At 34.8% G+C, this 141949-nt stretch overlaps 10 protein-coding genes, 3 long non-coding RNA genes, 1 other non-coding gene and 1 pseudogene across 14 annotated transcripts; 8 read left to right on the forward strand and 7 right to left on the reverse strand.

Moving 5' to 3' along the window:
- Nucleotides 1-478, forward strand: part of LOC115230526 — a 4085-nt pseudogene extending 3607 nt beyond the window's left edge.
- Nucleotides 479-11965: 11487 nt separating this feature from the next.
- Nucleotides 11966-15380, forward strand: LOC115230527 (nuclear and cytoplasmic polyadenylated RNA-binding protein PUB1-like). Its single transcript, XM_029800682.1, has 5 exons — nt 11966-12053; nt 13063-13212; nt 14757-14964; nt 14996-15244; nt 15275-15380. The coding sequence occupies exons 1-5, from the start codon at nt 11966-11968 to the stop codon at nt 15378-15380; spliced, it is 801 nt and encodes a 266-aa protein (XP_029656542.1).
- A 1798-nt stretch (nt 15381-17178) lies between these two features.
- Nucleotides 17179-17625, reverse strand: LOC115230529 (adenylosuccinate lyase-like). Its single transcript, XM_036499693.1, has one exon. It carries the CDS (start codon nt 17623-17625, stop codon nt 17179-17181), a length of 447 nt encoding a protein of 148 aa, XP_036355586.1.
- Nucleotides 17626-20437: 2812 nt separating this feature from the next.
- LOC115230530 (39S ribosomal protein L11, mitochondrial-like) lies at nt 20438-24035 on the reverse strand. Its single transcript, XM_029800683.1, has 3 exons — nt 23982-24035; nt 20949-21075; nt 20438-20691 (listed from the first exon to the last, which is right to left on the reverse strand). The coding sequence occupies exons 1-3, from the start codon at nt 24033-24035 to the stop codon at nt 20438-20440; spliced, it is 435 nt and encodes a 144-aa protein (XP_029656543.1).
- Nucleotides 24036-24115: 80 nt separating this feature from the next.
- On the reverse strand, nt 24116-24509 carry LOC115230523. Its single transcript, XR_003883438.1, has 3 exons — nt 24379-24509; nt 24205-24348; nt 24116-24174 (listed from the first exon to the last, which is right to left on the reverse strand). It is a non-coding gene; the product is annotated as an uncharacterized LOC115230523 (long non-coding RNA).
- Nucleotides 24510-33932: 9423 nt separating this feature from the next.
- LOC115230531 (mitochondrial proton/calcium exchanger protein-like) lies at nt 33933-34577 on the reverse strand. Its single transcript, XM_036499689.1, has 2 exons — nt 34450-34577; nt 33933-34414 (listed from the first exon to the last, which is right to left on the reverse strand). Exons 1-2 carry the CDS (start codon nt 34555-34557, stop codon nt 34172-34174), a joined length of 351 nt encoding a protein of 116 aa, XP_036355582.1. The 5' UTR covers nt 34558-34577; the 3' UTR covers nt 33933-34171.
- A 16380-nt stretch (nt 34578-50957) lies between these two features.
- LOC115230532 (sperm-associated antigen 16 protein-like) lies at nt 50958-52253 on the reverse strand. The gene is made up of 4 exons (XM_029800686.2): nt 52060-52253; nt 51352-51605; nt 51236-51320; nt 50958-51204 (listed from the first exon to the last, which is right to left on the reverse strand). Exons 1-4 carry the CDS (start codon nt 52158-52160, stop codon nt 50958-50960), a joined length of 687 nt encoding a protein of 228 aa, XP_029656546.2. The 5' UTR covers nt 52161-52253.
- An 89-nt stretch (nt 52254-52342) lies between these two features.
- Nucleotides 52343-52705, reverse strand: LOC118761615. The gene is made up of 3 exons (XR_004997508.1): nt 52677-52705; nt 52477-52645; nt 52343-52446 (listed from the first exon to the last, which is right to left on the reverse strand). It is a non-coding gene; the product is annotated as an uncharacterized LOC118761615 (long non-coding RNA).
- Nucleotides 52706-65903: 13198 nt separating this feature from the next.
- On the reverse strand, nt 65904-66518 carry LOC115230533 (zinc finger BED domain-containing protein 5-like). Its single transcript, XM_029800687.1, has one exon. The coding sequence runs from the start codon at nt 66516-66518 to the stop codon at nt 65904-65906; it is 615 nt and encodes a 204-aa protein (XP_029656547.1).
- A 3536-nt stretch (nt 66519-70054) lies between these two features.
- Nucleotides 70055-70126, forward strand: Trnaa-ugc. Its single transcript has one exon. It is a non-coding gene; the product is annotated as a tRNA-Ala (tRNA).
- A 2239-nt stretch (nt 70127-72365) lies between these two features.
- Nucleotides 72366-73058, forward strand: LOC115230534. Its single transcript, XM_029800688.1, has one exon. It carries the CDS (start codon nt 72366-72368, stop codon nt 73056-73058), a length of 693 nt encoding a protein of 230 aa, XP_029656548.1.
- A 22541-nt stretch (nt 73059-95599) lies between these two features.
- On the forward strand, nt 95600-97180 carry LOC115230535 (protocadherin gamma-C5-like). The gene has a single exon (XM_029800689.1). It carries the CDS (start codon nt 95600-95602, stop codon nt 97178-97180), a length of 1581 nt encoding a protein of 526 aa, XP_029656549.1.
- Nucleotides 97181-103121: 5941 nt separating this feature from the next.
- LOC115230524 lies at nt 103122-103615 on the forward strand. The gene is made up of 3 exons (XR_003883439.1): nt 103122-103196; nt 103229-103447; nt 103480-103615. It is a non-coding gene; the product is annotated as an uncharacterized LOC115230524 (long non-coding RNA).
- A 10589-nt stretch (nt 103616-114204) lies between these two features.
- Nucleotides 114205-115772, forward strand: LOC115230536. The gene is made up of 2 exons (XM_029800690.1): nt 114205-115378; nt 115495-115772. The coding sequence occupies exons 1-2, from the start codon at nt 114205-114207 to the stop codon at nt 115770-115772; spliced, it is 1452 nt and encodes a 483-aa protein (XP_029656550.1).
- Nucleotides 115773-137065: 21293 nt separating this feature from the next.
- LOC115230537 lies at nt 137066-137726 on the forward strand. The gene is made up of 3 exons (XM_029800692.1): nt 137066-137192; nt 137223-137335; nt 137369-137726. The coding sequence occupies exons 1-3, from the start codon at nt 137175-137177 to the stop codon at nt 137724-137726; spliced, it is 489 nt and encodes a 162-aa protein (XP_029656552.1). The 5' UTR covers nt 137066-137174.
- Nucleotides 137727-141949: the final 4223 nt, after the last annotated feature.

A 141949-nucleotide genomic window follows, 5' to 3' on the forward strand; every position in this document is an offset into this window, starting at 1 on the left:
TGTTAATAAGGACTTTGGGTCCATTTTTTCATCTTTATTGCCCAATGCGCAGGCTAAGCTTGTGCAGAGGGATGTGAAGGATTTGAGTCAGGGGTTGGAGTTTAGGATTGGGTTCGGAGGAGTGTGGAAAGAGTCGCTGACTGAGTTGAGTGGAGGACAAAAGTATAGGTTTGGTCGACTGTTTAGGTCGTTGGTGGCTTTGTCTCTTATTCTTGCACTTTTGAGGTTTAATCCGGCTCCGATTTACATTTTGGACGAGATTGACGCAGCCTTAGACTTGTCGCATACTCAGAACATTGGCAAGATGATTCAGCTGTATTTTAAGAGTTCTCAGGTCTTGGTGATCAGTCATGATTAGTTTATCATTGTGTCACTACAAGAAAGCATGTTTAATAACGCCAATGTTCTCTTTCGAACTAAATTCGTCGATGGAGTGTCCACCGTTACTCGCTATAATCAATTAGAACATCGACGTTGATTTGTCATTACTTTTTAATTTTATGGAAATTTGGTGAATGTGTTTAATTTGAGGGTCATTTATTTTATCCTTGTTTCCGATATTTTTATTATTCGAAATAAGTGTACTGCATTTAGTCTATCTAAATTTAAGCTTTCTTTTTTCGTAAAATGATATTTGTAGTTGCAGTGATTACTAATTGCTTGCTTTCCTTTATTATTCGTTAAGTTTTCAAAGTTTAATTTAATAAAATTGTGATAAAATTGGACATTTTAACTTAAAACCAAGAAAAATCGCATTTTTTCTGAGAATTGTTTATCAATTGTGGAATAAAACCGACATTTTTAGTTTATAATTTCAGTATTAATCCGAGCCAAAAATCAGGTGTTAAAAGTAGATATTTTTGAATTCCTTTTTATTTATTTCTTACAGATTTAATTAATTTACATTATTTCATTAAATATTTTCAATCATTAATTAGTATTAGATCCTGGTCGACATGAGTGTGCAATAGTATTACTCAATGACACTCATATTACAGCGATTGCCTCTTCAAATTGCTTATTGTCGGAGATTCTGGTGTGGGCAAGTCCTCGATCCTGTCTTCCTTTATGGGAAACAAGTTCACCGAGGCCTACACAAGTACAATCGGAGTCGATTTTGTACTCAAAAACTAACTCTATTTGATAGAAAATAAAAACCATCAACATCGATGGCAGCATCGCTAAATTACAAATCGTAATCTACCAATATTATAAAATAGTGGGACACCGCTGGACAGGAAAGGTTCCGTTCGATAACCTCAAGCTACTATCGAGGGGCTCACGGAATCATTATCGTGTTTGACGTAACCAATCGGGTCCCTTATTTTTGTTCAGTCTCTTAGGAGAGCTTTGAAAACTTGTCGACAGTTTGGCTTAACGAAGTGAAAAATTTGGGTTGGCCGGGAGTCAAGAAAATTTTGGTGGCTAACAAAACTGATCTCGGCAATCGGATGGTGTCGAAGGAGGAGGGAAATCAGTTGGGGGATTCGAATGGGATGCAGTATGTGGAGTCGTCTGCCAAGTCGGGGGACAACATAGAATTGGTCTTTGACAGTATTGCGAGAGAAATAAAGAAGTCTGTTGATGCCGGGGGGTTATCTGTGGGTGGCCCTACCCCTGAAATAATTAAATCGAATCCTGTTAGCGGGCGGAAGATGTGCTGCTAATGAAAATACTTCTTAATTAATTATTCCTATATATAGATTTTCGTCATTTTCATTGATTTAATTAATCTCGACCTGTTTATTAACTATACCATTTTCAGTTCAAGTTTGACAGTTAAAAAATCTTGACCTGTTGATTATGAGACAGCGAAGGGCGCAAAAACGACCAGTTTTGTCAAAATTGATATTAAAATGTCAAAATTGATGTAAAAATGTCAATATTTCTTATTGCATTGTCAAAATAGATACAAAAAATTGTCAAAATTGAACTGAAAATGGTATAGTTGTAGCCAATGAGTTTGTCCAAATAAGAGTAAATATAACCAGAACTGATCATGAAAAAGAACAAGGTGGTAAATACTATCAGGTTCGTAAAGACTTGAATAACTTATCAAAGTTGCTTGAAAAAGGATCAAGCAGGAAAAATGCATTATTTATTTAACTCCATTCCTTCTGAAATTGGGAGGAATGCTGCACGAAAAAAACTGACAGACCTCTTAGGGTCACATTATAAGTAGGGCAACCACAAAGTTGACCTAAAAAAAGCAAAAATTGACCTCCATAAAGTCAACAAAATTGATTCAAAAAAGATGAAAGCTGACCAGAATGTAGACCTAAAAGAAGTTTTTCAGATAATTTGTATGCAATAATTTTTTCTAGAAACATGAATTATATAGAATCATATAATATTTGACGTTTTCAGTTTTAACATTTCGGTCTTTGGCCAAATTTTATGAAGAACTGAAAACGAGCGCTCTACTAAACACGTAGTGGCCTGACACTGGAGTAGTTGAAACTTTTCCAAAGGCAAAAAACTTATAATTTATAAGTTAAGGAGGGAGTTAATTTTTTAAGATTTTCTTATAGCAGTGAGGTTTTTGCATTCCAGGACGACGTGCGTTACTGCGTGTCGTCTGCAGTTTGGACAGGAAGGATCGACGTACTCCTCAATTTGTTTTGATAGTCAAAGAATAAAAAATGATGCTTACAGCGAAATATTGCGAGTTCGATCCGATCTTTGAGGCTGAGATCTTTTTCAGCTGTGTTTATTTTGGGGGGATTGTTGATGATATTATTTGCGGTTAGTGCGTTCAAGGAGGATTTTATTATTAGTTCTTTTATTTCCGATGGTTTTTTGTTAAAAAATGAATTTAAGATGCGATAGTAGTCGAGTGCTGGTGTGTTTTTGATGTTCCTGTCAGGGGTTTGTGTCGTTGTGAGATTGTGCCTTGGGTGGTTTTTGATCATAGTCGCTGAGGCAAAGAATTGGGTTCTATAGATTTCGAAATGGTCTAGAAGTTTGATCATGTTGGTTTCCTGATGCATATGGTCGGCCGGAATAGACTTCATACAACCCGTAATGATTTGAATGTTTGGTTTGGGATTGATTGTAGTTTCTGAAGGAGTTTTTTTGACAGCAGAGGCGTCCATGATGGACTTTTATAGTCCAATATTGGAAGATGTATTGTTTGTATAGGAGTATTAGTCATTCCTTGTTTTTTCCAAAGTTTGTTCCGGTGAGTGAGTGGCGGCCATTCATTTTGCATTTGTGAGTCAGGTTTTTCAATGTGTTGGCGAAATGATAGAAGGTATTGTACGTTATCCCGAATATTTGACTGTTTTGGTGCGAGGAATTCTAATACTGTTAATTTTGATTGTCGTAGTGAAATTGTGTTCTCGTGCATTACTGTTAGACGAGTAGTTAATGATTTATTTTATGATAGAGATAGCCCGTTTAGAGTAATGCAGTTATACGGGATATCAATGAATGGTTGAATTTGGTGACATGCTGCCGTTGGATTTGTGTTTGATGATGTGATCGTAATATCATCTGCGTATAGGAACAGAGATGCATTTTTGGGTGGTTTAGGAATGTCATCTAGGTAAGTGTTAAAAAGTGTGGGGGATAGGACAGAGCTCTGAGGTACTTCATTGAGGAGGATCCATGCATTTAAGCGTTTTTTGTTGTGTTGAATATAACCTTGTTTCACACTGAGGTAGTTGGATAGCCATCGTTTTGAGTTATTATAGATATTTGTGTTGATGATTTTGTTTATTAGTGGGGGTCACGGAATGGAGTCAAAAGTTTTTCTTAGATCCAGAGTGATTAATATTGTCCGAATGGGAGAGTTTTCTTTGTTGAATTCGTTTATATTGTTTGTATAATATTTGTGAGTAGAGTTGTCGTTTTAAATACTTTGAATAATATTGTCTGAAGCCATGTTGCGCTTTGCCGATTGAAATGGAGAAAATGCATTAATGTGACCTGTTAATAAGTGAATTGAGAATTATTCATGTTGCCAAAGTGTAAATATTGTGCTTATATAAGACGGAATTGTTTCAAAGTACTACAAAAATAAAAATATTGTGTTTATCTAAAACCTGTTAATGTGCCATTTAACGAGCTGTTGTTTATTGAAATCACATATACAGTTAGAAATATAACTTGATTTGATTATTTTCATTCATTCAGATAGAATACTCTTCTACGACAGCGCTGTCAAATAATTGCCGGCCTATGTCTTAATCAAGTGGATTTATTAACTCCAAAAATTTTCAATTTTGTTTAGAATTTGCAGGTCATATGTCTTTAGGAAATTTTCAAAACATTTTTTGCCAAAATAATCATCGCGACAACTACAAGTATATTTACGTTGTATTGGCATATTTGCCGAAATTAATCAACTCCGTTAAAACCAAAAAACGAAATTAGATAGGTGATCCAGACATTCCCAATCAATTTACGCATTTCTCTCCGTGTTCACCCAGATTGGACGAGGATCAAAGGGTCTTGGCTCCCAGCATGTTTTAACATAGAAATAAGAACCCGTCGTCCTTACAAGGGTTTCGAAAGCAGTTGGCTTTATAAGCCGTTCATTAAAATCGAAGCTGTAGGTTTGGCATCTTTTGCAGATTTCTTGAGACCAGGTATGATTCCCAGGCACCACAAGCGTAACCAATAGATGGCTCGACATATTGTTTGTATATATGGTTAAACCAGGGTTGTGTGTCAATGGTCACTCCGGATGTGGTTCTCAAGCCCCAAAATTTTATTTAGAAAAAGGTTAATTAATTGACGGTGAAATTTTTCTTGTTCTTACTGTTTCAAATAAGTTAAACAATTATCAATACTAGATATAAAACCAAAAAGTTAACTAATTTTAGTCAGTCATGAAATACGTCAAAGTAGAGGTTGAGAAACTGCATTTATTCATTTAGTCTTAAAATTGTTAATTTAATAAGATGAACAATTTCGTTTTTCTTCATGCTTTTGAAGATGGTCAAGAAATCATTTTTATAATAAAAATTAATATTTTTCAAAAGATAATTGCTTAATTTATTCTAAACCGTCGGAAAATTAGATTAGTGAATTTAGTTTTTTGAAACACGAATTCTAATCAGGCAGAGATACTTAATTAACCATTAATATTAGTGGATTTATGCTTTGGTTTAATTTCAAAAATCATTCTAAAATATTTCACAATATATTTTACAAAACTAATTTAATGATAGTCATAGGCTGAGTATATTCACATTCTTTTAAAAATATATGGACATTCTTATGATCAAAAAAAGTGACAAAATATATATCCGAACGGCTAATTTGAGGAAAAATGCTCTTAGCAGCCTAGAAAAAATTCTTCAGTTTTTATTTTAATAATCAGACGGGGCAATTCGGATAATTAGATTTAGAACTTGAATGAAACAAAAAATTTATTTTAAATAATATATTTAAGATTTTAGTAGAGCAATTCGTACTCGCAGGGTGATTTGTACAATTTTCGTAGGCAAAAAAGTTTAATAAAAACTGAATTATATATATAATATACATTTTTTAACAACCCCAAATTCTTTGGAAACATTTTCGCAATCTTCGTCTGTAAATTTTCCCGATTGATGCATACAAAGTGTAGAACCGTCAACAAAATGTATAATTTCAATGATCGGGTCTTTCAAATTATTATAATCCATTATTCCACATAATTTATTTTTTATTCGAATTTATAAAATTTAGGGTTGCCACAAAAATAAGAAATAATATTTTTATAAACAATATATTAATTAATTTAATAAAGTTGTTATACATTATTTTGAATGCTACAAATCAAAAGGACTACCACCTGTTTAAGTCTAACAAGTCTAACAACTATACGGTAGTCACGCTTATGCCTGACTTTGCCTAATTTGAACGTCTCAACAAAACCAGATACAAAAAATTCTCCATCCGGGATTCGAACCCGGATCAACGGTGTGAAAGACCGTCATCTTAAACCCCTAGAAAACGACAAAGATGTAGAAAGGGGACATCCTACCTTCACATTACCAATGAAAAAATCTACATTATGTAAAACCCTTCCGAAAACAAATGATGTGCGGTGAGCGACGGTAGGAGGCTGACAAATGGGAACTGGGCAAACGAGATATTCCCCACCTCTCTTTGAATCCGGAAGGCTGTATTGAAGATTTGGAGGCTAATGCTGATCGGCACAGACAGTTCCTTCTTCCTTGGCTTCTTTATTCGATTAGTTAGCTATAAATGTTTGTGCTGGGTTTGCTATGCAAGCTTGAGGGTTAATAAATAAAAAAATGAGTGCTACAAACTTTCACTATGAAACTAATGTTATGGAAAACACAATTTACAGTGAGATACACTGAGCATTTTATTGCTCAAAAAGTTTAATTTCAACAACATCAAACTTTGATATGAATCGTTACAACTACAAGGGAAAATAGCAGAAATAATTCGACACTGCTGGCCTCACTAAACTGCGCTTGTCAACCGCATACTTGAGACTGGCTCAAAACACATCCCATCCCCAGTACGAGATTGCTACTGGACGATAAATCCTTACAGATCGGGATCTGTTATCGCTTGGGCTTTGCCATTTGCCAGCCCCACCCTTGCCGATGTAGGTCAACAATTTCATCGAACGGCTTGTATATGAAGTCAACTCAACGGCGTTGTCAGGAGGGCTCTAGAGTCGGCTGGTTGACCTTTCCTTTCAGGGAAGGTAAGTTTCTGGGAAAGAATTCTCTGCTTTTCAATTACTATTAACTGAAAATATTTTTTTACAAAATAATGATCATTTCGGATAAAAAATTCGACAATTGGGAACACACTTTGATATTTTTTGTCAACTTAGAAAGAATTTTCTGTTTTTCAATTACTATTAACTGCAAATATTCATCATCTTCTAGCTAACTTACACTAGGAAATGATTGATTTGAAATATGACTCAGATCTGAAAGATACATTTACACGATAGGCTAAGACAGCTTTCATAACTGTCTCTTGCCAAAGTATCCCGACTTCAAAATATTATAAAAATCATAGTATTAAACAAATATCATTTTAAATCAAAAAAATCAAAAACCTGACCAGCGGAATCCAAATTTTTTTTGATTCGGCCCGTCGAAAAAATGATTTTGACGCCTTTGGACTATACCAGTGATTCTCACGTGCGGCCCCTTGGATTTAATTTAATTTTTTTTGAAATATAAAATTTTATTGGTCAAAAACAATAGTCAGTATTTTTTAATAAACAGTCGTTAATTCTTTGATTGAGAGGACGAGCGAATAGACAGGCAGTTTCAGCGCAATATCGCGAGCAAAATGCGCTGAAAAAGCCAACTAGACTCACGTCTCTCGTGACTCTTCCTCGAGATCATAAAAATTGTCAAAAAATTGTCACGTTTTTTTATTTGTTGTGATGTCGAATTCTAAACGTTTTCGAAAAATTTCCAAGGAAAATAGGATTTTTCAACACATCTGAAAAGAAAAATATTTCATTATTGTGGTCAATGAGAAGGCTCTTTTCCTAATATGCAATTCTATTATTGTAACTTTAAAAACGTATACAATCAAACGGCACTATCGTTCCCACTATTATTTATGACAAATTCACTGGTGTTTCTCGGACGAAAAAACTAAAACAAATGAAAGAAGATTATTTTCATTATTTGTCAGAAAATTGCGAAAGTGGCTCAACTGATAAATATTTAAAAATAATTGAAGATATAAATTCGCAATTTGATGCAAGATTTCAGGTTTTAAGAAGATGCAAATTCAATGAGATTATTTGCATCTCCATTAATTATGAAAAGTGAGGAGGTTTCCGGAATTTACCAACTGGAATTAATTGATTTGCAAAATGATGTTGAACCGAAAAATTTGTTCAGCAACATTTCGATAATTAACTTTTATTTGAGAATTCCAGAGAACCGATTTCCGAATCTAGTCAATAATTCAAAGAAAAATTTAGCGATGTTTGGATCAACATATGTTTGCGAATCGACATTTAGTAAACTTGTTCGAATTAAAATAGTTTCGCAGCAGATTGACTGATAGTCATCTAAGTGATTTGTAACGTACTTCAACTAGTAAAATTGAACTTAATTTTGATTTAGTTAATAAATAATTGTTAAAAATTATTTGCGGCCCCTGTAATTTTTTTAAATTTGCGGCCTGAGTAAAGAAGCTTGAAAATCACTGGACTATACTATAGTAATGGGGTTGGGAATCGCTGGACTATAGAGTAAAAAAGAATACAACAAAAATGTAATGTGAAAGTATAATAGTCAAATTATAGTTTTAAACTCATCTCCGTCATATGAATCCATTGATTTGGATTGCAAGCGATTTATCAGAAAAGTAGATGTCTCAATAAAAGAGCCGACACAGTCACCTAAACATTTCTTGGTTGACTTGTCCATGTAACTTCCAGGCTTTCCGACACACAAATCCCAACATTTACTAGTCAATTCAGTTATCAATGAATATGATTGTTGCTTGAATGCCTCATTCTCGACAAAACTCTGAAGTTCCTTATCCGACATAAGTAACAAGAATAACGTGCAAAATATTTATAATAATTAAAAATTAAATAATTTTTGTCACTTAGAACTAAAATTAAAGTAATTTAATTTTTTGCCGTCAATCTTCAGCTTATTTGGAACCGGTCATAGATTAACACAGACTGCCTGTCAGCCATATTTTGCCGATCTCACCCTTCCCGCTATGATGCTAAAGTTACGCCTTTGGACTACATCCTCTCTCTTGTAGAATGAATGCCGATTTCCTCAGCACACAAAAATCAATAAATTAATCCAAAAAGCTCTGGAAATAGCAGGTTTTACTTCAGTTGTGGAACCGATGGGCATTGATTTTGAAGGTGCAAAATGTCCCGATGGCAGTACGGTATTCGTTTTTGAATTCGAGAAACAGCTTGTTTGGAACGTCAAGGCAGGAAAGTTCCACATGGAGAAAATATGGGAACAGATGGCTTCTTAAACTAAATATTTTCTGCTTATAAGTTTTCCATTTTTGTTTTTTTGACGAAAATTGTTAGAATATAATTTACTTTAATAACTGAATTAAACAATTTTATTAATACCTCGCTTTTATCGCGATGATCAAAGCTCTTGAAGGAGATCCGTTCCCCGATCATAGAAAGAAGCGCACTGAATTTTGATAAAATTATCCCTTACTCATTGCTTCGTTTACCTGAAGACTTTATGTCTAGAATATTGAAGTTTTTCAGTTTTTTGGCAAATAGTCATATATTCGATTTCCCAATAGTTTATGTTCTGAAATTTGTTCCAAAAATTGGCCGACATTACTCTTGCTTTTAATAGTCTTAAAATTCGTTGCGTGATACCGAATATTTTTTCCCTATTTAGTACTTAACTGGACTTGTTGACCACACCAAGAGATTAGTAGCTATTTGCAGGATTCGAAATAAGTAGAGCCAAGACATCAAGCCAAAACTTGTTCTCTAATTACATTCGAATCAAAAACACGGAAGACAATGCTGATCCAACGCACATTTCAGAATTTCAGCATCGGCCTTGAAATTTTGTCCCAGAAACGCAAAAATGAAAAAAATCTGAATTTTCTGTACAAACAGCAAGCTTTAAATGTGAGAACTCTAATAATCTACTAAATTTTCAATTAAAAGAACAATTAATGAATGAAAACACCTTAAACTAGCTAGAAATAAAAGGTTATTACAATGAAGAAAAACCAAATTAGAATTAGTGATTATTTGAGAGACGCCATGTAATTGAGAGCACTTCCCGCCCTAAACCAGAGGATCTGCTCAGCGCTGAAGGAATGATTGAGGGGAAATTCCTCAACTTGGCCGTTCGAATGAGAAAGGACGCATTTCAATGCCTAAAATACACAACAAAAAATACCTTCCCAGGCTCCATATCTGTCAATCCAATAATCGATATTATGTCGTCAGATAAAACGCGATTATAATCCGCAGGGTCAGCAAAGGTCAGAGGGAGCATTCCGTGTTTTTTCAAATTCGTTTCTGCCTAAATAAAAAACGGCAGAAAACCATGAATTCGAGCAAAACTTTTGACAATAACAGCAAACCCTCCGAGATGCCGTGGTTCCAAGGCAGCATGTTCTCTACTACTGCCCTCTCCATAATTATCATCCCCAATAACCACCCACCGCACTCCATTGGCCTCATAATAATAATCAAATAAATACTTTGTAATTCCTGGCCACATCGGGGACACCAGAATACTTCCCAGTGAGTCGATCAAAAACTTTATTGGCCTCTCCGTTCGCATCATTCGTAGCACTTTGGTAATAATACAACTGACTAACGTTATAAACATATTGTTGCTGATATTATCCAAATGTCCCCTGTATTTTAACCAAGGGCCCGCTGCACTGATGTGGTCAGTAGTACACTTCCCCCGGACTTTTATTAAAATAGTCATATCGGTGTAGTCCTTTCCGTCCCATCGAGCAAAGGCATTTAGCCTCTGCAGACGCTGGCTCGAAGGGTCGATATTGACCTCCAATTGGGATCCATCTTCCGGGGGAGCCACATATCCTTCAGTTCCTTGGTCAAATAACTCAGGCAATTCAATTCCCCGTGGTTCTGTCAACTTAAACCTTGTTTTGCCTAAAAACTGATAAAATTCCCGTAAACCATCACTCGACACTATTTCATCGACAAGTGGATTAAAATCGAGTCTTCCCGCGGCAGCAAATGCCGTGACAATCTCTGGAGATGTGACAAATGTGTGAGTGGCTGGATTGGCATCATTTCTCCCCGTGAAATTGCGGTTGTATGAAGTTATTACTGTATTCGGAGTTCCTTTAGGCATGTTTTCTCTCTTCCACTGACCAATGCAAGGTCCACACGCATTTGCCAACATTGTCCCACCAAATTTCTTGAACACTTGGGCCTTGAATTGTAAAATAATATAAAATACCTGCCCATCCTTTTCGATGGTGGCCTGGATCTGAGACGATCCTGGAGTGACTGCAAAGTAGACTTTGGACTTATCTCCCCTGTCGATTACTTGCTGAGCCACCGAGGCTGCCTTAGTCATATCTTCATAAGAACTGTTAGTACAACTCCCAATCAATGCTAAAATAATCATCATTTACAAAATATATCTGACTAATTCTTCTTACCAGCAGATACTTCCAAGGGCCATCCTGAATCGACCGCGACAGTATGCATTTTAGAAAGCGGAGTAGCTAAATCAGGAGTGAATGGCCCGTTGATGTAAGGCTCAAGCTAACCCATAAAAGACAACAAAAACCTCATCAAGATTAATTTCAATGACTCGATCATACTCACATCCCTCATCAGCCTCAAGAAAATCCCGATTCTCTCTACAATACTCTGCTATCTCTTCTCTTCTCGTAGCACGCAAGTAATTATACATCGAAGTAGTATAAGGAAACAATGACGTAGTCGCCCCAATCTCTGCTCCCATATTACATACAGTCCCCATTCCTGCCAGTCTTATCCTCTCCTCTCACCTGTGCACGAAATGGAATGTACACCCTCTCCAAAGTATTCAAAGACATATCCAGTCCCCCCCTTAACTGTAAGCATTCCCAACAAATGTAGGATTATATCTTTGGGAGAAGACCACCCACTTAGTTTCCCGCTCAATTTTATACCCATTATCTGTGAAAATAATGTTGACTGTCTACTTTAGGACATTTGACTTCCCAAGGCAGTCCTACCATCGCATCGACCGCATCTGAGCCACCAACTCCAATAGCAATAGACCCGAGACCGCCTAAAAATATATTTCAAAATCAAACCTCCATTTGGAGTATGAGAATCAGTCCCGATTATAAGAGCTCCTGGATAAGCGTAATTTTCCAGCACAATTTGATGGATAATTCCACTTCCTGGCTTCCAAAATCCAATTCCATATTTTGCCGCAGTGGAACTCAGAAAATTGTAAACTTCCTCATTCGTGACAACCGCCTTTTCCAGATCCCTGTCATTATATTCCCTGGCCTCTATTAAATGGTCACAGTGGATTGTGGACGGGACTTGGACCTTTGGGAGTCCAGAGGACATAAATTGGAGAATAGCCATCTAAAAGTATTAGCGGGTTTGAAACCTGAGCTGTCACATCTTGCATGGCTACCCTATCTGGACGGAGTTTTAGAAAGCTTTCTCCACGAATGAGTGACTAAATGACAGAATTCACTGTACTTGTTCACGAGGATCGTCGAGGTGGCCGTATATAATTTTTTCGGCATAAGTAAGTGGTCGGTTTAGTCTTTTCTTGACAATGTCGATGTTTTGTCGATATTTGTCGAAGGAGAGGTAGACATTTTTTTCGTAATTATTTAGCGGTATCTATTAATGATAATATAAATTATACTTTTGATGTAAAAAGTCGTTTAGAAATAGAATGGAATATTTTGGCTGAATGTAGCAATCGCATTTATTTAATTTACGATCAAAAAATTCACACAAACCCAGTCACTGCTGAGAGTAAATATGATTAGATTTATTTATTTTTATTGATCAAACATAATTAAATAAATAATTCTAAACGTATTAAATGTTTCCCAGTCAAAATTAAAAAAATATACGTGGATGGAAATTTATTTTTATAACGTGAATTATTGGTATCTCAAAATTCGCTTTGTAAGCATTACAGAAATATTATAAGCATTACAGAAAAATCTGCCATTTGAGCTAAAAATGTACTGGATTTAACAGTCAACATAGTGAATTTGATTCGTGGCAGGGCTATAAATCATCGACTTTGTAAAATACTCTGTGAAGAACTAGGAACATATCATTCATTGCTTTTATTTCATATTGGAATACGTTGTTTATTAATTATTTAAGGTAATAATGGTTCCAACATTGAAGCTATTGAAAAAATGTCTGCGTTTAAAGAAAAATTATCACTATTAAAGAGAAAAATACGAAATAACAACGCTATAATGTTTCCGATGGTAGAAAATAAGATTGGTGACAATAAACCTGAAAAATGGTTTTCTTTTTTGATTATTGATCATCTCGAAAATCTTGAAAATAAAATTTGAGATTATTTCCCAGTTACTGAACGAATTGCGACTTAATAATACACCCTTTTATTCCAGAAATCAATAAATTAATTTATGACGGCCAAGAAATTGATTTCCGAGAACATTTGATTGAATTACGAAATTCGCAGTTTCGCAAGTTGACATTTAATTCGCATTCGATAATGGAATTCTGGATTTCTGTTATTAATGAATATCCAATCTTAAGTAAAAATGCACTGGAAATGATAATTCCCTTTCCAACCACTTATTTATGTGAAATGGCAATGTTTTGTCGGAAACATTAAAATTGAACAGTTAGTTAGTTTCTGAAAAGCAGGATTAAGAATCATATTAACTCTAAATACTATGATTTTTTAAATTTTGGTAGCTTTTTTATTAAATTGGTCTCCAGAAAAATTCAACAGATTAACGTGGTCCCCGGTCAAAAAAGATTAAGAAACACTGATCTAGGATTCCAAATAGTTAAAGGCAGAATGACCAGGAGATGAATATTATTATCAAAACGCAATTTCATTGGTCATAACAAAGCATGTACAGGTTTGGAATTAATTTATTCTGTTTTGAAACCAACATAGAACGTTTTGTATGATTCAGATAAAAACGACAAGCTTAAAACACATGAAAGTGATTGACAAGGACGTAAACTAGCCCTAGCTTAGAGATTGAGAAATGATTGAAAAGGGTGTTCAGGTGGAAGATGGTGTCAAATCAACAAAGTGACTTAAAAAACAAAAGAACACAAAGAATTCAACTGGAAATTTTATTACTAAATAATAATTCGAATGAAAGAAAGCATTTTTAAGTTCAACTTTTGTTGGGACTTTGTCTTTGATAAATTATCTGTTCAGAGATCTGATATTGTCAAAATACTGCGACACTAATTTTGTTTAACTTATGTTAAAGGGTTTTGATATTTTCAAAAAACATTATGAATATTAAAAACTGTAAATTTTTGTTGTTTCAAAACTAAATAGGAGAATGAAGCCAGACAAATCTATCTCTAATTTTGTAGTAAAAGCATTTTAATTTAAAAAATAAGGAAAATAAACTATTATTTGATGTATTATTCTTACAGTTAAGTATTACTTCCTAATTTTATTTGTAATAAATATAATTAGAGAAATAAATAACACAAGAATATGATCAATAAATACGTGCAATTGTAATAAAAATTCAATGGTATCTATATTAATTTGAGACAAATTTAATTAACGGCAAACATCCACGTTAAAAGTTTAATATAAATATTAATTTCGGATCGTCTAATAATTCCGAAATGAAAGAAAGCATAGTCAATGTTTGCGACAGTGAATCTTCTGAAAGTACAAGTAAAAACTGAATATAAACTATGTTTTAGTTTTAAAAATTGTCATTAAGAAAGGGAAAAAGAGATCTCACAAAAAAACAAAAAAACAAGCTAAAAATGCTAAGCATGTGGAGTCATCATTTTTAGCAAAAACTGATGAAAACACGATTGTTCAACAAGAATCAACTGCACCAATTGAAACACAGACATGCGAATCCACAATGTGTGCAGAATCCAAACCACCAATAGTAGTACCGACAGATGAATCAGGCACGATTCAATATTATTTAAATTCAGAAATTGACAGCAGTGAAAGCATATTTTATAATGGAGACAAATATAAAAATCTCAAAAAAGCAAATAAAAAAACTCAAAATAAAGAAGTAGTAACCAATAGAACGGCCAGCGAAAACAGTACTTCTGGTAACATTGTATAATTTAGTGTTTATAGCTGATGAAGAAAAATCAGAAGTTAGCGAGAAAGAAGTATTATCAGAAGGAATTAACGGTCTTTTGGCAATTTGTATATTTTTAGAATCTCCTGTACCAATTTTGATTGGAAATTTAAATCCTGAACTCTCTGAAACTCAATTGGTTAGATTATTCCGCAAAAAAGGAGTTTCGCTTTCGATGGTGGAGATGAAAAATTGGTATTTTTATAATTTCGAAAACTTTCTACAGTTCTGCTACAGCTGTTGTAGAACCAGGACAACTACCAAAAGCAATGGATTTGATAGGGAAACGTATCAAAAATAAAAAGATAGCAATCGTTGTGAATGAGGATCTGACTGAATCTGAACAGCCAAAATATGTCTCACTTTTTGTAAAATACATGTCCCCCGACACAACTCGAGAATCGTTAAAGAATGCATATAAAGGATGTGTGTCAGCTACGGTGATTTACGACCCACAAACTGGAATATCTAAGGGGTGAGCACCTGTGCTGTCTTATTAGTTTAGATTTGGCTTTGTTAATTTTACGACTCGTGCAGAAGCGAATAGTGCCATACAAACCGTTAAGAAGATTGATGGGAGAGTTATTTCAAGTGCACTAGCAAGTTTGTAATAATTTTTACGAAAATTAGGAACATCAAAGCCTATAACGGAGCCTCAGAATAATTCAGAAGGGACAATTCAGACTACAAATAAAACGCAATCTTTGGGACGTAGAGCTATGAATAATCCTTAAATATAATTTTAGTTAATTAATGTTTCTTTGGTGTTTAAATTACTGCTTTCTAAATTTAGTTTTACAAAAATATCGAAATTTCCATTGTTTGAATAATTGAAATGTAACTTTGTCTGTTTCTGGAACCAATTTGTCTGTCTGGTTTGGGAAGTCAGAATTTTTTTTGCCCTTTTGAAAATAAGCGAATCTAACTTTAATTTTTGTTAGTAAAACTAATTTCGAAAGCTTTCTAAAACTACGTCCAGATCGAATAGTCATACACAATACCACTTTGTTAGCCAAGACTAATGCTCCTTCTTCCAAAATTTTGTGGCTGTTTCAGTCAACCCACCACATTCGACTCTCTTCCAGTTGTATACTGACTTTCATTAATATACAACTCCAAATACAATAATTTCATATAACCGCAATTTCGCTGGGAGGAATGATGCCAATCCTTTCATTTACAATTTTTTCAAATCTCGCCAGATTTTTACAATACCAGAGAAAGACTCGAGTCGATGAAATAGTCTCGAGTGAAAATTACACGCAATTTGAAAATATTTCAAAAATGAATAATAATTTGGGAATTTTTTTGTACATCGTATTTAATTAGTAACAGAGGATAAGATGGAATCTTTCAAGTCGGTCATAATGATGTAATTAGGGTTAATTAAAATCTGATTTTGTTATTTTTAGAAATTGATTATTGTATAATTTAGTATAAATTTGAGTAAACAGTCCTTTTATAAAATGATTAGAGTATTAATAATATTATTTTATATATTTTTAACAATTTCCGATTACATCTCACCACCAAATCCCCCTGAAGAGTTTAACACAATGGAAGAAGTCATAAAATTCCTTAAAGAATATTACGACTACTTTGTCGTTATGATGCAACCAAGGTTAAAACTTATAAAATTTAGCTTCAGATTTTAAACTCACAGTCAACAATTAATTCTCATCACTAACATAATTACTCATTTGATTTGCTAAAATAATTACAAAAGTGGCTTAATTATTCTCAGCTTACTCAAAGAAAAATTAGAAATCATATTTAAAGACCTACGAAGAAATGTTATTTTAAACTATTAGTATAAGGATTTAATGCAGGAGTCAATTCATTCGTAATAAACTCGTCGATCTGTTGTGGTATACATCCGATATATTGCAAGGGATCTTTATAATCATCAACAAAAGGAAAATGCTGAGCAATATTCGATATTACATCACCTCCTTTCATTGAACACGCCCTAAGAATTGCATGACAGTCCTAAATATATTAAAAAATTAAAAAAAAAAACTTGTCTGTCTCCTCCCCTTCTGACAGCCTCCATAAGAACTTTTTCAGTGACCATAAAAGGAAGATGTTTGAGAAGATTAGAGGCTACCATCTACGACATATCTTTATATAAAACTTTTTGGTCGACTTGAATACCACTGAAAACTCTTAGTAGTAGGTCAAGTACTCCATCGGCCAGTAGGAATGCCTCAGTCATCGTGATTCGTCTAATCATATAAGCAATAAATATGCCGATTTGCACTATCGTCAAGAGACCTCTCCAACCATTGAGTGGAGAGAGTCATCAGTGGATTGAGAGCCAGACTAATAAGGAGACGGGAAAGTGAACAACATCGTTCGCTCAAAATAGGATTACGTTTGTAGGGCATAGCACTGGAACCTATTTGTCAGTCACAAATAGATACCAATCTGTTCATCTCCAAATGGCTCCGATAATTCTCTGTCGTGTGCCAGTAGTCGAATATCTGTACAAATCTTGTGGATGGATGCACCAAGACTTGCAAGGCCATTTAATATCATCACATCTTGCTTACGACTATAGGTCTGACCAGTCACGACATATGCACTATTACTTACATAGAAATACAACCCGACAAAGTCAAATACACTGACTAGTTTTTCTTCCAATGATTTGACCTTAATTATAGCGTAATTAAGAACTTTAAAAGTATCATCAAGTATTGACAAATAGCTGTCTTGAGACCCAGTTGCCCCCTTTAGTCCTTTAAGTCTTAGATTTGATCGAATGTCTGTCAGAGATTTCAAATCAGCCAGTAAATCTGCAGTCCACATGGCCGCTCGTTTTCCATACGTTGTCGCCTGTGCTGGTCTAGACATTAAGTAATCAAAAACTGATAATGAGTGTAGGCCAAAGCAACATTATTTCGATGTTTTTGAATAAATATTCTTAATGTGTCACAACAACGAGCAATCTATATTTCTAAACTGCCAAAAATACTTTGACAAGTATCATGTCTAGTGCCTGTCTATAAATAATGATATCCTGCAATGTTAAGATTTGCTATGACTACTGCATTGTCGGTTATATCACTCGAAGTTGCTCCCAAGTGAATTATTGGACGGGCAGATGGGCAGCATTGTCCATATGTCTTGACATGTGCCATCACATCATGTGAGATTTCAGCCTCTATTCGACTAGCCAATTCAAAATCAATGTTATTCTGGTTTTTTGACAATTCTTCAACCTGTTCCTGACTGATTGGACATCCTAATTCCTATTGACTTATTTATTAATACTATCTCACCATTTCCGCCTTGGCAAGTTCGGTCCAAATGATTCTCCATGTCCTTACCTTGTTTTGTTCACTAAGGAGACTCAGCATCTCCTTTGTGGCATATCGGGTCTCTATTGGACTGTGGTATATTTCCCTGTCCATGCACAATCTCGATTAGTAATATTTTCTAAATCGTGACAAATTATATAATTCTATTAATTATAATCGATATAATTGTTGTTTAAAATAAAGTACATTTTCTTTAAAACGACATTTGCTGATTACTGTGTGTGTTTTAGACATTGTGCAAGAGAGGTACGTCGCCACCTCAACCAAAAATTGCCCCGGGAACCCACCACTACGCTCTAGAATCTACAACGCTTTTGTCAAACCGGTGCTATTGTACAACTCATCTACATGGGGCATCTCTGACACCGAACTAAAGAATCTTGACTCTTTTCACAGAAAACAGCTTCGCGTCCTAAATGGCCTGCATTGCCTAAGAAAATCAACAACTCATCGCTCTACAAACTCAGTAACTCGGTGCCAGTCAGCCAGGACATCATAGATGGCCGCTGGAGGCTTTTCGGACACGTCCTGAGAATGGACCCGTCCTCACCTGCTTACCAAGCCATGGAAGAGTACTTTCTCTCGGATAGCCCAAAGTTTCGCGGACGTCCCCGCACAACACTGCCGGTTGCGCTGGAACACGATCTGAAACACGTGGGCAAAACCCTGAAAAATGCGAGGACTTGGACGAACTGCGATGGCTTGCACAAAACCGCAGAGGATGGCAAACGATGGTTAAGAAGATTGTATCGTGTGTGGCACGTGTGGGAATATAACTCTTTCCTTTCCTTGTTTATGTTCCTACGGGAAGTGCTAATAATAATTTGCTGATTGATTAAATTAGGACCCCAAAAAATAATCTAATCGTGTAGTATAAAATAATTAAAACAAAAGCCAAGGAGGATCCCCAAACAAGTGCGGTAAAGCGATCGTCTGGGACGCGACATGCTCTGACACATTTTTGTCATCATTTTTGTCATCAGCGGCCACGAAAGCGAAGGTACGAAAACCGAAAAATACGGATCCTTCTAGAACAGATTCATTTTCGAACCAGTGTCAGTCGAAACCTCAGACAGGCTAGGACCATCAACTCTTCGTTTCCTCTGAGAGAAGCCGCCACCTCGGAAGAATTAGAAACGAGCCCATAAGCACAATTGGCTTTTTGGGCGTGTCTCAATAGCTGTTCTTAGGAGGAACAGTTTCTGAATTCTCTCTGTGGGTAGTCTCTGATTGCTTTTTGTTTCTTTGTTTAATTATTATTATTCAAAGCACAGAGAATGTAAATTAACTAAGGTCCCGTTTGTGTCACACGTTTCACCAAGCTTCTCCATCGGTGTCTGTTTTTTGCGTCCCCTCTTCTAGGTCTTCCGCACATTTGAGTTTTTTCCCAATTTTATTGAGATCCTTGTTTAGAACAACAGGGAGAGTGATTCCAAGTCTTCCTTGTTTTCATTGTCAAAGTAATTGTCTATTGTAATGTTTGCGGGAGTGTTTATGTCAATTCTATGTACCTGCCCAAATAGCCTCCATCTTGATTCGGTAATTTCCGTGTTAATTGGAACCGAGTGTGTCATAGAGAACAATTTTTTGTTAGTATCTTATTTAGCCAATCTATGCCGAATAAATTGCATAAAAGCTTTCGATAAAATGTGTCAATTTTCTTGAGTTCTAATTCTGTGACTTCATATGTACCCAAGTTGCGAGTAATCGATTCTATTCCAAAAACAGAAACAGTGACAGAAATTTGTGACGTACGATACAACGAGACGGCTTGTCTAAACAGTCGAACTCTTCCGAGTTGTCACAAGTACCGGCTTTATATAGGAGTTATATAATCTTATTCGTAGCTTTGTTTTGATTTGCTTTGATCGACTCCATATTTTTTGCATTTTCTTATTCATTGCACTGATTAAGACTCTTTTATAATCATGTCCCCACTATTACAAAGCAGGGATCCCAGTTTCTTTTTTTCACTCCAGTTTTCATAAATATGTTTTAATTCTCTTGTGATTCTTATGTGTTCGGTCTTTTCTTCATTAACATGCAGGGACCAATTCTTTGTCTAATATCTTTTTTATATAAAAAACTAATAAAATGCAGCATACTAAAATTATTCATCATTGCATACATATTAGAAAAGTCGAAGAATGTCACAAATTTCTGAAAAATGTTTGAATCTATTTTTAATGGAAAAATCGTGGAAATTCTGGTCATATTTCTAAAATAATGAGAGTGAAGAGACTGTAAAATTCTTTAAAATTTTACTTAATTCATCTAAGACAATTCAGAAGTATAGACAACAACAATCTTTTACTTATTTTTGCAACAAAAACATATTTATTAAGTTATTTTATTCCAATTCGTTTCTGTTGAAGTTGGACCAAATATTGCTGATATTCAATCTCTTGTCCGTGAAGGAAATCCTTATATTCTGTAGGATCGATGTGATCCACAACACTTATACCAACACTCAGAGCTTCCTTAACGACAGTTCTGCATATTGACTGGAGGGAATGGCCTCTCAGGAATGGATCCTTAGCCTGTACGAGTGCAATTTCATACACGTGCTTTAATGTTATTTTTCCAGATAAAAAATTTTCTAATTTAAATTTAGTAATAAAATAATTATTAAATATAATAATTTTTCCGGATAAAAAATGTTCTAATTTAAATTTAGTAATAAAATAATTATTAAATATAATAATTTTTCCGGATAAAAAATGTTCTAATTTAAATTGAGTAATAAAATAATTATTAAAGATATGCTCACGTGGTGCATCCGAATTAGGGTCCACTCCTGCCGCAAGTCTGACCAAAAAGACTATGGGAGGAGGATGAATAATAGTATTACAAGACCGATCAGCCTTCGAATAAAGCTTGACATTACATTTATAGAGATTGTGGTAGGAGTTGGGTAGCCGGCTTTGAGAGATTCTGTTTTTTCATTAAAATCCTTGCAAAACGCAGCAATTTGAATGTTTCTCTATAAATAGTTGTAAAACGACAACACATCCAAGGGCTGGGCCAAGAGGGGGTACTGGAGCGGCAGCGCCTGCAGGAATGTTGATAGTAAAAGGCTTGGTTTTATCGAATTTTAAATCTTTAAGTTGCTTCATTATTGTAAGCTTTTTTAGTTGTTTTGACATTTTGACCCACAAGTAAACTAGATCGCAATTTAAAATATTTATTAAAATTTACAATATCCATTTAAAAATAATAATTTAAATTAATTAAGTTAATTGAATTTAAACCAATGGAAATTGTTAAAAGAATCTAGCTATTATGTACTGGCTCGCAGGATTGAAAGACAATTCCCGGATTCAAAAGCAAAAAGTGTACAGCCGTCTGGACGTTTTGCATCTTCAAGGACAAGGCCCGTCGGTCCCAGAATTGAAGGGAAACCAGCTTTTTTCAGAGCTTGGTGAATTAGATTGTTAATTTCAGTGATTTAGATTGACAGATCCACAAATTAATCTTATTTTAAAAAAAGTGGAAAACGGAATAAGCTAGCTATTAAGTACCGGCTCGCATGATTGAGAGACAGTTTTGTCCCAATCCCGCTGAGAATTGACATCAGAAGGAGTTCAGAGAAAATTTGCTTCCAAAGTGTAAGGGCCGAATCAATATCAGAGTCCAACGATGATTCAGTAGTTTTTTCCAGAATCTTTGGACAAGAAGATATGATCCAGACGCCGAAGAAAGAAAGGTAGGAAGGGCCAAATCAATACTGGAACGGAGGCCCAGACCCCCATGACTCACAGGAAGTTTAGCTTGAACTTTTCCAATTTTTATCAAAAATAAATTTTTATAGTATTTAATATTTTCTTTACTATTAATAAATATATATTATATTTAATAATTTTCTAATAAACTATATACACGATAGGATTCTTGTGGTACGTCAATATAAATATCTTAAATATATCTATTTAATGCCATTGATTCATTATTAGGCCCCAAATGTCTAATAGCTACTACTGGCATAACATTAAAAGACTTAATTTAAAATAAAGTCTACATACTAACTATATTTATTATATAATTAAATATATTTAAACACCCTATAAATAATAGAAAATGAAAATATATGGAAGAATACCTCCAATTGGTCAGGATGGGTACATATTTGTATATATAAATAAAGTTATGTAAGCTTACTTCCCGAGGATTCCGAAGATATTTGGTCCCTTTATAACATTATGAATATCGGAGACGTTTTTCGATCAGATGCTTTAAGGTAATTTATAAATAATCTTGTAATAACAGAAAAGTCGTGAACGAATCATCATCAGGGACCGTCACGACTTGTAAAGTGAAAACTCAGCTCACAATTCGATCAGAAAAAATTGACGTTGATCTTAAAGAAGCAACAATTAGAGTAGAAGGGAAGAATGTATGTGAGAACAAATATGTAAAGGTCCTCTTTTATATATTTATACTCAGATCGGAGCCTACCACACTTTAGAGTTGGGTATCGGCCGACAAGTCACGTTGGGGAAATCAGAATGGGACTCATACTGTGTTGAGAGATTAAGTCAGGCAGTCAACCAATGACCAATTCTGATCTCATGGCGATTATAATGCAGGAGGGAACTGCCTATGTTTGTCTGATTACAAAGTCTATGACTATTGAGCGAGATAAGATTCAAGTCAATATTCCCAGGAAACGACCCAATTTTATGAGCGATTTTAATAAAGTTTGATTATTTGTCGGTAAATGACAGCAAGTGGATAAATTTCATCAACAGTTGCTTCGTTCTTTGCTTAAAAATGCGAATTTTGATGGTTTTATAAATATGTTTAGTAGTAGTGTTGAAATGCATTATTATTGCATCCCCAGGATTTTATAGAGTATTTTTACTTATAAATTTGAAGGAGTCTTTTTATAAGTACATAATGGATGATAAAGTTCTTTTGGAAAATAAAGTTCTTGCACAAAATAAATCAAAATTTCTGCTTGTTCACTCTTCTTCTGGTTTTAAACATTCCCTCCAACGTTCTTGTTTGTGGAGTCATTTAATATAGAAATATTGCCCAAGGTCATTTCTAAATTTGAAAACGTCCAAGTTGTTGATGAGATCAAAGAGTTGAATCGCTTCATGAAACTTCTCGAGAACGATTCTGAACGAGCCATTTATGGGTTTTTGATTTGTCGCATTTTAGACCTAAACATGTCTTAAAGGCACGTGATTTGATGGCTGTAGATACGCTATTGATAACTGATGAGTTGTTGAGGTTCTGGATTTTCTGTTATTGAGAAGAGATGAGGACGTGTGTGTTCGGAGGACGTACAGAGGTCTTGTCGAGGACATACGGCGAGGAAATGGACGCGTCAAGATCCTTTCGTGTCAGCATTCTTCTGGAAAACGTGGAATTTATTTCATTGTTGTAGAAGTCTCCATGATGACTGGTGTATGTGCTATTCTCAGATTTCCAGTTGAGGCCGACGAAGATTAGTTGATTACTCTATTTTTAATATTTGACTGTCTTTGCTATTTTATAAAAATGATGTGTAAAAACCTGTCACTTTTCAAATCATACACATGATTTTTACTGTCATAAATTTTAATAATTTTGCGGCATTTCATTAATTTAATATTTTAATAATCCAAGATGGTTTATAGGATTTGTATTCTTTATGAATGATCTTTATTTGGGTTTCTGTGGCAATCATGGGAGCACAGAGCTAAGAATAAGCCATATTTTTGAAAAGATGGCCTTCCTACAATTTTTCAATCTTCGGTGTTTACTCTGGGCTTAATAAAATGCTGTGAAATTTTTTATATTGTTTACAAATTAATTAAAAAGTTAGTCAAAAATCGATAAATTAGTTGTGTTAATGGTTTAACTAGACTTTGAGTATTATTAAGGTTTTTTCACTCTGCATACAAGCTTGTGTAATTCTTGAGGATTTGCAAATTCCCATTTTCCACATGCATTCATCGTAGCACAGGTTCCTTTACTGTTCCTATATTCATTTGCCCAATTTTGATATTTCTAAAATTTGAATTTTGTTCACAAACTTGGTTTTTAGGTGGAATTTGTATCCAAATCATATTGTTGTAGGAATTGACAAACAATTCTGTAAAATAATCGCAAATAATAAAGCTACGATTTAAGTTCTTATTGATTGTAAAATTTTCAGGAATGACTGGCTCTCCTTTGATTTTTTCACATACGGTCTTCATCATGTTGCAGGGTACTTTCTGATAATATTCAAAGTAGCAATAAACGTCGTCACAATGAAGACGGGTATCTATTAGTTAAACAATAAGTTCAATTTGACTTGGTATAGTGCACAACAAGCCTCTTTCCTCATTACAGCATAGTGTCTGCCATTTCCCACACTCGTCCAACTCTGCACACATATTACAGCTGTAACTAAAAGGCTGATGATTTCCCCAATTTATGTAACGCTAAAATTTGGTTCAAAAATAAAAAACCAATGGTAAATTGTAATATCCATTCCAACTATTATTTTTCTTAATGTGTTCCAAACCAATCCAAAAGTTTTTTTCGTGTTCCTCTGACAAGTCTAAAAGGTATATTTAGATAAATTAGTTTGACCTCTCACAAAGTTATTTTCTGCTTCAGAATTGATTAAAATCAGTTTCAATCCGAATGTATCACATATAGTTTTTCCTGTTGATATATCATATTCAGAATCAGTATGTATATAATATATTTCATTTTTTGTGTTATGAACCATTTCGTTCATTACTAGTATTGTCCTAATTAAAACAGTATACCTAGTAGTGGTGATATAAGGAATAAAGAAAGCATTTTGTAATAATTATTATCGACTGTATATATCCTAATTTAAATTGTTGCCTCGACCAGATGTTGTATCAAGATCAAAGAGAGCACATATGATGCATCATTTAAGTGGAACTAAATTTTATGGTGCAAGTGAGAAAATGTGTTGTTATAAATCCACTTAAATCTTTAACAACAAATAAAAATATTAACTAGAATTTTATTTTGGTTTATCGTAATTATAAACCAAATTGTCTTTTTGTTGCTTATTTCCAAAATTTCAATGACGGAAACTACAAAATTCAAGGATACATTTTTAATTCTAAAAAAACATACATAGAATAATTAAGTTAATATTATTTTATTGTCCTCTAGAGGTTAATCTTTTTCTTTTAGAGGAGAAAGTAACCAACACCACTCCTTGATCCTCTATCTTCAAGTTAGTTACGACTCTTTTTCTTCATTCGCCATATTATCTTCATACGAATGACTTGCTTCAATTAAGAGGCTATTAGCTGAATTTATCTCCTCATCAGTGATTCTGATCCCCTGCTTGTGCTCAACAATCATACTCTCCAGTGTTTTCTTCAACACAAATGACTGTATATAAGACTGAGTTCCGTCTTCGATAGCCAACTTTTTAATGTAGTTCTTAAAAAACTTGAATTATTTCACTTGAGCGTCATAAAGAATTGACAACTCTCCTGCCAATAGATCGTATTTATGGGATTTCTCGACCTGCTTCAGGCGGTCCTTGAAAGTGATTTCCACTTGAATAAGAGTAATTTCGTCCTTAATTTTGGCGTACAAAAATTTTTCAGGCTTGTTATACTGAATATTCGTGTCTGTGATTATTTGAGAATCGACTCGTATTTCGACATTTTATTAACGCCAGACGCTTACTCTTCGTCGTCTAACTTTATTCCATGTCTGTGTTCAATGAACATACTTCAGCGTCTCCTTTAACACAACCGTTCTTTCTTAGATTAATAACATTCATATGACTTTTAAAGAGTTTAGAGACAACGCTATCCCATGTCAAGACAATTGGAATAATCTTTACTTTTAGATGCCCGACAATTCGTTTGCGAGCAGGTCGTATTTGTGAAATTGTTCCACTTCATCTTGCTTTAAGCGGTCCTGTGAGGTAATGTCCGATTAAAGTTAGTTCTATTTGTGTCATTTTGTAAACAAAAAATGTCAGGTTTATTGAACTAGATTGTCGTTACTGTCAGAATTGACGTGTCAACTCTGATTTCGACATTATTGACACAACGGAGTGTCCTTTCAACTTCCTGCTTTTTTTAATTCCATAAATTCGACACAAATAAAATACACTTTACACTTCATTATGTCGAAATGAATGACAATTCGAATAAAATAGTAATCCGCATTTTTCCGTCTTAGGGAAAAACAAAGTCCCAGAAATGACCTAGTTTCACATTAAGGAAGTTTTAGTTAGTCAAGTTCAGTAAAATTACAAAGACAGTTTCTTTTACAATTTGAACTTCACTTGCCTCAGATGCCTTGAAGTTCCGCTAAATAATTTCTCAGTCAAAGTTATCAAATAGACCGGTACTTGTTGGAGTTCCGTTTCCTAACACAAATATCCTCAGCTTTTGAAATTCGGAACTCAATCAGCAAAATCTGAAAAATTGCCAAAAATCAACTTATTACCCAATTTAGAAATAATATATTAAAAAAATAAACATCATTTTAACAAAAATTAATAAAACCAATGATTTAAATTAATTTACTAATTATAAAATGAGATGACTATATTTAAATATATTCTCTTTCGTCATTGCTAGACAATCTATGCATGCATCATCACTAGTCTCATTGATCCGCCAGTTACACCAACCCTGTACCACCGAGGCCTCACTCCTCCGTATAGTCCAGCCATAACTAATAGAGGACAAACTACACTCATTTGAACTAAACGACGACTGTGGAGTCACATGTCTCAACATTATCCAACATAGCCACGAGGAATTCGTCCAAATCTCAGCTCTTTCAATCATTCAGGTGTCATTAGTCTTATTAGCAAAGAAATACATAAAAAGGAAATGTCTTCTGCCTTCAAACCAACAGGACATATCACTCATATTCCAGTCCATTTGGGAAATGGCCCTTTCCATCCCTAAACCAGTGGTAAACCGAAAACTATGCCACACAGTCGTATTTATAGCTCAATATGAGCCCAATAATGTCATCAATCAAATTCTTGAGGTTTTCTCGATCAATTTTATCATTTTAGCTGCTTTCCTGTAAGGAAACTGTCCTTGTTGGGTCAAGAATGATGCTCAGTCTTTCTGAACTGTTTTTATACCCATCAGGAGTTCTTCACAAAACGAGTCAAGCGTTACAAAATTTGCTAAACAATTCAATTCCCGTGATATTTCACGTGTCAACAAGTTGGCAATAAATAAAATGTGTGTTTTTAGATGTGCTTGATAATATTTTTAATTTATGTGTCAAAGAAGGATCTGAAACGTCAAGCTTTCAAAATTTTGGACACGAAAAATGTGGGGATATTTGGAATATTGTGTGCTCTAATTTACTGAATTCGATGATAAAAATGATTCATATTTCGATAACTGAATCTCTGAGGACTCACATGTTGAGTGTTATATTCAATATAGCTGCACTTGAAGGGATTTCTTTTAAATGTTGTGTGATATTGGCTATTTGTTTAGACGGATTTAATGATTCTGGAGAATTATCTTTGCTTAGTCTACGTGCTATTAATGAATTATAAACCAAAAGCCGATTTCTGACAAACATGACGCGATTATTTCTGAAATATTAAACCATTCTTTCGTCATGTTACAACACCACCTCGCAAAAGTGCCTGCTAACGGTTCAAATGTATTTATAAGAAATAATACTTATGAAATTAAGTTTATTATTATTAATTTATTAATTTAGTTATTTTAAAGAATTGGTTGATTTTTTAAAAATTTTGGTCGACAAACACCTTATTCGATTTAACAGTTTTACGATAACTAAATGGATGGAAATTTTAAAACTGTTCACATTTTGTCATGTTTATATATTTTTAATCGTTAAATAATAGGAGGATGAAACCCACCTGATCGAGTGTTTTCGAATTTGGGAAAAATTACTGGACTACATTGACCAATCAAAGCCAGATTTTATTCAAAAAAATCAAAATTTAGCTTTTAAAGATCTTACATGTAAGTTGGCACTACAGTCAGTCGAACTGATGTGCTCAGTCGTACAAATAAGCCAGACAGAGCAACAAGATTACGTTGAAGAAGTTTTTATTATCCTTCCATGATTTTTCAGACTGATTTGGCCCATGTGACGCTTTCTATTATCAATAAAGTCGTCAGTTTATATCCAATGGAAATCCTCGGCCATTTGGTTGCTATTTTTATGTTCAAATTGAATTAGTTTGAGTTCAATCAACAAAATTTGAAACGTTTTTTCGATTCTTTGCCAAATAACGGTTTTTTTCAGGTTTAATATGTTTTAGTGACTCCGACTTTAATCAAACAAAATATCATTTCCCTCACTATTGTAAGTTCCCTTGTCCCGTTTCTTGTCTCGTTTTTTGAGGAATACCAGGAATTGTCGAGGAATTGTTTCGAAAGGTTTTTAACGATTATTAAGTTGTCAGTATTGTCAAATTTGGAGGAATTCTTCTGAACTATTCCTACGACCAACTGTTTGTTAATCGTTTAATCCTAGTCTAATCCACGTGTTTGAGTGCTGTCAAATGTTTTGCCTTTGGTTGAAACAAGTCCAGAGAGCCTGTGGCTGGGAATCATTTCCTTTCATGTTGATTTGTCCTCTAAATTTGATATTTGCTGCATTTACTGATATGAATTTGGTATTTTTTGTTTTTGGGATTTTAGAGTAATCACGTGCTGAAATCTGCTGCCTTGATGTTTGGGAAATACGTCCAATTGGTGCGTCCCCCGTTGCTTTTTTCTCATGAAAATTTGATGGGATCGTTCAGAGGATTTGTCTCCCAACTGAGTAGTTTATCTACAAGGACAAAACTGACAGGAAAAGTTGTATTTTTGTTGGTTTTTGTAAAGATTGTTGTTGAAATTTGTGTTGCTTATTCAAATTATTTGATTCTTCCTTGGAGTGTTCCAAACGAAAGATTTCAAAATTGGGACGTCCGAAAATCCGAACATTTGTATTTCGTAAAAACATTAATTGCTGATTTAAGTTGATAAAATATCTTATTTTTAGTGAAAAATGATTTTTTGTTATGTCTGGAGTGCTGTACTGGATTCATATCTGCACTACATTACGACGGTTGTGCCAAAAGTAGAAATATTTGCATGGACTCGCTGCAGGATTTTATAGACGGAAGTGTTCATTTTCTCAATTCAAACACACTCTTGAGAGGTTGAGTGTCTGTGTCTTTAAATTAGGTGGACTAACTCAGAGGTATTTCGAGTTTATAACTTCGGTCATGATTTGCTTCAAGAAAAATATATCTATTAATATTGTCAAGAATATATTGATAGTATATTGGGGAAAGGTGACTTTTAGATTTTTTGTGAGTGTTTTTGCCCGCTAATTGAGGGCAACGATTATAAATCTGAATATATCTGTTATTTGATTGAAAATCCGTCCACGTTTGATGGGTTGGACGTAGAAAGTTAATTTTAGACTTTTGCAGCTGATTTCAGTGGCCTTTGAACATGTGAATACTTCTGTCTTTGACATGGTAGAACAATTCCTTGGAATATTGCTAAATAAACGTTTTTATACTTTTTCAAAAGTTTGTTGTTGTTTCGCTCAAAGACTCAAGGATGTGTCTTCTGTGAGTGGACTACGCGCTATTTTTGATGTCTTTGAATCCATTTTGAAGTTTCAGTGGCAATTTTTTTATTTAAAGTCCTGCCAAGGGGAATTCCGTACTGAATCGGTTCAAACATTGTTTATTCTCATTTTCCGAGTATTATTATATTTTGTAAATCTTAGGCCTATGAGTCCTCGTTTTTGGAACCTGATATTGAACTTTGTCAGCGAAATGTTATATTTTTAAGAGATTTTATCAACAAAAACAAAATTTTTGAATTTGTATTTTATTGTCTTAGAAAATGCTTAGAAATGCCTTAGAGATCAGTTTTTTGTGTCGTTGAGCGAAAGTTGTCTTTTTTTGATGAAATCTGCAAATTATTCTATCATTGGTGAAGACGTGATATCGTTTTTGTTTGAAATTGCGTCTTTTGACTGGTTCCTATTCAACGAACGAGTTATGGAGGGATACGTCGACTTTATGAGGAGACAATTTACCTCAGCATTGTGTTGTCCTGTGGTTGATTTGGTTTGGAGTCCTTCTTGTAAAGTTAATTCTTGATTATGCGATATAATAGGACTTTTCTTCGTTTTCAAAGACTATTGGTGAATTGTCCTCGGATATTTGTTTATATGAAGATCTGCTGTCGTCGCACAAGCTATGAATTTGTCGTTTTATAAATTGGATATTTTTATGTCAATCTTTAATTCTTTATTAAATAAACTAATTAATCAACTTTACAAAACATGAGTGGCTTTTACTAAACGTGAAAATATTTTTTTAACACTTTTACTAAACTGTTTAATTGAGTACTGAGCGTTCGATGTAAACAAAGAAAGTTCTTCTTGCCTCTCATCTTTTTTTCTGGCTCTGCAAACTTTCAAGAAAGTGTAGTCGAGCGTCTGTTGCTGACTTAATGATGATCGAACGAGATGTCTTTAGAGTTGTTTTAAGAACATTAACCTTATCTAACTGCTAAAGTAATTCTCTTGGTATTATTAGTGATTAATCTTTCAATTTCATTACACTCCTTTCGAGGAGATTTTAATCTAGGCACATTTCCAGTTAGAGATTTTACTCGATTTTGAAACAATTTGATAATTGTGTTGCTCGATTTGTCGGAAACGAAAATGTCGGGCTTACTATTAGGGAAATTTCTTAACTGGCCGACGCGGAAGGGTCCGTATTGACAATACTACTTCAAGATCAAGACTACTTCCCAATGGTGTCCCACAAGGCTCCCCTTTATCTCCTCTCCTTTTTAACATTACCTACCTATTACTAATGACCCAGATATTATGTTCTTATCCTATGCGGACGACCTGATTATTGCTGCAAGAGATAAATCTCCTTCTGTGGCTGTTGCAATAGTCCAGTCACACCTCAATTGTGTATGTGATTGGCTATCTGCAAACATGTTGTGTGTGTCTGCATCTAAATCCCAGTTCACATTTTTTTACTACTGATAGAAGATTCAAGGATAGACTGGAACTATTCATTGGAGACAAACCTATTCCCTCTTCGAGTACCTAGAAGATCCTTGGCGTAGTTTTCGACTCCTTAATGACGTTCTCAAGTCACGTGGAGGAGGTTCTAGCTAAAGGTCTTTGGAAGTGGAACGTCTTGAAAGCGCGGTTAAAAAAGAGTCCCTTCCCCCTGGAAGATTGTGTCAGGAAAGTCTACCAACAAGGATTGCCCAGACGGTTGAGTATGCCTGCTCAGCCTGGAAGTTTGCAATTGCTTGTTCAAAAGCGGAACGTTTGAACTCGCTCAGAAGGAAGATTATGTTCCACACTGACACCTCAGTTGGCACCCTTGTTTCCGAGGAGGCGACGCGGAAGAATGGAATTTGTCCTAATTAATTAATTTAATGAATTAAAGAGGCTGATTCTTTATGGGCGAGAGGCTGACGCGATCGAGAAAGAGTTTTAGCGTACTATCGCGAGGGATATCCGCTCAAAAAACATCTCGATCAATTAACTAACTTAGGATTTTGTATATTCTGTTAGAACTTTTGAAAGAAAATATATGACCCAATTAAACTTTCATTTACATATGTGACGTCATGAATATATTTAATTCAATATAAAAGGAAATCATCCGCTTAAAGAAAATGTTCCTTATTCTATTTTCCTTTGCAACTGCGCTTAATAATGAAAGTTCTTTTAATTAAATGTATGTTTAAGAAATAGAAATCGCCTTTCACAAAACCAATGGTTTAAAAATGAGTGTTTCTATTACAATGTAAGTGATTTTAAATGATTTTAAAAGCAATCTCAATGAAGATAAAACTTATATTATTACTATGGACGAGATAAATATCCCAATAGATTATGTAATTTATTTTTCTAAACTATATAATTAAAGAAATTCCAACCAGATCTTCTAAACTATTTGGTATTCAAATTGTTTAATATTTCCGTGGATTTTTTTACTCGACAAATTAGATATGACAATGGAATAGGAGATGTTAACTATAATGGTTAAATTGTTGATTTAATAGATTATAGACTATGAGGATGATTTCAATAAAGCTTCTCCAATATTAAACAACATTTTAAAAATTATTCAAGTAAAAAAAGACGATTCAAGAAATAAACGAAATGGGAATTTGAAATATCCCCAAGAAAGAGAAAAAAGACAAGTATTAAATTTTAATAAGAATGTATAGTTCTACAATATTGGAATTGAACAATTAACACAATGTTTTAATCACATTGGAATAATTAATTTTTAGTTATCATAAAGATTAAGAGATCAGAAAAAAATCGGAGATTATTTGATTTGGAATTGTATTAACGCATTTACAACTAATCATTAGAAAAGACGACATGCAACTTGAAACCGTCTATTCTAAAGAATATTAAATAAGTTGATTCCAGAAGGAGTGGTGATTTTGTTAATACATTTTAGTATGAAATTTCACCAAAAAATATATATTATTTATTAAAATTGGCACAATTTCCAGACAATGCAACTGGAATGTCAGACCTAAGACTTAGCGCCGAGTTTATTTTATTTATGAGCCTATATTAGATCTCTAAATGAAACCATCCTGACATTAGCTTCATGTTATGGGAAATCTTTACCACTATTCGCACAAATTTTTTTTCTTGATGGCATAGAAAAAATGCCAAAATTCGAGATGATAAAAAAAAATATTGAAAATTGCAATAATTTAACGACTAATAACCAAAAACCAAAAAATATCCCCAGAGGAATATTCCATTTAATGATGGGAATTGGTTTCTTGATCCGATATTTAATGTAGTTACATTTTCTAACGTTACTAACACAATTTTTCGAATATAATAAGATTTTAGTTATAGTTCTTAATCCCGAAAGTTAAACTAGACATCAACAATAAAAAACTCTCTGGATCAATTTTTAACCAAAAAACGGGAATTCTCAATTAAAAAATTGTAACTATTTCAAAATCACTAAACAAAGTAAGAAAAAACATATTAGTACAAAATAAACTATTTACTGGTCACATCTTCTTCCACTTGTATGTCCTTCAACTCATTTTCCCTTTGAGTAAGTCTAAGCATATCAGATATCTGTTCACTGCTCAATGCAAAGTCAGGATTACCAATTGCCTCAAAAACCTAGAAAATACAAAAATGAATAAATACCCTCAAAATTCTCTCCACGTCAATTTTTCCATCACGATCGTCGTCGATGGTCCCCAAAATCAGTCTTAACTTTTCCTTCTTTCCTGCAGAGTCATTCAAATGGTCCAAAACTTCGTCAATGCTCACCAACTGCTGCCTAAACAACTCATTGGCTATAAAAACATGCGAAGATCTCCACTCTCGGGTTGGGGAGTGGAGGAAGACATTTTTTCAATCATCTTTGCCAGTCGGCCTCGCAATAGTTTGGAAGCCCTGGTCTCACTCAAAGGTACGTTTTTTAAATCAGACAGTCTTTCTAACTCTTCCATGTTCTAAACATATGGTAAAAACACACCTGTTGATATTCAGTGATCCCATCCTGCAATTCACGGAATTCTCTGGAGGACAAACTCAGATTACGGTGGTCGACTGCCTGAATTAGGAGGTTCTCAATCGTTTCCAAGTCATCACATTGAACGTTGACATGATCCACGTTATTTTCATCAGGGAGTGCGGATATGTCCGGACTCTTCTCACTGTGGTCGTCCTTAATGGCCTCTTCTTCGTTGAGAACAACAACAAGTCTGTCCGTGTTGGAAATAACCTCTCCACTCTCCTCTGCCAATCTCAACTTGACATCCTCCTCCTATCAATCCAGAAATATCTATAAACCGTGTCTTGGTCAAGGGAAAGAATTGTTTTCTTCAATTTCTCTTCAACAGGTAAATTTGGAGGAACGTAGAGCGCACTCGACAACAACATGAGAGAAGCAGGGACTTGGTGGTCAATATGGAGGTCCAGCCACTGTTGGAGTTGTTGTTTGAGTCGTTCTTCCCTCAGTCCAAACACTCGCATTCCTCTGGCTTTACAAGCGGAGACCAATTCTGCTGAAGTGAGACTTTCTACTCCTTCTAATTGGATCATCTGAATTGGTCAGTTGGGAGTACTTTGTCGTCGGCTTTCAGCATTCGGAGCTTAATGCCCAGTCGGAATCGGAGGAGTGGGACAGTCGAGGTTGGATTGATGAGGGTCGACATGTCCAAAAGACGACAAATTGCTATCAGCTGGTCCCTGTTTAGTCCATCCATCGTCAGGTCGTCTTCAAATAATTTACAAAATTTCAAAATTTGAGATGTCTCTGGCATTTCAGCATTGTTGCGGATCTAATTTAATTAATTATTTAAATATTAATATTTACTGTTTTCATAAATTGAACAAATTCTTCTACACTGGATGTTCTTGTGGTGTCATTTTTCTTGATTACTGTTACTGATTCTTCGAGCGTATTTTGTAAGAATTTTGCCATTTCTAGCTTAACTTTAAGCCTTTTCCGAGCCATTTCCTGTTCTTTGGTCTCATTTTTGAAAGTGCTAGGCAGCATATTGGGAAACAATTTTATAAAGACCGGCATCAGCAACTCCAAAAAGGGTATCAAAATAATAATAAACAACGGGACCATTCGAATCAAATCAGCAGTGGTCCTTACTAACTGAAAATTAATGTCAATCTATGCCTGTTTTCTCTCTCTTCTAGTCAGGAAATGCCCACGTAACATTCTTGTCAAAAGACGAACCGATATTTTCAGTTCTATCGCGAAAAGGCGGAATCCGTCGTAGTAATGTTTCACTTCCTTCACAAAGCGGTCTTTAAGAGACGGTTTTTGAGTCTTTCCGACGTCTGTGTGTTTCGGGGATGAGTCTAACGTGGGTTTTTGAGGGTCTGAGAGTTGATTTTCTTCGAGTTTTTTGATTACTTTGTCCAATTTTGAGTTTGTGTTTAAATTTCTGTTTGGTGTGATTAGAAAAATTGCATTTTTTGTGATTTGTGGAGAATTATGGTAGGTTGGTAAAATATTTATTATATTTTGCTTATATAAATTACTGTAATTATATCTAACGTGATAAATCAGTAAAGAATTCTACTTTTTGATTAAATGAGGAACTCTTTGAATTAACATATGACGTACAAATCAAGGCCAGCACTTAAATTAATTATTTAAACATAAAATTGATTTTTATTATTAAAATTAATATTGTATTTAAAATATTATTATAAGAAAGTATAAACTGATAGATTATCTAATTAAAGGCAGGTTCTCGGGCACTTCTACCGTACTTCATACCAACACAGCTCGGAGTTTGTATCCGAGGAGGCGTGGAGGCCGGGGTCCACGGTCTACGTGAGTTTGTTAACTCTTCCACGGATTCCTGACGAATTTCGGCCAAGATCGATTTAAAGAATGAATTCAATTTTGTTAGAAGAGACTGTATCCTTGAAGCCTGCGCCAAAGAAATTCCGTACATCCTACCGATTGTCAACTTGACATACTCCAAGCCTTCCGCGCTTATATTCGGGACAACCATACTTGACTCTGCCAATGGAGTTCAACAAGGTGACTCTCTAGGACCTCTCTTATTCTCCCTCGCAATCCACCAAACAACGAGATTGTGTAAAACTGACCTTAACATGTGGTATTTGGATGATTAGAGGAACCCCCGAAGACATCTTGGAAACAATGAAGTCGCTTTTGTTTAATTTCAGAGCACTGGGGCTTTAATTCAACTGCGGCAAATGTGAAATTGTGAATGTCAACACGGACGAACTTTCCTTTCGGAAGTGGATGACTGAATTCGACAAACTGCTACCCAGATGTACCTTCCCCCTCAAAGAAGACTTGATTTTTCTTGGATCTCCTATTTTTGAAAGTTGTATCAAAGCTGTTATGAAGGCTAAAATATCGGAATTTTCTTTTCTCTCTGAAAAATTACGTTTTGTGGATAGCCACATTGGGCTCTTTTTATTGAGGAACTGTCTATCTATTCCAAAGAAAAATGTTAGCTGCCGTCGCCGTCAATGCTTCTATACAACGCCGGTACTAGGGAATCTACAAAAAAATCATTTATGTCGTTGGATTTTTTCTATAAAAACCAGTTAAGAAGAATCGTTGATATATGTTGGCCACATAGATAAATTTAATGAGTCTTTACGAGATGTGCAGTTCGCGACCTATAAGAAACGATGTGCTGAAAACCCGACGATTTTATTCGTCCCTTCATTTTTGTATCGCCCCTTTATTTCGTAATATTACTAAGTAATTATTAGAAATTTCAACTCACCCTATCAAGTATGAGGGCATCATGGTCGCTAGAGACATAATCAATTATTAATTGCATTACATAATTCGAAATAATTTTCTCTCTGTTTGGATTTAAATTGTTAATTAACAATCAATAAAGTTTCAACAAGAAAACTTCTAGTCTATTACAAAAAAACATCATTCTTTTTTAACAAAAAAATCCCAAAGTCTTCTCAACAAACTGGAAAGTCAAAAAATCCAAAAGAGACCTTTCACCTTTTTACGCCTAAGAACAACCAAGCGACCCTAAATGCGCTTTCATTGTTCAAAATGTAAGAGTCGGGTTACCAGACGTCTCATTGGCTGCGAGAGCAGTCCAGACAGAGCACAGGACCTATTAGACGAGGCGCTAGATCTTCATCGTTCGTTTATCAGTTAGGGCAGGGGTCGGCAAATACTTTTGGAGAAGAGCCAATTTTGAACATTTTTAGAAATTTCGAAAAATTGAAGAGCCACCTTTTATCACTTGTCAAAAATTTAAATTCATAAAATTAAATAGACATTATTTTAAAAAATAATTAAAAATTCATTTTAAAAAATTAAATTAATTAGACGCATGGATTCAATTGGGCTATCATTAAGAAAGAAAAAAGTAAGCAATTGGGTGGCTAAGGGGATTGTCGAGAGCCTGAGGGTCAGCTCAACGATGCCGCGCTGCGTATTGAGTGGCAGTTTCCGCGGAGCACAGCGACCGAGATTCGCTGGAACAGCCAGCTCGTCTCCCTCCGGTCGTTTGTTTTTGTGGAGATTTTTCTACCAATGGCGGTGAGGAGTTGAGTCGCAGCCTTTCCGACGATTCCAGAGGTTTCGAAGGCGAGGGGGGCAAACTCAAAAGCGTCCGAAATACACCGGTATTTCGTCATCTTTGTCTCTTCAGCCAGCGCACTGGCGGAACCCGGGTTTGCGACAGTCCTGGGAAGCATTGTCGTCGAAAAAGAGTCGACACACGTGGCATCCCAAACCAGGGACTTGCCTTCCCTAAAAGGAAAGGTCGTCATCCCGTCGGGACGCTTGCCGTCGCTCCGGGAAAGGCCGACTGGCTCTAGGGTGGAAGGGAAACCAGCCGACTGAATTTTTTTCTTTTTTTTCAAATAATATCACTTCCTCATACATGAAAAAAGCAATATTTCCACTCCGTTGCAATTTTGAATTAAATTTGTTTAATTCTGATGTTATGTCAACCATAAAATAGAATTTCTGCAGCCATTGGTCATCACTTAATTCGTCATAATGAATTTTTTTCTCATTTAAAAAAAGTTTGACTTCTTGCATACAAGAAGCAAACCGATTGAGAACGTTCCCTCTCGAAAGCCAACGAACTTTGTTGTATTGAAGTAGATCAATATACTCGTTGTTGGTTTCGTTTAACAACTCTTTAAATAGCCGATGATTAAGTCCCTTAAATATATAACAAGATCTTCACCACGGGTTTGACCCTTTAGAGGCAATAATGCCATTAGACGCATTAATGAGAAATGTGATTCCTCATTTCTTTGGAGAGTTGGTTAATGTCTGGGTCGTAAGTCGTTAATTTTAATCTGAGGTTAGATTCCAAATTCGAATCTGTAATTTTGTTTCTTAATTTCGATTTTATATAATTCATATGAGAAAAACTTTGTTCACACATAAAAGTGGACCCGAATATTGTCAAAATTCCGTATGCAAATTTTTTTAATTCATAAAAAGAATCTGGAAGAGAATTCCAAGTTTCGAGAATCACATCTTCAAGTTTCTTTTGTATAACATTAATATCATTCTTAATTTTACCAGACAATGTTTCTGTTCCAAGATTTCAAGTAATTCTGAAAGGCGAATAAACTTTGATGCCCATAATTCCTTACATGTCAAGTCCAATAGCTGCATTTTGAACTCAGCTGCGTTGACAAATGGCAATCAATTTAAATTGCTAACTTTAGCACGTAGAGGGTTTATAACGAACGATAGTGTTGCTTTTTCTTTTCTAAAATCCTTAAACCTTTATATTTAAACATTCATTTTTAACCTGTCATTGAAAGATTCCTTCATGTACAAAAGAGCATTTTTAAAATAAGTTTTATTTATAGTTCGATCATTTTCTTTCAAATATTGGCGTAATTTAGGAAAATGTAAAATATTTTGTTCTATATCCTCTTCAAACAAAATTAATTTTTTTTCAAATAATATCACTTCCTCATACATGAAAAAAGCAATATTTCCACTCCGTTGCAATTTTGAATTAAATTTGTTTAATTCTGATGTTATGTCAACCATAAAATAGAATTTCTGCAGCCATTAGTCATCACTTAATTCGTCATAATGAATTTTTTTCTCATTTAAAAAAAGTTTGACTTCTTGCATACAAGAAGCAAACCGATTGAGAACGTTCCCTCTCGAAAGCCAACGAACTTTGTTGTATTGAAGTAGATCAATATACTCGTTGTTGGTTTCGTTTAACAACTCTTTAAATAGCCGATGATTAAGTCCCTTAATATATAACAAGATCTTCACCACGGGTTTGACCCTTTAGAGGCAATAATGCCAAAAGTTCTTGCCTCAGGAAACCTCGAGACACATAACGAACAAACAGAGACACCTAAGTATGACATGAACAATGATACTTGTGCAATGTCATTTATATCACATGATTCATCTATTGCTATTGAAATTGAATTAGACAATTTCATGTCAGAAACTTGTTGAACAGATACATTCGAAGACATCTTAAAAGTCCTGTCGGCTACTATTTTCGCAGATAAAGGTATATTCATTATCTTATTCACGATTTCTGCCTTATTTGAAAAATCGTGAAAAAGTTCTTCAGAGGTTTTAATGAAACATGCCTTTATAAATTCCCCATCGGTAAATGGTTTTCCCTTTTTGCGATCTCGTGGCTTATCACAAAATTTGCAATATTTGCAGTCCTGGCATTGTCAGACCAACATTTAAAAGCAGAATTCTCGAATTGAATATTTTTTGTAAGTTCTTCTACAGCTTTCTTTCGGGAATCACCAATTGGATATTTTTTGGCGAAATTTGAGTGTTTTGTGTTAAAGTGTCTCTCTAAATTTTACTTTTTATTTTGATTCAATGTTTCCTGGCAAATGAGACATTTCGGTAGTTGTTCGGAATTAGACGTGAATGCAAAAGTTGCAGTCCATTTTGATTGAAAATTTCGCGCATTATCGATTTTTTTAATAATTTTTTTCTTGCTAGGCATATATCGATGTACAACAAAAAATTAATGTTAAACGTGCAAAAATTTTTTGTTATTAACAAAACAAAAAAAATAGTTAAAAATTGAAATCATTTATAAAAAAAATAGTTAAAAATTGAAAGAGCCTACCGTAAGAGTTAAAGAGCCTTCAAAGGCTCGCGAGCCTGCTTTTGCCGACCCCTGAGTTAGGGGACACAGCCCAGAAGATCCGTGAATCATAGCTTATATTGACTTGTGGAATTGTAACGTTTGAATTTAAAATTCATTTGCCTTTTATTTGTTGAGGCTCATTCTTGAATACGCGACCAACTACAGCATTCACTGTTTAAAAAAACAAAGCTGACTCGACATAGAAAACACTCTGGTTTTTCGATTATTCTCTGTCATGTATGTTCGGAACACTTTTAAGAAGTCTATTGTAGATCCACTGACTTTCAGAGCACTTACAATCTATGAGTTTCATGGACTTAGAAAAACTCAGGCTTTATAAAAAATAGCTTAATTTCCAAATTTAAAAAACAGTAATCAAAAAAATTAGTCATAATAGTTATAGAGGATTAATTGTTCTTCATGATCATTGGAAAATTGCTGAAATAATTGGTCCAAAGACCTCTCTTCCGCAAAACAATATAGATCTTCAATCTCGTAAAAATCCTCATTTTCTATAGCCACAATCGGTTCCATTTTTTGATTCGGTTAGATTTTAACCCGTCCCGATACAGTATTTATACTTGCTAATTAGTGAAAATTAAGTTCGCTGTTAAATTTCTTTTCCAATACTTCCTTTTTTTATCTTATAAACAATATTTTGTAATTTAGCAATTAATGAAAACTTTTTTTATTTACGACCTCCAATTTTTATTAATCCTAATTTTTCACTGATTGGGACTGATTTTAATATTCAAGATCAAATATTTTTATAATGGTGCATTGCTTTTGGGCAATTGCCGTCGAGACTTCCTGTGTTTTTGGGGCCAAGACGCTTGCTCATCTTAAAAAGCTTGGCCGTCTGTGGACCTATGGCTTCAGAGATCCCAGGAAATTTATATTCCTTATTCAGAGGATCTCGCTGGCTGTTTTACGCGGGAATTGTCTTTCAATCCTTCAAGCCAGTACTTAATAGCTAGGTTTTTTTAACAATTTCCTTGGGTTTAAATAAATAATTGTAAGTTTTTTTTAATTAACATGTCGAAATATATTTGAGTTTATAATATATTTGGAAAAAAAAGTTTATAATCTGGGAGAAAGATTTGAGTAATTATCGTTCGAAAGTTAATATTGATTATAGAAAAATTGTTGTTATTCTGGAATCATAATTATGTTCTCCTTTTTAATTATGTAATTTGACCAGACAATAACTACATTTGATTTTAATAATTTCTAAAAACTCTTTTATCATTGAAGATATTGAAATTAAAAAATGCTTTTTTGAGTCGACAGGTTACAGCGATCAAAAAATTTATTAAATAGTTAATTAAATGACAATATTCATAGTACTCACAAAGATAAAGCTCACATACATCATTTCGGTCCTCCTCAATGATTCTGAAAACATTCGTATGTGTGCATCCCAACAATTATCGCCTAATTCAAACACCAAAGGAGATACTTTTCAGGGTTTTTTGAGGGCAGATAGTGCACATAAAACTCTATGCGTTGTATACACTAAATTCGGAATTATCCTGCTTTAAGACTAAACATATCAATATTAATTTCAATCTGATTATATCGTATATTTACCAAAAATGTAATTTAACGCCGGTCTCTCGTGGGGAAGTCTCAATAGCGCAGGAAAGGGGTATGCAGTGGTGTATGCACTGTGCCCGTGTCAAATTTCCGGTAAACCTACGGGTTTAAGGAATTATGTTGACATTTCTTTCATATTTTAAGCTGGATGTTTGTAATATTTTTAATAGTATTTTGTAGCACCATCTTTTCTACGAAATCACGCTGGCAGGTATAAGTTGGCAAATACTTTCTGGTTTCTCGACTTTCTTGTAATATTCCAAGAATATACACTTAACTGCCGATCCAGTTTATTGTGAGCTTCAAAAAACGTGGATCAAAGAACAAAAAGCCATTTGATGTCAACTCACGGAGAATCAAGCCATTTCCATGCTTTTTTATAGGATTGATTTCTATGAACGTTTTCAAAAATTATGAACAGATTATACATACTGTCACCGTCGGTGACACATACTATCCCTCTTAACAAAACATCGCCCGGTGGATCGCTCCCAGTTGATTTGCCAACAAGTCGTATTTGTGAAATTTTTCCACTTCGACCTGCTTGAGACAATTCTGTGAAGTGATTCCCACCTCGATAGGCGTAATTGTGTTGCTCGATTTGTCATGAACGAATATCCTGAATTGAGAAACAAGTTTTTTTCAGAATCACCCATAAAATGTGTTATGATCACTGATACAGTATTATTGTAGTTATTTGCCATGTAGAAATGCTTGTATGCATTTCTTAATGTAAACTAACTAATTATTTTAATATGTAACACTGTCGGCCGGAAGTATTTCGATGATTTGATCCGAGAAATAGGTGTTGGCATACAAAAACCACTTATCCTCGAACATTCGCCACCCAGTCAGGTAACCCCCGTGATATTCCATTGGGATTGAGCATATACTTCTAGAGCAGGGGTGCGCAAGCTTTTTGGGTTTGCGGCCGCATAGCATGTTTTTTTCCTTCTCTTCCACGGCCGCACATTTTCTGCATTATTTTTTCGATATTAATATAGTAATTTTTTTAATTATTAAAAGTGACCGCATAAGTTGCCCATTGTCATCAAGACCGAATGAGTTCTTGGACAGGAAATGCTCTCGTTCATCAGGGACATCATATTATTAAAATAAATAATTATTTCATGGACAAAAGATAAGAAAGAAGGAAAATTAATTAAAAGAAATGTATTATACAAGTTATTCTAATGACGGCTAGGATCTTTGGTATTTTTTGCGAGCTTATTAAAATCCACTGGTAGGGTAGATATCATTATGCGCAAACATGACTCTAAGTTTGCATCCGTTATCCGAGATCTATATTGACTTTTTAAATATTTTATTTTGGAAAATGTAGACTCACATAAATATGTGCATCCGAATAAAACGAGAATATTTCTTGCCATTTCACGTAAATTTGGATAATCTGTCGCTGATTAAATCATTGCAAAATTAAATCATTTTTTAATTTCAATAATTCAATTTGAAATTCCAATGGCGCATTCTCAATCGAAACAGTATGTGGTGCTGCAGTTAATTGAAGTTTGAGTTCAATTTTTTTTAATTCGTTAAATCGCTCTTCAAATTGTTTCAAAATATAATCGAATATAGTATTAAATGTATTTGGTGTAAGATCGTCATAATTAATTATTTTGTTATCAATGAGATTTTTGACTTTTTGAAAATGAAATAATTCATTTTTTTCTATGTGAATCTTCAGTAGGCGGCATGTATTCATAAAATCGTTAATTTTTTTATACATTCGACAAATTGTTTGGTCCTTACCTTGCAAAGATATATTCAAATTATTGATATATGGACTTGACAACTAGGTGGTCTAGATGTCTTGAAAATGTTGTTTAGCATTGTCACGTTTTATAGTTTTCACAATCTCATGGCACAATAAGCATTGCATGCTATTGTTGTCTGTTTCGACTACGAAGTATTCACTTTCCCAGTTGATATTAAATTTTCTTTTTTCTTCATTCAAAGCACGTCGTCTTTTAACAGGTAATGACATAAATAAATTAAGCCGTTTATGATAATTACTTTTAATAAAGGTTAACCATTATATAAAAATAGAATTTTATTTAATATGAATATTTTTAATTATTATTTAGGGTTTTTCTTGATTAATTAACACTATGAGCATTATATTTAAGATTAGTTGCTCGATGACCTAATTGTGCCCACGGCCGCACATTCATCGACTCTCGGCCGCATGCGGCCTTTTTTCAGTACTCTCGTCCAGAGATATGATCGAAACTGTTTTTTCTCAAATAAATGAACAGAGGAATTCATTTGCTGTGGATGATTGCGTCGCCGTTTGGGACAAGCTGGGACTGCCATTGCCGTCTGAAGTGACGTGCCAATCGGAGTGAACGCCAATACGTATTAAAGGCTAAAGGAAAGCATGGACCAGAGAAGATTGGTTTGTTTACAAGCGAGGAGCCAGCCCCTAAGCGGCGCTTGGCTAAACTGTTACCCTTGTAATACAACTGACTGCCTTCTTAGTGATGAATCCGTGAGAACTGGAGTCTGTCTACGCTTCGGTCTACTCGTTTATGCAAAACAATGCCGCTGCGGCGTGTGGACCGACGAGTTTGGATATCACTCCCTCTCATGCCGGAACAGAATTGGACGTTCCTCACGACATTCCGAACTGAACCAGATCATCTGTCGATCTCTCCGAACTGCTGGATTCCACACACAATTGGAACCTACAGGGATTTTCGTAGAGGACGGCAGAAGACTCGATGGGATGACCACATTTCATTTCAGAGGGGAAAGTGTCTGGTTTGGGACGTCACGTGCATGAACTCCTTTTCCAATCAGAATATCAAGTTGTGTGTATCTGATTAATTCTATTAAAAATTGTTTGCAAATAATTTTATATACTGACGTCGAACAAACCGTATCGTAAATCATAATTCTCTTTGGCTTTATCTTTGTTTTAAAATTAATTATTTTTCTCTAAGAGAATTCAAAACGGCGGGTGTCGGTGATAAAGAGACCCGGTCATCTAAAAGACTTGACTTCTCCTGTGACCGCAGAAGTTGGACGGAAACTTTTACGCTCAATTACCAATCTCTGCAACCGTTTTATCTCCGGTTCGCTTCCTGATTTTGCTCGCGGTATCTTCTTTTCTGCAAACCTTACTGCCCTCGGGAAGAAGGACAACGGCGTAAGAAACGTCGCTGTGGGTAATTTTTTCCGCTGTGGCTTCTCTGTCACGCCATTGTCTCTGTTTGTCTCCAAACTTTCTACCCGCTCAACTTGGTGTCGGTTTTTCCAATGGTTGCAAGGCCGCAGCCCATTCCATTCGTGAGCTGTTAGAATCTTCAGAGGAGTTTCTCATGGTCAAACTGGACGTAGCTAATGCTTTCAACTCGATCATACGGGATCACTTACTGTAGTGCTGCCGCGAAATGGCTCCTTTCGAATACCCCCTCGTACATCTCGCTTACGCATCTCCAAGCATACTTTTGTGCGACGACGTTCCTATCACCTCGTCTACTGGGGTTCAGCAGGGCGATTCCCTGGGTCCTGTACGACCTCCATTTTATCCTCCCATCACTTTCGGCCATTGGCCTATCTATCAACCCAAAAAAATCTGAAATTGTGAATATCGGCCTCCAATAAAGTTTATTCTCTGCCGCCTCTTCGGTTTGCTGCAATATTCTTCCAGACGTTCGTATTACCGAAAACTCTAATCTATCCATCCTTGGGACTCCCATGGGTCCTTCCGCCCTAGAAGCTTCATTTTCTGAAAAAATTTCGAATCTCGCTAAAATGATCGAGAGGCTTAAAAACATCGAGCCTCACGTCGCATTTTTCCTCTTGCAAAATCACTTTTCCTTTACACGCTAAGATGTGCACCCTGTTTCCACAAAAGTGACCTCCTATCTGATTTCGTTGCGGCAGGTCTCTTATGAAAGGCCCGGTTTGACTCGAGGCGGCCTGAGTCCGAGGACAACCAGCGCCAGTGGGACGAGATTGTATGTCGGTCTTTGTACGAAAAACTCACTCCGAAACTTAACCAACACAGGCTTGCCTGCCTTCGTGCAGACTGTCACCCAGGCAGCGGTACTTGGATTGATGCCTTCCCCCTCTCTTCAATTGGGAACCTCCTGGACTCCGAGTGGCTAAGAATCGCCATCTCCTTACGTGTCGGGCTCAAAATCTGTCAGGCCCACAAATGTCGCTGTGACGGAACTGTGGACGAGTTCGGGTTACATCCCCTCTCCTGTGGGTAGTCTTAAACAATCTTTCTCTCTTTTCTAACTGTCTCTATTAAACTAATTTAATTTTAAAAAAATTAATAAATATTTATTAAAAAATTAAATGTAAAAAATAAATCGATTATTTTTTAAATTACACGTGTTGCGTTGTGAGCATGCCAATTTCTAGTGAGAAAAAGTCTAATGACTACGTCCAAGTTTATGGCTATAAAGTTCTGAATATAACCTAACAAGTAGAAAACAGCAAAGGCGGTTGCTCTTTGTCGCAAAGGACAGGGAATGATCCGCATAAACAACAAACTACTCAAAATCTGGGAGCCTAAAGCTCTTCTTCCAAAAGTATTCAATACTCCTTTAAAATTTAGCTCTGGGATCCAATCATCGCTCTTGGTCAAGGAACGTTTGAAGACTTGAACATTCAAGTTCGTGTCTCTGGGGGAGGAGTCGTCTCTCAGATTTACGGTTAACACTTTCACGAGATTTTTTTAGCCATCCGTCAGGCAATTTCCAAGTCAATTATCGCCTTTTATGCGAAATGTGGAATTTGTTATTTTTTTTAACTTTTTAGATAAGGACGAGGCTAGTAAGAATGAATTGGAGAATTGTCTCTTGAGTTATGATCAATCACTTCTTCATTCCGATCCCAGAAAGAGGGAGGCGAAAAAGTTTGGAGGGCCTGGAGCTCGTGCCAGATACCAAAAGTCGTATCGATAAATTAATTTCATTTCTTTTTCTGTTGAAATATCTTCCTTATTTATTTTAGTTATTAAAACTTTTTGGTTAGTCGATTTAGTTTATTTCCTGAACTAAAAAAGCATTTTTTATTTATAATTTTTAAAAAAAACCGCATTGAAGCAAATTTGGTTTTTTTGTCGGGGATTGTATAACTGATTGTATAGTAAATAAAATATTTAAAAGTTTAAATATTTAGTAAATTGTTTGGAATGAGATTTTTATCTACAAATATTTAAAATTCAGCACCAAATCTGCATAGGCTTAGTCAATTCCACTATGAAGAAAGTAAACAGAAAGAACTATAACGAAATCAACTTTTGGCGCTATCCAGAAATCTCATACGTATTTATTCTGTAGATTAAAGTTTGCAGGAATTAAATAAGTGTGAGTGGAAAGAAAATTTAAAACGAATGCAGTTATTTTCATAAGGTTTTAAACTAGCGAATGAATGAAAAGCAAAAATGAGGTGCGGAAATCACGACAGATGAATAGTTATTGAAATGGTGTACACAAACAGAAACAAACACAAAAATACACAGAAAAAATAAAAACCAGATCTAAGGACTCCCTATAGACTGTCTCCCAAATCAAATTTGGAAAGGAGTCTATAAGAATCAGAAAGACTGAATTAAGTCTGCTCAAAAATAAACAAACCCCAAAAAACTCGACTCTTTATGATAAAGAAGTCCAGAACTGTCAAGAAAAAAGGAAACTTGCGATCAAAACCTCTTTTTCAAACGTTTTTATTGATTACACAAAACAATGTCTTCATTAGGGGCTTGAATTTCTCCGTAAAACGAAAGTAGTTAAGAACTTAGATTATTATACAAATAACCTGCAAACTTTCATTTGCCGAGTGGACTGTTTGGAAAATTAACATAGTCTGATTACAGCATCATACAAGTCATTCCTTCTAGTGCCTCTTCAACCACTGGCAAACTAAAAAGACTCACAATTGATTCCAATTCTATTAGCAACACTCTATACAAAATCCTTTCTGACTTTCTACAAAACAGTCAAAAATAGCAACCTGTCTTTTACTTTATGAGTAAAAGAAACTGGACGCTCTTACAATTCTGGGATCAATTTGAAACTTTTTTTTGGCTTTCTAAAAAAATTATCTTTGAATAAGTGTCAGGTATTAAACTTGAAAAGTAGTTTTTCTGATTTATATTTATGTTTTGATGACTTTTTGTTTCTTTACTTATATTAAATAACAAATGGGACATTTAAATGTATTCAGAAGATGTTTTATCAAGTTAATGTCTGAAAATACAGTAATAGCATGATGTACCTTAAACACATTAAATATTTTTATCGTTTTAGAAACATTTAATGCTTTGATAGACAACGACATCATCTAACCAGAATCTCTACAAGATTCTTAAAAAGCACTGCATACATTAAAAATAAAAACATCCTTTTTATAAAAACCTAATTTATACTAACCAACATTAAACCCAGTAATTCGTTGTAAATTGAATGTTATTTTTAAATGAAAATATTAAGTATTTGTTATTTGAGAAATACTAAATTTTGGTTTCCAAGGCTCATTAGAAACCGGATGTAAAACAATTCCTTCGTGATCATCGCTCTGCTTGGCCAACGATAGCTCAGGACCTCTCTTTGATCGTTTTCCCTCTGTAACGACAGTCCCCGGTACTGGCTGAATCAGGTCAAGCTAAAATATATTTTCTTTTATAAACAAAAGCAAGCTGATTTATCCCGTCATCTCGAATATGCGCAGATGATTGGAGTGAAAGAGAATTCTTTTTTCTTATTCTTTCTTTAATTTGTTCTATTTGATTATTTATTTTTATTCACTTGACTGAACTACACTAAAATCATTCAAGTCTTCAATTTGTCGTGACTTTTTCCCTTCTCGTAAATTTAGGATTGGTAACTTTCTAAAATAAAAACATGTGAATATACTTGTAATCTAACACTGATCTTGGCTCTATTTTTATGGTTGAAATTATATTTCCATGAACATCAAATACGACCTCCTTTTTTACATTTGTCCGACATGGGAGTGTCTAAATTAGTAAAATTGAAGTAACCTTGTAAACATGTGTGCTTAGAAATTTGTGAGATTCTTCTGACGGCCAGTTTTTAAGAGTTTTTCTTTCTTTTTGGGCTTGGCTTGAAAGAGTGGCCAGGCTAGAGGATTTAGATTTTGTCGAAATTGGGCAAGGAGTTATATTTTGCTTAATTTTGTTGACTTTTTTCTTTTTCTTAAACATAATTGATCAGAACACTACTGGAATCGCAACTGCGGACGATTTTACTAAAACGACGGATTCTTCAGGTGAAAATGACTCATCTTCCACAGCTTCTTCCTCCCAGCTACCAAATTTACCGTAATATTATTCTCACGTCTCTTTAATATTTTGATCTTCTGACTGCGGAGTAGATATTTGTAAAGGTTTGACTGCCAGTGTTGGAATGCAGGCCTGAGCCCAATTATCTTTTACACAGGGAGAAGGAACTAACAATTGAATTTAACTGAGACTAACGGTTGCGGTCATTTGCAAGCATTCTAGCACAGTCTACGCTTTCGCCTTCATCTCGGACGATAAAATTCCACTGAAGAATGACCCGATTTATGAATACCTTGACGATATGCAGTATCGCCTCCTTTGCTTGATCTAAAGTAAATGGAATCACGGAATTTTCAATAAAATTTTCGTAGCACACGTTTTCTACTTGATTTACGAGTTCATTGACTATATTGTTGATAAAATAGTTTTCCTCTTGAATTTCCATTATTTGGTTCCTTTTTATATGTAGTTTTTTAATCAACCATTCAATGTCGTTCAGTCTTCCAGGAATGATTTCATAGTTTGGCGTAGGACCAGGACTTTTTGGTCTATTTTTTTGTCGAGTTGACTTCGAAGCCATTTTAAATTAAAAAAGTTTCTATGACTCTAAAAATTTTTTTAAATTTTCATCACCATTAAAAACTTATACAAAATAAAAAATTTAATAAAATTATTTTTAACGCTTTTTTCAATCCCAGTCTTCATTTCTCGGAAATTAAGCTGTGGCCACCACCATGTTCTGCAAAACTTACTTTTCGAATATAGTTTGAAAAGAACTCAGAAGTCCATAAATTGTGGGTCACTTAAATATGACCTCCAACCTCTTTCCAGAAATTGTTTTCTTTTTCCTTGGGCATTATGATCTAAATTTCTTAATTCCAACTTTTTACATAATAATGATTCGCGGTTAACAACTGGTTAACTTGTACATCAAACGACACATCATGAACAAAATAAAATTAAGTTTCGGATTTAAAATAACAGACTCTGAACGGTATCTGTTCACTCCCATCGCCGTCGAGACTTCCGGCGTCATCGGCGAAAAGTCTCTTTCCTTTCTAAAAAAGCTTGGCCGCATGATCTCCCATAAACGGGGAGACCCACGCGAGTCCAAGTGGCTTTTCGAAAGGATTTCCTTGGCCATAGTACGTGGAAACTGTGTTTCCATTTACGATGCCGGGAATTTAGTTAGTTAATAACTATTTGTTAATTACACCACGGTGGAAGTGGGAAAAAAGCGTAAGTACGACCTTCTTGCAAACGAGCTTGGGTTGATGCACAGATGCAAGGTCCTTGTCATTCCTTGCGTGATGACATGGGAAGGAATTGTATCTAAGTACCACAAGGGTTATCTCAGGCAGTTGGGAGTCGATAGGTACATTCAGGCCTATATGCAGTCCACTGTCCTGAAGAGAACTCTAGAGAGTGCATCTGTTGATGCGCGCAGATCCAGCCCCCTAATGCCACATGGGCAGAAGGACCGGCTGGAAAATGCTCTCACAGAGCTATTCCTTCGACCAGAAGCAGAAGAGGCTGGCCTCCAGACTTCGGATGCGGACGGGTCGTCGGATTAGTTTAGTTAACTGTTTTATTTCGGGTGTTTTTTGTTAATAAAGTTTTTTGTTAATTACATATAACTTTTATAAAAAAAAAATAAATAACAGACTGACTAGCAAATGATTTCTCGCTTATATTTTTATATATAATAAAATGTTCGACTTGACTGCCAAATTGTCAACTAATGATTCAAAAAGTATTTTTGACATCGACAAGCTCGTTCTCTGATGAATATTATTCTTATTTGATGTTTTGAAAAAATTCAAAAGTTTTACAGATTCTCCAGATCTTTTTTCCATTAATTAAAGTTTTAACAATTTTGAGCGCTGACTTTTTGAGTTCTAATATCAAAAGTAAAAAATGTGCATTTTTATTTGTTAAAAAATTATTTATTAGTTGACTTTCTTGTTAATCATAAATTAAATGTTAAATTATGTCCATATTTTAACTGTACCATCACCGCTTCCACTAACCAACAAATCCGTGAATTTATCAAGATATACTGAAGTGACTGCTTTTTCGTGTCCAGAAAGCGTCACTACCTACTTTATTTAGAATAAAAATTAACTTACCTTATCTGACGCTAATTCTACAATCCGAACATTACAGTCATTTCCTCCCACTGCACATAATTCTCCTGTCGGGTAATAAAAATAATTAAATACCCGTCGAATCAATCGAAAGCGAATTTGCAGAAAAAGGACAGAGTTTAAGTGATTTTAAAACGCCCATATTTCGAGTATCCCAAACAACTAAGTTCCCACAAGTGTCGCAAGAAACTATTTTATCCCCCTAACAAACAAAGAAAAACTTTAACTTTAGCACTGAATGACGCAGCATTGATAGCAGACTTATGTCCCTCGATGAGTACTTTTTCCCTAACGGACTTAAAGTATGCCCATTAAAAAATACAGTTCTTCCGTCCCATATAACCATAGTTTTATCAGCAGACGCCGTAAGGATTGTGCACGAAAATGGCAAAAATTCTACGCTGTTTATCGAATTTTTGTGATAACGTAAAATGCTACGACAACGCTGACTGTCATTTCATAAGAATTTAAAAATGGCACGTGTTAAGATCGATGACTTTTGATGTCCCGTCAAACGAGGCAGTTGCTATGAAATCTCCACCTGAATGCCAGGCACAGTCCCAAACTATTGGAAATCAATTTATAAAGACATGAACCTACACTTCTATGTTCTTCTATGGTGGTCAGACATTCGGCAAGGTCGACATCAAATAAATTCCACAGCTTGACAAGTCCGTCAGCAGCTGAAGACAAAATGTGTGTTTGCTGAGGATTAAAACGACATGAAGAAATCCATGTAGAATGTGCGGGAATGCAACTCTCGAAAGAAAAATTACAAGAAGAAAATAGTTTTAAATTCCCATCTTCACAACCAGCTAAAATAATTTCCCGGCTATGCCCGAAGGTGACACTGCGGACATGCCAGTCAAATCAACCTGTTTATAGGACTGTCGGGATTGAACTCCTCCGAAGCTTCCATAGAAGTGGCAAGACATATGTCATATGGACGGATCGGCGTTTTCTTTTCAAATACTTCCAGGTAAGGATTCACTCCAGTGTCATCGGGGAAGGGGGTGTCTTTGTTTTGTTTAGGAAATGAGTCTTGGATACTCTTTTTTAGTTTTGATTCTTAAAAATATTAATGAAATAAACTTTTTATGTTATCATTTCCAATTGTTTTAGCTTCCATGTCCTTAAGTTGCAATTTTAGTTTGTTTATTTTACATTCTGCTCTTGCTCGATCCAACTCGGTTGTGCTTTTTTCACGCATCATTGTCTCGTATTTTGAAGATAATTTTGTAATAAGCGGATGGTAGGCTTCATAGTGTTCTTTCGACCTATGGCTCAAGTCAGAATGTATTCACATTTTTAAATTCTTTATTAACGTTTGCTTTTCTTGCTCTAATCTGCGATGTTTCAAAGAATGAAAATTTCGTTCTTTTTGAACTTTAATGTATTTTTCCATTAGTTCACTTTATTAAATAAATCGGAGTTTTACTTGTACTGATTACGAATCTGAGTCAAATCTGATTGGAGTAGTTCAGCTTTTGAGTTTACGTTGAGACCATTCATGTACTCTTGAGGAATTTTGACATCGCTATGAACACATCTAAACGCGCTTAAAACATAAAATTAAAAATTACCATTCGTTCTGAAAGGATGCTAAAGTTTCCGAAAAATTATTTTGAAGCAAAAAAGAACGTACAAATTCTAAGACACTGTCATAAGACGAGTTGGTTGATGAGGCTATTCTGGGATTACTGCTTTAATATTATATTCACCTTCCATGTTCAGGCTTAACTTGTTCTTCCTTTACCAATCTTTTCAGTTTAGACAAAGTTTCTCCACATTCTAAATACTAACTTTGTAATCTACCCGATTGGTCATCTATTGTAGAGCACTGTTCAGACAGTGTTTTGAAGGAAATGATGTCCTCTTCTATTGATATCTCTAACGAAAAATTTGATTAAAACAAATTTACTTTTCCCGATTGTATGGTTTAGCATCTCTGCCATGGAAACGCCGATTATACTTAATATTGAGGAATAATTTTTTTATATTAAAAGTCTTAAAAAATAACTTAGACAATACCTGTCCTTAGTTTATTCTGAAATATTTTCTATTAATTTCTAAAGATAAAAACGCATAAGAATTTTCTGTCATTAGTCTTCCACCTCTAATTACTATTTTTCCATTTCATGACCTGTTCAAAATAATAAATAATTGAATCCTTAAAAAAATTTTTAAAGCTCCTAAGTTTAGTCTTCCTTTTCAGAATCATTCGAAATAAATTAACCAAATATGGGGATAATGTCTTGGCTCTTTGTCAATAAGCAAACTAATCAAATAACCCCTTTTAATAAAATAATTATTAAATAAAATGAATTGATTATGATGGTCTACCAATTGGAGTAAATTAAATAAAACAAAATAAAACAACAATGATCACAATTGCATGCTTTAATCATCTTTTAAGGCTGCTCGTAGAACTCTGTTTACTGGGATTTGATTATTCGACTCAAACAGCAACAAAAAAAGACGGAATATTACTTAATTATACAAAAATTCGTATTTAATAGATTTCTCAATCACAGAATGGCTTACTTCTGTTCAATGCCTGACAGGAATTTCAAGTTTTATGATGTTAATTTCAACAGTAATAATCTTCGTGGCACGATTTTCACAGAATCCAATGCCTAAATTAAAATATGCTGGATTTTTGACTACAGTTGTCGGTGAGTGTATATTTTTAATGCATACAACATAAAATACTATCTAACCAAAACCTCAATTTTATAGCTTTGATGGACGCTGGAGTTTGTTTGATTTATTATTATTTTTCTGGCTACATTTCGTGGCCAGGTTCGGCTGTTTTTGCAAAATATTGGACAAGCTTTTATTTATTTATTTTAAGTTTTGTTTTTTCGTTATTTTCTGCTTTTTCATGCTATGTGGCAATTGGAATTAAAAATAAAAATATCAAAAAAGAGGAAAGTTCCAAAAAAAAATCAAACAGAGCTCTACCCAACAAATCCCATTGACAAACTCCCAAAACTATTTCATTGATTATCCAAATCCAAAATACACGGGATCGAGATCCCATAATATACAAAATCACGAAATAATATGTGACATGGGCGGCTGGATACGTAGGGGCAACCGGTTACCTGACGTGACCTTGAAGCTTAACTTAATGTCAATATTGTAATTTTTTTTTTTTATATGTAATTAACAAATAGTTATTAACTAACTAAATTCCCGGCATCGTAAATGGAAACACAGTTTCCACGTACTATGGCCAAGGAAATCCTTTCGAAAAGCCACTTGGACTCGCGTGGGTCTCCCCGTTTATGGGAGATCATGCGGCCAAGCTTTTTTAGAAAGGAAGAGACTTTTCGCCGATGACGCCGGAAGTATATTGTAATTAATATTAAACTTCAAAGAATAATAACTTGTTAATTATTTTTAAGTCTGGACATTGGCACAATCGAAATTTTGCTCATCGAATTTTTTATCTATTAAATTTAAATGTTTAAACTACCGCAACGCGATGTTCGGTCAGACTTGTTGCCTCTTCGAACCGACTGTTATCTCCCTCTCCATCGGTTTTGTCTAATCTGAGGTCTAAACACCCTCCGCATCCCGTTAATTACCGCACACCACCTGCTATTGATTCGATTGCATTTCCACAACTACTAGTTTCTGCGGAACAAGTTGTGAAGGCACTCAAAAGTTTCTCCCCAAGCAGCAGTGGGGGCATCGATGGTTTGAAACCAGGACACATTAAAGATCTGATTTCTCCCCTAACTGCTGAGGCTGGTCGCCAACTATTGTCTTCTATTACGGATCTATGCAACCGCCTTATCGGGGGTGATTTACCTGACTTTGCACGGACGATTTTCTTTTCTGCTAATCTCACCGCCCTGGGGAAGAAAGATAATGGTGTTAGACCGATCGCCGTCGGCAATATTTTTCGCAGATTGGCCGGAAAGCTTGTCTGCCACGCAGTAGTCCCCGAGCTGGCCCAAAAATTTCTGCCCGCGCAATTGGGAGTTGGAATCAGCGGAGGTTGTGAGTCGGCCGCCCATGCTGTAAGGGAACTAATGGAGACTCCAGAAGAATTTATTTTGGTTAAACTGGACATCTCCAACGCATTTAATTCAGTCAGAAGAGATTTCCTGTTGGAGTCCTGCTATGCTCTTGCCCCTCGGCTTATCGTCTGGTCCATCTATCTTACTCTCAACCAAGTCTCCTCTTGTTCGGTGATTCCGTTATCGTATCTTCGACCGGTGTACAACAGGGAGATCCTCTTGGTCCTCTGTTGTTTGCAATCTGCGTCAACTCCATTGCCCACTCTGTCCTTTCCCCTATAAACATCTGGTATCTTGATGACGCCACAATATGTGGACCACCATGCTCTGTCCTAGAGGACCTTCGCGTAATTATCTCTGCCCTTTCATCTATTGGTCTTGAGATAAACTCTGCCAAATCCGAAGTTATAAATCTCAATATCCCACACGGAATTTTGTCGAAACTATGGCCGTTCTGGAAGATATTTTAAAAGGCGTGCGGATCACTGATAAAAAAAACCTCCTCATCCTTGGCTCCCCAATTGGTCGCGAGGCTTTGTCTCAAACTCTTATTGACAAGGCAGCTGTTCTGTCATGCATTATTCAAAGACTCTCTCTCATCGACGCTCATGTCGGGTTCTTTCTTCTCCGTAATTACTTTTCAACTCCGAAGCTCCTATATACATTAAGAAGCTCTCCGTGTTTTCACGAACAAAATCTCCTTTCCGTTATTGAAAATATTCTGAAGTCCGGAGCAGAGTCGCTATGCAACGTACGTTTCGACCCTCTTGGTTGGATTCAATCCACCCTGCCTGTAAGCCGCGGTGGGATTGGACTCCGTTCTCCCGTGTCTATCGCTCTTCCTGCTTTCCTTTCGTCAACGGCATCATCCCGTGTCCTCACTGACATTGTTCTCAGAAACCTACCCGAACGAAAAATGTCAGTTGATCACGTGGCCGCTTTGGACCTGTGGGATTCATTGTACAACAAAAGACCCAGTGACCCGTGTATCCAAGCTCAATGGGATGCCATTTCTTGTGAAGCTCTTGACGTACATCTACGCAAAAATTTTGATCAGCACAGACTTGCATGTCTCCGCGCAGGCTGCTGCACAGGGAGTGGGGCCTGGCTGGATGCTCTCCCTGTCCCTTCCACCGGTAAACTATTAGACAAAGATTGCCTACGAACTGGTTTATCATTGCGTCTTGGATTGGAAATCTGCGAAATACACAAATGTCGTTGTGGTGCTGTCATTGACCGTTTTGGTCTACATCCCCTTTCCTGTCGTCGCAGTGCAGGGCGCGCACCACGCCATGCAGCACTTAACGACGTTATTCAGAGGGGGCTCACGGCCGCTGGGATTCCATCAATCCTCGAACCCGTCGGGCTTGCGAGGGGAGACGGAAAAAGACCCGACGGCCTATCGACTTTCCCGTTTGAGTTCGGCAAGTCTCTGTTATGGGATGCGACGTGTTCAGACACTTTCTCGGAGCTCAACCTTCCTTCTTCAGCTGTCGAGCCTGGCTCAGTCTCTCGCAAAACCGAGAAGATGAAGATTGGAAAGTACAAGGAGCTCTCTGAACGGTATCTGTTCACTCCCATCGCCGTCGAGACTTCGGCGTCATCGGCGAAAAGTCTCTTTCCTTTCTAAAAAAGCTTGGCCGCATGATCTCCATAAACGGGGAGACCCACGCGAGTCCAAGTGGCTTTTCGAAAGGATTTCCTTGGCCATAGTACGTGGAAACTGTGTTCCATTTACGATGCCGGGAATTTAGTTAGTTAATAACTATTTGTTAATTACATATAACTTTTATTACAAATACTGATAATTTCTGCAGATGGATAATATAGAGATTCAAATTATCAGTCGCAACGAAGGATTTGTTCCAAAGTCTTTTTTAACTCGAACCTAAACATTAATTTTTATGCATACCTTATCACCAACACTAAATTCATACTTACTATTGTGAACATTCATTTTTCTGTTCATCGCTTTGTAATAATTAGAATTAGGATCAATGGGGTTGATTTCGAACTGAAATCTTTTCGGACTTGTAAACGAATAATTACAGTCATCTACATATAGAAATTCAAATTACATGAATTTTCAATTGGACTCGGACAATTGTTTGCATCATCGACTTGATCAGGACTCAACAAATCATTACTTGAATTATCTAAGGAAAATTTTATAATTACAACCATAAAATATTGTATTTATTCCACTTATTCCCCGGTATCTTTCAAAAGGGCTCTCATTAGAAGATGAGTGGACAGAATGTTATAACTGTACACTGCATTTTCTAATTTTTCCAGCCACTTTTATTATCATTGTCGATCATTTTTGCCATTTTCTTGTAATGACTGGTTGAAGCGTTCGACAATCCCTTGTGAGCGGGGATTGTTTGGCCTTCCGTGAATTCGTTTGATATTGAATTCCTCACATAGATTGGTCATTTCACGATTCTTGAATTCAGTCCCATTATCGGACTGAAGAAATTGACACGGACCATTTAAGAAAAATAATGATCTAAGGTTTTCACAAACTTCATTTGAGGACTTAGTGTAGAGCAGCCTCGCAAATGCAAATCTATAAAAATTGTTAAAAAAACTAACCTGCTATATACGTCAATGACCGTTAAAATCCATTTAAAATTTTTATTTATAGTAGAAAAACTTTTCAGATCTATAAGATCTATCTGAAATCTTTCATTTGGGCAAGATGCAAAGACATAGTTATTTATATCTCCAATCTAGGATTTAAAAAAGTTAAAACTTTTAAGGGTCGCGCAAATTTACAAATTTCACAGTTTCGAATGACTTTTCGAATAATCTCGTTTTTAACTGTGAAATATCGTTGTCGACATTCATATTCAATTTTGTTAACTCCTCCATGCGAGAAGTCATGCAAACTATTAGCAACGATCTCCATTTCGGGTTCATTGTCTAGGAAATCACTAGCTTGTGATCTGAATTCGCACATTAAGATACAATCTATACATTTACAATTTGTATGATACCTTTCATTAATTACAGTAAAATTTCAATTTTCTTAACTAGTCTATATTTTTTTTGCTTTGTAAGATGTTCAGGAAATTTATCCTGTAAAGCATCTTTTAAATTTGATATTCCAAACTATTCTTTACATAACCTTTCTACGAGGACATTGCTGCAAAATATACTTGCACGCTAGAAATAACTCAAGAAATTTAGGTTTTCCACCAAAAAAAATTAATTTCTGAATAAATTCCTACAAATATAATTTTTTGTCAAAATGAGAGAGTCTTTAGCTAATTTAGTAAATTATTAAATGATAAGAATGAGTCGCGGTCTATTAAAAGATTTATAATTTAATCCCATCAATGTCATAATTGAACATTTCAAGGTCACGTCAGGTATCGCGCGGCCCATAGGTATCGCGCAAACCATGTCACATAATAAAACCTCACAATATCAGTTTTAAAAATTACACAAATGAAAGATCTCATTATCGATCACCCAGCAATGATCAATTTAAAGAATGCCCATCCAAAACTTCCAAAAATGAATATCAATCACAAGAACAGAGACCAACCACATCGAATGCATCATTTTTTTCGTGCCCTCGAAATATCTACCAAAACAGTATAATCATAATTTTTCAATTCAGAAAGTATACCTCTGTACTCAAATGAAGACCCTTGCGATATAATCAGCGATAAAAGAAAGAACAAAGTGAGGGAATACATAAATCCCGGGGCAGATTAAAAAAACAAAGAATCTTCACATACGGCAACATTCTTAATTCGATTGATACTATTAGATATGACACTATTGAGTTTTAAATAAGTATATTAACAAAAGTATAGAAATGGATGAAATTTCTCAGTTATTTTTAAAGAAATTTTATGATAGATTAATGAGAATATTCACGACTATACTATTTTTAATCTGGATATTAGAGAGGGTAGAATAACCAACCGGAAACATAAAGGAAATCCAACAACCCAAAGTAGACTTTTCTTAAATATTACAAAACTACAAAGGTTTTTTTCGTTTAACCGATACCAAGACTCTTCTCTACCCTGAGACCGAAGTATCGAATAAATCCTAGCGTTTAAATCACTTAAAAAATGTTAGAGGTGAAAGATGGATTTAAACGAGCAATGGTGAGTAGTTTATTATTACACAATTAATTGATAGTTTCGATACAAATTGAAAGCTTGAAGTTCCTTTTCTAAGCATCGAGGATCATCACATCATCGGCATATAAGAAAAAATCAGATGGAGGATCAGCATTGAATTGCTCATGGGGCATGTCCTTGCGGAACATTCTTAAAATAATTTTTCTAGAACTGAATCCTAGTTGAGAATCGAATGAATAGCGATTTGATAAGAAACTTTGCAGCCAACTGTATGCTTCTCTTTCCCTAAATCTCTGGCTTCAGCTTCCTTTGAAATAATAATTGCAATATCTTTCTTCATACTATTTTATAGTTTTCACTCAGTACTGAGATTTTTGTAAGTTTTTTAAATGTCAGATTGTTTACAATAAAAAATTTCTTTTTTAAACTTAAATTGTTAGAATTCCTTTTGTGAGTTAATTGTAATTAACTTTTTTAAAATGTCATATTTATCTTTCTTTAGAAATTTTGAGTATGCAGATATCAAACGAGTATGTTGGACATCAAGTTTTCAAAAGACTCAAATAGCTCCCTTAGTGGATTTTTTTCGGATTTTCTACATCGAAATAGATTGAATGTATTAATTCTTTGATAGTCTTAGGGCGCTGAGCTTTCAGAGGGGATTTAGATTCATTTTAATCTCAGAGTCCAGAGACTTGGAGTTTTCTGAAGAGTTCTCAAAAGTTCCAAATCCGAGAGTTGCAAAACAGAAAAGGCGAATTCAGGATTCTATGTCACGTGACTAGACTGTCCTTTCAACTAGACTGTCGAGGCAGCAGAAACTCTGGCTGATTTGGAGATCTTTAAAGTCCCAAGATCTGGAGATCTCGAAGAGATCCTTCTGGATTTTTGAAAAGAAGAAAGCAACGGGATAATCGAATCCCCGTTTGTGATTAAAAATGCAACGGCGCGTGTTTCTTAGGGTTCAGAATAGGTGAACATGGGTAGACAACGTGAGAAAAGCCAATTGCGGAGGCCTTTGACAGCATTCTTCCTTAACTTCACACAGCCAATGCGGTGGTAGTCCACGCAAGAGGAGCAGAATAGGCCCAGTTTCCGAGAGTACTTTCGGGAGCAGGTAGCACATCCACTGGTAGAGTGATTTGACAAGGGTCGTCGTCTCTTGCTTCTTCATTTGGTTTTTCAGACAAAATTACCAAAAAAGGCTTTATTTTTATCAATTTTTTATTAAACTAGTGATAAAACTAAAGAATTCTTGAATTAATGAATTTGATTAGTAAACCAATTGATGATGGAATATGAAAAATTATCTCCTCAGAGTACAAGATCGAGAATAAGTGTATCTTTAAAATGCTTGAAGAAAACTGGATTTTGGAACCACCACAGATTAGTTTTGTTCGCACTGGAGACTTGAAGGGTTGCAATGAGACTGACCTCCTAGTTTATAAATGATCTTGTCTCTTTACTCTGTGAAGCACTGCTCTATTAACTCAGAGGGGTCCGACCCTCCAAATTATTTAGTTTATTGACTACAGCTTCTAAATGTCTTTAAATTTTGATTCCCTTTCAAATATAGGAAATTCCTACTCAAAATTCCTTCAGTAGTAGGAGGGCTGACATTCTACGGACCATCAGTATCAAGGATAAGCCTAACCCCCAATTTCCTTTGTCCATCGCTTTATTTGATTCTTTAACCTATCTTAGTCATATATTCTAAAATAACAAATTATTATCCTGATCCTTTGTTGGGCTCCACCCTTACGTGTTTTGAAAAGGAAAATGATAGAATTTGGCTAATTACAGTGGGTTGTTTTTATTTTAGACTAGTTTTGAATATAGCATTCCTAACATCGCTGTGAGTTATGGTTATGAACTCAGTCCCTATCAGTTGTGTATGGGAGTATCCAGAGAGTTCAAAGCTGCAATATACGCTATAATCTAACTGTAACAACACCCTCATGTGTTACTGAAGATTGATAAAAACGTTTTCAGTGTCAGAAGGGACTACATTTTTTAAAATTTGTGAGAAACGTATGCCAAAGCTGTACAATTATGTCAAAATATAAACATCCTACTCTTCTAATTCCGGCAAAAATATTTCGTTTTCCAAACATAGTACAAAAAGGCGACCCTTTCTGGCATCTTCTGTTCGTTCTTACTATTACAATATCATTCGGAACATAGAGTTTCCTTTATATAGTTGGTGTCTCAATGATAGTACATTTGCCGGGGATTCTGACAATGTTTAGTCTGCGATTCGAAATATTATCTTGAAATTTCTTTCTAATAGTTTTGGCATCAACTTTTCAAAGTCTGAAATCTATAATGTCAAGTATTCTAATACAAACTTGTATAACTGTATGGACAAACTAAACTTAGTTTGCGTGTCGAAACGAAATTGCATGTAATGCGACTTAAACTAAGTGTTTTCCCCAGACTGGATCCCTCGGTGTCTGTTGCACATTCTTGACGTTTTGAAAGTAAAGTGAATCGTTTTGGCCTCTAACTTCTGTTTTCGAGGAAGGACGCTGTCCGCTTCGCTTTTCACTGAAAAAGAATATTCATTCGATGCTGATTTCTATTTCATTTTTTTCAAAAATAAAGTTTCTAATCTGATAAATCAAATGCGTGGACTCCTCTCGTTAAAATAAATGCATTGATCGGTTTGATAATAAATAGATTTTTTTAAAAAATTAAAAATATTATTCTTAAAATCTCTAATTTGCGGTCGGTCGCGGTTTGTACATTAATAGAATATGCATATTATTAGAAAAATAAAACAATCAGAATATTTTTTCACCCATCAAGATATGTTCCCCACAGGATATAGAAAACTTCATGTGACTGGGAGCCTCAAATACGAGCACAACCGTCGAGCCAAGATCAAAACAGCCTATCCGCTGACCCTTTTTGTACTGCAATAGCCTGTCAAAATTAACAAGTCCCGACGTCTCAATTTTACTAGAACTAGTCAAGAGCGTCTAAATTACAAGCAAAAAACAAACCGGGTCACTTTCTACAAGGATCGACCCGACATTCATCGCCCCCACCGCAGAAAAAGTAAAACTGCCATGTTCCCACTCGCCCAAATAGACAACTCGCTCGTTCAAACTCAAAATGTTTCTCTTTTTAAGCAAAGCAGAAGGTTTCACTGAATACAACTTTCCTACGATGATTAGACACAGTTAACCAGGGATTTGCAGTCTGGAAGAGGCACACCAGTCAGCAGGGGAGTAGAAATGGTGGAAATCTCCGGGAGACAAGTAGAGCACACAGGCGTATAGACAGTTCCCGGTGGAAGGGGAGGGCATAGGAGACCCGAGGAAGTCACTTAAAGTCATCGAAAGATTTTTTGCGTTGATGACTTGTTCGTTGGAGATTTTATCACAGAAGAGAACGGTTCCGTCTACAGGGGAAACCAAAGGATTGGGGATTCCATTTAAGTACCATTTTGGCTGTTTTGTCAACTGGACGCACTTCTCGTCGGAATTCTCTCCTGAAGAAATCGCTTAAAGAAGCAAAGTTTTTGAGGTCAGAATCGAATGGCATATCCTCCATTCTACATCCGTATACTCTGCCGAAGGTAGAGTAAATAGGTCTTCTTAGAAAAGTGGGAATTTTAGAATGTGCTACACGACCGAAAGCACGAGACATTTCCCAGCGAACGACATCTGTTAATGAAACTTGCTAAAGCCACAAGTCACATTTGCGATGATACCGAATCTTTAAATTTTTGAGGCTCATAAGTGCGGCATCCAAAGTAAGAGACTAAGCCAAGTCCACTGAAAATGTAAATATATTTTGCATATTTCCATGAGTTCATTATAAGGTGAACTAAGACAGTAAAGGACGAAATTAACTTCATGCATTTTAAATTTTATTGTTACATTGGATAAAGTATATATTTATAATAAGAATTATTATTTAAATAATCTTTGTATATTAATCTAATTAGTTGATCTAAGTCTTACCCTCATTTCAGTCTTACCCTATTAGTTGATCTAAGTCTTACACCAGCGTTTCCCAACCTTTTTGTGCTCGCGGTACCTAAAACTAGGTTTTTTTTCTCCCGGCACTTAAAAAATCAATATTCATTAGAAATGTTTTTTTAATTAATATATTCAAGAAACTTGACAAAAAATACCAAAAGTAATTATAATAACTAATGAGACACTTGTGCTTGTTTATGTGCACACAAAATTTCCAGACGGGGACGAATTTGCGACAAACATACGCGGAGGTCATCTTCAACTGATAACAACCTGTTTCTGTTTTTTGATTTAATGTCGACGAGACAAGAGAAAGATTGTTCACACTTATATGATGTTGAGAACTGAAGCAATATTTTGATTGCTTTTTTAAAAATTGAAGGATAAGAATCTTTTATCAAAATCCAGAACTTATCTGTCGTCATTTCAGTAAATTTAATTTTTAATGTGCGGTCATATCGAAGTTGACAAAGCTCCTCCTCTTCTGTTAGAGTAAGTTGATAGTCACATGATTCGGAGAATGGATTTCTAATCCAATCATATATTTCAATATTGAGAGACGGAAAATAATGATTGATGCTCTCTTCCAATTCTTCTAGATGAGATATACAGTCCCGTTTAAATGTTAGAGGCACCCATTTTTTCCCTAAAAAAGGCACTTATTTGTCATTTTTTGAAAAAAGTTTTTTGTTAATAACAAACTATTGAATAAAAAATCTTAACCTAAAATTTTTGAGCACATTTAGTTTATATGTTAATTTAAAAATGGATATTTTAGCAACAGTCAAATTAATTAATAGCGAAATAATGTCGTGAACTTGAGGGTTAGTCCGACGACGAAGCACTGCGGATAGAGAGGCAGTTCCCGCGAAGAATTGCAACCGAGATGCGCTGGAAAAGCCAGCTCGTCTCCCTCCGGTCATTTGTATTCTGAGATTCTTCCTCCCACAACCCGTAACAGATTTTCCACCTTCTTTCCAACCACACCGGAGGTCTCAAAGGCTAGGGGGACAAACTCAACGACGTTCGGAAGCACAGCGTACTTCGTCAACTTCCTTTCTTCTGCCAGCGCACATGCGTAGCCTGGTGTACTGGCTGTTCCTGTGAGCACAGTATCTGAAAAGGAGTCGACTTAATGTTTATAATGTGTATTTACTAAGAAACTCAAATAATACATCGTTCATATGTTAGAAGCACATTTCAATGACGAAAGACAAAATTATCCAAAAATTTAATATTTAGTCATTCCTCCATTATTTATGACTACCGAAGATATTCTTCTTGGAATTGACTCAAAAAGCTTAATAACCACACCTGTATCATGTTTTCCCAGGCCTTCTTTGTTTCATTCCATAATTCTTGAATCGTTGATGCTCCACATTTTTTAACTTCTTTTTTTTTAATTGCCCATAGATTTTCAATTATATTAAGTCAGGAGATTGACTTGGCCATTTTTCCATGAGTTTTATGTTGTTTTCGGCCATAAACGCTCTAGTGGATTTTGATGTATGACATGTTGCTCCATCTTGTTGAAGAAAATAATTTCTTCATAAAATTTTTCAAATCCTTCTTTTATAATAACGCGTTGATATTCGGCGGAGTCGACTGTTTTTCGGCAAAGGACAATTGATCTTGCCCATTGCTTTTAATTGCTCCCAATATCGTAATTGATAAAGGGAATTTCACAGTTTCAATTGAATATTCTTTCTGTAATTTTGATCCAGGGGGTCTTCTTATGTATTGCCTAGACATCTGATTTAACTGAATCCGGCATTCATCAGAAAATATCACTAAATTCCAGTCGTCTTGATTCCACGGAATTTTAGTAAGACACCATGTATATCTTTTATCAACCTGAGATGCAGTCAATTTTTGTTTTTTCACTGCAATGCGTCCGAATAAATTGTTGCGTCTCAAAATTCGTTTAATTGTCGAAAGACTCACTTTTCCGGAAAAGTTACAGCATATAAGAAGATCGTTGGCGGTCATTTTTGGGTGTAATTTTGACATTCTGATAAGATAGCGTTCATCATTTTTGTTTAATTTTTTCCTCCTCCCTTTTTGGCATATCGTTATATAAATATCCGTGTAAAAATCGCTTTTTAATTTTTTGAATGGCACAACGAGAGATTCCCAAATCTTTGGATATTTTCACCTGAGATTCGCCACATTTTAATTTTTCGATGACGAGAAACCTGTTATAAGCTGATACGCGAGGCATTTGAATTTTTTATTAGAATTAATAATAATAAATTATAGATTTCAAGTTGAGAATACTATCGGTCGAATATTTATAAAAACTTTGGAAATGTTTAATTTCCTTTAAAAACTTAATTTATTCTTTAAAATCTTTCGAAAAATAATAAATAAGTGCCTTTTTAGGGGAAAAATAGGGTGCCTCTAACATTTGGACGGGACTGTAATACAATCACTAATCATTATATTATTATCTAAAATATTCTTATCTTTGTATTTAATACTTGTATGCTTGCAATAATGGAAACATTTCTAGATCATTAAGTTTTACATGATTCTTCCAAATATTTAGTTTCTGTTTAAATCCAAGTATTTTATCAGTTGAAGTTAACACATTCTCGAAATTTCCTTGTAAAGACTTATTTAACGAATTTATATGTTTGAATATATCAGTCAAATACGCCAACCTATAAAAAGTTATGAATAATTATTCAGAATTACCTTAATAACCATTCTTTATTTTCGAAACATAAACAAAGTAAATTTTATTTAACTGTCGAAAATACTGGCACATTTCTTCTTTTAGTTCATATACTCTGGCTAAAATTTCCCTCAACTAAGCCATCTGATGTCTGTGTAGAATAATAGAGTGGTATGTTCTTTATCAAAATCTTGGCACAAATTTTTAAATGATCGATAAAGAAGAGGCCTCTTTTTAATAAAATTGATCATTTTGATAACGTCAGTAAGAACATTTCTTAGTTCTTTTCCAAGAGTTTTAAAAACCAGCACTTCTCTGTGAATGAAGCAATGTGTTGTGATAATTTCATCATTTTCCTGTTTTGCAAAAGCGACAAATCCTAGATCCAACCATTGAGGGAGCACCATCTGTGCAAATCCCAACACAATTTTTCCATGATATATTATTCTGCTCGAAATATGTAGATACAAGATTGAATATATCTTCTCCTTTGGTCGTACAGTTTATTTGTTTGCAGCCTAAGAAGTGTTCCTCAATCGCATTATCATTTACAAATCGAACAAATACAATAACATGAGATTCTGAACAAAAATCTGTTGATTCGTCCACCTGAATAGAAAAATTGCTATGAATTAGTTTTCCATTAACAAATTTTTCAATATTCTCAGATATGTCTTGTAGACGGCGACTAATAGTACTGTTCGATAATGGAATATTATCAATCTGTTTGGTTGCTTCCTCCCCAAGAATTTTACTAACAATAATTTTGCAGGCGGGTAATATCAATTTTTCTCCAATAGTGTGATTCTTACGGTTTTTGGATATGAGCTCGGCAACGAGGTAACTAGCTTCTAAAGCTCTGAGAAACGTGAAGTGTTTTACGAATGTGGCACTTTGAGTCTCCTGGGATTTTAACATGTTCTTGAAATATGATGATTTCTTATCTCTTAAAGAAAAGTGCATAGTGACTAAATGCCTTTTCATCTTAGACGGGACCATCCAATCATTTGAAAGAATTTTACTGCATACAATACACCTTGGTAGTGGCAATGCACAATCTCCATTCCATGTAAATCCATAGTTCAAATATTTTTCAGAATAAATTCGTATTTTTTTTGTTTTTTTATTCGCCAAAGATTGAGGATGTGAACCACCAAAAAAATTGCTCATAACTAACTATGTTAATTTTAAAAATTTTTCAAGTTTTTTTAATTGAATTAAAATATTATTATACAACTATAAATAATTTTTAATTTTAAATATTAAAAATCTCGCGGCACCTAAAACCAGACCTCGCGGCACCTAAAGTGCCGCGGCACCCCGGTTGGGAATCGCTGTCTTACACCGTTAAGAAAAGGCGACGCAATCTCCCCTCCTGACATCTCGCTGTGTACTCCAATTCTGGCCCCTGTTACTTCTTGGAAGGTTATTTACGACCTAAATTCTGACCACAACCTAATTATTATTGAGAATGCCCTAAAATCCAACATCGACATTCAACGCCGTTGTTATACAAATTACAAAAGAGCTTCCTGGGACGATTACCGTCTCGCTCTAGAAAAATCACTGAATGATTTCAAAATTATCAACTTTCGTTTGACTGACGCAGCAGTTAATTATCTAAATGCACTTATCATCTCCACCCCCAAAAAATTCATTCCTCAACTAATTATAAACAATTTCTCCCAAGTTACAGTCTCGCAATGGATTAAAAACTCCGAAAACTCCCCTGAAACTAGCCCTGACAACATTTCAATCTATCATCTCAAAAGATTAGGCCCTAATGCTATCAAAGCAAGTCTTTATTTTCAACAATTCTGTTGCGAAAAACGAAATACCATTCTTCTGGAAGAAATAATGTATCATCCCATCGATCAAACCAAACAAACCGGCTGGCATTCCAAGTTCCTACCGCTTAATCTCTCTTCTGTGTACGCTAGCTAAAATCCTTGAAAGACTAATTCTTGCCCGAATATCCAATATTTGCCAACTTCCCATACTCAACATTGTTTAAAAAACCACTTCACTCAACAACTATTCACTTAACAACACTTTCGCAATTTGTCCTTGACGGATTCAATGAGAAGAGACCCTAAAAACGAACAGTACTAGTTTCGATCGATGTTTCAAAGGCGTTTGACAGCGTCCCTCGTGTGGACTGATCAACAAAATTTTAAAGACAGACCTAAACTCAAACCTCAAATCCTGGATACGTCTCCCTTATGGACCACTGTTCAAAACAACGCTATCTTCCAAATGGGGTACCGCAGGGTTCTGTGTTGTCTCTGTCCCTGTTCAACTTATATTTACATGACTTCCGGCTAATGACGCAAGGAACTTGACATTATCTTACGCAGATGACACTATCATTGCTTCTAAACACGCAGATTACATATCAACATCCAGCAACAAACTATACTCCGTTGAAAATTGGTTCATTGAGAACAGACTTAGGCTTCGCCCTCGAAATCATCGGTCACCTTATTTTCTTCCGACAAAAGACAATCAAACTTTCACCCGAAGTTATCCTTCTTTGGTTCTGACCTTGCGTTATGCAAAAACCCTACTAGTGAAGCCTATGCTCTTATATAACGCCGGAACTTGAGGACTTTCTGTTACAGACAATGACAACCTAGACTCATTCCATAGAGATCACCTCCGACGTACTCTAGCCTCCAAGTGGCATTCAAGGCTGAGTAGCAGAACAGTTTATGCCAGAACATCAAGCAAACCAATACGCTCGAAATTACCGAATGCAGATGGAGGCTGTTTGGACACATTCTAAGGATGGATTTGGATGCTCCGGCAAACGCCGCTATGGAGGACTATTTCGAAGCTGGGGGCCATCGTTTCCGTGGGCGACTAAGAAATACTCTCCCGGGTATGCTAGACCTAAAGAGGGCTGATAAAGAATTGAAGGACGGGGACGATCTCGATGCACTACTGGACGTCGCCCAAGATCGCGGAAAATAAAATAAACTAATTACTCTTATTGTTTCCTGTGCTACACAAGCTTTGTCATGATCCATGGCATCGCAAAAGTGCCTATTATAATAATAAAAACCCTTCTATCCTCGGACTTACTTTTGATCCAACTATGTCCTTCAACAAGCATGTCTCTAGCATTTCTGACAAGCAAACAGACCCACAAACATACAAAAAGCAATAAGTGGTCACATTACAGGTGCCCAAAAGCCACTCCTCAAACGAGTTTCCAAACAATACATACGCCCCGTATTAAGTTATGCAAGTCCAAGCTGGGCCCCTTGCCTATTTACAAGCTCGACAATGTCACTTCAATCAGTACAAAACAAGGCTATGCGCACAATATCTGAGTGTCTGAAATCAACCCCAATTGATAACCTCCACTGTGAAAAAAACCTTTTGCCAATTGAAGATCATCTAAATATGAGAGGAGCGCAATTTATATTTGCATCTCGAATTCCATATTATATATGTTCTGCTCTATATGTGCTAAACGGCAATTCTCGTTCAATGAAGAACACGCCAGCAAATCTATATTCCCGGATCCTTGCTAAAATTGATGGCCTGCACCAATGTCTATATCCAATGAAGAGAATTCGCGACTTGATATATACGTCAGCAATTCTTAAGCTGACGCCGAACCCCGTACTCGATAAACCTCCTCCTGACGTTCACTTTTCTAAATAGCTTCTCGACCGTTCGGCTCAGACAAACTTGGCTCGTTTCCGTTCTGGCCATCACTCCTCATTAAATCAATATACACATAGAATGGACCCTTTTGTCCCATTTGCTGTGCTGACAAACACATAACTGCTCATCTATTCCGTTGTCCTGGTTTTCTTTCGCTCCGCAAAAAATTTTCATTCACTCCCCGGAGGTCCTATGAGAACAACCTGGAGAGCGCTGTTGTTTTTGCAAGCTGCTGGTCTCATAATCTAATGTGAGATCGGGGTTACGCAACAACAACAAGTCTTACCTTGGTCCTTTGGTCAATAAAATGTCTTATGTCGATTCTATGCAAAAGATAGCCCAGCATTTATAATTTTTGGTTATCTAGAAAAATCCAGATTCGGAGGTATCCTGTAGTTAAGTTTCGATTCTTCCAAGAATTTTTTAAGTTTATCTATTGTAGATTCAAAGTCTCACTCAAATTTGTCCCTAGTAAATACAATTTTTTTTGTTTTTCTACGGGAAGTGTATTTAGAGACTTTTAATTTCGTTTCTTTCAAATTCATGTGACTCGATATTAATAAGACCTGTATAACAATTGTACAACGATACTCCAATTTTTTTGATCGAATTATTAATTGAATCTAGATTTTAATTTGCATAGATGTACTTCAAAAATTTTATTTATAACCTATGTTAATATGCAACTATCCAAATCATAGTTTCTAGCACATCCAAATATCCTTCAAGATCATTAAAAAATCGAGCTTTGTGTGCAAAAGACTTTTGAATCAATTAAAAACAAGCACTAGAATTATTACAGTTTGAACGGATTTAAAAATAACGGGGATGTGGTCTAATGGTATGACGTCTGCTTTGCATGCTGAAGGTCCTGGGTTCGATTCCCAGCATCTCCAATTTTTAATTAAATATTTTTTAATTATAAAGAAAATTTAGTTTACCCGAAGAACAAAAAGAGATTATATTTTCAACAATTTCTCTTTTAAGTGATCGTATGAATCTCTGATTCCTTACAGACTTAAAAAACTTAAGTGGTTTCTGAAAAGAAGCTTCTCGATTCTGAATAAAACTGATCTAGTCGTTCGTTAAAAAGTACATAAAACACAAATCTATTTGATGAATTAGTTTTACTTTAAACAACTTGTGGTCTTCATTCCATCCTATACAAAAGTGGTACGGAGGATTTTGTGAATGTTAAAAACCCTAGTTACTCCCTTGTTGGCCAAGACCGTAAAGACGGGGGAGAGAAAGAACATTTTGAGTGAACTGTCTTTTATCAGCAACGGTATTTTTGTGCTTGTATGTGGTAAGCGCAATAGTCCAGAGAATGTGGTCCATGGAGTTGCTCGATCCATTGCTCATTTGAATACTTACTATAATGCTCCTATTCAATATTAATATCAAATTCTCCATTCTTTTTGTGCATCGAAATTTTATTTTTGTCAACCAACAAAAAAATGATTATCAGCCACTCCTGACAACTATTAATAAATTAGATAGGCTCGACTACCTCTTCTTAATTAATCTTGAATATTTGATCGAATGATACAAAAAGGGATTTCTTTACTCCCCGGATCAACGATGTCCAAGCAGATACATAATCACATTTCCACTCAGGCCATCAGATCACTTAAACAAAATAAGCTACTAGACTCTGCTTCAAATTTATAATTACAAACTTCAAATGTCATTTTTAATTGACAAATTGACTTGAAAATGGTATAGACTCTGCACCTCCTCTTAAATCCGAATCCAGCAAGTATGGAGTTGGATGCAGCACTGTATCAGACATACGTAAAAAGGCTGATTTTTATTTAGAATTTGGAATTATTCATTGTCACGAGTTGGATAATATCCCTTTCAACGTTATTTTACAAAAATAAAGAATTGTTTCGGTTATCTTATTTTACAAGTTGCAAATAATTGATTAAATATATATTTCAAAAATGATTTTGCTTAAACTTACTAAAAATGAACTTGAGGAAATTAAAAAATTCAATTGGATGTACTTTTTATTGACCGATTGGAGAAATCCAAAAAAATAAAACAAATTATCAAAACAGTTAATTTTTGAATATGAATACATAGTATTTATAAAATACAAAAACCAGAAGAAATAGTATATCTAAAATACAAAAACCAATGTCCCTACGTATGGTATTTGATAACCACTTTGTTCCCAAGTACAGTTTACCCTCTATTGCTCGCCAATTCTATTGCTCGCCATTTCTATAACTCGCCACTTTTTTGGAAAAAATGCCATTTTTACTAAGGAAATTCCATTGCTCGCCAAATTCTCTTACTCGCCACGTTTTAGTATTAAAAAATTAAAATTTATTATTAAAAAAATAATTTTTTCAAATATTTATACCGCGTGTTTTTTTTGTAACATGAGGAAGTGCTCAAGATTATCTTATGATCAAAAAAGAGAAATTATAAATTATCTTATTGATAATTCTTCTCTAAGTCTAAGGCGTGTTTCAAAAATTTTTTCGTCGCGTTTAAAAAAATCAATTTCGAGACGTGCAATTAACGATCTTAAATTGAACAAACAGAAGATTCTTGGAATTAATCCAATTTATGGGAGAAGTTCTCGTTTTTCGAAACTTAGATATTCAGCAATTGATTCTGAAATCATTGCCTGGATAGATTACATGGAATCTATTGGAGTTTGCCTCAATGATGAGATAATTTTGTCGAAAGCAACTGAAATTGCTGTGTTAAACGGTCTCTTCGAATTTAAAGCCAGTAAAGGATGGCTTGAAAAGTTCAAAAAAAGGCACAATGTAAAACTAAGAATTTTTCATGGTGAATTGGGATATACTGCGGATGAGTTCAAAGACCAAATCGAAGACTTTAAAAAAATTATCTCTTCTAAAATAAATGAATATGGTTCAGAAAATGTTTATAATGCCGACGAAACCTGCGTATTTTACAAGACCATTCCATCAAAAAGTGTCTGCAGGAAACTTTGACCAGGACAAAATTACTTAAAGATAGGTTTAACATTTTTAGCCAATTTTCAGTGCCTTCTGCAAGATAGAAATTTGTTTTTTGCAAACACGAGGCCGTTATGCAATCATTGTAAAAAAAAGTAAACAAACTGTTGATCATCTGGCCACTCAGTGTGGTAAAATGCTCAATAGCGATTATCTCCGAAGACATGACGAGGTGGTTAAATGTGTCCATCTTCATATTTGTCGAATGTATGGAATCAAAAAGAACAGGAAATTAAAGACTCATTCAGTTCAGTCGATATTGTCAACTCAAAATGTAGAAATTAAAGTTGACACGTCAATTATAACAGAAAATAAAGTCAACTTCAATAAACCGGATATCTTTGTTTATGACAAGATTAAAAAGGAAATAACCTTAATCGAGGTGGGCATAACATCTCAGGACCGCTTAAAACAAGTGGAAGTTGAGAAACTTCACAAATATGATTTCCTTGCAAATGAACTATCACTACTCTACGAATGCCAAGTTAAAATTATTCCCGTGGTTCTGACCTGGGATGGTGTTGTCACAAGATGCTTCAAAAATTATATGGATAAACTATATATTGAAAAATCTACAATGACATACATCCAATCGGTTGTGCTCAAAAGGACGCTAGAGAGCATGATAATTGAACACAAGCATGGAATGAAGATAACTGGCGAGGAATATGCCTCTGCGACCGATCAACTAGTAGAAATGGCATGCCGCCAGGACACTCCATTCAAAGATAAAAGACGCACAACAACTGACGCAGAGATAGAGAATGAAGAGGAACAAGCAGCAGACTCTTCTCCTAAAAGGAGAAGAGAGACTACCAATCAGGATTGAAAATCCTAATTAAATATCTTAACCTTAATTAAATTTTGGTTTAATAAATTATTAATTATATTATTTAGTATTTAGTTGTTGTGGTGTGTGCATGTACGTTTCCAAGCAGTTAAGGAAAACGAAACCTACGGGCCTTCCTGCAAATAAAAAGAACTTAAAAAAGACAGGACCGTCGCCTATGGGACCTCACAATGCCACAAGAGCTAATGGTGTTAAAGAAGATCTTGTTGGTGATGCTGCCAAAACTAACTTGCATTCTCTTTCTGCGATCATCGGAAATGTCAATGGTGTCTCTGAAGGCGAATGGGTGTCTCAGATTGCCCTTGCCGCGAAGCAAAGACTTGGAAGGATGCCAAGAGGTGGTTGGAACCTTGTCCTGGAGAAGTTCAATGAGAAGTACTCGGCAAAGTGCTCCAGTTTATGCCAACTAAAGAGCATGGCTAGACGGAATAACAATGTGCAAGGGAGATGCGACTCTTTCAGAGTGCAAGATGATGTGGACGTAGAAATTTCCAGTTTCAGAAATTGCCTAGAGGAACTCAAATTCCAAATTGGGAAAGTTCAGTCTATTCAGAGAGACTCTCGAAAGCCAACTCCAAAGGTGCAACGAAGGATGGTAAAAACTGATATCCTGGCTGGATTAAATTCTGCAATTTATCATATTACAAAAGATGATCCGCCCCAAGATATTAATCAAATTACCGATATTTTATATGCTGCACAGTGTGCTTATTTGGTCTTAACTACGAGAGCCAGACCACAGAGCACATGGTTGGAGAACACGGAAAGAAAAATCTCTAAATTAGCAGATGAAATTGACACAGTTCGTTCCTTCTCCAAACAAACCTTGCCTCAGGCAGAAAAGCAAAAGGCAATGGATGTTCTCTGCCGCTACGGATATAAGAAGTCTAAGAAGGGGGAGCTAACCAGAATTGAGACTCTATTGAATGATCTAATTAGAATCAAAAAGAAACAGATATCTATCCATTCCTCGAGGAAAAATTTCCGGAAAGACAATGCGTGTTTTGAATTAAACCGCAGAAGATTTTATCGAAACTTATCTTCGAGCACCGAAGCCACCCTGTATGGGTTTGGTGATGGTGAGTGCTTATCATTTTGGGAAGATGTCTGGAGCAAGAAAAATATGGGGCCCGTAGTTTATGATTTTGTGGGTGTGAGGTGTACTGGCGCTGAAACCATGCGACCTCAATTCACAAGTGATTTTATTATGGATATGCTCAAATATGCATCTGACTGGAAGGCATGCGGATGCGACGGAACGTATAACTTTTTCTTAAAAAAGATGGATTCTTTGCATGGGTTTCTGTGTAAAGAGATAGTCCGAATAATTAATGGAGAGTACACGCCTGATAGCTGGTCAACATACTGCCGTTAAATTGCTTGAAGAAATATGGAAAGAAGAGAATTAAAAAAACAGATTAATTCAAAATTAAAGTTATTTTTATAATTTTTTTATTCTTGATTTGCTAATTTTAATTTCTTCCCCGGTTTCTAAATCGTTAATTTTAGCGCATAACCCTAACCCTAGATTTTCCGACTCAATTTTTAGTATCCTAACCATCAGACAAGAAAACGGAAACGTTTAATGATAAAACAATAATAATAAATTAAAATAAATAAATATTTTTTTAATTAATTCAGTAAGATTTTCGGTTAAATTAATAAAAATCATAAGTTTAACAAATGATTAAAGATGATTAATGTAGATCATCACCCCGGACGATATAAACTGCCCGGACGATATAAGACACGACAATAAATAATAAATATTTTTAAAAATTTCATATTGTCTTCAAGTACACTTCATCAATGCAGTTTTCTCCTCGTCACACGACGTAGCAAAATTTTCCTGCCAACTTCTTAAATGAATATTATTTTCTAGTAGTGTCCTCAGTTAGTGTTTTTTAATGTCAAATTGCTCCTTGTCAAATCGAACGTCAACAAGCTCTAGCATGATAGTTCGGGTTAACTACGACTTTCAGTTGCTATTTTCAAAAAGTTTGTCCTCCCGATCTTCGGGATGGGCTTATTGAGGCAAATAATAAAGTAACATTTATAACAGTGGTTCTCAAACTTTTTCCCTGCATCTAAATAATTATCTGCGTACAATTTATCGATTTTAAAAAATTAAGAAAAAAAATATTAAATTAATGAGATAGATGGTGTTAAAATAATTTTACAGACAGAACTTTTATTTTAGTAAGACCTAATAATAATTAACCAAAAAATAACTTGTTTTTTATGTTTTGGGATAAATTATATATTATTCTATTAATTTTATTATTTGATCATGGAATTTTTCGACCGAAATTCCCCAATTTATTTCCAGAGAGTTATTGACAAATCTCTTAATGCACGGTATAATAAAATTCTCGACAATTGTATGAGTTTTGTTTGCTTTTGATATGAAATCATGTAGGAGTGCTCAGAATAATAAAAAAAAATAAATCAATTTTCTAAGTGCATTGATTATTATTAAATCAACTTATACATGCACTAATGTAGTCATGAGATCATCGTGTAATCATTGCAAGAAAAATTGTTGACTGTTTGGTTCAGTGAATATTAATAACAAGAAAATTAAAAAACGTTTGGATCAGTCAATACTGTCAATAAAAAATGTTGAAATTAAACTGATTCGTTGATTGTTTTGAAACAAAGGTCCAGTTCAATAAACTAGACATTTTTGTTCACAACAAATTACAAATGATATTAACTTAATTTTTTTTTAATTAACAATAATTGATTAAAAGACAACGAAAAACGTTAAGTCCCAGCGGCAAGGACGCAGTGTGCGTTGCCCCGAACAATGGCCAGGCCGATGCGCTGGCGGAACCAGAGGCCCTCTCTGGTGTCCTTGAGCCTCCTCCGATGGACTGCCCGACCTCGTTGAGGAAAGAGTCAGTCTCCTTTCCCGCAGCTCCAGCGGTCTCCAGGGCGATTGCCGTAACGCGGTAGCGGTTTGCGAGCGAAGAATATTTTTGTAGTTTCATCTTTCGGCGTGGTTTGCAGCCGAACAAGGGTTTGCGGCGGAAGAATGGATCCTCGATTTGTTAAAGAGTACGCCTCTACTACTGACAAACTTATGGAATTACCACTCTTTCTAAAAAGGTGGTAACTAAAGAATAATTAGATAGGTTCAAAAAATTTGATTAAATAAGGTTTTTTTAGTTTCTAATTGTTTCCTTAAAGTATGATTTTTAGAACATTCAACAAATGATGTTTATAAACAAAAACTTTAAATAAATTCTCTATTTCTGCAGTGAAATTTACATGATTGCTAGTGTCTTAAACCTCTTTCGGCACCACAGCGACCAGTAAGGAAGATGAAATTCACAGTCAGATTTTGTTTTTTCCTATGTCTTGCACAGTCCCTGGACGTTTTTTTAATATTTTTTGTTTGTTATTTTTCCTGGCTATGTCCATAGGATATGTATTCTCGCTTGCACAATAATCAAGCATGCTGGTTAACAACACCTAAAAATTATTAACAAATTAGTCCATATTTAAAATAGAGACTGCTAGTTAGGTCTTTTTAAGTCTCTCCCGAATGGAGACTTTAGTAGTGCCTAAGGATATGGGGCCTTTTAGCAGTATATTGAGAATATCTCTTTAATGACTTGTATGTGGGAAAATTAATATTGATTGAAAAAAGAGTTATAAAATAGCTAATGGCCTCTTGGCCAGCCTCGTGAATAGCAAAGCCATTCCCGCGGATCACGGCGGAGTCCCAAATAAGGGATTTCCCCTGCTCGTAAGGAAAGGTGGTCATGCCGTCTGGGCGTTTTCCGTCTCCTCTATCCAGCCCAACCGTCTCGAGGATTGACGGAACACCCGCGGAAGCGAGGGGTCTCTAAATGATTGCGTTGAGTTTACTGTGGCGAAAGGCATGACCGGCACTCCAACGGCAAACGAGAAAGTGCAAACCGTACTCGTCAACAGTTCCTCCACAGCGGCATTTGTGCGCCTGACAGATCTTCAGCCCGACACGGAGGGGAGATTGCTATTCTTAAACAATCGTTGTCCAACAGATTCCCGATGGAAAGGAGAGGGAGAGCTTTTAACCAAGCACCGCTGCTTTGACAGTGACCTGCACGTAAGAAAGCGAGTCGATGTTGGTTAGAGACAGAGGCCAGGGCTTCGATAGTCGCCTGACAAGAGATCTCTTCCCACTGCTCCTGAATAGATGGAGAATTGGGCAGTCTCGGACCAGACCGGGCTTCTCACCGACCATAAGCAGCCAAGTAATCTTCAGACAATTTCTGTTCGAAAAGGTTTCTAAAAACGATGTCTAAGAAAGAACGAGAAGCTGACTGAGCGGATATGAATGCCGGAAGGGCCAGATCAGAATAAGATCTCATGCCAAGGCCGCCGAGGATCATCCTGCTGGACCCCGGGGGACAAAGAGACAGGAACGTCGTCGAACATAAGAATGATTGAGGAACCATATGAGAGATGCAGGAGAGGATATGCAAAAGGAACGAATTCGCGGCAGCGCTCTAGCAAGTGATCACGTCTGATGGAATTGAAAGCGTTCGAAACGTCGAGTTTAACTTGTATATTATCACTAAAAAATTGTAGCCAAGCAACAAGAATGACACTCACTAAACAGGTAGGGAAAGGGCCCCTAATACTTCAAATTGAAGAATTAAAGTCAAAGATAGCTCTTTTGGGTTAGTATTCATACAAAATACATTAGAGGGGAATAAAAAAATATCAACCGACAAAAGCGAGAATAAAATCCACGAAAATGCAACAAAAATAATCCAACTAAGAAAGGAAATAATGCAACTTCGCAAAAACTACGCAGCCTCTCTATCAGTTGTGGAGATTTCACGACTCCTAGTCTAATGAAAATGTGATCAATAAATGTTTTGAAAGCAGACCGGCGGAGAAGGAAGCACTACGAAACGAAACAGGACTTGTATGTTGGAAAGGACTAACTCTACAGAACGCATACGAAATAATGGATGGCAAATTGTCCAATACAATCAAAAAATATAATCTTATTCGATATGAGACAGCAGTTCTTAATAAGCGAATCGAGCATCTCCAGAAAACACCAATAGCCTGTCAGTGGGTCACATCACCTGAGAGTACCCCCGCCGAGACGAAGGAGGCAGAGGTTAGTCAAACATTACCACTGTCTAAGGAAATCTCCAGGATACAAAACAAAATGGATAAAGTGAGACTAAAAAACCACGAGGTTTACTGGGTGTCGGAAACATATGAAAAAGTCAGGAAAATTTTAGAAAAAGTTAATGTCCCTGACTCATCAGGCGGCTCTCCACTACCCGAATATGTTGGACGCGGAAGAAGAAACTCTGAAAAGGCTCCAAGAAGAATTAAAGAAACTCAAAGTCCTGCAGGAAGATGCACAAAAAGCTAAAATAATAGCAATGGAGGAACAGAATCGGACAGAACGTAAAGTCTTTGCTCTTCGAAAAAAGCGAGAAATCGAACTTCAAAAACTTAAAAAAGAAGCCGAGGACAAGACATTTGAGACCGAGCAACTGAACAGACTTGTAGTCGTGCCTTGATGAGTTGTTTTCAGTCACAGAATGAAGCAGCAATCCCACAGGAAGACCCTTCGACGCAGCCTTTGAAGGACGAGAACAACAACAAAACCGCATTTTATGATGAATTCCTTCGACAAATCAAGACTGCCATTTCCATAGGAGACACTAAGGATGCCGTCCTTCGATTTGAAAATCAACAAAAGACTAGAGAACAGCTGGAAAGAATAAAAGTCACAAACGACGAAAATTTGAAGCTTTTGGCTCGCGAGAAAGAAAATATTCAACAAAAATTTGAAATGATAAAATTTACTGGCGACATGAAAATAATTGAGTTGTTGGTTGGTCATCATTCCAGAAATTGGAAAGTAGTTAACGAACTGTCGGAACTACTCGAGGATGAGATTCAAACCAAAAATCTGCTAGAACTCGAATTTTTAGAGGATAGTCAGAATCTGGTGGAGATCAAGACCGGGATCGATAACCTATCGCAGAAACTATCTAATTTTTACAAAGTACACGCTCGATTCAAAAGGACAGGATGTTCCATTAGAAAATGAAGTAGAGGACGACTTACTCGGCTCATTGGCCACTATTAAGACCAAGGTCAAGATGCTCTATGAAGAACTCGAAGGCCAGAATTTGGAAAACTATCAAGATTTTGAGACAACACAAAATGTAGTCGACTTTATTTATTAAAGCAATTTGTGGATGATAAGTTTTTGGAGGAAGCCGGGGAGGCCATGACAGTTCCCCCGAGACAGGAAGCAGCATATGAAGGCAATTGATGATCATTAGGATTAGATAACCAAGAAAGTGGGGAGGATGAAGGAGTCCTCACAAGAGAGGAACTCAAGAAACAGGCTAGAATGCTTACAGAAACGAAAACATTCAAAAAAAGAAAAAATAATAAAAAGAGGTAGACTGTAGAAATACTAACAATTAATCAATTAACCATTTTCACTCGAAATATGTCTTTTTGGGTCAAATTGTTATCAGTTATTTTTCTGAAAAATACACCCCTCGACATTAAAATCCGAACACTTAATTTTTAGCAAATTTTTAATCATTTTTAATAAAATAATTTATTTGAGCTTCTTTATTTGTATTATTTTAACTATTTATATATTTAAATATATATATTCGAAAATATAATTTTCAAAATTAAAGCAGAAACGTGTTTTCTAGTGACAAAGAATTCCGAACGGTATTTTATTCAACTCACAGAATACAATTTTTATTAGACAGAAATGAATAATTTCAAAAAAGGACAAATTATATCTTTATATAATCAAAATTTCTCCTATAAAATGATTTCGGACATCGTAAATATACCGAAGACAACTGTTTGGGACTTTGTTAAAAAATATCTAAAATCTGGGATTACGTGCAGAAAGGCTGGGCGATATCGTGTTTTAGCGTCTTAAAATCATAAGGGACCAATTTTGATTAGAAATCGCAAATAAATTAATATTATTATATTATTTTTTAAAAATTATTATAATTATCAAAATAATTATTATCTGCAACGCTTTAACAGTATTTTTGAATGATGTCTCGTGGAAGGCCGTCTGCATCGACTATTATTGTTAATAATACTCAACCAACGGTACTTTTGTCGAAGTGGTCGCAGTTTTTTTTGAAGATAATTAAAATTAATTAATTTTTTTAGTGAAAAATAGATTATCTAATTTATAACCCTCTATCAATAATTTAAATGGTTATTAAAATTATTTAAAAATTTATTTAACCAATTTAGTCATTTTTAGTACGCGGCATCCAAATTCCAGGACTGTAGAAGGAATTTATGTCTTTTACAATCTGTGCAAAAGATTCCTTATAGTTCTGTATTTGTTTTCGCCACATAAATTCTGAAAAAATAACTAACTAAAAAAACCGGTACTTTTGTCGAAGTGGTCGCAGTTTTTTTAGGCCTTTTAAAAAATCTAATAATTTTGAGGTGGAATATATTATATTTTTTTTAAGTCGCTCTATCAATAATTTAAAATATTATTAAATTTTTTACTAATTTATTTTCTAATTTTGTTTAATATTATGGCGAGCATGTACCTAATATTGATATAAACTGGCACTATAGGTCACATGGAAAATTCTGTTGTGGACTTATGCAACATCAAATTCCGACAGCTCCCAATAAGTAAGGAGGATGCAGTGCATTTTCTGTTAATAATATTTTAAATTATTGATAGAGCGACTTAAATAAAATATAATATATTCCACCTCAAAAATTATTAGATTTTTTAAAAGGCCTAAAAAAACTGCGACCACTTCGACAAAAGTACCCAACCAACATATGATTTGTTACTATTTGAATTGAATCACCGAGATTTTGTGGAAATAACAATGACCACGCAAGATACGGTCAATTGGTTGGCTCAATATCAGCTAATCAAAAATTCGATGAAATACGAAAACTGCAGCACGGATTGCCGTCTTCTTTCAGACAAATCCCGACTCGACAAATTAAAATGGAAATATAAAACATGCAATTTCTCAAAATCGATTCGAGATGGCAGCTTTTTCTCACATAGTCATTTTGAATTGAAGGAAATTTTGGACTATATCTATTTTTGGGCACTCAATTCAGAAACGATTATCTGCAGCAAAGAATCTCGATCAGACTTTAAAAAAACATCAATTGATTGGGGCAACTTTTTACGTGATGTATGCGTAAAGTGGGTCGAGGACCATCCTTGTTCTCTCGGTGGAATTAACCCAGAAACTATGTTGCCAATTGTCGTAGAAGTGGATGAAACAAAAATTTTCATCGAAAATACGCAAGAGGTACCTAACACGAAGGGCATTGGGTTGTTGGTGGAAAAGAGAGGGGCAACCCTAGGAATATTTTTCTGGTCGAAGTTCCTGATCGGAGTCGAGACACGCTGATTCCAATAATCCAAACTCATGTACAGACCGGATCGATTATCTGTACGGATTATTGGCCAGCCTACAATAGAATCGAATTGTTAGGATATTCCGATCATTTAAGAGTCAACCACAGCCGCAATTTTGTTGACCAGAACAATCGCTCCACACATACGCAGGGAATCGAGTCATTGTGGTCTCACGCCAAGAAAAAGCTAAAAAGGATGAATGGAACATCCCGTGTTCTTTTTAATTCTTATCAGGCGGAATTTGAATGGCGGTGGAGAAATGATACGTATCCCTGTGGAGGCGAGAATGCATTTATTAAAATGTTAATAACTATTAATTCTCAGTATCCTTTGTCTTAATAATTCGAGTTTTTCACTGTTTTCATGTTTTACTAAGTTGCTGTAAAAATGTAGTTTTAAAAAAATTTAAATTTAGGGTTGCCACAGTATTGTACATATAAATTTAATTATAATAATTTTTAAAAAATAATATAATAATATTAATTTATTTGCGATTTCTAATCAAAATTGGTCCCTTATGATTTTAAGACGCTAAAACACGATATCGCCGAAAGGCTGGATCTGGAAGGCCACCCAAGTTCAGTACAGATGAAATTCGGATTCTTTTATCATTATCAACTGATAATTTTCGAACCGCAGCTACCTTGTCTTCAGAAATGGGAAAAATTACACAAAAAAGTCTCAGCACGCACAATAACAAGAATTCTAAACTCAAAAGGTTTGTATAAACGAGTTGTAAAGAAACGACCATTTCTAAGTTCAAAAAATATTGCTCTCAGATATGGAATATCTAAAAAATTTCTTATTTTCTCCGACGAATGTAGTTTTGAACTTTTTTCCCATTCAAGACGAATGTATCAATACAGAAAAAAAGGAAATAAGTTGAGATATGCGAAGATAATACCTAGTTTTAAATTTGGTGGAGGGAAAGTTCTTGTTTGGGGCTGTTTTTCGTATTTCGGAATGGGGAAATTAGTTTTTATTGATGGAAAAATGAACTCTGGGGAATATATTAATATTCTGGCAAATAATCTTGAAGATTCAGCGAATAAAATGGGATTGAGCGACTATATATTCCAACAAGATAATGCGCCTTGCCACACATCTAAGGCAACTAAAGAATATATGTCGTCTCAAAATATTAATTTGCTCGACTGGCCACCTCAGTCACCTGACATGAACCCAATCGAACACATTTGGGCTCACATTAAAAACGTTCTTTCAAGTGATACGTCAGAAAAGCAAAAAATATCGGAAATTTGGGAAAATATCCTAATGGAATTCATCAAAAAACTTGTTAGCTCAATGAAAAATCGTAGTTTGGAAGTTTACAACAGAAAAGGAAGGCATTCAAGCTACTAATTAAATTTTGTTCGGTTTTTTTTGTTATGAAATTCTCGTTTTTTGCTTTATTCTTTAAAATTCTATGTTTCAATATATATTTAAATATGAAAATAGTTAGAATAATACAAATAAAGAAGCTCAGATAAATTATTTTATTGAAAATGATTAAAAATTTGCTTAAAATTAAGTGTTCAAATTTTAATGTCGAGGGGTGTATTTTGGTGATCAATTATTTAATATTAGTAAGTATGTCAACCACATTTAGTTTTCCACGTGATCTACTGAAGAAATGATACTTCACAGGGAATGTAGCAAAAACTTTGGGAACATAGTTTACGTCAGAATAAATAAAGTGAATTCATTAATAGTATTGCTAAGACACGAAAACAACAACCCATATCGCCGACTTTGGTATTCACATGGATACAACAAATGTGCCAGAATTTCTTACTGTTTTTGTAGACTTTGTGTTTACAAAATGAGTTAAGATAATATGTTGAAACAAGGCACTTGCACTTTATATCAGGTTTGATAAAAAAGATATGTGAAATGAAACTAAGAGAGCAAAATAGGCAACAAAAAACACTATAGTATGCAATTCCAATTATTTCCCGAAGCACTATTTTTATTTGACTACCGCTATAGTAAATCTAGTTGCAAAAAACCTGAGGTTGTGCAGCTAGTTAATAATCTTATAAAAAATAGATTTTTAATGTGAAAAAACAGAACTTAGTAACTCTTCAGGAAAAAATATCAATATATTCGTCTATTGATTATGAATTATGTTTTTAATATTGAATTATTCACATAATTTTCGATAAACATATGAATGAATCTTAAATTGTCATTGATTTATAAAAATTTGTGAATTCAATTTTTTGAAATAAACCACAATGCGTAGACATTTTAGAAGAAAGTAAAAAACACTTACCATCCTACCTAGAGTCATAATTATAAAAAATTAAAAATCAATCCCAAGAAATATATCAAAAATTATTGGTCTGGGGTTAAATCCAACAAAAGTTTTTCCAAAGCCATGTCGGGATCTCCATCACAGCTCTGAAGCGCAGAGATAACCTCATCTCTTGAAGCGTTGGTTGTTGCCATCAAGTTGACAATATCTTCCTACCCAGTTAAATCTCTCAATCCAACTTCACGGAAACTTGACAATCTGGAATCGTGTCTAAACAAAGCATTGCGAAGCAAATGAATAAAACGCTCGGTGGTCATTCCCTATAAATAAATCACAAACCAAAACCTGTCCATTTGAGTTGTATAAATAACCTAAAACAACATTTTCTTAAAAAATCAAACCATTTTGTTTTGAGTAGTCGATTATATAATTGATGGCATAACCCAATTCTGGAAAATTGGCCAATTCACTAATTATAAACCAAAAAATATACTTTTCCAATTTTTCTGGAGATGAAAACTCCTCCAATGCATTAGGATTAGTAATTGTGTCTAAAAATCAACTTTTTGAGGGATAAACCAACAGCTTGGGGATTCCTGAGAATACTGGGTACATCTTGGTACAATTTTGCATAAAATTCGGGGTTTGATCTACATTTTTTAACCTATTTGATCATTTATTTCACAAAATACAAAATTTAAGTATCTCTTTCGCTCTAAGCCCGAAAAGACTGCTTTGAAATACAAAGAAACCTCTTTAATATCACATTCTACATTTTTTGATAAATAAATTTACTTTTGTCTACTTTATCAGCATTGTAAGATACAAAACATGCTATTACGTCACCAGAATTAATTCCTATTTGGGAAATCAAAATACCCGGCGGTACTAATTTGCCACGAAATGAGAGATCTAAGGTTTAGTTATTTATATATGGTTAAATACCAAAATTTATAGGTTCATGGGGTAAAAGGGGATTTATTTCTTTTCTAAGTTCGTCAGTTGTTAAATTTGGAAGAATTGATATGTATTGAATACTCGGTGGTAAGTTATCATCGGGAAATATGTAGAATGTTAACTTTAGTTGTTCCATTCTTACACGCAGTCACACAAAGATGAAAATAATTTATTTATTATTAAATAAAGTTATATATAACATTTAAAATTTAATAAAAGTAAAATTTGGTTTATTTTACCTAATCTTTTAATTTATTTTTAAAAAATTAATAAAATATTATAAACTAAAATTTCATGTCATTTAAACGGAATATAAATTCAGTTTTGTATTCAAAAACTGAAATATTAATTTCCATTCCACCACAAAGTGCCACCACCTTGTCCAATACATAAAATGATTGTTTCCAAAAACGTTCTTTGGAAAGACTGTTAAGACAACACTCCTCATCGAGAGGGTCCATTAAAAATACAAAATAATACAAAAAAGCACAAAGATTTCCTCCATGGGAAACGAAAACAGGACAATCGGCAATTTTCTGAGGACAGTCACTCCAGATAAGAGGAAGTTCACCAAGAACATATCGATGCACCAAAAAAGGTTCCGAAAGTCTTTTGTGTTCGAGAGTACTCAATTCCACGTCCACGTGAGTATTAACCTTCAATCTTGAAAAGTCAAATAAACTGTTAAATCGTCAAGAATAGTCCCAACATATTGTCCACATATTGTCTTATCGACTAATTTATTATATCCAATCAGTTCTGATGACTCAATCGCCACTGCGTACAACTCAAAAGCCCACGGAATAAACGAAAATGAGGCACCAGTCGAAAGTAATCTTAACGGTGATCTCAACGAATAGTACCTAAAATGAGACAAATCCTCGAAAAATGTTTGATGAAGAGTTCCCACCACTTCGATTGGCTCGACAATCACAAAAATATGTTCGAATTTGTCAGATATACTCGTAATCAACAATTTTGACAAATTTGGACAAATTTGACTAAAGTAAATTGAATTGTCATCTAAAAGGAGTATTGGAAGACCCAGATCGGCCAAATAAAATGGAAGAAACGACAAATCTGCACTCCAAATAGCCAAAAGAGTGTTGGATTGAGTTATTTGTTGATCTAGAGACAATCTGGAGGATACCACAGTCTTAAAACATCGAAAATATTCGGCATCATTTAGTTTTCTAATTAAATTAGATTCTAATGTGAGTAGAGAGCAATTTGATAAATCTTTTCCCGATTTCATCACATTAAAATCAATCACGTGGTCTTTATTGACTCCTGACTTGGACACCCCTTCGATTAAAAAACCGGGAATATCGTCGTTCAACAAAAAACTGACAGAAAACACATCTCCCTTATTTTTAGCCTCTCGCTGTTCTCTCCGTGAATTGTCTATAAAGTTTCCCGCCAAAAAACAACCATGAGGGTAAATCGGGAACACAGCTTGTTCCCAACGAGTCAAATTTTCTGCGAATGGAGAACTCGAAAGTGACATGGAGTCAGAGAAAGGTGTCATTTGGAGGGTAAACCAGAATGTCACTCCATCAATCAGTCCATCACGTGTCAATTCTACATTGACAGTTTTTTGAAAATTTTCAAGATTTTTAATATCCTAAGTAATTATAATTATCAAACACTGCCATTTCAGATGCCAAACTAAATTTATGTATTTCAAACGGGTCGCTAATGAATTTGAATTCATTTCGATATTTTGATATGTTTTCAGAAAGATAAGGCTCAAAATCATGCCCTTGTTGGGGATTACCGATATTCAGCTGAATATCGACTTTTAAAGAGACATCTTTATTGACTAGTCTTAAATAAATGTAATTTTTTTCAAACCGGGACTCGAGCTCCACATCTAAAGACTCTACCAATATTCCATAAAGAGTCACTGAAAAAGGAATAAACAAAGTCCGAGGACTTGCTAATGATCTATGACAGTGCCTTAAAGTTTCCAAAACACCTTCCCCAAAAAAACCAGAATCAAAAATCTCCATAATGACCAGATCAGCCCTAAAATAGACAATTCAAATATTTAAGAAACCTTTGACTAATATCATTGGGAACCATCAAATCATTTGAGTGTTTATTAAATAATTTTACAGAGTCCTCACAGTTATTCTGAGTCAAAAAAAGTTTGGCTTTCTCCAACATAATCAAGGAATAGTCACAGGCATAAACACAAGTCTTTCCGGGTTTCACAGCAAAAGCACTGAGAAGGCCGATTCCTGTGCCAATATCAAGAACTGTAGTGATTGAGTCACAGCTTTGAACAACATTTTGAATAGACGATTTATAGGCAGTATTCCTAGCTATATCATTGAGCATTCGAAAATGCCATCTTTGAACTAATCTTCCTAAAAGGAGTTGTGCGTGAGTTGTGGCAATGATTGAATTGCCGTCCAATCTTCGGGCATTTTGAAAGCAATTTAAAGATTCTGTTTCTAATCCAAGTCTATAGGTCAAATAAGGCACTGAGACCTGAAAAAAGCAAATCCTAAAATTTTCAACATGTGAATATCTAAAAATAATTGTTCTGTGTTTTTTTTGAAGGAAACAAGTCCATCAATATCGTCTTCGGTTATATACGAATCGACTACCTGCTTAAAACACTCATTGAAGGTGCCCTTTAAACAATAATCAAAAAGTTAGAACCTGAATTGAGTTAAAGAGGTCGGGACTGAAACGGGCAATGAAGAGTAAGAAAGGAAATGATTGGATATAGTTTTTCTGGTTAAATAATTCCATTCCTTTTAGTAAGGAATTGTTTGCAACTATTTCTCTTTTATTCATCTTGTTTAAAAATTAATTTTAAATTGATGAATGACTACGGTTGAAATCGCGTTGAAATTTTTATTTATTACAAAAACTATCTTTATTATTATTTAATTAATTATTAAATTAAAAATAACGATCTTTGTGTTTTATTATATGAATTTATTTCGGAAATTTGAATTGTTACTTTTATGAATTTTCTAAAGTCAGTTGCTGTGGAATCTTGGCTAACAGTACCCAAGATATTTCATTCTTTACGAGTGCTTACAGGATTCCTTGACATTCGACCTTTAACAACGTTGTAAAAGGACCATGTTAAGTAGGATTCCTGCTGGTTATAAAACAGGAAAAGTTTCTTTTTAGAGACAAAACATGTTTAGTTCCGCATCGCGGTTTTTGTATAAACAATACAAATGAATTAAAAACTTTACAGGAGATTTTCTGCAAGATTTTCAGAGGAAAGTGGCAATTTGTAGAACAACTAAATCTCTTTTGCTTGTTTAAAATAAGTCAATAAGAATTTAAATGCTTTCTTTGCTATTTTTGTTGTTCTTTTTCTCTTCAGATTTTTTTTCGAAATATTCCTTCGTCAACTGCAAAAACCTGGTTTGACACAGAGATGAATTTTTTTTGAACATCTTAACTCTATGTCTATGTTCTGTGTTTTCTATGGTCTTTTTAAAACAACGGATTAAATATATGTTCCTATAGAAGCATCTATGTATAGTTTATTTATATAGTTTATGCTATTTCAGTTTTCAAGCAAGTAAATTGTATATATGAAATTTTTCGGCTTTGATTTGCTTTAATTTATTTTGTGATATCATTCCAACTTCGGTTATTTTATATTTTGTCTTGTAAATAAAAATGCCAAGTATCAGTTGGTATAGTCGTATCTACATGTATGTTAAGCTGTGCCGTCTGTCTTATATAATTACTGTTCAAGATTCGGTTGCTTCACATTTCTTCAACCGATTTCTTCCCACTTTTGCATATGTAGATAGATACTTACGTCTATCAAAAAATAGATTTGATTTTTCAAAAGGTGATAAGTGCTTTTTGGAGAGTTATTCCCCTTTTTCAGCTATTTAGTGGGTTTTTTGTATCAATGTTGACATTCTGGAATTTTTTTGCATTTAAATACATCAGAGTAAAGCGATTTAATTCTAATTTTGTTCATCAAATATTGCATGTTTTTCCTTCAATGATTTAACATTTTTATTTTGATTATTTAACAATATGAGTAATTTATTTTTAGCCTAAAAAAATTCATGACTATAACGAACAATTGGGAAGAATCTCCTCGTAGAACTATCAAGCCAAATTTCACATATCGATGATCAATTTAGAGACATAGAAACCATCTACTAACGTTATTGTTCAGAAAGTTGCTTATCCGCGGAGGAACTTTCCAGTAAATATAATAAAAGTCGACTTGAAATCAATCCATGCCAAAAGATATTGTTATAATGCTCTATACATTAATTAGTGAAAACCTTCTCTCATGCATCCTTTGCATTGGTTTCTCGTCGCAAGCTGATTTCAGAAGTTGGACAAAATGAATCTATAAAGTTTGCAAATTTATAGCATTTAGTTTTATCTTGAATAGATTGGGAGGTAAATCATGAGGTTTTAGACTTCTTATTTGGAATCAAATATACAGAATACCGTTCGGAATTTTTTGTCACTAGAAAACACGTTTCTGCTTTGATTTTGAAAATTATATGTTCGAATATATATTTAAATATATAAATAGTTAAAATAATACAAATAAAGAAGCTCAAATAAATTCTTTTATTAAAAATGATTAAAAATTTGCTAAAAATTAAGTGTTCGGATTTTAATGTCGAGGGGTGTATGATCCAAGTAAAAAATCATTTTTCTCGAATTATTCAGAAAATCCCTTTGAATAGAGGACTGCATAACAAGTCTATTTTTTATTAAAAAAGTTGAAGACTCCGTCGCAAACACTTGTCAATTTGCAGTAAATTAAAATAACTCTTGATTATTAAAGTTTTAAAATAGTAAAAATTGCAATTAATTTGTTAAATCTGTAATTAACAGAAATCATAAATATTAATAGTATCCGCGTGTTGAGATATTCTGTCCAAATCATCCCACCATTCGAGCAAAAATTTATCATAAATCAACCGAAACCAGGGAGTCACATTGCGAGTTTCTTTACAAATAAATCAAAAAAATAACCCAAAAATTTCCCAATATCTTGCCTAGACACATACAAATGATCCATCACTTCGTTTTCATTCGGAAAAATATCGCAATTAGCCTTTATAAAAAGAATGTAATCCATTTCGTGTTCTCCCCACATCCCATCAGCGGGTTCATTTTCGGCAATGTATTTAATTCTTCGAATAAACTCGAATTGATCAACATTTATCTTAAATGTTACACAAATGTAACTTGTGGACCCTCAATTCCTAATTCGTGCTTTAATTTGCGTACGGCTGCTGATTTGATTCCCATCGCATTAGCTTCGACTATTTCGGAGGGCACATTGAGGGGATGACTGCAGCACGTGTTAGTCCATAGACCTGGCAGTCACCATCTAATAAACCACCTGGATATGTTATTTTTGATAGTGCACGACGCTGCATTAACAGTTCAGATTTATCATTAAAGAGAAATACACTGAAAGCCCGGTGAAGTGCCACTCCTATAATAAATTAGTTTCATTCACCTTTTTTGATATTTTCCCAAAAATGACAATATTTTTTACTGGCATGGCCTGTAACCTGGTCTGCAGAAGTAACCAGTAGGCATTCTTCTGACATCAAAGCTGTTTGGGTTGCATCATATTTGCTTAATATATCATCCCCGGGAATTAAGCTCATTTTCAATAATTTTTATCTCTAAATTGTATTATTTTTATATTATAATACTGAATACTTTAATAAAGTCAAATGATAATTTCCACAACAATGTCACGCCGGCACTGTAAATTATTTTAAATTTTATACAGTTGTATTATAAGTGTTTCGAATGAATAATATTTTAGTTTTCCCGTGACTATTTATTGATGACATTTTAAAATAGTATTTGTTACATTTAATATTGTTTACTCACAACTCATTATTTAACCTGTTAGTTTATTTTTGTAAATAGTCTATCATGAATAAAAACTGTTTAATCCTAAATATTAATTCGTGGAAAATCTACATCAAAGATACTTATCATCGATTTTTATAGATTAAATAAAAGAATGATTATTATTTCAGGATTCGCTTTGTGCCCGTCCCAGAAATATTCTAAATAGATAAAATATGGTTATTTATTATTATTTTGTAATTTTTGACTTTTATATCATTTATCCTTACAAATTTATAATTGACTTTAAATTTTGTTTAGGATCGAATCTTCGATATATTTGAAATTTACTTTTTTGTAATTTGATTAAATATAAAAAAGATTAACAAAATTTATTATTATTATTATAAAGCACTTTCGGAAAAGTCATAAGTTAATTAAGCTTTCCTTGTGCCACCATTGAAATTCTCCCGGTCATGCGTCTCCAGGCTCTCCGGTCAGTTGCGATCGTCCTGAGTGAGTCGAGATCATCGCCATTTTTCAGTTTTTTATTAATTCCAGCTAGATCTTCATTTAGCGTGGTAGCCAGAGTGACCCTGGGTCTTCCACGGAAGTCTCCTTTGGAATGGGCAAAGTAGTTTTCCATCGCGATATTCGGCGGAGTGAGGCTGTCAAGTCTTAATATGTGTCCAAAGAGTCGCCATCTGGACTCCAGGATGTCCATAGAGATCGGTCTCGAATTGCATCTTTTGTATAGGGTGGAATTTGCTATTTTCCTTGAGAATTGCATGTTTATCACTCTTCTCAGTTGGTTCCGATGAAATCGGTCCAAATTGTTCATATCGGTCTTACTGATTCCCCACGTCGATCCATTGTACATTAGGACTGGGACAACAAATGTGTTGTATATTTTAAGTTTTGTCTTTGAATTTAGCTTCTTTAGGCGCCAGATGTTCATAAACTTATTGTATGTGGCAATTGATAGTATTTTTCTGTGCATAATGTCTTCAGAGTCCCCTAAGAGAGATCCGACTTTTTTTTGTCTTCTCCAGGGCTCATCATGAGTTCGTTCAGATCGAATAAATTTCGTATGTTCAGTTTTATTGTGGTTGATTGTTAGAAACCATTTGGAAAAAATATCTGGTAATGTTTCGATAATAAATCGAAGGGTTTCAGCATCATCAGATACGAAGTCGACATCATCAGCATATATTATTTCGTTGTATTTAGTGTTGTCCACAAGAGGCCGAAAGTCTCTGAGTGCTGCCTCTAGGTAGACGATAAAGAGAACTGGGGACAGCGAATCGCCTTGTGGTATGCCCCGTGATGTGTAGAAATAGTTTGACACATTTTTACCAAGTTTGGTTGCTAATTGAGTGTTCTGAAGAAGCATTAGGATTATTCTGATGTCGTCATGATTTAAGAAGGTCATAAGTATTTCCACAAGTTTAGTTCTGTGAACAGAGTCGAATGCTCTGGACATATCGATGCCGAGTATTTCAGTGCAATGTTTATATTTTTGGCATGTGGCAGCTGTCCATCTGTGAGTCCAGATCACATCAGCAGTGGACCTGCCAGTTCTAAAGCCACTTTGTCCCGGTGACAGAAAGTTTTCCACCTTGGTTCTTATCCTCTCTAATGCGATCAACGACAGTGTTTTCCGAAGCGTCGTTAGCAAAATAATAGGTCTTAGGCTGGATAGGGGTCCTTTTTGTTTTCCAGGTTTCTGTAGAGGAATTAACCATCCTTTGCCGAGGTCTAATGGGTTGTTCTGCTCAAATGCCTTGTTCAGGATATTTGCAGCGATTTCAGCAAACTTCATTGGCGCATATTTTACTAGTTCAGGTGGGATATTGTCCGGTCCCCCAGACCTGCCGGTTTTCAGTTTCTTCATTGCCTCCAATATTTCGTAAGTGGTTAATGGGGAACTTAGTGCCCCTACAGTATATGGGTAGGGTTTGTATCCTGATTCATCCTCCCAGTTAAGCATTTTGTAGTAGTATTCAGATATAGCCTCTACCTTACTCTTGTTGTCAATGATAGCCGCTTCCGTGGTGTCCCAGACAGTGATCGAATTTTGCCTCTTTTTTTTGCTTAGCAGCCTCATTGCCATGAACATTTTCGTGTCGTCCTTTTGTTTTGTTATGTGTTGAAATTGCTCTTCTGTTTCTTTGTACATTAGCAATTTCTGTGTTTTCTTGATATTTAGTAATATCATGTTCCGTAATTTTCGGAGTTCTCTTATTTTTTTCGGGTTGCTGGAGTTTTGTATTTTTAACCTCAAGGTTTTCTGCCTTTCTGAGAGGGAGCAAATCTCGTTATCGTGAAATTTGTGTTTTTTTCGAGTGAGTCCAACAACATTTACAGCTGTCTTCTTCATTGCACTGGTCACTGCATCCCAAATCGCATTTGCAGGTTTTGTTGTGTCAATATTGTCGAGTTCTTCCTGTAGTTTGTCTGCATAGTTCTGTTTGAGTTTTTCATCACGGAATAATTCAAGATTATAGCTTTCTTGTTCATCATGCGTAAGTTTTTTCAGTTTGTTGTATGTCTTGTACAGTCCGATGCTAGTGATTACTAGTTTGTGGTCACTATTTGTCTCCAGTCCCCCGTATGAACGTGAATCCACAAGTAGATGTTTATGGGCAGCTTTGCAGAGGATGTAGTCTATTTGATTGAATATAGGTATGTAATTTCCATTTGAGTCCTTTCTGGTTCCAGTCCATGTTGTTTTGTGCCTGGCTGGATGACGGAATGCCGTGTTGCATAAGAATAGGTCTAAGTAGGTGCAGAATTGGATCAAGGCAGTTCCAGGCACATTTCTCCGGTTTCTTCCATGGGATCCTATGCATGTTTCTCCGGGCCTGGCTTTCCCTGCTCTGGCGTTCCAGTCACCAGCAATGAAACACATATACGAGGATCTGAGTGTGTTGTATAAATTTGTGAGAGTGGAATAGAATTCATCAAGTTCATCCGGATTAGCAAGGGCTCTGACTCCAGTTGGCGCGTACACATTAATGATTGTGACGAGGGAGTTCGGTTTCGTTCCCCATTTGATTTGGAGTACCGCAATCCTGTCCGAGACGGACCACACCCGGGATATGTGTTCGTCCAGTTTTCTGTTGATTGCAAACCCAGGCCGTAGTGACGACAGGTAGTTGGGAGGGTAATTAGTGTGTAATCGCCTATCTTCGAGCTTCCATGTTCAGTTTTTTCGTCTCTTGTAAGCAGCAGATGGACACCTTGCGTTGTTCCAAATCTCTTGTGAGTTGAAGTTGTTTATACATGGGATTGAGTCCTCTAACGTTTAGAGTGCCAATTGAGAACGGGCCAGCAGATATCAAGTGTGAGAAAGACATTGGTGCAATAGAGGCACGTCACCACCTCAACCAAAAAAACTTTAAAATTTGAAGATTAACTAATGAAATGTAAACATGTGGTTACAATAATGATTTACAGATGCAATCCAGATGCTAATAAATTTTTTAATTGATTTCACAATTTTCTCATCTTTTTGATATGCAAGTCAAAACTCTCGCTATCAAGATAATTAAACGAGAATCAAATTGTTTCAAGTTGGATTGATATTTCTTAAGACTAACAATTTGGTTTAAATTTTCAAAAAATATATCAGGTTGTAAAAATTACTAAAAACCCAAAAAATTTATTCCGAACGTAGTATTATTTGAAATAAAGAAACAAAATTTTAAAAAATTAGGCCATTTCTTACCATTCAGTTAAAAGTCACGTTTTCAATTTTTTAAGTGGTTGGAGAGAATTTTTAATACAAATCTCATAGTAGTATGAGTCTTTCTGTTTGTCAATGCAAATTTCATTATTGTAAATCTGGTTAAAAATTTCTTCAAACTTCCAGGATTCCAGATAGTTAAACTAGTAGCACTACGCAATGTCATCATTCATGACAATGAATGTAGAGCAAAATAGGTTAGATCCCTGAACACCTTTCTCCATTTGTTCTATTCCAAGCCGCGTAACATGTTAAGATCCTCTTCATCCTTGAGTACTTTCCTAATGCTTTTAAGATCCTCGTTAAGGAAAACAGACAATTATGTCATTGGTTGGCCTCTGATGTGTGGTGCATCGAAGAATAGCAATTTTCCATTGCCATGTTCATCCCGAGGATTTGACCAAGCAGCCTCCATATTGTCTATTGAATCTCGTCCAAGATTGAAGTGTTTCTGTTTTCTTGTTACAAAAATAATTTGGTGGTCAGTTAAATTGATTATCAAATTATAAATCTTCCATTTGGACAAGCTGCAATAATATTGTGATTATCTGCTTCATTGTCTATTTAATTATGAATTGAATATGATTATCTATTGGTGGTCAACTTTGCTAACTAGGTCAAATTAGATAATTATTTATTGAACAGTTATTCATACCATTTAATTTGTTACTAAGCGTAAAAATAATCAAAAATACATTTTGCTACAAGAATAAAACCATAAAATAGAAGAGATGACATGAAAGCTTAAGAGTTAAAGCCTCACGATTGATTAATTAGACAAGTGGTCTGCTCTAATCGTAAAAATAATTTTCAGCATATTGATAATTGCTATGCTATAATAAAAGCGATCACGCGGTGTCTCAAGAGCCGAACAAAATAATAACGTCAAAGAAATGTGATAAAATTAGTTTTCATTAGTAACCACTCGAGTTAATTCAAGAGTAGGTTTGTTTTATAATTTGTAGGTGATATTAATTTTTCACTTTTAATATGTATAATACAAATTCGATTTAGGACATGGTTATGTGTAAGTTTTCGATATTCTAAAACAAATCAAGTCCTACTTTCTATGAAGGAAATTTGGACACGAAATGCAATTATTTTAAAATTCTAAATGATAATCAAGTAGGTAACAAAATAAATTTTTTGAAAGTAGATCAAAGAATTCACATATAATATTGAATATTGCCTAAGAATATACTTGAATTAATACTAACTATCTCAATGACATAATCGATTTATATTTAATTATATTAGCTAAATTTAATATATTACTAATAATCTCTAGAAATATGCCACCCAAATGGGTAAACATATTCATTTTCTGTCACTGGTATTGCATTGGCGACATTTTTCTTGAAATTGAAGAGGAATCAAAACCTGGAACCATTGTTGGAAAAATGGAAAAATTAGACTCAGAAAATATCAATTTTGTTAAATTAACCCAAGATATGGATAGTAGCTTTTTCAATGTGGACCGAGAAACCGGGCTCATTTCGACATGTTCTGTTATTAAACGAGAAAGTTTATTGCGATGTCGACAACAAATTGATTGCCTGGTCACATTCAAAATTGTTTCTTTCGCAAAAAATATATTAAAAGTCGACAAAATTATCATTAATATTCTTGATGTGAATAATAACAGACCAACATTTTATCCAGCCTCAATTTTTATAGAATTGACAGAAAACACTGAATCAATAACAAAAAAAGAACTTCCAACTCCATATGATTACGACAGTCCAAAGAATGGAATTAAATCTTGCTTTATTGATTCCTCAATAAACTGGGCAACTTTATCTGTAAAAAACGAGGTCAATACGAACTGGACACTTTCACTGCTTATAGAAAATAAAAAAATGAACAGCTTTCGGGAGAGTATCGAGGTACAGTGTATGGATGGTGGAACTGTTCCACTTATTGGGACTTTGTATGTTGAAATAGTGAAGAAACCTGCCATAAAATGTTTTAAACCATATTTCGACTACAAAATACTCAAAATTTCAGTTTCTCTAATTAATTCCAAGTGGATTTTTGTTACAAAATTGAAAATGCTCACATCACAAGAAAACTCATCTTATCAGTCACCAAATAGTCTGTTTTCTATTCGTTACAGCTTGAATAAAAATGAAACAAATTTTACAATTGAAGAGACAAGTGGTTCTGTTTATGTTTTACGACAAAGTTTGCTAAATATCGACAATCCATTGAGACTTAATGTAAGTGCCTGTTGTCAAGATTTGTGTGATTATTGCACTTTATTTATTGAACCAAAAATATTACCAAAAATGCTTCCTAATAGAAATATATCGAACTATTTTGGCTCAAAATTTCATTTTCTTGTGACCAACGTAAGAGAAGATGGTCATTTACATGTACCCTACAATTCAATGAAAGGGACCAAAATTGCTTATATTGTTGTTGAAAGTGAAATTCAAGGAAATATAAAATGTTCTTCAGAAAATCCGGATTTTTTAATGATCCATCCTTTAATTCAGAACACATTTGCTCTAATCACTGGAGTTGATTTTAATTCAAATCATCGATCTAATAAGATTCAATGTGTTACAATAAATTGTAATATTGAAAATATAACTAACCAAACTAAACAAGTGTGCATTGCAATGAGTAATTTTTCGGATAAAAATGGCAAATTGATGCCAGAAAATGGGCAAAAATATTATAAAAAAGTTGAATTTTCGTTAAGCCGAATTTATTTATTGGTAACTGCAACTTTGCTTTCGATGATGTTCACTATATTTGCTATTTACATGATTTTAAGATGGAAAAGATCTCATTCTGCGCAAACTAGAAAATCTTTAAATACAATTAATGGAACAAAGAAAGTTTATGTAAATATTACAATTCTCTAGATTTCTATAAAAGTACTTAATCGACAGAAAAAAAACAAAAACAATATTTTTTCGAATGATTTATTAAATGGGGTCAACTCTGTAAATTATTTTCAAGAAATCTGCACACAATCCGGATTTCACATGGCTTCAGATCAGTCCAGAGGAATCAATTCCCGATAATTTTAATATATTAATATTATTAAATCAGCTAATGAATTTTTATTTTTTTACATTTTGTAAATTTATTGTGTTTGTAATAAGTTCATTTTACTAAATAATTATTCCCTCAAGAAGTTATTGAAATTTTATTAATAAAAGGACTAGAGAAAAATGATCATTGGCAGATAGCCAGAGTATTGCCTCTGACTATTGCTATGGTCCAAAGTAATCCTAACATTGACATTGAAAATAATGATACTCCACGTGAAACTTTATCACTTCATCTGACTATAAACAATCAAATACTTAGTGAAATACAGAAATACAGCATAATATGCTCAATTCCAACTGCTCTAAAGTCAAGAATTTCACGCAAAATAAATGCCTCATTTATACTCGAGTTCAGATATCATGCGGAGGTTCAGATATCATGCGGAGTTAATGATCTTACTTCTGTGCAAAAACGTGCTATATGCCAGTAAGATTGGCATTTTTAACCAATCTCTGGCTTACAGAACCATTTGCAGTCAACTTCCAAATGGAGCTTGATAAACTGAAATTTTTTGACTTGGATTGCCATCAAACACGACAGGTTGAGTTACGTCCGTCGGAAATCTTCTTAAATAATATCCCATACTGAGCAAGTAATGGAGAAGTATCTCTCGACGATACTCTCACCGGGATTTAAAGTGGAACGTTTCATGAAGGCTGGAAAAAACTTACCGATAGGAAAGCAGACTCCTCGAGAAGTGAGGCAATCTCACTAATCCGACTGGGACTAAACATTGACTTCAGAAAAATTGACTGCAAATGGTTCTGTAAGCCAGAGATTGGTTAAAAATGCCAATCTTACTGGCATATAGCACGTTTTTGCACAGAAGTAAGATCATTAACTTTTGGCGGTCCTCATGATGGGAAAGAATGCTTAAATCCGAGAGGAAACACAAAATTCTTATCAATTGTGGATCCTTAGAACACTGGGCTACCTACATACGGAGGCTTCCCCCAGAAGAACAACAAAACTACAGAGGCCAATCCGCTTTCTGATTCTAGATTGTACACGGTCTCTAAGAAAAACTAAAGTATGACCTCAGCCTGGAAGAAACCCCAAACTTTAACTCCAGTTTGGAGGAATCGTCTGCCAACAGAAGTCCTTAAAAGAAGTGTATCTATTGGAACCCAAACGAGTGAACTTATGGACGCAAAATATAATGACAACTATACTCAGACTGAGACTATAGATGTGGAAGAAATCTCAAAATTAATTTCGGGAAAAAACGAACGAGGGGCAGGCGACCTAAAATGAAAGTCCCCCTTAAAATGGAACCAACATTGGATAGACAAGTCACTTAAATTAATTGAGGGGGAAAGCGTTAAATTGGGATCGAAGGATGTGATCTCTAACGAAAAAAAGCGATATTTACGGGAGATGGTGGCGCTTCTCGTGGCTTTCCATCGGCCGAATATCTTAGTAGTAAACGAGTCAAAATTAAAACATGGAATGATATTTCCCCTGGATGGCTATACTTCATATAGTGTGTGGAAAGATGGTGCGGTTGCTGGCACGGGTACGATCATCTACTATATGAATGGGTTGAAGATCAAAAATTTGAGAATAGAAAACGAAACCACCTGTGAATTTGTGTCTCTTGAGTTATTATGTGGACAAGAGTGGATTCTGATCGGGGGAATGTACTCTAAGAAACTAGCTGAAAACAAAAACCGATTGCCGATTTCTTCAAACGCAACCAATTTGCACTAATTGCTGGAGATCTAAACTCTAAATGCTTATCTTTTGGCTATCGAAAAGAAAATCAAGATGGAAAAATCTTGCAGACTGTATCCGATCAAGCTGGTTTTGACGTTTATACATCGAAAGAACCAAATCATTTTTCATGCCATGGAGATGATTTTTTAGGCCTGTTTCTAATTTCACCCTAATTGAAGGTCTTATGTAAACCCCCGAGGAAAATCTAAGACATTGGCAATGATCATGCCTCCAGATGATGACTATAATGTTGTACCCGACATTAATGGAGGATATCTTTTTGCACTATAGAACCGCATAAACGGACTGGGCCTTCTATAAACTATTCATTTCTTCTAATCTTGGAAACTCCTGTTTGACAGTTGGTTCAGATCCATCTGCCTCCTTACCAAAGCCTCCTCGAGTAAAATACACAAGCAGATTGGAACGTTACTCAACTAGTGAGTCTGAAACCCGAGAAGCAATAAGGGCAGCTAAAAATGCGGCAAGATTCTAATGGCCTGTTTTAAGCATGTACCAGATTGTCTAGTGTCTCTGCTTAAAACCTCTTCAATTCCAGCCTCCAGAGAGGATATGTTCCTAAGTCATGGAAAAAAACCGAAGTTCGAATGGTTCGAAAACCTAAAGAAGGACCCTCGAGCAATAGGCCTATAGTTTGCTCTACATTAGAGATAATGGAGAAAATCATTTATATAAGGCTAGTGTTGCATATAGAGAAGAATCACCGGCTCTCTCACGATCAGTGGGGTTTTCGCCTGGGCCGGTTCTGTGTTGACTGCATATATCGACTGAATTCGATAATATCTAAGGCACGGGTTCTGTCTTATTGACCAGTATTATCTGCTTGGATGTGTCGAAGTTACTCAGTCTTGCAGGAAAATCTTGAAAATTGTGACATCGATGCAGAAACCCTTGGATGGTTAGCGAATTTTTTGAATGGGAGGATCTCTTTTGTCTAATATTTTGATCAAGATTCATAAGCCATTCTCCAAAAAAGAGAAGTACCTCAAAGCTCAGTTCTCAGCCCATTATTGTTTAACGTGTACATGGCAGACTTTCCAAAACCTGTGTGCATCTCAACGAATGTGCTTATTTATGCTGATAACGTTATTATTACGGACGAAGCAACCTTCCGAGAACATCGGAAATAAAACTAAAAATCTATTTAGAGCAAATAAAACAGTGGATGGCAGTGAAGTACTTGACTCTGTCAATTGAAAAGTGCACGCTCACTGGAGTATCAGCAAGAAGTGCAAAAATTTTACCATACACGATAGACTTTATTCGGAAGACCAAATCGTTTTTATACCTGGGAGTTCAATTTTCTGAAAATGGAATGTGTGACGAAGACATTATTCTAAGGAAAAAACGGCGTACACAAATGATCTTGTGTTTTATTAAATTTTGCCTACTTTCGATTCAATTTCCCGGTAGTTTTTTTTCCTGTGCTGATGTATGGGCTGGAAGGATAGATTTTGTCCCCTTTCAAGACAAGAATTATTAAACTATTGGAAAAAACAAGGAGATTAGCGCTCAAGGTGGCCTTTGGCGTAAATCTACGAAAGAAAATATCAGTAAGGCCTCATACTGACCCTTAACTTTCTGTCGGGTATCTCTTTGCAAAAATAAACTTATCTTATTCTTTGAGTGATTAATTATTAATTTCATTTAAATATTCCGAAAAATTATAATACTATTTTTTAAATTTACTATAATAAACAATTGATTGGCGGATTTGTAATGACAATTAAGCCTGAATGTGTTGCAACTTTTAAGGTGTCTAAATCTTTTATTTTAATAAGAAAAAATAGCTGGTTGTAATTGGTGATGGCGGAACAGGGAAAACAACATTTGTTGGTCGTCATAAAACAGGCAAATACGAAAAAAACTACAACCGTATTGCCATTTTCGATGTAAATTTCCAGCAACAATTGGAGTCGAAATAACCCCTATCATATTTTACACAAATCGCGGGAAATTCAGATTCAACATTTGGGACACAGCAGGCCAGGAAAAAGTCGGTCCACTTCGCCGAGGACACTACTTAAATTGTTTCCCAAAACAATAAAATTTTAGGCAATTGTGCTATACTAATGTTTGATGTCAGTTCAAGAATAAGCTACAAGAGCCTGGAAAATTGGTACCGTGATTTTATCCACGTGTGTCCCGACATTCCAGTCGTAGTTTGCGGAAACAAGGCAGACCTAAAAGAGCGGAAAGTGAAGCCTAAAAACATGACTTTTCACCGGAAATACAAATTGACTGTTTTTTATTTGATTTTCAAGTTTTTAGTATTTTGACATTTCGGCGAAAAGTAATTTTCAGATAGAAAAACCATTTCTTCTTTTTATGCGAATTTTGACCGGAGACGAAGGACTGGAACTGGCGATGGCTGCCCCGGTTTATCCGCCTATCCTTACGGTTGACATTTTGGCTGTTAAAAAATTCGAAAAAGAAATGGAGGTTGGTTTTTTTATCTTTTTTTAGGCTGCCGAGAATGCTTCTCTTCCAAAAGATGAGGATTAAACTTTAATTATTTCCTTTCTTATTTATTTTCTTTTTCTATGATTTATTTTAATAGGTTAGTTATATGTTTTAATTACAAAGTTTTGTGTGATTTTTCGAATTAATTTGTTTTGACACGTGAAGTGGCACTTTTATATTTATAAATTTGTGGTACCTCTTGAAATGACAAATTGAATTTTTAGTGGAAATTAATTAATTCACGTTTTATCTAACACATTTTAATTTAGTATAATGCGATTAAATTATGTCTATTAGGAAATAGAAGCACGTAATTATTTAGATATTATCGTCTTGTTTTTATGTATTCTTTAATTCTTCATATGATAAAAGCATGATTTTGTAATTATATTTTAAGTATATGTTCAGACAAATTTATTTATGTGTAAAAATTCAATATTAAAAGAATTAATATTGAAATGTTAATTCATGTTTCTGGTTTTCAAGATCACTTATCATCGATTTCAACCTCTTGCAAACAAATCGAAATAAAAGAACTGGTAGGAAATCTCCCCATTGTCCTTCGAGAAATTAAAGTCTGCCTCATTCACCACCTGACTCCTCTTCTCTACAAACGAATGATTCCCTTGTCAATTGCGTCATTTTGTCAAGCCAAAAACTCATTCAGAATTAATCTCTGTTTACTGCATAGACTGAACCTGACGTGAAGGGATGAGACCTTTTTCCGACCCATCGACTTTTATTTCTGGTGAAAGGGAGGACAAATCTCGTGTCCAGAGTGTGCCTTTTTTCCTGGAAACTTTCGGTTTAACAAATCCCTTAGCATTGATCTCGAGAGAATTGATGACTTAATAGGGGAATTATTAGAAAACATCAATCCCAAATGGATATTTTTGTTAATAATCCAATATGTACATATCCAAAAAAATTATTTTGTAACAATTTGTATAAATATAATCAATTTTTATGTCACTAACCTAATAAGTAAGATTTGTATAAATTGAATAAGATTTTGTTAGAGTTTTTAATAAAATAAGTATAGATTTATTAAAAATTGAAAATTAATTAAAAATTTATTTTTTTCAAAATTTTTTAATTTTAAATTAACATTAAAAATTTTTAAAACACAGAGCGCCATTCAATAAAATATTTCGTGGTTGCGTAAGTTATTAAATAACATCATTTAATATAAAAACTGTCCAATCACCAATAAAATAATTTACCCTTTAGAATAAATGGAAGATATAGTAAACAGTTCAAATCCATCTCAAATTCAAACCACTGCTCGCAATTTCTTGCAAAGTTACTCAATTCCCGTTCCATCCCATTCAGAGTATAACCGTCACTACAATCAAAAAAAAGTAAAAACACCAACTATATTTCAGTCTCGGGACTCTAATGAGGACTCACGTTCACTTGGGGAACGAATAAAATCAAAAACTCTGCAATTTTCTGACGTTGAGTCCGTCTTTGTAAAAGATTTCGGATTTGTCCCATCGTAAAAAACAAAAATTCTAATCTTCCAGAATATTAATTGAAATTGTCGATTTCTTAAAAACTCAGTGCCGGCATGTTGGAATATTCCGGATTTCTCCCGGAGTGGGAAAAATGGAAGATCTTTTAGTTGAGAAAATGTCCTTTATAATATAGAACAGAATCGGGAATGAGAATTGGATCGAAGGTAGTGGTCCATATGAAGCCAGTGGAGTATTCCTTAAATTTCTTGGAGCATTTGGGGGACCATTGATTAGTTTGATTTGGAATTCTGCTATCCATCGTTGCCAACTTGACGACGAAATGTCCCCTTTGGGTGATTCGAATCTTATCTTTATACTTTTGTTGCTTTTTCCGATCGAAGTGATTTCATTTCTTAGGTTATTTTTGTTTTTTTGTATATTTTTGGTAGATATTCGATGAGTTGTCTTCACTATGTATCCGAAAAAAGTGCATATAATAAAATGAATTGCTATAATTTGGCGTCAGTTGTACTTCCTACTGTAATTGAATCAAAAGCGAAGTTAACAAATTCATTTCGAGAGACTCTCAGGGTAAAGTAGTGGCCAATATTGTTAGTGTGAGGGAAGGGTAGTCGAGAGACTCATAAAGGACTGGAAACTCATTGGAATGGTAGATCTTTCTATGCTAATACCCAATAAAATGTCGCGTCGAGGTCATAAGTGTTAATATTTTAGGGATTCTGACTATTATGACAAATTCTTGTTCCCGTTTGGTTAAAAAGGCTGCCAGTCTGTCCAAGTCTGTTTTGTCTTCAGCAAGAATCACCCAACAAGCGAGGGCTTCTACCATGATGAGTTCCAATATTCATTCAGAAAGAACTATAAAATCCAACACTTTGTATTTTATTTTCAATTAAATGGACAGCAAGGAATGTCGGAGTCCTCTGAATAAAAACCAGTCTCCTCATAGTGGGAAAAAGTGGAAAATTACACCTACTGTCAAAACGGAGAAACCTTCTACGATACCTCAGCCATTACCTAATGTCGAGGAAGAGAAAGTTATTCCTGAAATTGATGAATCGGTGTTGCAAAATGCTATACAAAATGATGTGGGAGTTGGCTCGAAACTTTTTAATTATTCTTCGAGCTCTTCAAATTCTAACGTTTAAAATAGTTCTAGTTTTTCAAAATATTTTTTCTATTTTTATCATTCTTTACTGTAAAAATGTGTCTTTTGAACTAAAAGAAATCAGTTTGATTATTGTTTTATTGGATCTGAAGTGGCAGTTAAATTGAGAATTGTTTTAAAATTGTAAATAAAAGACAGAAATTTTATTTGTTTGTTAAAATTTGTTTTTTATTTATCACTGGTATTAATAGAGTTATTTGAAATTCCAAAGAAATTGAAATCTGTAAGAAATTTATGTAATTGTATAATTTTTGAAGAGGTAATATTATAATAAAGATGTCACTTTAACGATTTATTGTGGTCAAATAGTTTCATAATATCCTGTAATGTGGAAGTAATTAATTAAATGAGTGTCACGCGGATATACTGAAACGTTAATTACGTTATTTTAATTTAAGAAAATTCATTTATATGTTCAATTAACGTTTTTAGATTATTCTCAACATGAGATTTGCTAATGTAATCAACGATTTGAATTAATACAAAAATGTTCTGCAATTTTGCGAAATAATATTATTTCGTGGTATTTAAAAGTTTGCAAATAATAAGATTTTTAGAAAAATCCACGAACTTTCGCTTACTTGAAGATAATTTGCTATCTAATGTTAGGGATGCTTTATCAAAACGATGTAAGCTGAGATAGTATTACCTTTTTTAGCAAAAAATTGCTAAACGACAAGTAACTAGTTAGTATTCTGAGTGCAAGCAAGTTGATCCGTATCAGTGATAAATAAATTTTTAAGGAATAAATAAAATAGAAATGCAATAAAAATTTCAGTGTATCTTGATTTCATTAACAAAGAATCAATAAGATTCAGTATGTGCACAAAAAACAAATCAAATCATATAAAAATTCACTATTCACTGTTAATAATGTTTATTAATTTTTATATTTGTTTTCAAATCGATTTGTTTGGTTAAAAAAGATTTGAAGACCAAATAAACATAAAAATAGTGAGTAGTGATAAATAATTTGAATAAATAAACTTGAAATTTAATATAATTTTCTTCAAAAAGATTTGTTTGGATACAAAAAATGATACATATACTAAATAAATAAAATATAAGTTCAATAAAATGTTCAGGTTCTTGAAATACATTTAATATTAAAACGTATTCTTTTCCATTTTGCAACCCCTAAAAGTTGTCGGTCCGTAACGAAAATAAAGCTTTTTATACTAATTCCAGCTAATTAGAAAATAACGTGAATCATGCTAATTTAATTAGGGAGTGTTTCACGCCCAGCGGGATTTTAATAATCTTGAAATTATCAATTTAAAAAAATTCCAATATTACTGATTTGAGGAAACAAGTTAAGTTCCTCTAAAATCCAGTTAAGTTCCTCTAAATCCAATTAATTCAGTTAGATAATTAATAGTCAGTTTCCGTTTTCGTTATTTGTAGTGTTTTATTCCATCAACCTCACCTTCTTAGGGCCCATGTTCAGTGCACGGATGGGCAGATTCATCTCAACGCGCAGTCTAGATTCAGGGGCTACCTCTTCAGCAGGCCTTATCTCGGCTTGCATGCTTTCTAAGGTCTTCCGCAACACCAGTGTCTGAATGTATGCCTTCACCCTGTCCTTCACGCCAAGTCTTATTTGTGGAACTTTTCCACTTCAACCTGCTTGAGACAATTTTATGAAGTGATCCCCACCTCGATAAGAGTAATTGTGTTGCTCAGTTTGTCATGAACAAATATGTTGGCTTGTTATTCGGGATTGCATTATCAGTCGGGAGGCTTTCATCGACTCGGATTTCCACAAATTCATTGGTGATAACAGATTGGACTGAATGAGTTTTTAATTTTTTGACTTTTTAATTCCATATTGGAGACATAGATGTAAATGCAAGCATTTGACGACTTCGTTATGGCGTATAAAGTAGTTCCTCTAACATTATAGAATTCAATAAGATAAAAAATGTAGAAACGTGAATTGTGTTAATTTCTTGATTAGTGCGAATTAACGTCATATAGTGATTTCGATTTACCAAATCTTTTCCAATTAATTTTTTTAACTTTATAGCTGATTTTTTTCAAATTCGAATTATGCCTTAATACAATTTTAAGGAATCAAAATTATTATTAACTTTGAAAGTTTGTGATATATAATATTTTTTCCAAATTTTGACTTTAAGTAGGGTTTGGTGAATATTGGTACAGTCCGACCTTGAATTGGAACACTAAGTGTTCAAAAAATGAGGTTTTGTCAAAAAATTAATATCAATATAAATTTAATCAGATTATCAGAAACAACAAATATTTCATTGCCGAAGTATTATCCAAACAATTTGTAATTATTTCGGAGGATACATTTTGCCACGATTTCGATACTATTATCAATGATTGGCGTAAATTAATTTTTTTAAGTAAGTCGCAGTAAAAATCTTCTTCATCTATACAACAAATAAATTCAATTAACGCCTTCGAATAATTATCTTTAAAAGCTTTGATTATCCCATTATCCAATGGTTGAGAATTGAAGTGTATTTTTGGGTAAAAACAGCAATTCGATATTTGAGAGCGATTTATTTTCATGACACCAAGCGTTATCAAGAATTATTGAAATTTTTCGTCTTTCCATTTTCATTCGTCATTCACTAAGAATAACCATTGAATAAAAATATCTCTTGTCATCCAGGCATTTTTGGAAGATGAGTACATAGCACCATAATCCTCAGGGTTAAAATTTCTGAAACATCTGGGATTTTTAAATTTCCCGATTATTAAAGGATCAATTTTTGGCCTCAATAACTGCAGCAAAAGAGAAAAGAAATTTTTTCCTTATTTATTTTAGACCCTGACGCTTTTTTATTTTTTTTGTACGAATGATTTTTTTGGGGTCTTTTTTATAAAAGACAAGTTTCATCAATGTTAAAGATATTATTTTTTTCCAAATTGATCAATTTTTTCATGGAAAACTTTTAAAAGATTGAATTCCATCACGATTACATGAGTTTTTTCGCTGCTAAGGATTTTTGATTTGAGTTCATGTCTTTTTTAAAAATTCATTAACCAACCATCGATGCTTTAAAGCTTGTAATGTTCAATTTACGCGCAATTTTCAAACCTTAAAACAATCTGAGAAAAGTAAAATTATCAATTTTTTTGATAAGAGGACCTGAAACTTGAATATTTTGGAGCCGTAATTGTTTAAGAACGTCGAGAACTTTACTATCCAATGTTTTAAAAATATCGTCAGTTTTTGTTTCAGTCCGAAAATTTGGAATAATGTTCCCAACAGGTTATTTGCGGCGTAATCGTTTTTTTATTCGAGCAATTGTGCCAATGCTCGTTTCATATTTTTGAGCAAGTACTCTGTGTGAATGACTTTTAGTTGTCGAGCAATTTCAACCTTTTTCTCGTAACTGAGACCCATAATGATTTAGCGTGGAGTTTTTTTTAATCCAAATTAATTAATTTTTTTAATGACTAGAAATAAATAATAACAAATTTGTTCCAAATCGAGGTTTTCATTTAAAAGGAATTATTTATTCTAGCAGAGATCCTACAAAGTGTTCCAAAAACTGAGGTTGTTCCAAAAACTGAGGTGTTCCAGCCCCGGGTCTGTTCCAAATCGAGGTCGGACTGTAGTGAGATTTAATAAATTGACAGATTTTCTTTTCAATTTTCAAAGAAATTAAATTTGATATTAGAAAATTAAAATTATTTCTATTATTACAGTTAGAGAGCTAAGAAATTTGCTCAAAACGAAAAAGAATAAATTAATACAACAATCAATTTAAATAGTTTATTAATTTAATTTCTAACCTTTACCACGAAAATTTATAATTTCTTTATGAATGTTACAATTTTGAAGAGTTTTAAAGATGGAGATGGAGATAGAATAGAACTAAATGTAAAAAAGCTTTCAGGGATTTGACCTATTATGCTGCACATGTTTTTCATTACCGATGAGATTGCATAATGCAACTCAATTTTAATTAGTTAATTTAAAACTTATTAATTAGCATGTTACCAGCTGGAAATTAATATCGATCTTTAAGAGGAAGTAAAAACTAAGGCCATTCATTTATAATTTGTCTCCAAATCAGTTATGACTCATTTTCCTCATTTTCCATATTATCTTTATACGAATGACTTATTTCAATTATGAGGCTAGTGTCTGAATTTATATTCAGTAATTTTGATCACATCTCTGTGCTCGATCATCATACTCTCCAGTGTTTTATTCAACACGACTGCCTGTCTGAGTTCCTTATTCGACTGACGAGTTTCCAATATAAAGTAAAACCCTTATAAACCGACTCTTTGGTGTATTAGAATTTTCTTAAAGCCAGACTAAGCGTCTGGTCCCGATTTACATTATAGGCCTCATAGGCTATTACCAATACTTATTTTTAATATACCGGATGACTCTATTCAGAATACAGGCCGTATTTGTGATCCCAACTTGAATTTTCTTTTATCATAAACTAGTCTTCTGACATCAATCTTTGATCTAATCTTATTAATTGTATTTAATCTTGAATTGCGAAGAACGATAAGGCAAAGAACTCTGTAGAAAATGAAAAACTAAAAGATGATGGCTCACAAAAAGAACGATCACGTTGCGAATTGTCTTTAAAGAAGAAAATTCAAATAATAAATGAATTGAATCAAACATCTAACAAAGACAGAAATTTCTCAGCAAGAATGAATTGGATGCACTAGTTAAAAGGCTGATATTTAATTTGAGTATATGATATAAAGAACAATCCTGAGAACAATACTGTGCATATCCCAAACAAATAGACTAATGGATAATCCAATGACAGAAAAATTTGTAAACTTAGACTTTGAACTACCCACTGAAAATCCCAAAGGTTAGAAATCATCCCTAGTTGAGAAATACCAAACAGTCTCAGCTTCTGAAGAATGACAGTGAATCAGATTCTGAACAAAAACATATAAGCAAACAGAGCCAAAATATTTATAAAATTAAAACGCACAAATGTTCAACAAATTCTAGAACAAGTCTGCCACTCTGATTCACTTAAGACCTTGCATTACTCGATCCTGTCAACAGATTGGTAAACCAAATGGTTGAGAATTCGTCCCTGACTGTTATGTTCAGTATCGACGGAAAACCAATAGACCCAAGAGCCTTTTTTACTGTCATTAAAAGACGAGTTCGAAGGTTTTCCCTTACGCTTTTGACAGAGAGACCATCGGTTCGCTAACGTAAAATTGCTTTCAACAATGGTAGCGAAAAATGACACATTTGTATACCAAACATTAAACAAACACTGGTCCGAACTAATTCGTGTCTAGTTTTTTGCTTAATTAACTATCATATGGAAAGCCAGTAATTATTGGAAAGACATCTACAGACAGACATCTAGTAATTATTGTATTAATAGTAGCTTCCAAAGATCCCGAGCACTGTTCTCTGAAAAGTCAGGCAATGAAGATGAAGAAAGTAAACCTGACGTCATATTTTAATGAGACACGGTTCTGACTATCCAAAATTCAATTCTTATAAGTTAATTGTACGAATGAAGCTGAAATTAATTGTTCGAGTTTTTCTTATTTTTTATGTGTGCTGAAATTTTTTGCCATAAAAAATGATTTTAATTTCAAATTAACTACTTAGTTCCACATTTTGATGTTAGTTCCTACCTATATTGATTAACTATTTTTTTTGATATTTCCCAAAAATAATTTTAAAGAACTAACTACAAAAATTAGTCTAAAATAACCAAATAAAGAATTTTTTAAGGAACGAAAACATTATTCGCATCGATAAACAATTTCGTATTTGGCTCGTTCTTTTTTGGTTAATTTTTTGGACGGTTTTTCAAGTTCAAAAACGAAATTTGTGATAAAAGTCTGATCGTTTAAATAGAATTCGAAGCGACCATAGAATTCATTGAATACTGGGACAGTCTAATGAATATATACATTACAGTGAAATTACATTATAGAATTGTTTGAATTCTTTATAATTGATGAATCGACGAAATTTAGGATCTTCGGGATTTACTTTCCAGAAATTTCCTTCTTCAAAATCGAAGAATAAAAAATGATATTTTCTCTTTTCTATATCTGGCATGTAGGCAGTACTAAAAGCCACACAGGTAGCTAGTAAGTTTTATTATGTAAATATACAAGTACTGAACAATCGTCAGGATTGCTTGAAGCAGAATACATATGATCAACCATTTTAACGGCTGCTGGTATAATGTATTTTTATTAATAAAAATAGGCTGTCCAAATTAAAATAAATTATGATAAATAAAAACTCATAATAATATATAAAAATTGTTAAAATTTATAATTAATTAAAATAGTTTGATTATCTAAATCAGCGGTTCTCAACCGTGGTCCCCAGAAAATTTTTAGTGGTCCCAGGAATTTCAAAAATAAAAAAATATTAAAAGTTAAAACTAATTGTACAATTAAGTATAAATCAAAACATTGAAATTAATCAAGCGGTTCTCAATCGTGGTCCCCAGAAAATTTTTAGTGGTCCCAGGAATTTTCGAAAAATAACAATATATTAATTTAAAAACTAATGTACAATTAAGTATAAATCAAAACATTGAAATTAATCTGATTTGATTAGCGTGGTTTATCATCTCTAGTTATGGTTAACAAGAATCGTCGTCTTTGGTCGGATTCTTACGTACAATTGGATTCACTAAATTCATTGCCCAAATAATGAAATAAAGGCAAAATGCATGATTTGCCATAAAATTTTGGGAAACAATTCACTGAAACCTTCTCAACTTAGGCGCCACAAAGAGTCTGTACACCCAGAAAATTCTTCCTCACATGAATATTTTAAAGTCAAAAGAACGAAGTTTGATTCACAGCCAAAGCTTGAGTGGTTTAATAAATTTCAAGATAAACCGAGATTAGAAGCATCATATGCTGTAATTTTAATTTATATCTAAAACTACGGGTACAAGATGATATGCGAGTAGCTTTGTCGAACATAGAGCCTGATATAAATAAAATTATTCTGAGCAAACAAGATCAGAAATCTCACTAAATTACTATTAAATTTTCCGTTATTTTCATAATGTTCATGTTATTTTTATAATAAATATTCGAACATGTCTAAACCTGGCCCTGACGAGGCCAAAAATTGTGCGCTAATACTAAAAAATGTTTATTTTATTTAAGGTGGTCCCCACAAAATTTTATAGTGCAAAAGTGGTCCCCAGTCTAAAAAAGGTTGAGAACCGCTGATCTAAATTATCTAAATTTTAGTTTTTTGAACGTTTAGTTTAAAGTTGTAATTTATTATGTCGCGAGCGCAGCGCGCGACCGAGCGCTAGACGCGACTTTGACAGCTAACAAGCCTGTCATCAACAATATATTTATTAAATTATTTAAAATTTTAACATGATTTAAAATTAAATTGAAATAACTTAAGTTTTCCATTGAATCCCATAAAAAATTTATAAGTAGACCTTAATAGAAAAAGTAAAATCAATGAATACTGAACGCTAATTGGTTTAGGTTGTGAGGGGGGTAATAATTTACAGATCTCATTGCTATTTTTTTCGTTTTAATCTCTAATTAGGTCTTCTAATCAAAAATGAACTGTGCAGACAGGCTTGCTCCTTCAGAAGATTCTGTTTTGACATTTTAATAAATTATGAAGCATTAGATTTTTTCTCATTATTCTAAAATATCCATTATAAATTTTAAAATATTATTTTGATTTATGAAATCGGTTTTAAAGCTCATTCTGCTTTGGCATCGATTTTAAATTTTGTTATCGAATATATTTAAACCCAAATACCAGCCGTAGAGCTCGACTGTCCTTGCAGTCGTCTCGTTTAACCTCGTCCAACCTTTTCACTAAGTCTCTGATTTGCTTACAAAAAACTTTCCATTCAATTCCTCGTATTTGTCAATTTATAGATTGTTGATTGATCGGAATCTAGAAATTGAGTGGCGCTCCTGCGCTCACATTGACATATTAAATAAATTAATATATATAATGAATTAGTTGTTATGGTGTTGGCATGTAGTTTTGTGGTGTTGTGCATGTCCGTTCCTAATGATATGAGGAAATCGAATCCTAGGGCCTTCCTGCGAAAAAGGATAAAAATAACATAACAAGTGCAGGAGTGTCGTCTCTGGGGCTGGATAACAGCACAAGGACTAGTATTCATGACAATCCAATTGCTGGGAATCCTACTATCCCAACTAACTTGCATTCCCTTTCGGCCATTATCGATGATGCTATTTGTGTTTCTGAAGCTGAGTGGGTGTCTCAGATTGTTTATGCCACGAAGCAAAGAATTGGGAGGATACCAAGAGGTGGATGGAACCTTATCCGTGAGAAGTTTAATTAACAAATTCTCGAAGAGTGCAAGTCTCAGTCAACTCAAAGGAATGGTTAAACCAATGAGAGTGGATAATAATTATGGAAGCAATTGCCATCAGAAGCAATTTCTTGAGAGCTCAGAAATTTCCACTTTTAGAAAGTGTCTAGAAGAGTTGAATATACAAATTAAGAATATTGAATCGATTCCAAGGGATTCACGTAAACCAACTCCAAAAATTCAAAATAAATATTTGAAAACTGATATATTGACAGGATTGAATTCGGCGATATATTATATTACGAAAGATAATCATCCTAATGATATCAATAGCATTTCTGATATTCTATATGCTGCTCAATGTGCGTATTTATCTCTAACCATGAGAGACAAAGCACAGAGCACATGGGTAGAAAATATTGAAAAGAAAATTTCAAAATTATCTGCAGAATTGGAAATTGTTAATTCCCATTCCAATCAAACACTACCTCCATCTGAAAAGCAAAAGGTAATGGATGTTCTCTGTCGCTATGGGTATAAGAAAACTAAGAAAGGTGAGCTGTCGAGGATTCAGATATTATTGCAAGACCTGATTAGGATTAACAATAAGAAAATAGAAGTTCATAATTCAAGGAAGCAATTTCGTAAGGATAATCAGTGCTTTGAATTAAATCGAAAAGATTCTATCGAGACTTAACAAAGAAAGAGGAAGTGACGCTGTATGGATTTGATGATGAAGAATGTGTCTCTTTTTGGCAAAAAGTCTGGAGCGAGAGAAATGAGAGGCCTCAATCTTATGACGTTGTTGGAAAACGAACTACTTGTGCTGAACATATGCTTCCAGAGTTTACGGAAGAGTTTTTTGGAAATGTTATTAAGTATCTTCCTGACTGGAAGGCATGTGGATGTGATGGGATATATAACTTTTTCATTAAGAAGATGGAGTCATTACATGGATTTCTGTGTCACGAGATAACCCGAATAATTAATGGAGAGTACATGCCTGAAAGTTGGTTTTACACTGGAATAACATATTTGATTCCTAAAAAAGATGATTGTGAGACCCCGAAGGACTTACGTCCTATAACGTGTATGCCGACATTGTATAAACTTGTCACCAAATGTGTTAATGTAAAACTGGCTGATTTTGTCGAGGCATTTGGCCTAATTTCAGACAACCAACTTGGAACGAGGAAGTATTGTCAAGGCGCCAAGGAGCAAGCTCTCATTAACCAATGTTTGAACAAGGAGTACGGGAATGGCCTTTATTCTGCTTGGGTCGATGTGAAAAAAAGCATATGACTCAGTTGATCATGATTTTTTGTTTCACGTTTTGGATTGTTCTGGAATCCCGCTTTGGATCGTAAACTTTGTGAAGAGCGTAGTTAAGAAGTGGGCAGTAAAGCTGCATATGGAAGGTAGAAGAATTGGATCAGTGAAGTTAAACCGAGGAATTTTACAGGGAGACTCATTGTCTCCTTTACTATTTGTTATGGTATTAGATCCTCTAAGCAGGATCCTTAATTCCGTGTTTCCAAAACTTGAAATTAACCAGGAAGATCCCAATATGTTAACATATTCTACTAATCATTTGCTATTTATTGACGATCTAAAAATCTAAAATATTTGCTCTCAAACAAGACACTTTACTCAAAATGATGGAAGCTGTTAACGGATTTTTTAAAATTGTTGGTTTGGAGATGAATTCAGAAAAATCAGCGTCTAATTTGGAATCATTATCATGTTGTAAGACTATTGACGGAATCAATGGATATCGGTATTTGGGTGTACTTGAAGATGGTGGAAGCAATGTTCTTAAGAATAGAGTTATGGACTCTATCTTTGAGAATGTTAAGAAGAGGATAACTATGCTATCGAAAACAAAACTCAACTCTGTGAATCTGTTTCGTGCTATAAATGAATATGCATTGTCACTATATAATTATTATATTGGGCTAATCAATATTGAACCTTCTGAATTTGATGATATTGACAGACAAATACGGCAATTGCTTACGTCGCTCAGATTACATCTCAAACCTGCAAATAAAGAGAGACTGTATTTAAACCGGAAGGCTCTTGGAAGAGGGCTTTCATCAGTTACTTTCAAAAGTGAACTAATGCTCTTTCAGTTCCTTACGAGTCTGGAAAATATGTCAACTATATGCTTACGGAGGGCGGGGATTCTGCGTGTAATTAAAATGAATAAATGGCATTTGGCTATGATCGCAGGATTTCTATCCTCCAAATATGCAATTATTGATAAGAAGAGTATTACTATGGAGTCTCTAAAGTCCAGTCAGATACAATATTTACAAAAGAAAATTAGTTCTAAAGCACTACATTCTGTGCTTTTCAAATGTGTGGATGAACCTAATGTTGATTTACCTGCATCCTCAGAATGGCTATCTAATGGAAATAATGGGCCACGAAGCGAAGCATTGTATTGTCTTTTGCAAGATCGAAACTTGTTCTTTGCATCCGCTGACTCATTATGCAATCATTGTAAGAAAAGCAAGAAAACTGTTGACCACATGGCTACTCAGTGTGGTAAAATGCTCAACAGTGATTATCTCCGGAGACACAACGAAGTTGTGAAGTGTATTCACCTTAACTTGTGCCGAATGTATGGACTCAAAAAAGCAAGACGATTGAAGGGACATTCTGTTCAGTCAACACTGTCGACGGGAAAAGTTGAAATCAGGGTTGATTCTACAATCCTCACCGAAACAAAAGTAGAATATAACAAGCCAGATATCTTTGTCCACGACAAAGTCAGAAACGAAATAAATCTAATTGAAGTGGGTATTACTTCACAGGATCGCCTCAAGCAAGTGGAGGTTGAAAAGTGTCACAAGTATGACCTATTGGCAAGTGAGCTTTCGCTTCTGTATAGCTGTCAAGTAAAAATAATTCCTGTGGTTATGACATGGGATGGAGTTGTCTCGAAATGCTTCAAAAATTATATGAAGAAATATCTATTGAAGCAGGAACGAGGACATACATCCAATCCGTTGTACTGAAAAGAACGCTCGAGAGTATGATGATCGAACACAAGCACGGAATGAAGGTATCTGGTGAAGAATACGCTTCTGCTTCCAACCGGTATGTGGAGATGGCATGCAAAAATGAAGACGACCCAATGAATGCTAAAGAAGATGCAATGGTTGAATCAGATGTGGTAGTGGGGAGTAAGAGGCAGCTGGAAGTAGACTCTTCTTCCAAGAGAAGGAGTGGATATCAGCGAGCTGGAGTGAGATCTGCTTAGTTTCTGATTAACTATTAAGTTATTATTTTTAAAACGGCTTAACCAAATATAGTGAATTACAGTAACTATCATTTAACAGAAAAAGTTAACAAAATTATTCATTTTCTACGAAAGTCAAAATATGTTTTTTACGTTTTTTCCTTAGATAAATTCAAAAATAAAATTTTTTTTTCTTTGCATTAGTGAATATTTAAGTATTTAACGAATATTTTAAAACGAAATTAAAATTTTTGTGATAAAATTTTAAAATAATTTTTTCCTCGCTATTTCTTTGTATAAACCATGTGTGCAAGGGGTGAACAATATGAAGAAAAAAAGAAAAACTTATCAAATTCAACAAAAACTGGAAGTTATTGATTTCAAGAAAAATAATCCTGCTGTTACTCAAGAAATTTGGCTCAGCGGTTTAATATGCCTATTGGAGTGATCAATTCAACGTTGAAGAAAATGCAATTGTATGGATCAAGGCGTCACAAACAAAAAAAGAATGAAATGGTACGCGAAATGGCACTCAAAATTGCTCAACGATTTTATATTGAAAATTTTAAAGCATCTCACCCATGGATTTCACGCTTTAGGAGAGAGTATAAAATAAAAACACTCACGATTTCTGGAGAAGAACAATTAGTGGATCCCGTTTTGCCTATAGATTCATATGAACGCTTTGCAGCCATGTTAAAAATATGGATCGAAAAATTTTTACAACTGTGATGAAACTGCCCTTTTTTTCAAATGTACTCCAAAAAATACATTAGTCTTGACTCCGAATCAAGGGCTCAGGAAAATTTCTAAAGAACGATAATACTGTTATTATGCACAAATACTTCGACAAAGTACCGAATAATTGGGATTCAATATGCAAATAGCAATAAATCTTGGATGACCAGTTAATTTTTAAAAACTGGGTTGAACGGTTAAATTCCAAAATGAGTGTGGAAAATAGAAAGATTTTGCTTTTTTAGATAATGCGCCAGTTCACTATTTTGATGGCGAATTCAGTAATATCGAATTGTATTTTCTTCCTCCAAAGACAACCTAAGATTCAACTAATTGATCAAGGGATTGTGCATCATTTAATCGTTGTATAAAAAAGGAATGACTAGAAATTTGAGTATGGGAACAAAATATAGGAACATTGTCATATACAGATGAACTTACCAAATTCAAATTAGTGAATGCTCCCCTTTATTATTGAGGCTTGGAACGAAGTCACAGTGGACACTACCAAAAAGTGCGTTTAACAAGGCATTAAATAATTGGGCGAAGATAGATGAAAAAATACTTGAAGAATCCACTGACGAAAAAGGTATTAAATTAAATCACCTACAATTAAAGATAATAAAAGTGAAATTATGATTGAGTTTCCTGTCTGGTGTACCTGTCTTCTGCGAAGAAAACGCGTATCTTGATACAATACAATGTGAGGAAGAAAATGAGCATGAAGAAATAGATAGCACAAATGACAATCCCATTGGTTATGCAGATGCACTTAAATTTTGGAAAATATTGTGAAAAATATTTTTTGCAAGAATCTGGTGAATATTCACCTAATTACAAAATTGAGAAATATATTGGCAAAAATTAAAAGAAGGAACCTAAAATTACCGATTACATGACACATTTTTAATTAAACAATTTTTTTCGTTAAATTCATTTAACGAATGCTCATTTTTCATTTTCGTTAAATGAATAGTCTACTGTAATTTTATATTTATAATATTTGTTCATGTTTTAAATTAGTCATTACATGGTCCCAATCATATTTTGGATATGACGTGCACGGGCAACTACTCATATTTGACATCTTCTCGTTTGTTGTATCTTCAGGACAACTTTTGAACAAGTCTTAGCTTACAAAAAAACCACTACAAACTATTTTTTAGCATCATAAAATTTTCAATTCACTATCTAAAATTTCCTTTAGTAAGCTATTTCGAAAATTTAGGAATATCAATATTCTCACAACTTTAGAGAGAATAGATGGAATTTCTTGCGATTAATTAAAAAGACACTTCTTTTATAGTTTTGATATAATTTAAGTTGGATTCAATTTACTTCAAAGATAGAAATCTAGCGATCGTAGTCTTATATGTTCTTTTTGTTGTAGACTTGGAAGATTTATTTTTCTGATATAAATGTCAGATTCTGTTTCCAAATTATTGATAAATTCTTTGTCTTTCAATCCTGCGAGCCAGTATTTAAAGCTAGATTTTTCCATTAATAAAAAAATTGATAAATTGAAAAAGAATGTTCATGTAATTAAAACTCCTTTCCAGCTTTGTTTGAATAATATCGTCTCTTCGTTAGCCGATTTCAGATGAATTTCATACTCATATAATATATGTCCAATTTCTAAATAAAATTTGTCAAACTCATTTTGTTCAATATTAACTAATTTAATTAGTATAAAATTTTGTTCATTATAGAACTCTCTGTTTTCTAAAATCAGAAATATCGATATCTGTTAATTCATTGATATCAGTAGGCAGTAGATTAACCGCATAGTTTTTTATTGCAGTCTTTAAACCAATCGGCAAATTAGTTCTGATGATCATCGCCGATCAATGTTTTCAGAGGTTTTAAGTGTTCAGAAAGAGGCCGATATGATTCATTGTTCATACCAGGTGGTTCATGCATGCTAGAGCAATAAATCTCACTTTGGGTTGGATATCAACTTCTAACAATTTAGTAGGACGCCCAACAGTATTTGTTTTCATATTTGAGGAAACAGAGACACACTACGCCACATCGAATTAGTTCCACATTTTAGTTTCCTTTCTTTTTCTTTCCTTCCTTGTATAATCTGTTTATTGTTTGAATCTTTTCAAACAAATTTTATAAACAAAATATTAATACAGCAGTACATAAGAAATTATTTTAAGCACAATGATTAGGCCTGGTTTATCACTTGGTAGTTTTCTAACTCCTCCTTTGTCATCTCTCTCGATCGACCGTGGAGGTCGACAACAAAATTGGTGTAGAAAGTGTGATCATTGAGGTAATGCTCAAACCAAAAAAAATAATCACTATATGTTGGGAAAAAGGATTCGATATTCACAATCTGTGGCCCCTTTTCTTTGAAGGGCCAAAGATTGACCATTCATGAGTTCATATCTAACTATAATTGCGGTGAACGCACGCTCTCTAAAGAGAAGACGTGCAGAAATTGAGAACATGTTATCTACTAATCCCGTGGACCTTTTAATTGTGAATGAAACAAAATTGAAACAACATGATGATTATTATCTGAATGGCTATTACTCCCTTGATATCAAATGGAAGTCGGGTTTGATAGCTGGAACGGGGACTTCTATATTTTACAAATCAACTTTGAGAGTGAAAAATTTGAAAATTGTTTCTGAAGAACTCTGTGAATTTGTCACAATCGTTGTTCGACTTGAAAAAACATGGATTAAAATTGGAGGGATGTATTCGAAATATCTTTCTAAATACCCATCGCTTATCAAGAATTTTTTCGCTGATAAGCACACGTCATTATCAATACTCCTTGGAGATTTGAATGCTAAGTGCTCCTCCTTCGGCTGTATGGGGACTAACAGGGATGGTCTCATTTTTAAGAAACTTTCAAAATCCTTTGGTTTTTCAGTCGTCACATCTAAAACTCCAAATCATTACTCTCCAGGAGGGTGGGACTATTTGGGCTTGGCTTTGGTATCTATGTCTGCCCTTCAACTCTTGGAACAACCGAATACTATCAATGACATTGGGAGTGATCATCTGCCGATCTTATATAAACTCAACGTCACCCCGTTGGAGGTTACGCCTACTTTCATACGATACAACCCTACTCCCATAAACTGGGATCACTACAGAAAAAGTTTTGCAACTTATCTGAACAAATTTGCCCCTCAACTTGGGGATAATTCTCCAGGAGAAGATTTGGAAAAGTCGAGCAATTCTCTTATTGGCTTCATAAAGTCTTATCTAGAAATACACTCTTCTAAAATCACCTCGAACAGTAAGAAAATTCCGCTGACATGCAAAAATGTTGCAGTCCTTTTAAAGAAAAAACAATGCCTAAGCCTAAGGAATAAATAAATAAATAATGCCTAAGGAACAAACTTTGTCGTTGTGTGGACTTTCACGACCGATCTGTTCTAAAAAACGAAATATTTGCCATTTCCCAGGAAATAAGAAGGTCAACAATTGCTGCTAAGAATAAAAAATGGAAAGCTGAGTGCAATAAATTACATAAAGCAAATCCAAACTTTTGGAAAGTTTTCGGAAAATTATCCACTTCAAAATCCGAGGAAGCAATACCGAAACTGTTAAATCAAGATGGATCCCCTGCTTTTCTTGAAGAAATTCCAAATATATTTGGAAACAGTCTTAAAGGAACTCAGGAGGTCAACCCGGACTTACAGTTATCTGGCCCAGCACTGTGTCATATGAAAAAAAGAATTTGATGGACTCCTCAGCTCGTTGCACCAAAAAAAAGGTTGAGAATCACTGCTATTCGGAAACCAAAAAAAAGGTTAAAAGTTTAAATATTCGGAAACATTATGAATCATTTCATTCAGAATTTTTTTCTAAATTTACGGGCCAAGAAAGAATTAATTAAGTTGAAAAATTCAAACGCAAATTTAAAAGTCAAACTTCATTTTTTCAAAAAAGTTATACCCTAATTCATTCTTTCGGCCGTCACGACCTATGTACCTAATATCAATGAACTCTCGAACAATAAACGACAGTATATGAAAAATTAAAAATCAAATTCAATTAAAATAAAATTTACTCGTTGTTTGGTTAAATAAAGTTTTACTCAATTAATTAATATTAGCCTTAAATAAGTAAAAAAATTATCTGGCCCGCAGACCAATAATTTTTTATGATCCGGCCCGTGAAATCGGAAATTCTGCCAACCCCTGATCTAAATTATAACAAAATCAATTTTTACAAATAACCAAATCGGATTTTAATTAACTCTTATTACATCATTATGATTCCCAAATTGACTTATGCTCGATTTGAAAAATACTCAAATAATTCATTTTTGATGGCAAAATCATGTTCATGGAAACATGGAAATATTTCCATCGACTCGAGTTTTTCTTCTGTAACGAAAGCTGTGACCATTTTGTGAAATGTACAAGTGTGTAAATGACAAGATTGGCAATGTTCTTCTCAGCAAAATTGTGGCTGAATGAAGTTATTTAGGAGTCTGGAAAGATTTATTGACGGTGGAGACAACCTCGCAATGAAAAGCATTAGTCCTTGCTGACAGATGAATATCTTGTATGACTATTCGATCTGAGCGTAGTTTTAGAGAGCTTTTGAAATTCGTTTTATAAACGAAAATTAAGTTACCAAAACATTGTATATATGAATAAAAATTATCTCAATGAGACGTCGGATTTTCCCTTGGCCTCTTGTGACCTACGCGTTTGGTTCCAGTCATTTTTAATTATATTTTTTTCAGGAGATTTCTGAAGACTTTTGGACAAGGCGACGGCTGCTGAAAATTGAGGAAAATTAGAATAGAGGAGCAAGCTCCAATTCATCAAATTTCACTTTAAAGATCAATTCAGCTTTTGATTTCAGATATTTCTAAAGTTTTGATATGAGATTGGTGTGAAGATACCAAGCAGCGCAGTATGTATAAAAGTTTAGAAACATATAACCTGCTCTTCTTCAAGAAGAAAGAGACCCGTGAGTTAAGACAAAGGAGATCTTCGTCCCCGGAAGACAGAAATGGCAAAGTGCTTCAGATCAGAGAGGTCAGCTCAGAAAATAAGCCTCGACCAGTTCGGTAGGAAATAAGCCGAAAAGGCTGTCTAAGATCAACATCCAAACAGCAGGAAAACCAGTCTCAGGGAAGTTGACATTCATAGTTTCAGCTTTTAAAACGTTTTATTTAAGATTTTTAAAATAAAGTCTGATTAGTTTTTTTAATTTGATTTATTTTGCTTTTCTTACAGATATTAGATAGACATAGTTCACGTATTCGATAATTAACTCTTCACTGTTTTAATCATATTACAAAAAAATTAAGTTACCATTGATTCTAATGAAATTGAATTAGTTTCAAAATCAGAAAGGTTACTGGAAATCTGTCAATGCTCTTGTTCCTTATTAGACGGATTTTGACAGCTATGCTTCCCTGCCCTTATATTTAATTGATTAGTTCTTTACAATCTGTTATATCGTTCAATAAAAACTTTGATTCATTATCATTCAATTAAAATGAAATTGACATGTGTTAGAAAAAGTTCCTGTCAGTTAAATGGAAACAAAAATATATAAAGTTATTTTATACATCAATCATTTTGGTAGAGATCGACTCTTCAACAAGCTAAATACCAAGTATTGTGGTTTGACTAGAGATGAAATTGCACGACTAATTAATAAATGAGCGCCCTGGATACAAGGTAGAGGTTGTCTTATGGTTTTAATTTTTTATGGTTCAACCAAATCATAAAACTGTAGATATCTTCTGCAAGTAACTCTTGTGTATATTTTGACCGATATTGTACCATAATTAAAGATATTGTTTATGATTTTAATAACACCATGCATTACACAACTAGAAAAATTCCGTTCTACTTGTTTATGGCTGCTCAAAATTCGAATCCAATAACGGAGCTGGAAATGGAACAATTATTATCTGGAGATGTGGACATGCAATGCACTAGTAGATGTGCGTGAAGAAGCGTATTCGAAACTTCTTATCGCTGGAGATAAAATGATAGAAAGAAGATGGAAATATGATGAAGATTTCATAAAAGTCGGAGCTAAAGTATTAAATAGGTAGCAATTTTTTAATAAAATTTTAAGACAAGACAACGATGTAATATTCGAAGGCTACCACTATACAGTGGGCGCAAAAAAAATCCGGTTTTCTTATTTTTCGAATTTTTCAATATAAATTTTATATTATTTTTTTTTAATTTAGTATCATTTTGAAATGTAAATCGAGTATGTTTTTAATTTTAAGTATTTTTTTATTTTTCATAGAGATATCTTGAATTAATTTTAAAATGCGCAAAAAAAACTCGGTTTTTTTAATTATTGAGTCTTTTATTCTCAAAAATTTGAAATTGTTGTCATTTTTGTTGTTGTTGGATGTCGTGTATTTCAGAAATTGTGAAAGGACAAATTATTCAACTTTATTTCCTTAATTGGACATATAAACAAATTCAGAAGAAGTAGAAATTCCCAGATCAACAGTGGGAGATTACATACGTAAATACAAAAAATATGGAACAACACAGAGACTGTCCGGTTCTGGAAGACCTAGGACATTAAATAATGATGATATAAATACTTTATTGACGCTTGTTTCTGACAATCCGAAAAAATCTTCCCGTTGCCTGTCAAAGGATCTTCATTCTTTGACAGGAAAAATCGTCTCAAAACGAACAATTGGGAATTATCTGAAACAAAAGGAAATATATTCACGTGTGTGTCAAAAAAACCGTATCTGTCTAAAATTAATATCGAAAAACGATATTCCTTGTCAAAAAAATTTATCGCACTGAATATGACGTCATGGAAATCAACTATTTTTAGTGATGAATGCTGTTTCGAAATTTTTAATCACAAAAAAAGGAATTTTGTTATAGGAAAAACAACACACGTCTAGAAAAATCGCACTTATCTCCAACTGTTAAATTTGGAGGGGGAAAAATAATGGTGTGGGGATGTTTCGGGTATTATGGAGTAGGCAATCTAGTTTTATAAATGGAACTATGAACTCAGCAACTTATGTGAACATATTATCAAATAATCTGTGGGAGTCCGCTGCGAAAATGTGCTTGAATGAATTCATATTCCAACAAGACATGGCTCCTCCACACACATCAAAGATCACGAAAGATTTCTTTGCCGAAAGAAGCGTCAAACTATTGGATTGGGCACCGCAATCGCCAGATTTAAATCCAATAGAACATCTTTGGGCATATATTAAAAGTAAATTGTACGAAAATCCTCCAAAAAATATGCATGAGCTGAAAGATAAAATTATAGAAATTGGGAAAATATGCCGAAAGATCTAATACAGAAACTCATAAACAGCATGCCGAGAAGGGTGTACGATGTTTTTATGGCTAAAGGACGGCATATAAATATTAATTTGACATTTTTTTAAAAAACCGGGTTTTTTTTGCGCATTGTAAATTTAAATTGGAAATATCTCTTGAAAAAAATAATGAAAATAATCAAAATAAAAAAATAAGAGTTACTTTTCACTAAAATTTAAGATTAAAAAAAATATTATATCGCACAATATAAAAAAATAGAGAAATTAGAAAACCGGATTTTTTTTGCGCCCACTGTAGTATAGTGTGACTATACGATCAACTAACCAATATGTTGTGGTAGATTAACAAAATGACATGTACTTGGTCGATATTGAGAGATGAGAGGTGAAAACAACTAACGTATATATATCAAGAATACAAAATTGACCAACAATTTTGTTTGAAATTTTTTCAGCTAAATTTTTTCGTCCAGCTTTGTTTAAGATTTGGTTAGGATTTGAGTTAAGGTTACGGTCTTGTGCCTGGATTGGGAGATATTTATCACCATACTCCATGAATTTATCACCATATCTATCACCATACCGGCAAGATGGGTTTAAATAGCCATCTTGCTCAAAAATGAGATTTAAGAGTGTCCACTTAAACGCGTGTCTATTTAACCGACTGTGACAGAAAATATACCATGCTCTAAATAAGTTATGTACTCGACATACTAGTGGGAGGTACTAAGCATTAAATCCAACTGGTCATGGTCTTTACTCTTTATAGTTTTAGTAGGAGCATAAACAAAGTTATAATCCCACACGTGTGACAAGCAATACAATCTTTTAATTCAAGTCATCACCGTTGTGTAAGCTCTTGCCAACAAAGTTGAGATCCTTCGCCAGAACTCTTTGGTGGGTAAAACTCGGTCGTTCACGATATTTATCACAATACTCAATGAAGTATTCGTCAATTACAAGATTAGCTGGATTGGCTGGGTTCAGTCTCAGGATGTATCCGAATAATTTACAGCGATCTGCCACAATTTCTGCAGTCAGCGGTGTAGCGTTATACTGTTTGTAGTGACTGATTATTAATTTTAGATGATCAAAAGGCGCACCTGCCTTCGGCGATTCTATGGTCTTCAATTCAGTATTGGGGATCCCCCATGTCGAAGAATTACAGGTTTCACGAAGGTGTTGTAAAGCCTTGATCTGAGTTAGCGATTTACAGGCCAGGGATATGTTTGGCGTATTCTGCTCAAAACTACGTAACTTTCTGGAGGTAATGTCATCACTGTCTCCCAGCAGAGAGTCATGTTTCTTGACATTCCTCCAAGTTAGATGACAAAGAGCAAATACGAGAGTCTCCTTGAGGTGTGTTTCAAACCGCCTTGAGAAACACAACAAGAAGAATTCTATCTTAACAAGCTACTTAATAACCAGAGAAACAATCTGAGTTAAACAATTCTCGTTTAATTAATACAAATAATCAATAAGACAAGATAAAGTGTATCCAGGAACAGGAATTAGTATTTTAGTATCAGTTTATGTATTAGAAAGCGAAGAGAATGAGGAAAGACATCATAAGACAGAACAAACCCATTGCTTCCGACATAGCAAACCCAATAATGGCATATGAGAACAACTGGTTCTTCAATGAGGGATTTCGAGCGTAGGCAATCACAAGATTTCCAAAAATACTGCCAATCCCGGCGCCAGACCCAGCAGATCCCACACAAGCAGCACCGGCTCCAATATAACGTGCAGCCTGGTCAATGTCCATTCTTGCAGGGGTGGTATGAATGGTTGTTTTCCTATGACAGACCAAAGCCTGAGACATATCAAGTTAGACTCAATACTTTGCTCAGATTTAAACTACTCGAAGACCTTACGGCAGAAAGATACTAAAAATGGATAAAATAAAACATTTACCTGAGATAATTGTCCAACTCTTGCTACAACGTTCATTCTAAAAAAGTAATGAAACAAAAAATTAAATTAACAAAAGCAAGCACCAACAAGAAAGATATAACACGCTAGTCGCGTCCGTACTTTTCTCATTATTTCATAAAAATAAAAATAACTTAATAAATTAACTATTAATTAAACAATATTAATGCTTTGACAACATAAAACATTATTAGTATTATTAATTTACACATCTCTAATAAAAAAATGCATTATTATAATCGTTATTTTAAGTTTTTTTGATATTAAATTATTATTTTTTAATTACTTCATTTTTTAAAAAAGCGAATCCACAGTAATAAGTTTAACCGAATATGTCGGAACGAGTATTTAAAAAATCAGTTTTTTTAGTGCGGTTTTTGAGAGAAACGTTTTGATTGTTCTTCCGAATTGAAAGTTATTTGTCAATGTCGACCCATCGAAATCACTGACATTGGGAAAACCGATATCACAATCAAGCCACATAAATTTGTTGAATTTAACAGTTTAAAAAGTTTTAACAAATAGAACCTTTTAGAAATGCTGCATTTTTAGATAGATTTCAAATGCAGGGTAATAAAAAACGATATTAAGGTTATTTCCGGTTATTTTAACTGGAAATGCTTTTTTGTTGTTACATAACTTCAGACACACATCGGTGACCAGATTTTAAAGGACATTGGGGGAGTGAACAACAAATTTACTGCGGATAAAGAAAATGACCGATACAGCGGAAAAGGTGATCGGTTGAATGGTCAACACAGCAAAGGTTACAGAAAAGAGAAATTGAGTCGCGGAAGGGTCCGTATTGACAATACTACTTCAAGATCAAGACTACTGCCCAATGGTGTCCCACAAGGCTCCCTTCTATCTCCTCTCCTTTTTAACCTATTTCTACATGACCTACCCATTACTAATGACCCGGACATTATGTTCTTATTCTATGCGGACGACCTGATTATCCCAGCAAGAGAAATCTCTTTCTGTGGCTGTCGCAATGGTCCAGTCACACCTCAACCGTGTATGTGATTGGCTATCTGCAAACATGTTGTGTGTGTCTGCATCTAAATCCCAATTCACCCTCTTTACTACTGATAGAAGATTCAAGAATGGACTGGAACTATTCATTGGAGACAATCCTATTTCCTCCTCGCGTACCCAGAAGATCCTTGGCGTGGTTTTCGACTCCTTAATGACGTTCTCAAGTCACGTAGAGGAGGCCCTAACTAAAGATCTTCGAAAGTGGAACGTCTTGAAAGCGCTGTTAAAGAAGAGTCCCTTCCCCTGAAAGATTGTGTCAGCAAGGTCTACCAACAAGTGATTGCCCCGACGGTTGAATATGCCTGCTCAGCCTGGAGGTTTGCAATTGCTTGTTCGAAAGCGGAACGTTTGAACTCACTCAGAATGAAGATTATGCTCCACACTGACACCTCAGTTGGCAGCCTTGCTTCCGAGGAGGCGACGCAGAAGAATGGACAAGGTTTCCTACGTTTCTGCAAGGAACTGGGAAACCCACTAAAGGAAAAGGTGGCCCATGCAGAGGAATTTCGGTCGGTTATAAAGAAATGCACTCCAATTGAGTTCCTCTGCAGAAGGAAGAGAAGGCGTTTCCTAATTACGGTCGTGTCATTAGAAGATCATGTAAGGAGAGTACGGCTGTTGTTGGGGGCAGGGATCACCTAATTAGTAGTTCTGACCTATCTTTCTCGGTGATCTTGGAGTTAATAAATAAATTATGTGAGCGTAGTGGTTTAAGAAAATGATGATTTCTATTAAGAATTAATTTAATGATTCTTCGCTCGTAAGCCCATCAGATGCAGATAACTTCCTTGAACTGCGCCTGCAGCCTCACTCGGGGAATTGGCTAAACGCTCTCTCGTTGGGTCCAACGGTCTACTTTTAGAGAACGAGGCTCTTCCGACTCATCGACTCTCATTTCTGGCGACAGGGGGACTAAAAATTTCGTGTTCAGAGTGTGCCTTTTTTCCTGAAAACCTTCGGTTTAACAAAGCCCTTAGCATTGATCTAGAGAGAATTGATGACTTGATGGGAGAAATGTGCTATTGTAATATTCAGAGAATTGTTTTTTGCATTGGTCTTGAACTTGATATATGCCAACCGTACTGTTGTCAATGTTCATGATCCTTTCAAACGGATTACACTCCTTGTCTTGTAAGAAGAGTGCTGGCCGATATCCACACCATGATCTATTCCAGTGGTTCTTAACCTTTATTTTTGTATCGCCCCCTTGGAATTTTTTTCGCCCCTCCAATTTTTATATCGCCCCCTTATTTCATTAGTAAAAATTTTTATTTAAAAATAAGAGTTTTAATGAGATCCTTGTGGTTGATGAAGATTGACAAGTTTTTCAAAATTTGTACTTCTTTTCGTAAGTGTAATTCTAATGTCGCCTCTTTCTTCTATATTTAGTTTGTTTCTTTTTTTCCGATCTTACTATTCAGAGTGCTGAATCCTCTCTCTACGCAGTATGACGTAGGAAAACCTAATATTATTGGCATCATTTTTTCCCATAATTTCGGGAATTTCATTTTTATAGATTTTTCTCCCCAGAATTGTGTCAGGTTTTCATTTTTAAATTTTATTTTCAGTTTTTCGTCGTTTTTTAGTTCTATTAATTCTTCTTGACATTCATCATCAGAATCATAATGAATGGGCAACCAAGGATTAATCATCCAATCAGAAAAGTTTAAATTAATTAAATCTTTAATCTTTTTTCAAATCTTGTTCCAAAGATTCTAAATGAAATTCATAAATTTTCAGATCGTTGTCATCAAAAGTGTGGTCATAAAAATCGAATTTTCCAAATTTTCTATTACTTAAATTAAATTTGTAACATTGAATTTTTTCAATGAATGTATTTATAATTCGTTTGCAATTAATTAAATTAACATAATCTCCTTTTTTGCAATTAAATGATGCCGATGTAAAATACAATTGAATTGAAGTGGACATTGGAGATTTTTGTTTTAGAAAAGCTAAAAAAACCACAATATTTTCCAACCATAGCCATTGCGCCATCAGTTGCGCACGATAAAATATGTTCAATTGGAATATCATTTAAGAATAAATAAGATTCAAACATTTTGAATATTGACAATCCTGCAGTATCCGTGACTAAAGATTTTGCAAATAATAACTCTTCTTGCAAAATAGAATCATCATCGAAATATCTTTATAAAAAGTATTTATAAAAGTAATACCTTACATATGCCATTAAAATTGACTGGTTATCAACGACAACTGATTTGTCAAGTTGGACTGAAAACTTGCGTTCTCTGAGAAGTAAAATTAAGGATTGTTCAATTTCTTCTTCGTATAGTGTCGTTGCTTAATAAAATAGTCTTCATAATATTTGAAGAATCTTTTTGTAAAATAAATAAATTTAAGCAAAAACGGATGACATTTTCTGCAATCGAATCGGCATTACCTATAATCTAAAATAATAATGCAACCAGTTTTTGCGATTATCCCTGCAAATTTATATGAATAAGATAATCCAGAGACATTTTGAAATCTATTTTTATTAAAGATTGACGGTAAGGTGTTTTTATTTTCAAAATTATTTTTTAATTCTAGAAAAAAGTCTGGCTTTTTTCCAATTGAATTATGATGTTTTCGCTTTAAATGTTCAATCAAACGAGACGGTTTCATTGCCTCATTCGAAAAAATTGTACCACATTGAAGACAAAGTGGTTTAATAGGATCTTGAGGATCTTTAATAAATCCAAGAGAAATATATTCATCTTTATACATTCTGACTTTTTTTTGAACACGACCCATAAAGATAACTAGAAATCACGCTTAGAAATTTAAATAAAATTTTATTATATGAACTAATTAAAATGGGGAATAAGTTATACACGAATTAATAAAGAGCCTGGAGGTCAGCTCAAAGTAGCCGCACTGGGTATCGAGTGGCAGTTTCCGCGGAGCACTGCGACCGAGATTCGCTGGAAGAGCCAGCTCGTCTCCCTCCGGTTTAAATAAAATATAATAAAAATATCATATTATTAGACTCGATTATATATCTTTATTTTTTCAAAGATTATCGACTTCTAACATAAGATTTTAATTTTTCAAATATTAGCAATCAGCCATCGCCCCCCTGGCAAAAAAAATCGCCCCTAGGGGGCGAATCGCCCACCGTTGAGAACCACTGATCTATTCAATGAAGTGATTAAGAGGGCTCTTGATTCCGTCTATACTGGAACCGGTTGGTCTCTTTCGGGGTAATAGAAAACGTCCCGACGAAATAACGACATTCCTATTCAGTAGGTCTCTCGTTTGTGACCTGCGTGGATTCCCTGTCGGAGACGTTGTTGTCCATGACGACATGTTTGCCAGGCTATGCTTGCGGAAGGAAAGAAAATGTTGAAATACGCTAATTCTTCCGAGGCTTATGACTTCGTGCCCCTCGCCTTCGAGACCACGGTAAAGAAACTGAGAAGTTGCTATAAAAATCACATTGAAGACCAATTACCGGAGGGGACTTCCAGCGCGTCTTAGTCTCAATTCTCCGTGGAAACTGCCTCTCGATTTGCAGTGCGTCGTCGGACTGACCATCAAGTCTGCGACACTCAAATTATTTTCTTTTTTCTTTTGAAAAAATTATTCAATTACAAAAATGATTTGAGTTAAAAATACATATTACGAACCCTTTTAAAACTACCAAAAATGAGATAGTAAAAATTAAAAAATATATTTGTACTATTATTTTGTGATTTTTTTGCAATTTGATTTTTGAATAAATAGAAATAATTATAATAGGTGCTGTTGATGGATGGTTCATTCGATAATTTGGAAAGCGGATATTTTACCTCGTTTGTTACTAATGCTACCAATTCTATTAAAGATAGTTTTCAATCAGTCAGGTTTGTACAATCCACTAGTCAATTATTAGGGCAGCCCAGGAAATTCTTAATTCTAGTATCGACGGGGTTTTATCTGGTTTTAATTATATTTATAAAATTAATAGAAATTAATGAAACTAATTCTGCAATTCCAGGACTTATTGACGTAGAACCATATTTAAAGCGACTTTCTTTAGTAAAAACACGAATATTATCAATAAATACAAATATTCGTAATATTCATGTAATAATATAATTTATATATTTATCAGACTCGACTTCAAAAGCTACAGATCTCAGTTGAACACGAGTTACATCGTAGAGAAATTGAGTTTGAAAAAGTGGATTCTCAAATATTATCTCAAGAAAAATAATTTGTTTATTAATAAATCTTTCATACCATTTTAATAACAAAAATAACATTTATTCAAATAAGCATTAGCACTGATAGACATGATGATCAGAAATAAACACACGTTTATAATAATTAATACTAAAACCAATTCTTTCAGTGCATTCTTGAGGAGTTTCGCCATCTTTTTGTTTCCATTTTGGTTTTTTTCTCATTGAATTTATTTTGTCGATGGTTGAAGTAGAAAGCGTATCTATTATGTCATCATTTCTACACTACCAAAACGAACTTTGACTTTCCCAGTCGTGCCAAAGGGGTCCTCCACTACCCCATCTTCCCCACTTGTCAGCTTTCCACGGAAAGAAATGAAATTATCCATAAAATCAGACTTTCTAGTAAACAGCCCATTGCAAATAATCGTTTTTTGATCCTCACAAACTCTCTCGGCCCAACCATTCTTTGTTTTGCGTCTCAAAACCTTAAGTCTTTGATCGACCTGATCTCCACTTCCACAAAGTATTTGTCCGCTGAGTGCAATACGACATTTTAGGTCATGTCCAGACTCGAAATTAAAACCAATCAGAAAGGCTGACTCATAGTAGAGTGTAGTGGAGGTCCCAAAGTCCATCAGACAGTAAAACTGATCCCCCGATGTGACTTGTTCCAAATATTGATAGCTCATATCAAAATTAAATGAAAGGCCTGGATTTTCGTCCATAATTTTTGAGGATGTAAAAAAATGGAGAGTTGCTGGATGGATTTGGTTGATGACTGCCACATGAAGATGGCACTTTGAGAAAAGAGGTCGTTTATAATATGAAAGAGGAGAAACAAGAGCAATAAGATAACGGGACCTTCTGACTAGAGAAGGTGGCCAACATACGAGACCTCTTTCAATACTTTTTGAGTTGACATTCGGCAGGCAAATTGCTGCCCTGTCACCCTGGAATGAAAAATGTAATTACTTGACAAATCGAGTTAATTGGCTGCCCAAACGACTGCATAGACACAATTTTTCTGACAATATTTAAAGAAGAGACGTTCACGTTTAAACCGGTTTTCCGACATCCCGAGAGAACTGTGCCTGTTAGGACAGTCCCTCGTCCTTTGACAGTAAAACAGTGATCGATGGCCATCAAAAAGTCATCTCTGTCACGACATATAGTCGGCTCAGCCATGTTGTCCATCAAATCGATCAGTTGGTCTATTCCAATAAACTATAAACAATTGCAGTGGATTTATCTACATTTCCAACATTATTTTTCTTTACAAGGGAAACAGCCACGATCGGACATTGCCTGAACTTGTTTTCTTGATAATTTTCTCCAATTTTGATTTCATCTACAACTTGATGATACACTAAAACTGTGGAAATTGCCTCTTGACAAGCTTCAGTGATAATGTCGATTTTGTTAAGTACAATTATCAATTTTTGGCATGTCAATTCTGCCAGAATAAGACACTCTGCAGTCTGTGGTTGAATTCCCTTAGTAATGTCGATCACCAAAATACAAATACTGATTATGGAAGACCCTGAGGGATGGTAATGTTATAGAATACCACATATGATAGTTTTAAGCAAAGATGCGTGTCCAGGACAGTCAACTAATGTAAACTGTCGGGTATGTGATCCCTCGATATTTGAAGGACAGAAAAGCCAAGATCAAGGGTTATACCTCGTTCCTTGCTTTGTGGATTCTTATCAAACGCTGCCGTACTTCCTTTGGTACTCAGAACTTTGCAGAGTGTCGTCTTCCCACAATCAACATGGCCGAGGATCCCCACACCTTACATTAAAACTGGCCATTTCAACAACGCTAACGGACAGTAAGTTTATAAATTATTTTTAATATTTAAATTAAATATTCCCAAATAGAAGGTTAACCTTAAGTTTAATAATAAATGTATTTGCGACGTCGGCATGAAAAAAGCAAAGAGATAGTTTTTCTTTTACTTTTTTATTCGATCCACTGAGCCGTTATTTATCTTAAAAATACCTAAAAGTCTCTATAAGACATGAGGAACTTATTCAATCATTTTGACTTCCATCTCCTTATTATTGACGATTTAGAGATCATTTCGGCTCCGCAGTGGAGGACCACTGGTAACGGCGTCACTCGTCAAACCCTTTCTAAACATCGTAGATGCAGGAACACTCCACCGGTAAGGACAACAGCCAGACTCAACCATAACCAGGTCACTCTAAATCGACAAAAATGCTAAAAAAATTTATAAGTCAGTGGCTAGTCAAAAGTAATACCTCTCTACGACAAAACTGTAGGACACTGTGTCACTAATGTTACATGTGATTATGTAGAAGACATAATAAGTAGTAATTACTCTTTTTTCATTTATGTTGAAAAATTGACTTAAGAATGAAACAAAGTTAAGATCTACTATTTTAAACTTTCTGGTGAACGAGTTAGTTTAAATCAGGGGGACACTTTCACAAAAACAAACATAATAGTCGTGCATAACAGATCGATTTTGTTTTTGACAAGAAGAATTGCATATTCTTGTTGAGGTTATAATAAAATCTTTCTAAACATACAACAAATGGAAGTGGAAAAAGTCATAAGTATGACATTCTTCAAAAAAGCTGATATACCGTGCATTACTAAAGTTGGGCGGTTCGTTATTTAAACTTCTTGGAGTATTTGAAAGGATTGAATATAAATGAGAAGACACCTGCATAACTTAAATCTCAAGAAAACATTGGAAAGTATTGTCTCATATCTGACAGAATGGAGCCATAGCAGAAGGATGCCGAGCTAGACAGGACGATAACGTTTATCTACTTCTCATGACTTTACAAAGCTCTCTTTATGCGCTGATACCTCTCAAGCAAAGAGATGGGAACCTTCCCTGGTGTTTTGAATAAAATCTCGGAATATAGGGATAAAGTTTCTAAAGGAAGAAAAAGCTCAGATGAGGCTTGAGTAGCTTGTAGACTCGTGAAAACATTTTTATTCACAAATAAGCAACAAGAAACAGACGAATGATAAAATCACGTGATTCAGAAAGTTTTAAAGGGTCTTCATCTGTGCCGATTACTGCCATATGGCCGCCAATGTGGTCTAACGTGTAATTCTGGTCTCCGTGATGAATTATATCTCGTCCACGGAGTGCAAAAAGCTTAATGTTTGTAAAAGTTGGACTTTTCTCTACTCTAACGCTCGTGAGTGTAAAAGCTTTTTCAGGCTCGCCTCGATTTTCAATTGTTGATCCGGAAATTGATTTATCCAATATCTACAAGCGACGAACAACAAGGCTGTATAGTTAGTTACCCGACTTCTTTAGCATGTAGGAGCCGGGCTGCAATCAGATAGCGAGAAGCAGAGATTGACGCTCCCAGAGATCCAGAATCTCGATAGGTGGTGACAGGTGAGGCGGTCCAGAACAGAAAAAGGTCTTTAGCGGTTAGCGAGTGATATGTTTCAAAAATGAGTAAATGATGTCCCGAGCGAGTTGTGCAAGCTTGAAACGGAGGTTGCAAGTGTTCTGAAGGATGGAACAGCGGGGAGAATCAAGAAATTTGTGATTTTTAAACATCCTGATAGCACGAAATGAGATTTAATCATGAACTAGTTTCTTCCCAATTTGCAATTGTTCGTTAAGAGTATTTTTGAGAGATATCTGCATTGATCAGTCAGAGTAGTGATAATATGCCTTTTTTTCTGAAATAGAGATTTTGTGGCATGGATGAGATAGTCTTATATTTCGTGGAGCAATTGGAGTCCTCTTGGGAAGTGTTGAAAGCACAATTTATTAAAATTTAGATTTATTCATATTGTAAATTAATTAAATTAAAATTGATAAGACATACTCGACGTGATGTCTTTTTCTCTGATTCATATACGATCTCCATCTGAAGCAGCTCAAACAATAAGTCTTGACGAAAACACTGGTTATATATATAAATTACTTTCTAGAAACGGTTTTAAATTCATACAAAGATTTACTAATGAGGGTGGGATTAAATTATACCTCCAAAGACTCTAATAGATATATATTCTGGTATAAAATACTTATTAACAATCGAGGTACTGCAACGAAGACCGCATACTTCTCTGTGAAGAATCATTCCGGGCAGACCTTTTTGGTCGGTCCCTCAATTTATTTACTCAAATAAAATTATTCCAAATTCAATCTCATTTAATGAATTTAGTCAAAAGACAAGTTTTGTTTGTCTAATAAATATAGAACATGTCGAGAATATGTTCTTCTCTCTGCAAGCATTGAATGTTGTTACATCGTAATGTTCAACTCCTGTGGGGCTAATCATTCCATTCTAAACAGCCGACCTGCCTTTTATTCCGGTTGAATGTGACAGGACTGACCTAAGTGGTTGGGAACCACTTTGTTCAACATTTTCCACAAATTCAAAAAATGCGTTCTTTGGGGCCATTTCGACTGCTTTTAGCAAAATTCATATTTTGTGATTCCTCTGTAAGTGTGAATCTAAATCTGGTGTTTTGAATGAATAAATTTAAGAATCGTCGCTGCTTTCTGAGTCTTTTAAAGTCGGGATCTCTTTTTATGTGGATCTGTGTTGGTCGACGTCGTATTTTCGAAGGATTTCTAATTTGGTCACCTCCAGGTCCTCAAATCGGTCAATTATCCCTTCGGCCTGCCTGTTTATGAATTAAATGGACAAGATTACTTTGCCTGTCTCCACGATGGACAAATCGAGATCTGGGAATGCTCCACCGTTGGTCATTTGTCAATAAATTTAAAAGAAGGGGAGACTTGTGGCGAGTTGTAATATATTTGACCTACTGGTGAGTCCGCTGAGCACTCAGGGGACTCTGAGAACAATTTCCTCGTCAAATCCAGAGGACATAATTCAATAAATGTGAACTATTTGTCCAAGTACGTCTAAAGTCGTCATATTGTGTAATATTTTGTTTATTCAATCATTTCGGTAGGTGGCTGCCTTTATGTTATTTTTGGATGAAAATGTCAGTTTAAATTTCGATCGAAGGATCAGTGAGACACATGTATTTTTGAATTGTCTCATTTTTATAGAACCCTTGTTTATCTATAGTCTCTACTCGTGATTATTACGTACTGATGACTGGAAGTGTTGATCATAAAAGTATTGAATTGGTAAGAAGGTAGTGCTTGTTGTATATTGAATATTAGAGAAAATGACTATCCCTGTACTGTAGTGAGTGACAGTCGGTCAGCCCATTCAGAGTTGGTGTGTAATGTTATTGGGGATGATGCGAATGATTTGTGTTTAATGGCATTTAATAGTTTTCGTCGGGCACTGAAATCATTCTCTCTTGACACAATCCGTCGATCTATTCTGGTAGCAGTGATTTTGAGGAATGCGTTGTAGTTGGAGGTTGAATGTGGTGGACTTTGTTTTAACGTTGGGAATATTGAGGCAATGGACTATGCTCAGCTGACAGATTTATGTTCTAAGCTAATTTATGAAAAGGTTATTGTTGTGGAATAAGTTTTAGATTGGCTCTCATGGGGTAGTTGAGGGGGAAGAGGACTTGTATTTAGAAAACACACATTTTGCAGATATAAAAGCATTTTATTCCACGTGTTTGCTTTGTGATCAACAGGTAGCTTTTGATGATTAAATTAAGGAACATAATTTAATTTCCTTTGACTGCATGGAGGATTCCAACGAATTAGTGCTTCTCTCGAAGGTTAGACCTAATTTAAAGGACAGTAGAGCGGATTGTCATTTCTTGTGAGAAATGTTGGTCAGAATTTGTGCTTTCAGCAGTCTTTTCCAGCCTCTCATGTTGGGGCTGAATTATTCCCTGATTCCGAAGAGTTAACTTCTCAAATCCTGATTGAAGGATTACGATTAGTAGATTCCGCTGTCATGCACAGCATCGGTTCCTCCACTTTTGACAATTTTATGTTTAAATTTATCAAGAATTACTTTAACTGTAAGATACTTGACTCAATTGATCTGTTGAGTCGAATTATCAAAGAAAATCTGTAAAATGAGTGAAATATTTTTAGTAATTCACGGGATTATGCAGTACTTGTGAGTCTTTTGTCAAATATGAGTGTCTCTCTGTTGTCGAACTCAATAAAACAACTCGAGGATTTCAGGTTCCCACAAAAAGAAGATGGTTTTGTGTTTTGTACATAAAATAGTGAGAAAATGCGGAAAATGTGAGATTTCCTCACTCGGTTTGGAGTATTTGACAAAACAATTCCAATTATATGTCAGTTCCCACCGCAGATATGTTCGATCCCTCTTCATTCTTTGTTCAATGAGTGGAAATCTACAAGTTTGGCTAGGTTTTACGAATTATTTGCAGTTTTTGGAAGATGATATGAAAACTTATTTAATCAATCATATTTTGAACTTTTATTGCATTGATTTCTCACTTGGAGCTGCTTGTCTGCCGTCTAACAAGCTTCCTGATTGCTTGTTTGTACAATAATGATTTAATTCTCCTATTAGTGGACGTATTGACTCATTATACCACGAATATGCCACAATTCACTTCAATTTTAACAAAAAATATAGTCCAGAACTGAAACTGGTGGCACTGATTTTGGAAAACGGGGTGGAGTTGTGTCAGAATGACTTGAACGTCTGCTCTCAGTCTGACATGTTCGACTCTTTACTGAATCTATGGGGAAATGAGTTTCTTAGTCTGTTTGGGCTGCTGTTGTTTGAGAGCGGATGTCTGAGTGCTGTCGTTGAATATTCGAATACTCTATCCACGTCTCAGAGACAGATTCCTCCCACACTTTTATTTATCACCTGTCTTGCCAATCTGTATTTTATTTTCATTACAACAAATTTAGAGTGCTAAATGATGGATGTCTGGGTAGGACATTTAAAATGATTGGAGGAAAAGAGTTTATGAACGAATTGTCTGTGTTTTTTAAATTTTCCAATTGGGAAGAATATAATTTAATGGTATTATTACAATTTCAAATTGAGGTTGTCACTGCCATGTCTTTGTGTAAAAGACATGAATTGGTCTCCGACTATTGTGAGGATATATTCCAATTCGGGCCATATCCGGATGAATTTGTAGTCAAAGTTGATGTATTGTAGATTCCATTTCTTTTTGACGCCTATCTGCACATCGAACAGTATACCACAGCCATTCTACTTCTTGCTGCCTCTAATATTCAGTTCGTATCATATTTGAATATATATAGACCTAAAACCGACCTGATTGCTTCATTTTTGGATTACATTGAAGAACATTATAAATATGAAGTAATGGACACAATTCCTTTGAATTCTCTGAGTATTCAGGTTGAGTGTTTGGCTAAATTGGCCAAGATATTCGATTCGATGACAGGGAGATTGGCAGGTGTCGACTATTCTAATTTGCTGTACTTTTCGCTCCGCACTATTTCATTTGGAAATAGAATCTATCAATTCCAGAGTGGTTATTGGTTCATAAATCACGATTCAATAGTGGCTCAAGTTGCCTACAACAGTAGCAGGAAACTTATCAAGCACGACAAAGCTGAATTTGAGGGACCTTGTAGACTCATGGAGGAAGCATTGAAGGCTTTGGCAAGTCTGCCTGAATATGATCAGTTTATTGTCTGTAACGAAGACACGTGTTTATGTTCACTCGACTTGGTTGATTTGTATGTTTTATTTAAGCGTATTGCCAATGAACATATTCGCGTGTCGGGCGAGGGAATTGTTCGACTAAAACCAACAAATCTGATTTTGGTAGATAGGAAACGGATTGAAGCCGAACTGTTGATTTTGAAGTCAAAAAGAACTCTTTCAGATCTCGATCTGTCAATATCGACTTCAGAGAAAGCCGAAGATTTGATTCCAGTCCTTTGCATAGCTGGGCTTTATGACGAAGCATTTCAAGTCACTTCTTATTATTCTATTTCGAATGTGGACATTATTGATAGTTTACTCAAAAGGTATGCAATGTCAGGGAAATTGGTTAGATGTGTCGAATCAAAGTCCGTCGTCAAAATGAGTCCTGATTTATATCTAGAAAATTCTAAATGGATTCTTCAAATTCCATTTTTTGAAACATTTGAGTCAAAAAAGTGTCAAATGATTATTTTATTTGCTTTAGTTACGTCGATTCGTGTATTACTGTTCTGCAGACTCTGCTTCTCAAATACGACGACACGGATTCTTTCAATCTACACAGACTTTCTATAAATTACTTCTTAAAACATGGAACGTTGCCTCCATTATGCCTGGAGACTCAATATATGGTATAATCCTGGATTGGGTTATTCCAGAGCGTATTTCCTGTGTCTCTCCTTCGTATTTATGTCGATAACGAGTTTTATGAACGTGCGGCTGAATTGATAATCGAAATGTGCAGAGCATGTTTGGGGGAGGGAGAGAACCCAACTCGATTTGGTGTTAAAGTAAGAAGTGATGTGTATTTGCTTAGAATTGCCTGCTTTTCAAAGATTCAGAAGTTTGTTTCCCATATTCAGCAGTCGAGGAGTTTTTGTCGCTAATTGGGAGTTTACAGAATAAGGGTCGACTTGATAAAGAAGTATCATGTGCCATTTGTGTTGTAGTTATTGTCGGAGTTGTCCGAGGAACTTGTTTATTACATGGACACTGTTGAGAAGACGTCGCAGGACATGCAGTATTATAGAAAATGGAAATTCAAGTTAAAACAAGATCATTCTTTTGAGTGAGTGTTTAGTTTCTTTTTATCTTTTTTTTTATTAATTATACAACTCACTATGACAATTAATTAAGGCAAAGGATGATTTACAATGTAAATTTTACATGATCGTGAATTCAATTAATTTAGATTTTGATGATATATAAAAATGAGCATTCTATTATTTTTGGTTTACTTGGAATACTGTTTACTTAATCGAAATAGAGCTGTCGATTCTACAATGACTAGGGCGATTTTTTAACCTAAAAGATAAAAAAAAATTAACCTAAAAAATTTAATTTTCTTAATTTGAATACGAAAAAAAATACCCCAAAAATTTAACTATAACTAAACAATAGAAACGCTGAAACTCTTTGATACACATACAAATTACATTTTTTTTTTTTTTTTTTTTTATATGTAATTAACAAATAGTTATTAACTAACTAAATTCCCGGCATCGTAAATGGAAACACAGTTTCCACGTACTATGGCCAAGGAAATCCTTTCGAAAAGCCACTTGGACTCGCGTGGGTCTCCCCGTTTATGGGAGATCATGCGGCCAAGCTTTTTTAGAAAGGAAAGAGACTTTTCGCCGATGACGCCGGAAGTCTCGACGGCGATGGGAGTGAACAGATACCGTTCAGAGAGCTCCTTGTACTTTCCAATCTTCATCTTCTCGGTTTTGCGAGAGACTGAGCCAGGCTCGACAGCTGAAGAAGGAAGGTTGAGCTCCGAGAAAGTGTCTGAACACGTCGCATCCCATAACAGAGACTTGCCGAACTCAAACGGGAAAGTCGATAGGCCGTCGGGTCTTTTTCCGTCTCCCCTCGCAAGCCCAACGGGTTCGAGGATTGATGGGATCCCAGCGGCCGTGAGCCCCCTCTGAATAACGTCGTTAAGTGCTGCATGGCGTGGTGCGCGCCCTGCACTGCGACGACAGGAAAGGGGATGTAGACCAAAACGGTCAATGACAGCACCACAACGACATTTGTGTATTTCGCAGATTTCCAATCCAAGACGCAATGATAAACCAATTCGTAGGCAATCTTTGTCTAGTAGGTTACCGGTGGAAGGGACAGGGAGAGCATCCAGCCAGGCCCCACTCCCTGTGCAGCAGCCTGCGCGGAGACATGCAAGTCTGTGCTGATCGAAATTTTTGCGTAGATGTACGTCAAGAGCTTCACAAGAAATGGCATCCCATTGAGCTTGGATACACGGGTCACTGGGTCTTTTGTTGTACAATGAATCCCAAAAGTCCAGAGCGGCCACGTGATCAACTGACATTTTTCGTTCGGGAAGGTTTCTGAGAACGATGTCAGTGAGGGCACGGGATGATGCCAGGGACGAGAGGAAGGCAGGAAGAGCCAGATAAACGGGCGAACGAAGGCCAATCCCCCCGAGATTAACAGGCAGGGAAGATTGAAGCCACCCCAGAGCGTCGAAATGGATGTTACACAGATACTCGGCTCCAGACTTCAAGATAGAATCGATATCGGATAACAGATTAGGCATGCGAAAACAAGGAGAACTCCTTAGGGTGTACAAAAGCCTCGGAGTTGAGAAATAGTTACGCAGAAGAAAGAACCCGACGTGGAAATTACATTATTTTCTAAATTTTATATAAAGTGGTCTTGGTGTTTTAATAAAATAAATCAATCAAAAACTACAAGGTTAAAATTGTTTTGCATTGATGTGGCGGGAAAATCTCAGGCGTATTCAGAAGAGGAAAAGAAAACAGAGTTGACAAAATTAGTGGAATCGGACAACGATGATAGATAGCATGGCAAGGATAAATCTCTGCAAGACGGATATCGATGCCCCCGCAACGATTAGGTAAATTGCCACGTAGTATGTCACCAGGTTTGAATATGATATTCACCAGCAACTCGGGGGTTTTGAAACCAAATTATAAAGACGAGATAGATGTTCTTGCTTGAGAAAGAAAGGCGATGAGTGCATAAGGAAAGTAAGTTTCGGAATAAAAAATAGTTCTTCATTAGGAAAAGCTCCAGATGAGATTCAAGTTTGCAGATACGTAAGATAAGGATTTCTATTTCTTTTTTGTGGTCACTGAGAGCCTTTCTAATCTCCTTGCTACTGATTTGGGAACCAAGGCAGCTCAGATTTCGAACCGTTAAGGACAAGCCCAATAAAAGCAAACCCAAAAATAATTTTGTGGAAATCGCTTCGCTTCCTAAAGAAGCTTGGACGCTTAGCCACATTAAAAAGCCACGACACACGTGAGACCCGGTGGCTTTTCCAGTTGATCTCCGTTGCTATCGTGAGAGGCAACGCAACGTCAATTATGTTGGCGGGGTCCACTTCGGACCGGTAAAATTTTCTTAATTAATTCCATAAATTAACTTCTATAAATAAAGTTGATTTGAATTTTTGTGACATCATATTTGACG

Source organism: Octopus sinensis, unplaced genomic scaffold (assembly GCF_006345805.1).
Source record: "Octopus sinensis unplaced genomic scaffold, ASM634580v1 Contig15734, whole genome shotgun sequence".
In the NCBI taxonomy this organism is placed as follows: Eukaryota; Metazoa; Mollusca; class Cephalopoda; order Octopoda; family Octopodidae; genus Octopus; species Octopus sinensis.

What these genes read in the sequence shown, in the direction of transcription:
- LOC115230527 (XM_029800682.1), top strand. Translation starts at nt 11,966, where the DNA reads ATGGTCACAGTGGATTGTGGACGGGACTTGGACCTTTGGGAGTCCAGA. An exon ending in CCATCTAAAAGTATTAGCGG is followed by an intron (nt 12,054 to 13,062) that starts GTTTGAAACCTG and finishes CTTTTATTCCAG; the next exon opens with AAATCAATAAATTAATTTAT. An exon ending in ATGGTGGAGATGAAAAATTG is followed by an intron (nt 14,965 to 14,995) that starts GTATTTTTATAA and finishes AACTTTCTACAG; the next exon opens with TTCTGCTACAGCTGTTGTAG.
- LOC115230529 (XM_036499693.1), bottom strand. Translation starts at nt 17,625, where the DNA reads ATGTCTAGACCAGCACAGGCGACAACGTATGGAAAACGAGCGGCCATG.
- LOC115230530 (XM_029800683.1), bottom strand. Translation starts at nt 24,035, where the DNA reads ATGAATGCATGTGGAAAATGGGAATTTGCAAATCCTCAAGAATTACAC. An exon ending in CTCAAGAATTACACAAGCTT is followed by an intron (nt 21,076 to 23,981) that starts GTATGCAGAGTG and finishes AACTATTTATAG; the next exon opens with AGAAACATTCAAATTGCTGC. An exon ending in CTTTATTCGAAGGCTGATCG is followed by an intron (nt 20,692 to 20,948) that starts GTCTTGTAATAC and finishes AATTTAAATTAG; the next exon opens with AAAATTTTTTATCTGGAAAA.
- LOC115230531 (XM_036499689.1), bottom strand. Translation starts at nt 34,557, where the DNA reads ATGGCAAAATTCTTACAAAATACGCTCGAAGAATCAGTAACAGTAATC. An exon ending in TTGTTCAATTTATGAAAACA is followed by an intron (nt 34,415 to 34,449) that starts GTAAATATTAAT and finishes TAATTAAATTAG; the next exon opens with ATCCGCAACAATGCTGAAAT.
- LOC115230532 (XM_029800686.2), bottom strand. Translation starts at nt 52,160, where the DNA reads ATGGAAAAATACATTAAAGTTCAAAAAGAACGAAATTTTCATTCTTTG. An exon ending in TTAATAAAGAATTTAAAAAT is followed by an intron (nt 51,606 to 52,059) that starts GTGAATACATTC and finishes GCATGTCCGCAG; the next exon opens with TGTCACCTTCGGGCATAGCC. An exon ending in AAAGTCATCGATCTTAACAC is followed by an intron (nt 51,205 to 51,235) that starts GTGCCATTTTTA and finishes ATGAAATGACAG; the next exon opens with TCAGCGTTGTCGTAGCATTT.
- LOC115230533 (XM_029800687.1), bottom strand. Translation starts at nt 66,518, where the DNA reads ATGCACTTTTCTTTAAGAGATAAGAAATCATCATATTTCAAGAACATG.
- LOC115230534 (XM_029800688.1), top strand. Translation starts at nt 72,366, where the DNA reads ATGCTCAATAGCGATTATCTCCGAAGACATGACGAGGTGGTTAAATGT.
- LOC115230535 (XM_029800689.1), top strand. Translation starts at nt 95,600, where the DNA reads ATGCCACCCAAATGGGTAAACATATTCATTTTCTGTCACTGGTATTGC.
- LOC115230536 (XM_029800690.1), top strand. Translation starts at nt 114,205, where the DNA reads ATGAATTCAGAAAAATCAGCGTCTAATTTGGAATCATTATCATGTTGT. An exon ending in CAAGTATGACCTATTGGCAA is followed by an intron (nt 115,379 to 115,494) that starts GTGAGCTTTCGC and finishes CTATTGAAGCAG; the next exon opens with GAACGAGGACATACATCCAA.
- LOC115230537 (XM_029800692.1), top strand. An exon ending in AACAAGCTTCCTGATTGCTT is followed by an intron (nt 137,336 to 137,368) that starts GTTTGTACAATA and finishes TTCTCCTATTAG; the next exon opens with TGGACGTATTGACTCATTAT.